Source organism: Sinohyriopsis cumingii, chromosome 12, assembly GCF_028554795.1.
Source record: "Sinohyriopsis cumingii isolate HCF-2022 chromosome 12, ASM2855479v2, whole genome shotgun sequence".
NCBI classification, from domain to species: domain Eukaryota; kingdom Metazoa; phylum Mollusca; class Bivalvia; order Unionida; family Unionidae; genus Sinohyriopsis; species Sinohyriopsis cumingii.
In genome coordinates, this window is record NC_142972.1 from 75,045,094 (window position 1) to 75,189,272 (window position 144,179).

Below are 144,179 nucleotides of genomic sequence, written 5' to 3' on the forward strand. Positions count from 1 at the left end.
ATTTGCTTATTCAGTTGTAGATTATATATAAAGATTATTATCATTTGGAGCTAAATATATTTATCAGGTTTGGGTTCTAAATACAGCCTTGGTTTTCACATAAGAATTTTCTAGAAACGACTTTTGTTTAATTTGATGGAAAATTCCATTGTAAATGACCTAGGTCAAAGGCATTTTGCTGTGTCATAAATCAGGTGACTGACTATACATATGTTTAAAATAAACATAATTATTTATTTCATATCTAACATCAGTCTTAGTGGAATCAATTTATGCTGTGTTTCAGTTGATATTTGAGAGGATTTATTTATTAAAATTATTCGCTAAAATTACAAAGTGCTCATTGATTTAGGGCTTAACCACTATTTTTGGAATTCTTGTGCATTCATTAATATACATTTTGGATTATATTATTGTGATACATCAGGACTTTGTCACATTAGCACATTAGTACTGGCACATCAACACACTCTATATTTGATTTCATTTGGCAAACCACTGGAATTCATTCGGTATAACTCTATACTTTTCGACCTGTGATAGATCTTTAAGACCTTTTGGGATTTAATTTACAACGCGGTTAATTATTTTTAAATTTTAACTTTGTATCCGAGGAAAATAACTTTTTTGTAAAATTTTACAAAGCTATTTGTTTGTCGCTCTTTTCTGTATCTTAGTTTAAGATCATAGAATACGATCGTAACAATGTATACTTAATTACGTTCGCATACACCTGTCAGTTTAATCCCAATCTGTAACGTATATTTAAAGTCCTAATATTAAAATGTTCTAATCATTTCATGTTCAAGTGCTAACGAAGAATTCAAGATGGAAGACGATGACATATGCTGTAACCTGACCGTGACGAAAACCAATGATTGTACTCTAAGAAAAACAAATATTGTTTACATCTTAAACCACGTAGTCCCATCATGACCTCGACAACAACCAATCATTTTAAAATAAAAATAGAACTTATTTACGTGGCTGCTACTAATTTTGAATCAAGGTCAGGATCTAGGTCAACATTTTGTTTTTATTAAAATGAATAGTCAAGGTCAAGCTATTTACTGGAAAAAGTATGAGTTCCTAGCAAACACTATTTTGTTTACATATAATGCAATTTAAAAAATATAAAATGAGTTTAAAAATTACAAACAATTAAATCAGATGTAATTAAATCAAATATACATAACAATGTATGATTCTTTGAAAGTATTGTACCAAGAAAGAGTTGAAGATTAAATGAAAGTGGTATGCAACTACCATCATAAACCCAATATAATACCATACGAAATTCATAATCTTTAATTCCTTCTAGTATTCTGATATAATGTGAGACCTTCATGTAACGTAAAATGACGATTATACAACGGCAGTTACAATGATACTTGCGTTGTAATTAGCGATCTTGTTAGGAATTTCGGTAAGTATATGCGCTGAAAGCGAATAAAGACAGCAACTAATAAAAAGACAGCATCATCGAAAATTAGATACATATGGATTATTGCTATATAAGAACCCTTGTTTATAAGGCCAGAACTATGATTAATTTTATATTGTTCGATTTGTACAAATTCTAATGACTTCGTCAAAAAATGTTCAAAACAAGTATAAAATACAAATTACTTCGTTGTTGAAATGAGTCCATCAGAAATTTTGATATTTTCAGGTTTTCAAAATAACTTAAAAGAAGCAACAAAGTTATAAAGGGTAACATGCCTAATTGACGAAAACTATAATATAATTGATCTTTACTTAAAGAAAACTGCAGTGTCCTTCTTTGATTCAAAATAGTCCGCATATTTTGACCTCAAACTAGCCAACAATAGAAAAGACAAAAACGTTGAAAATAGCAATAAAATCCATCGTTCATATCAGCAGTAATGTGGTAATAGCATCGATAATGTAACTATGTCAGTTAGAAAATAGTAGTGGTCAGCGGTAATGCCAGTAGTAGTAGTAGTAGTAGTAGTTTTGACATTAAACAATTACTGCATATATCATTGTGGAACCAATAAACTTTGGGAGTGGCCATGGAAATCACAATGAGTATTCATTGTCAGGGCACATATGATATAATATGTTAGAAGAGCGCCCAGCCATACTTTCGGATCAGTTTGTATTGTGATGGAGTAGGTCCATTGATAAAATGTATATGTATTGATATGTTTTCGTCTTTTGTACCAGTATGTACAGCGTTGAATATGTATGTATTAAATATATTCATGCCAGTGATCTTGCTTTAAAGTATATTTGTATAAGGTTGGACAACCAGCGAATGAATTTACACGAAGATTTATGACAGAAAAATGAATGGCGGCCCAATTCTTCCAATGCGCTTTCACACACATCTATTCAACGTTTCTTGAATTATAGCATGGACACAAAATCTTGGCATTTGTTTTCATAATTTGATACCAATTTGTTTCTAACAAAGTTTGACTACTTTGTCATGGAAACCTTTTGTGACCAAATGTATTTAACAATATTTTTTGATAGAAGCAGCACTGCCACAGGGCCAGAAGTTTATGTGCCTCAGGAAAGGGAAAACTACATTCTTTGATAATCGCATATCGGTTATTTTAAGTGTGAACTTGGGATATTTTTGACGAATGCCACAATATCTCCAAATCTAAAACGTCGATTTGTTTTCAAGGCATGTAGTTTTTATGAAGATAAGCAATACTTTTTAGAGTGGATAGTGAAGATATTTACTGTTATCTCTGATTTGTGAAAATGTACCCTTCTGTCAATAGTAGTATTTGCGAATGTCATTTAATAAAATGTTGACTTGGGAATTTTGAAGATCATGTTAAACATCATGTTCACCCTCTCTCTCTCTCTCTCTCTCTCTCTCTCATCCAAGACATTTTTTAATAAGATTTTGATCAGGCTTAAGAATCAAATAAAGACAACCTCTCATCTGAACAGGGAACACGTACAGACAAATATTTTTCGTAAGACGTGAAAGTATTCGGTAAGAGATGGAATAACCTTTTTATTCACTCATCAGTCACTAATGAACAGACAGTTTTGTGGGAGTGCAAAAAGTAAGTTATAAATCTTTCTGACGCCTTTGTGCAACATGTATACGGTATAAACGTTGTGTACAATTATGAATGTGCCAATTTCGAACAGTTGCCTGACATTAATTTACAAATTGTGGAAGAAATAATATGGTAGCTTTTGCACCAAAATCTGCACTGATAAAAGAAGATATGATTAATTTTACAGCCTTACATTTTATTTGACGCCTCTCAATATGTATTTATTATACAGGAGATTCAAAGCAGGAAAGTGTTAATGAAAGTACCTGCTTTGGTGAATATGGTTTGGGATAATACCCATGAGCATTTGGGAAACACGCAGATAATGTAAATATCAGCGACAATGTTACTTTGAACTTGGGTAATAAATATATCGACTGTTATATCTGCCTTTTTTACTTAACAAATTTACTCTACAATCAAGAGTATCTATTTTCGTATGTACAGATCACTGTCTATTTTCTTGCAGTTGGCAGTTATGGGAGACATCAAGAATTATCATATTTTAATTATCGTTGGATGCAAAGTGAAGACATTGTTATTAAATCTTTTGTCCATGGTGTGGGATACCCTCAAGAAAAGTTTCAACGGGTTAAGGCGGACAAGATATACAGACTCATACTTTGGAGAAATCTTAACTATGTAGTATTATTATTGATATTTGACAATGCTTTAAAAAAGAAAACAACAACTTTTCAACCACATGCACAGACAAAATAGGGAAAGCTAACCTGAAGCATTCGTCCTCATGCCAAGGACTTCATCAGCAGTCTGGTTTAATCTATATTGACTGTTAACATCGCTCATTCGAATGGTGAGCGATGTAAACAAATTGTCCCAGATATGCTATGTTAACAGTCAGTAGAAATTAACATCAGTTTGCTGATGAAGTCCTTGGCGTGAAGTGTGCTTTCTTTATTTCGTTTGTGTCAGTTTTGAAAAGTTAAAAACATTGTCAAATATATACAGACTCAAATTAAACCATTTGATTAGATGTCAAGAAAATGCGTTTCGCACAAACTCCATACAATTAGCTATAAAGGACATAAATAATCTGATAACGGTTTCAATATATGTTCCAAAAGTGAATGCTTATTATGTGACATGCTGTTGTCAGCACCATCACTCCCACAATACCCACAATAAACCACATAGAAAACATAGGGGTAGAGAATGACGATGATAGATACATAAATATTCTCTAAATGTGTAAATATTCCTTGAGATTTTTTTTTTAACACTTCTTGTTTTCGGGGGTAAGGAATATCTACGAAATTAAATCCACCACACTAAAGTAAGGTGTGAACCGCTATAGCAACAAAATACCCATACTTCCAAACCACAAATTTTTACCCCACGAATATTCCTCATTTTTTCGTAGTTGATATAAACAGTGGTCGTATTATTACCGTGCACGCTATTTAGAACATATAGTATATACACGTTTTTTTGCACGTTATTTAGCATATACCGTATGTAGTCGCTTATCAGATGAGTTCACTGCAAACTAAAGAGATCTAGGACTAGATCTGCCGTCGCGTAATGCGCTGGTAAATATACGTCTATGTAGTTTGTTAGAAGTAATCAGTAGAACAAAACATTACAGGTCATCATCTACCGGCGCATAATGCGTCGGCAGATCAGGGTCTTTGTTGTTTGCAGTCGGACACAATTTATAAGAGAATGTCGTCTGTGTGTTTTGGCTCCATTGTTGCATGATCGGAATACAACGTGAATTTTAAGTCTTTCCAAGAGATTAGGAAAACTTTTTGTTTAAAGAAGAAACATAAATAATATTCGATTTTAAAGATTCAATATGCCACATTAACTCATTATTATTCTTATGTATATACAGCCTGCAATAATTGTAGGATTCTTCATTATGGTTTTTGTGATCCGTAGTGACTGACAGTCCTTCCATTAAAAACGGTAAGAGGATGTTTACTTCACTGTATCGCAAAAAAATAACTCAAGACACATTCTCAGTGTGATGATGACTGGCATAGAGGCATCCAATTACTCTAAAATTCCTCATTTCACCGGAATATCAGGGATTCCATTAGGACAGCAATCAGAAGAGATATCATATCGATAAATGCAGAAAAGTATGAACAAATGCTTGCGTTAATTGGCTATGGTATTGTTGATTCACGATTTAATGCTATTCTCGGATATGTTTTGACTTTCAAGTCACATCCCACGTTAAAAAAAAACAAGATACCATAGCGCATTTCATACCGTACATTACGAACTGATATTGAAAGAACAAGCATCACACTTATCCAATGCCACAAGTTATCTAGCAATCAAATCAGTGAAATTGATTCGAGTTATTGTATACCTGGTTCTGCTTGTAAATGAAACTATATAAGTATACACTGAGACTATTTAGCTTGTTTTAGATAGTAGGTCGAATAATACTGAACAATATTCGTTTCAGAATATCGATTATCTAAAAAATAAACTTGTGAGATTCAGTGGTTGCCATGCTTTCAATAGAACGTACATAAACATTGAATGCGCGCTGTAGATAGCCATATTCGTTTCTTAAAGTTGTCAGTCATCTATGATACTAGAGTCAATTGGATGACTTGAAAGCAATGAATTAATCGATGTTAAAGCCATGTTTAGAGATCTTAAATTTCCTTCCTTTGATAACAATCCATTATGTACCACCATTACAATTTAGTAGCGTATACATTTAAGAACGTTCACAAATGGTGCACTTTACGTTCATATATCGTAAACTACGAATTCTTAGAAAGTGTGTTTGTTCTTATTTCCAAGCAGAAACTAATGTCTGTGATTGAACATGAAATTAAATGAGTAGACTTTAATGGCTGTTAATATGTGGTTTAATTTTAGAATGAGCCAGAAGACAAAGATTTAAAAATTCCTAGCTACATGATCATTTCAAAGCAACAACACAGATTTTCATGACATGGCTTAATATGTCTGCCTTGTATGAAGTCTTTTAGAAATGGCATTTGACATACTGCAGTCTAATTCTTACTGCAGCATAAATCATTAATGAATTATTAATAGCAATGTAAAATTACTATTAATCCTGGATACTGATAGAATGTTGCATGGCTGGTTCGGTATTAAATAATTACATACCTGCAGGATCTAAACTTATTTCGTAGTTTGCCATTTGTGTTTTCAGACCAAGTTTCCACCATCAAAGTTGCTCAAAGGGCATTTCCTTAAAACAGGATAACTGACGTTACCATTATTAAAATCTATTGATAAAAATGAAAAATACTTAAATCTCTAAACTACAAGTTTTGTTTAAATTTTGCTATGTTGTATGATAGTGAAAGTACTCCGTTTCAAGAACCTAGAATAGACGATTCTAAATTCATCGTGAGAGAGCAACTGTTATACAGGTATTGAAAACAAACGCTTCATGCTCTTCGGTATGCAATGCAAAGGCATTTAATTTGGGACGAAACAGACGTTTAAATGGAACTGCAGAGAAGCCTTTAAGTAACAATCAGCATAGACTACCTTAGTCTAGGTTGTAGAAAAAGCATTATAAATTATTTGCACTGTTTACCTTAGCTAATGTCCATTGATGATATAATGTCATTCTCTGACGTGCCTTTATTATATAATTAATATTGCAGCATTACTATTCTCCTCATATCTAAAAGACTCAATGTTTCTATAAATAATCGTGTATTACAATCAAAGTTTTAACAGCTTTCAGATGATAAGTCCCAATCCTAATATCTTCTATGTGTACGATATTTAATCTGTTTTGAAATACAGATTTGGGGGAAAAGGACACATGTAAGGAAATAATGTGGCGGATTTGTGAACCATAGGGTCTATTGTAGCTACTAAGTTTAAAATACAACAATCCTTTGTTTGAAACAAAGAAATTTTCAATAAATGACCTCCAAGAGTTATATATAATCTGTTGTTGGTGTCACAATACATGTACTCTCTACAAAGATATTAAATACTTTTTTTGACAATTAAAAAATAGTGAATAAGGAGGTGGAGCAGACAGAACTCTCTTCATTTGTAACTTTCATGCTAAATGCAGAGAGCAATTGTAAAATTAAATTGGTTTACAGTTGCTTTTACCCTGTTTTTATACCATAAAGTAGTAGAACATTTAATCCAGTAAAGTTTAATGCCAGATACGTGTGTTACAAAACGTTCGTAAACTTGAAACGTGGTGGACACAAAGCTAGTTTTATTATAAAGAACTTCAATGCAGAATGACACACGATAAGAAATGTTGGCAAAGGATAAAAAAGGCTTTACAATAAAGCTGGAGAACACAAAGCTAATTTATTTACTGTTGAACACGACTGTAAAATGACACACGCGATGGAATGCTTGCGTAGGATCCAACAGGCTTTACAATGAAGCATAGATTATAAAAATCTAATTTTCTTATTGTGAACATCGTTGTAGAATTAAATACATGATGCAATGTTTACGTATTCAGTTGATCAGCCATTTATAAAATGTAATATGTGTTACAGCTTGCTAACTTACATAAAAATATATATCAATAATGCAAAGAGCGTTTTATTAAAAGAAATAAAAACAATATATATATAAATTTCACAGGTGACGGTTTTTACATGAACATAGAGTGAAATGAATGCTTGGTGTAACTAAAGGAAGCGGAGAAAAAATAATAAATTATAGCGTAAATTAATTTTTAAAATGTCGTTATGCTACTAATCTGTTGCGTTCGTGAAGTAGGATATCAGAGGTATCTGTCTTAAGGTCTTTATGACACGAAACAAAGATAAAAGACTAATCGTCTTTATATAATACGAAAAAGGCCATTATTGTCCCTTCGCTTGCTGTTAGATATGTATAGCCTATCGTGTGCTGAAAAATGGCTTTAAACCCAGCAACAACAACAACTGTTAGATATGGCCATCATACAGTCCAGAATTTCTACTTTCCAATATGAAGTGTGTGAATGTGTTTGTTGTGTGCTCATTTATAAAATTCAGACAACAACATAGTTAAATTTCATGGCAATTTCATTCTTAAACGAGATAATTTTGACATATTGCTTGGCAGTAGAGCATGAAAATGCTGTTTTAGATAAATAAACAGTCTCTTAAAATTATCTTGTGTCAGGTATTTTTGCCGTTATGTTTACGTTCCTCTTCAGATGATGAAACGTTTTCGCCAAAAGTTAAAACAATTTCCAAAGAGTTCCTCACGCACGTATTATAAACAATTAAGATGTGTCTAATCTTAGTGCATCTCTGTTAACGTTCATTGTTTTGTCTAGATGGTTGTAGTTGGACAATCATTCCAAAAGTATTGCATATGTAAATAACACCAATTAAAATTGATGCTAAGACTGATGAGTTTGAAATGTATTGTGACTATTTTTCAGTACCAGTGTATATGTTGATAACAAATTGGCAGACTAAACTGATATAGGTTTTAGTACAGAACCCGGAAATCAATTTTTTCTCTCAAATGAACAGCATGCAGAACCAGAAAATTAATTACTTATGATACAGACTTGTTCACTTGAAGTTTGGTCTTTGAGTGACTGTATGCTAAATCATGCCAATAAACTGCCATATTACTGAATAACACAATTTTATAGACAACATTCACTGTATAGAACACTTTACACGGGTTGGATAACATCAACGTGCTAATGTTGCAGTCCTGTTTATATTTAATGGATTAAGGTGACATAGTGAAACAATGTGATTGTGATTTTCTGCTATTAAAATATGATTATCATTTGACTGCCAACAAAAATCCTCTCTGTAATATATCACAAGAAAATAAAATTCAAAGATAAATTGTTTTAAAATTCTGACTGCATGGGTAAGCTTATATTGACTATGGAGATTAACATATATATATATATATATATATATATATATATATATATATATATATATATATATATATATATATAAATATATATATATATGTAAAGAGAGAGAGAAAGACAGAGACAGACAGACAGACAGACATAGATGTCACATAATGAATATTTTGTAGGTGTTGAACTAATTAAGCCAAAAGTAGCAAGCAAAAATGTATACAAATATATGTGGATCATGTATGTATATTAATGTAACGTTAACACCATTATTTGTTTTTGTAACACTCTTTAGTACAATAGTCACCATATATCTATGAAACGTATCTTTAAATCTTCTGTGAAAATATCATTTTGAGGATTTTTTCAGACTGCTAATTTATCCAACAAAACTTAACATTATGAAGTCTTAAATAAAGATGAGTTTGTCTCTTTTCTTACTATTTGCTTTGAAGTTGAGGGAATTTTTGAAGAGAAAAAATTGCACAAATATTTTAAAGCACTAAACTCAATGACCTATTTCATACCCGAATACTTTTCTTCTCTTTAAAGTGGACTAGTATATTGCAACTGAGAGAATTTAGAAGGTTTTCAAACATGTATTTCTGTCAAAAGAATGTTATTCAAACATTTAGCTAGAAAAATATGTATCCATCAAATAGTTTTGAAGCTCTTGAAATCTTAATAATATCAATACTATTGCCATGTTATTTTGCTATGTAAAAGGGTGCATTTAAATGGTTTTCATTAAACATATTACATACATTACAGAAACATTAAACCGACATTATCGTTTAGTACCAACTTCTTTCTATCCTAGATGGCTGGATATTTTTGAATAAAACAAGGAAGCGTTTTTTCATTTTAGCGATTGTTTTTTGACATGCAAGCATGGTCTGTGTTTATATGCCGCAAACCAGAAATGCAACATCTAATTTTGATTTAATTTTTCGTTTTCTTTCCGTAAGTAACCTATATCAGCAACATTAGATCCAGCTTTAAGAACAGTACTATTGAAAGGTTGCAAACAGTCTGGAGTCACTCCACTTACATCACCAAGAATGTTTCTGTTCGTCACATTTCCATCTGCCAAATGAATACCATTTATAAAAACTGTAAGTCTAGTCCTACTGCAAAATACTCAGGCCAAGATCTATCGTGATATAGTGCGCCGGCAGATCTGGGTCGGGTCGACATAGGTTTCTACGAGCAATCAGTAGAAAATACAAAATACAGCCTATCCTACAGGCGGGCATTACGTTGCTTGCAAGCGAGAATATATATATATATATATATATATATATATATATATATATATATATATATATATATATATATATATATATATATATATATATATATATATATATATATTCAAGGCAATCAGGAAATGCATATCATGTCTCTGGCTATAGGAAAAAAAGAATAAAAAGACATGTATTTGCAGAATTCAGATCTTGTTAACGGATCATGGCAGTCAGGTAATGCATGTCTTATCCCTGGATGCAGAAATACTTACACATAGATTAATTTTGGTGTAGTATAACATTTTGACTTTAAACCTACCGTATATAAACCCCTTAAATTGTGCAACCCGCACATATCCAAACCTGCCGTCTCATAATGTGAAACAGATCCGGGTCAGTGCAGTTTGGTAGGAGTAATCAGTAGAAGAAACAACACAGAAGACGATCTGAAGACGTATAGTGTTACTTGCTTGTAAACTCGACTTAAATCCGACTATATAAGGTAATCGCTCTGGTTGATGCATATATGACAGTAGGACGCATAGAACACAATATGAATCATGAATGAGAAATAGAATCTATTCTTGTATTTTTTAAAATAATATAGAACGTTTTGTCACATTTGCAATTGTTTTATGTCGATATTTATTGTTCAAACATATATTGGTCCTCTCGTCCTGTTTTCTAGTACAAGAAGGAGTTTTTACTTTTGTATCCTTCTGCGTCTGATGACTGACTATTCGAGGTAAACGAGTACAGTTATATAAAAAGGAAGAGAGGTATACTATTCATTTTCAATAGAACTGGCGACCTTTCCGGAAGGTAAGTCAACTGCCATTACTGTATTCAAAACAATCTCTATGTGTTCTTTCTGTCCTAGAGTTAATTGTTTGTTCGTGCCTTGACCTGTAAGGTGGATGTCCAAGATTGAGCTTCCATATATGAACGTACAGTAGAATTCTTTTATAACCAAATCTTCTCAAAAGAATTTTACAACTTGATAACTTTTGATGCATCTGATGTAGTCTTATGATACGATCACATCCTTAATGGAAGCTACATTGCTATAGGAAGACCCCCTCTCCCTTGGTTTGTGTTCTTCTATGTTTTAATCACCGACTTCATAGTGTCTGTTAAAGTATCCAACACATATTTATGCTTTCATAAATATTTAAAATTTTGTGCAAGAAGACCCCCCAAAAAATAATAATATAAAAAATGTAATAATAAAAAAATAATAAAAATATTAAAAAAATAATAAACAAACAATAAAATAAAAAGCAACAAAAATCCAAATGTGAATCTTTTTCATTACTAGTGTTCATATGTGAAACTTAAAAAACAACCGTATGCAATCAAATTCAATGGCAGTTAGAAAAGGAAACTTAATTATGGCCAATTAGTTTAAATAATCTATATATGAGAGCGAGAGAGGGACTAAAGGACGAATGTGTGTTGAAGAGAAAAATATTTAAACAATTTCTTTGGCTGGAAATGAAGCTGAGATTTAATGTGCAGGAAAATGACGACATTTTTAGTTGTTGATCGAAAATGATACTTTCCTTAATGATACGCTTTCTCTTCTTGTTCAAGAAGTCATGTACTTATACGGCTTGAATCAGCATTACGTTTAAATGTCTTAATAACATTAACGATTAGACAATATATTTGACTACATGTATGTATGTATGTATGTATGTATGTATCTATGTATGCATGTATGGATGTGTTCTTTAACCAGAAGAGTACTTCCTTAACTTGACTGCCATTCTCGTTCATATAAAAAACAACATATAAAAAATAGCAGAATCCTTACCCGTCACGCGCCATGTAAATTGGATAACGTAGCCTACAGGACACACGGTACTAATTGTATGGAAAAATGGGAACCATAATGGAAATGGGTGAACTTAAAATAGAGTATATATGGGTTTGGGTGACGAGGATTGATTGATAATGATAGTATAAATAAAGCAAAATTAATACCTTTCTCCAAAAAACCAGAGTGACTTTCAGTGTTTTATTAAACAATCTTCAGATATATCACGTGTTGCCTAGAAGGGGGACGGGCTGCAGTTTGTGTCGAGTGTGTAGATTCGACCAGAGTAAGTGGAGTGTTTTGCATATTGGTTTATATCTATGCAATTACTTATATAAAGTTTATACAATTTAACATTTATAGAGCAATTATGGTAATCAATATGATATTTGCAAGTTGTATTTTGAAACATATTGCTTCAGATATGATCACTTTGTTATCTTCCACCATTCTTAATGGAGATGACCTCTCATGACTTTGCATCCAACTAATTTCTTTCAGTGAAAGTTTTGAAACTTCTTATTTTGTATTTCAATGGACTTATGCCTACCAAACTTTAGTGTTAAATTATATGTATTCTAGGGAGAATTTGTAGTAATTTCTGTCATTTAAATCTCCTTTTCTACAATAATGCATGTACATATAGGCGGTCACCTTGAACGTTTACTCATTAATTACATGAGGTGATAAGGATAGTAAAATATTTCAGTATTAAATTGAAGTGAGATGTGAAATTAAAAACGTGACTCTATTTAGACAACTTTAATTTAATATTTTTTCCGATTTTCTTAAATATGTAAAGCTCAAAATACTTAAATGTTGCTTTATATACACCATTGCTATATAGGTAAACATGAACTTGCAATATAATTTAATATTCACTAATGTCATCTTTGACAAGCAGGACTATGCACATTGCTTACTTATGCATTGAGCTACTATTCTTAGGTCTTTCAAGAAAATCAAGAGTGGATATAGGATACACGGTACCAATTGCAGTTTGGGAGGCCAGTATTGGTTGATAGTGAAAGTTATTTTGTAGGAAAAGGATGTGTTTTTAAGGATATGTTTTTGATACACCAAAAAAGCTGTACGTATGACGCTTGTTGCAGCTGAGACATAAAAATTGATTAAAAGCTTTGAAGGCAAAATATTCAAATAGACATATATATGTATGTATGTATGTATGTATGTATGTATGTATGTGTGTGTATGTCTGTATGTATTTATGTATGTATGTATGTCTGTATGTATGTATGTATGTATGTGCATATTATTGTGAATACATTTTTGGATCTTTCAGCATGTAAATGTGAATCATAAATAGTATAAAAATATGATAAAATTGTGAAATTGGATGTCGAAACCAAGATGCCTTACTATCCAATTGTATTCTCAAAGTTGATAGACACATTTCATCTTCGACTCCTAATATTAGAAATGATTTGGTGCATATGTTAAGTACTCCCATTCCGATATTTGATCACTGTGTTACTTACGTAATATGGATATATTTAAAATACGACATAGGTAGAAGTTACCTATCCCTTCTGTATTTACATTTTCCTTTTACTTTTGCTTTGTTTGGTACTCTCATTTATGTGATTATAAAACTTTCTCGTATGTTCTACCAAACGTAAAACTGTTTTGTCCTAAACCAAACAGCGCAAACACATAACATCATATACAAAATAATGTGTTGAACACTACCCTTCAAAACAGAACAAGCATCAAACAATATATGCAATACAGAAACTAAATTCCTTCCTTTTCACACATTACATGCATATTAACCTCAGCTACGGCTTTATTACGGGCCATTTGTTCTTTGCTTCGTGCCATTTCTCTTTGCTTCTTGCCATATCTCTTTGCTTCATGTCATTACTCTTTGCTTCATGTCATTACTCTTTGCATCATGCCATTTCTCTTTGCTTCATGCCATTTCTCTTTGCTTCATGCCATTTCTCTTAGCTTCTTGCCATTTCTCTTTGCTTCATGTCATTACTCTTTGCTTCATGCCATTTCTCTTTGCTTCATGCCATTTTTCTTTGCTTCATGTCATTTATCTTTGCTTCATGCCATTTATCTTATCTTCATGCCATTTATCTTTGCTTCATGCCATTTATCTTATCTTCATGCCATTTATCTTTGATTCATGCCATTACTCTTGTGTCATCTCTTGGTACTTTCCAAACGTTCCAAGTGCCAATGGTACGGGGAAGAAACTGAACTTAGAGCTGTTTGTAGAGGTAAGTATGTGCTTATATTTACTGTTGTGGCGTGCTCTAGTTCTGCTTGAATCAAGTCTTATTCTGGTCGTTTCTTTCTATATGGGACAGGAAATTTCAAAATAAAGATCTACGCACTCAAATTTTACAATTACCAACCCTTCTTATTTTATAACACGTAATAAATGTTCTACAGTATCGAAAACAAAACAGAATCACTTTGTTGAAGGAAAACTGATGCAATCTTTGCCATTTCGCCGTAAATTCGTAGAAGCCATTAACAGCCAATAAAATAAACTTATCGAATCAATGACTACAGATGATTCTATTATTTACTAGAATCACAGGACAGTGAACTTCATAACATTTATATCATTAATGGATTCAAAAAGAAATGAAAAATATATTAACATGGAATCGATGATGATAGTGGGGACGATTACCAATTATATATATATATTGGCACATAATAATAATAATAATAATAATAATAATAATGATAAGGACTTTTGTGTGTGTGTGTGTGTGTGTGTGTGTGTGTGTGTGAGTGTGTGATATGGATTTTTAACGTAGCTTTAACCATGTTTCAGTCATATCGCTACGATGTCTGCAGTGTGACAGATTATAGCCTAATCCTTAGAAGCTCTAAGCGCTTTACAACATTATACAACACCTTTAACATAAAAAACATATATAATGATATTATTACAAAAAACAAACACCATGAAATTAAAAAACATAAAAAACATGCTGAAAATATTTAAGTAGGGAACATTATTAGGTCTTTAAATTTGTTGTTGCAGTCGAAAGAAGTGAGTTTTAAGAGCACTTATATATATATATATATATATATATATATATATATATATATATATATATATATATATATATATATATATATATATGTGTGTGTGTATATATATATGTGTGTGTGTGTGTGTGTGTGTGTGTGTGTTTGGAATATGTGTTTGTGTATCTACGGTTCGCTCTATATATATTAATAGCCTATATATTATGTAAATCTGAGAGAGTGACGTGCAAATTGAATCTATTTGCATTTGCAACATGCAAAATGGAGATAATGATAATATACATCTATGCAAACTTTAATGTACTGTTGCTGAAATGTCTGTAAATATTGTCCTTATGGAAATTGTACGTGATCCAATTTGCGCGAAAAATGAACCTGTACTAGTCCAAAGTACACTTACTTTAGCAGTTTTTAAATTAGGTAATCGAATTTCGCTGATTAGGCAATATCAGCATCTTAAAGTGTAATGAATCGGTTATAAAATATATAAAGAGTTCAAAACTACAAGCTATAGGCTCGTTTTTTTCTTCATTGTACCTTTGATGTCCTAGAAGTAAAAATGGTCAACTGGAGCTAACATTGTGTTTAGATGTAGACATATTAAGGCGAAGCTGTAGAAACTATGACACTTATTACATCCATGACCAAAGTCAAGGGAATTAAAAGTTAATTTTCAAATAAACAAGGTCTTTTTTAAATAGGGATGATAACCAGCGAGGAAACAGAAAAAGTCAACGTCTTTAAAAAGAATAGCTAAGTACAAAACTGTAGGGCGCACACCTTTAATGTTTATTTTCTCGTCAGTACGTTTTGCTTACATCCATCTTTTTGTTTTAAATTAAACGTTTGCGTTGTTCTTTTTATTTCAGTTAAAAAATGAAATGTATTAATATTTGCAGCGTGTTTTTGTTACCGATGTTGAAGTGGGGATGTATTCAAATTGTTTGAATAGAAGGATGATACCACTTTTAATATACAGGATTGGAAAGGAAGGTCAGTCCATACTTTTAACATCATTGTAGTGTGTCTCAGTGTCTATGTGGCTTTCTATATCTACGTGTACCGTACACATGTATTATCAAATAGTGTTATTTCTGATGTCCATGGTCATTAAATAAACCAAAACAATATAAATAAAGAAAGAAACAGAAGCATGAAACACACTGGAACAAAATCACTATAGTTGGATGCAGTTTTCACCTAGCTAACCGCGAAAGAAATATTCAATATTCAATATGTGTATTTTCCTTTGATCACATCTAACTAAAATGATGTACAAATTTCGGTTGACTGGGATCATTCTCATCTGTGGGTTCCGTTTTATGAATGATGGACAGCAGTCCATATTCTGAATAAATGGTACTCACTTTTCCAGAAGACAAATATAGAATACAGTTCAAAGATGGGTCTGAAGCTCGAAACCTTAGAAACACAATGAATATACAACACCGAGACTGAATATATGCAACACACAATTATCAGGAAAAGAATATTTAAGATATTTTAAACAATATAAAAATAATCGAGAGTGCATTATGTCAATGCAGGTATGTTCTTGACTTCGTTTCGTGAAATGTATATTTTATGCAATTGTGTTAAATTGTCATTAGATCTTCCACACAAAGTTATAAGTGAACAAAACAAAAGTTTAATGCAAACAGAACTACGAAAGCATACATTTTAATACATTATAGTTGTCAATCGTTGTTATAGAGTACTGGATGCAGGGCGTGGATCATATATCAGTTTTTTATAGTGCGAGGGTTGCAATTTTGCGACAAATGTCTTAATGTCGCCAAATGTAAAGCGTTAAGTTGTCGGAACACACAGTTTGTATAAATATAAGCAATTATTGTTAACGTTGTCCATGGAGATATGCCCTCTAATCTCCGGGGGTTGGGGGTTCTTAAAATTTTCCCCATTGTCGAAAATACGATTTGTGAATAGTTTTAAGAATGTGATGACTTTGGAAAGCCTCTGTCTGTCTGTCTGTCTCTCTCTCTGTCTCTGTCTCTCTCTCCCTCTCTCTCATATATATATATATATATATATATAATGCCTTTTACTATAAGACTTTGATCAGGCCTAAGAATTAAATAAAGATAACTTCCCATCTGCACAGGGAATACCTACAGCAAAATATTTTTCGTTAAGACCTGACATCATTCGGTTCATCAAGCATACCTGTAGTCGGTATTAAACAGGCAGTTCTGAAGGAGTGCAAAAAGTCAGTTATAAATCTTTCACTTGCCTCTCTGTTACGTGTATTCGGTATAGACTTTTAATATAATTGTGAACCATCCTAATTCGAGCGGATTCCTGGCAATAATCTGCAAATTATGAAACAAACTAAGGTTCCTTTTGCACCACGCCTGCTCACATAAAATAAAATTTGATTAGTTGCACAGCCTTGCAGCTTTCAGACTTTTATTTGATGTTTCTCAATATGCATTTATTATATGGGAATTTCAAAGCAGCAACGAGTGTTAATGAAAATACCTACTCAAGAGTTTTTAGAGTGGAAAAATACTCATGAGTCTTTGGAAGTACGCGGATAATGTAAATATCAGCGACAATGTTACTTTGAACTTGGGCAGTAAAGATATGTAATGTTCTATCTGCTCTTTTACTTTACCATTTCACTCCAAAATATGGAGTATCGGTGCTCGTATGTAAAGCTCACTGCCGTTTTCTTGGAATTGGCAGTTCTTGTAACCATCAAAAATCATTATATTTTAATTATCGATGGATGCAACTTCAAGACATTATTATAAAAGATTTTTGTCCATGGTGAGGAATACCTTCAGATAAAGTTTCAACGGATTAGAGAGAAGAACGTATTCAGACTCCAATGTATTGTTAATATATTAAAATAGTTGATCAGTTGTCAAGAAAAAGCGTTTCTCCCAACCTCCATCAAAATCGCTATAGAGAGGAGATCAGCAATAATCTAATAACAGTTTCAAGATGTTTCAAAACCTAATACTTATTGTGTGCCATGCTGTTGTCAGCGTCCCCCATAAAAAAAGAAAAACATAAAAAGAAACAAACACACTACCAGATTATAACGATGATAGATAACTAAATATTCTGTATATTCGTAAATATTTCTGGAAGATCGTTCAGCACTTCCTCTTTTCATGGATAATGAATATCCATGAAGCGAAGTCCACCACAATACACGGTATTATATATTGGGTGTTAAGTGTCAGTGGCAAACATTATCCACACAAAACACTCACATACTCCCAAAACACCAATTTTACCAAGAAAAAATATTTCTTACTTGGCAGTAGTTGATATAAAACGTCGACTGAATTATAACCTTGCACGCTATTCAGCACATAACGTATGTACTCGCTTATCAGTCGAGTTCAAAATTGCAAACCGCATAGATCCAGATCTGTAGTCGCGTAGTTCGCTGGCAAATATGTGGCTATATAGTTTGTTAATCAGTAGAACAAAACAACATAGGCCCTCATTTACCGGCACATAATGCGACGGCAGATCAGGGTCTATATTGTTTGCAGTTAGACTGGATTTATAAAAGAACATCGATGGTATGTTTGGGCTCCATTGTTGCATGATCTGAATACAGGACGCATTTTTGTATAATCTAAATCTTTCAAAGAGATTAGGAACGTTTTTATTTAGACAATGAACACATATTTGATCTTAATGGTTAAGTTTGCCAAATTAAGTCAATATTGTTCTACAATAGTTGGAGGGTTTTTCAACACGGTTTTTGTGATTTATGGTGACTGACAATCCTTTCATGAAAAAGGAAATAGGATGTTTATTTCATTGTACTGCATCACGTGATGTTGACTGGCATATAGGCATCCAAAAAATATTACATGCTCTATTGTGTGTACGAAACCATGTAAAATTCCTCTTTTCACCAGAATATCAGGGATTCCATTAGAATGCAAACAGAAGAGATATCATATCCAGAAATGCAGAAGTGTCTGATTAAATGCTTGTATTAGTTGGCTCAGGTATTGTTGATTTATGATTTATTGATATTCTCGGATTGGCCTTGACGTTCAAGTTTGTTGTCATTTCAGATAAATCAAATACCATGGCACACTTCATACCGTACATTATAATTTTATATTGAAAGAACAAACATCACACTGATCCAAAACCACAAATTATCAGGCAAACAATTCAGTTTAATTAATTCGAGTAGTTTTATTCCTGCTTCTGTTTGTAAATGAAAATATATAAGTATACACTCAGACTATTTAGCTTTCGTTTGATAGCAGGTCGAACAAAACTGAACAATACTCATTTCACGATATTTCTTATCTAATAAATTAAACTTGTGAGATTCACTGTTCGTATCATCATACACAATTGATATCGTACACAAAAGAATTCTTAGAACGTTTTTGTTGTCGCTTTTGTTTTGATCCGGAACCTATGTTTTATGGTTTAATAAGGAATTAGGTGTGTAGTATTGTATGGCTTTGGATCTACGTTTTAATTGTAGAATGAATTCCAGACGACATGGAGTTAAAATAATCCGTAGCCACATAATCATCGCAAAGCATCGACACACAACTTCATCACCGCGCATAACATGTCTGCCTTGTATTTTTATGAGGTTCTTTAGACATTGCGATTATCATATTCTAGATGTATTCACACTGCAGTGTATATTATTTATTAATGGATTATTAGTAGCAAAGTAAAATTGTTATTGATCATGAAGATTGCCAATCGCATCACTGCTAATTCAGTAGTAACTAATGGCAGCTAAATGTAATTAGTAGTTTGCTTTTAGTGTTTTCAGACCAATATTCCACGATCAAAGGTGTTCGATTGGGATTTAATAAAAAAGGAAAGGTATATTATGGCTAAACTATTTAAATAATAACGAAACATTTCAATCTGTAAAACACAACACATAGTTACATTTTAAAATAAAAACATTCTTTTAGGCTTGGTTTGTTGCATGGTAGTGAAAAATGCAAGAAAAGACGATGCTAAATATATCAGAATCATCGTGTGAGCGCAACTGTTATGCAGGTAAACAAATGCTTCAAAAACTTCGGCATGTATTGCAACGGCGCTTAATTTGGGACGAAACAGATGTTTAAGTGGAACTGTGCAGAAGATATTGATCGTCAATAAACGAGATTATCTTATTCTAGATTGCAGAAAAATCATTATAAAATATCTGTATTGTTTATCCATTAATGATTTTTATGGCATTCTCTGGCCTGCGTTTAGTCTATTGTTAATATTATAGACTGCCTTTGATCGTTATTTCTAAAAGAAACCATTTCTCTATCATTAATCATGTACTACAAAGTTTTAAACAGTTGTTGGAAGACACGTCTCATATAATATAATCTTCTACGTGTGCAATATTTAATCCATTTTGAAAACAATTGCCTGAAAAAGAGACATCTATGGAAACAGTGAGGTAGAAATGTGAACCATATGGTATATAGTAGCATCAGGCTTTTAATACGCAACACAGTGTTTGAAAAAAGCGACGATTTCAATAACAGACATCCAAGAAGAATAGATAAGCTATCTTTGGTATCACAATACATATACATATTTATGAAGAAATTACAAACCATTTCTGTCATTTATAAAACAGTGAGTTAAGAGTTAGATCAGATAAAACTCTTGCCTTGTAGTTGTTGTTGTTGTAGGGTTTAACGCCATTTTTCAGCACATGGCGGCCGGTATTAATGGTTGAGGAAGAACCCGGAAAAAACCCGGAAAGAACCACCGACTCACGAGAAGCTACTGGCAAGCTTTCTCACATAACCACATTAGCCGAATCCGAGACTCGAACCGACGCAGACAGAGGTGAGATGGCAGTGATCCGTAACGGTGAGCGCTTTAGACCACTCGGTCACTCGGGGCCCCCTTGCCTTGTAAAATTGCGTAATAAATGCAGTGAAACAATATAAAATATTCAGTCGGTTTACTGATGTTCTTTCTCAGATTATCATACATTAAAGTAGTAGAATATTTGATCTCGTACACAAGGTTGGTTAAAGTAAAACATCGGGGACACAACGTTACTTTAATACTGAGAAGATGATTGTAGCGTGATTGCATCAGTTCAGTTTCAATGGGCTTCACAGTTAAGCAAGGAGAACATAATACTAGTCTTACTGTTCAGCATCATTGTTGAATTAAACGCCTGGTGAAATGTTCACGTAGGACTGAACAAGCTTTACTGTAAAACCTGGATAACGCAAAGTTAGTTTCTCGTTATATATATCATCGTGACACACCTAATGAAATGTTGCGTAGGATTCAGTAAGACTTACAATAAAGCATAGGGAACAGAAATCAAGTTGTTCTTACTGTGAACACCGATGTGTTATTAAATACATGATGAAATCTTTACATATTCTAAAGATCTGACGTTGAGTAACATGAACGTATAGGGGAAATATTAGCGTAATTTCAAGGAATGTGGACAAAATATAATACAATATAGCGTAAACCAATTTTTAAAAATGTCGTTACCAATCTATTGCATTATATTATGCAGATTGTCTGTCTTGAGCTCATTATGATACGGAATTATGACATTAAAGTATCTTTCTTACTATCTAATGATTCAGAACTGACCGTCATTTGGTCCTTATCATAAGAAAAATTCAATTATTTTCGTTTCATCATATTTTCCGAAGTTTTGTTTCCCAATGCTCATCGTGTTTGTGGGTGGTTATGTGTTTGTGTGTTATAACTTTCAATCAGCAACACAACTTGTGTACAGTCATAGAAAATTTAGTCTTAAACATTGTTACTTTTACAACCTGCTTGGCAATAGAGCTTGAAATGCTGTGATCTTATATCAGCAACTTTTGCCGTGATTTTTATGCTACTGTTCATAAAGATGAAAATATTTCGCCAATGTCAAAATAATCCCGTGTGAAATTAAATCGATATTACTAGTATATATAATCATGTATAGGGTAGGTCCGAATGCCAACAAGATAGAGCAGCATCTGCCGTCACAAAACAACAAGACAAGCTAGGATCGTTGCTACTTGCTGCATTGATTAGACATGACAAATGTAACTGACTCAAAACTTCCCGCTCATTATGCGACGGATGATCTGAATAATTTAGTCAACATTTAGAACCGACATATACGCAAGTGTACAAGGTAAAATCATGTAAGCAGACTAAACCAATAGTGTTTTTATTACAGAACACAGAAAGTCAATTATTTCAATTAACAACATAGAAAACCAGAACTTTACGGATGATAGACTAGAGTACTTCTAATTAAGTCCTCCGGTGACTTGTTCCTCAATCATGCCAAGAAACCAACTTAGTACTCAGTACTACAATTGTATCCACAGATAGTCGTGCATAGATCACATAATGGAGGTTAGATCACATTAATATGTTCGTGAATATGATATTTTTGAAATTTCGATTAATTTGCAAGCCAATGTATCGGGATTGTGCACTTTTAGATACATTTTTTGGGTAAAAATAATATAAAAAGAATACAAGAATTTTCAGGGTTTTTTTTTAGTGGTTAAATAAGCTAAAATCCCATTCTGAGTGTAGAATTTATATAATCTTTATGTTCGTTCCTCTCTTGAGAACCTACGTTTTACCGAAGCGTATATACAATTAATACTTGTCATTTCCTCAGCACGTTTAGCACGACATTCAAAACAACCCGAAAATCTTATCTAGTGACAGGCTATAGACCGATGTGATGAAATACCTGTAATACAGAATTAAGATAGTGTTGACTGATGATGGCAATCAGGAATTGCATGTATTTTCCCTGGATGCATAAATGATTGATAAAATACCTATATTGCAGAATTGAGATACTGTTGACTGACGAACTGAGACATTAATATAATTTAATGGCATTTTATGTACTTTGATTTTCTGAATGATATTTCAATCTGTGGGGCTGAAATAGTTACTTACCTGCCCCAGAGTCACCTGAAAAAGTATCAGTTATTCCATTTTCTGCACTAATTACCTTTTATGTAGGCACAAACTGATTATTCCGGCACTGACATATGCGAATATTATCCACAGAGAGTTCTCAAGTACGAAAATCCAGTTCATATTTCTTTGCAATCTGGACCTCCCAAAAGATGTAAAACCTAACATATTTGATGGATTTAACTCATCTACGGAACAAAATGCTCAACCATCATAGGGAAATCGTAAAAGAAATAAATCGTCCGTTCTCGCTCTTAAGTTGAATCCAACTTCAAACTGTACAGACCCAGACCTGCCGTCGGATCATGCGCCGGGAGACTTGGGTCTATTCAGTGTGCAAGCAATAATTAGTTGAACAAACAACATAGACCGTTGTCTGATAGTGCATTATGCCATGCAGATCAAGGTCTATGTTGCTTGCTGTTGGACTCAACTTATAAATGAATATAAATGTTAAGCTTTATCTACTTAAGATGAAATGTACTTAACATTAGATGACCTTTAACGGTCTTTAATCCAGGGGTCATATTATTTGTATATCCTTGATGCAATTAATATCCAGTGGCAATTCCTTTCTAAAAATGTTATTTGAACACAACGTTTTCTATTACATGATAATTAAAAATTTGAATATCACATCTGAGCAATTAAAGGACGACAAAATATTATGTAGACTGACAGATGATTAAATTGAAGTAATTTTGAATGAAATACATAATACCATAGCATTCATTTAGTCGTTTCTAGGTATTCTGGCGTATGGTCTAGCGATCATGGTATACCATATCACGAACATCCATGTAAGATGAAAATAGTGCCGTTCATGAAAACTATATATGTTCAACGGTGACATATATCTCCCGGAAGTGGCCCTAGTAAAAATATACGTACAATTTGGATCCCAGTCTAGAGTCGTGATAGGGTGATTTATATCTCCCGGAAGTGGCCCTAGTAAAAATATACGTACAATTTGGATCCCAGTCTAGAGTCGTGATAGGGTGATTTATATCTCCCGGAAGTGGTCCTAGTAAAAATATACGTACAATTTGGATCCCAGTCTAGAGTCGTGATAGGGTGATTTATATCTCCCGGAAGTGGCCCTAGTAAAAATATACGTACAATTTGGATCCCAGTCTAGATTCGTGATAGGGTGATTTATATCTCCCGGAAGTGGCCCAAGTAAATATACGTACAATCTGGATCCCAATCTAGAGTCGTGATAAATTCGTGCGTTTTATTTTCTCACATTCCTACTTCTAACTGTTGTGTTTCCCAGTCGAGAACAAAGATATTGTGTTTCATCAGTGGCTGGTGTCTTTAATCACAGGGCCGTTTCCTGCGATGATAGTGTAGACAAACGGGCAAAACAGAGTTCCATCATCATTTAAGCTTTCGTTCTAGAATAACTAAGAAAAGAAGCATATTTACATCATAAAGCGTGCAGAAGTGGAATTTATTTTCCTACAAACATGACATTATTCACTTAATATAGTGACCGATTCTGTACATCTACCATGTCAGCTACAAGCAAAAGAATCATTTATAATAATTGCTATTGTTTTTAGAAATTCATTTACGCATTATTCTTTATGAATGAAACTCAATTCCTGATGAAAATCGAATTTAAGATTATATGACAATGTGTTGGTGCTGTGAATAATCATCGGGATAAAACAGTACTTTGTTGTGTCACCTGTATACTCATTGCCATTGTACTCATTCAGACACTGTTCACCTCGTCTGTCACGACCACTGTTATTTCAAGGTTTAAAAGACTTATACTGTCATATAACGTTTATACTGATTTAGTATACGCCGTACGTTTTGCACTCTAGCTTAAAGTGCTTAAATATTTAGTGCTGTGTTGCTTTGATGTTGCATAAGTTCACAATATGACATAATAATCTAAACCCTCGTATTTCTTCAGCATTGTAAGAAAGATAGTTCTTGACTATTGGTGCTAACAAGAAAACTCCATCTTCGAGATCTTACACGAAGCCTCGTGACTGGCGCAAAATTTCCACGGCGGTGGAGGGGATGTTGAACCTTACATCGATGGATAGGGGCCCCGAGTGTCCGAGTGGTCTAAAGCGCTCTCCGTTATGCATCACTGTCATCTCACCTATGTCTGCGTGGGTTCGAGTCTAGGATTCAGCCAATGTGGGTATGTGAGAAAGCTTGCCAGTAGCTTCTCGTGGGTCGGTGGTTCTTTCCGGGGTTTTCCCGGGTTCTTCCTCCACTATTAATACTGGCCGCCATGTATAGCCTATCGTGTGCTGAAAAATGGCGTTAAACCCTACAACAACAACAACAAAATCGATTGATATCAAGGATTCTATTAATTTTGTATCGTGTAACTGCTGCTTTTCATGACAAGCATATACAGCGGCAAAACCTCCCTGATTGTCAACATCACTCTTCACAAGAATCAAGATAAAGTTTGATTACTGCACATTTACATTCTAAAAGGTACAGCAGTTGATGTCAGGGTTACACTTTTTGATCTAGTGCCGTGAACAGGTTATATTTTCCTGTTTTGAGTCGAAACTCCAGATATTGTAATTGTATTTTGCTTAAATTCCTCTTCACATTAATATTTATGGATGGAAAATAAAGTCTAGCTCAATGCTGATTCGATATTTATATCATTCTTGTCGCGTATCAACTTTCATAATGGTGATAAAAGCGGACATGAAGTTTTTATCTGTTCATAGTTATCTTACTTTGTCCTCAGTACAGAAACCCTGTTTTTGCCTAATAGCTTGAACAATAAAGTAAGATGATACTATATTAAACGCATATGTACTAGACACCGGTGCAATATATGAATTTCCTCTGGTAAAACTTAAACAGAACGATGTACGGGGTCTTATACTGTCTATTTTCTATTATTGATATTACATTCCATCTAGGGTGTTCAAAGTGATCATAGCTTTCATACATTCAACTTTTTATGATTCTTGTGAAATGTCTTTAAAAGAGCGGAATAAATTTGCTTTTTGCTTTAAAAAAAAAGACGGAAATGAGAGTGAGGGGTGGATGGCACGAATCATACACGGGTTTAGTGATCTTGGTTACCTGATGTGGCACGAGTTCCTACTGTTCCACTCAAATGTTGTAGCATAATCATTCTTTTATAATCTAGGGCTTGTTCTAAGGTTACACAATATCATAAATAAAGTAGGTTAACTAATTTCTTAAAAATAAACAAAATCAAAATTAATACATTCAGGCATTCTGCTGATTTAATTATTTCAACGCATGTTTTAGAGTATAGCTCAATCGTTGCCGCTTACCTGGAATTTCAAAAGGGTAGGATAGCTAGCTGAAGAAGCTAACGGATGCCACCTTCGGATGTGTCAGTGTTTAAGATTTAGCTCAGTCTGTTTGCTTTTCATATTTCAAGCGATAATATTGTCTGCCAAACAGATTGCAAACTTTTTGTCCATGAATGGTAGAAGTCTTCCTTTATCAATATTGTTATTATATGATTGAAACATTTACTGCCGTAAATTACACTGTGTGAACTATTAAGGTCTTAAATCTAGGGGTCATATTTTTTTTTACATCCTTGATGCATTCAGTATTGAGTGGCAGTTAGTTTATATATACATCCTAACATACGACTTCGTATCACTTGTTCTTCTTGAAAGATTTTATTTATTTATTTATTTATTTATTTATTTATTTATTTTTCAGAAGGGTTTGACTCACTATTTATTAATTGCGACTTTGGTATCTTTTCGTTCAGAAAGATATAAGGAAAATCAAACTAACCTAGATGAAATTTCATATGCAAATAATTTAGTGTCATGTTTGACAGCTGCCAATGTCTTTAGCTGTATAGAAATTTCATTACCATGAAAAACGTATATTTTAGTTGAAGAGGAGCATTGTTTAATTTATATAGATATCGTCTTGCCCTATATTAAATCAGTACATCTTTTTTAACATCAGTCTTCCAGGCGGTATATATGAGACCAGGATAAGTTTTGGCTCGAATGCGAGAGTTTTTGGCTTCTCGGCAGATCATATTTCACGTGCGTAATTATTTTTTTTTAATTATCCACGAAGTGACTTATTTATGTACGCCAAAATCCCGCCAAAATCCCGGTAATTTCAAAGTCACGACATATAATTAAAACATTTATTAGTGTGATGATGTTGGCTTTTTAATGCATAATGGTGTACACATGTGTACACATCATCTCTTGCATTAATTTGCATTAATTTGAAGAATGAACGTTAATGTCTATCTGTAGTGGCCGTTCTCTATCAATAAATTTAAGAATCACGGAAAAATTAAATAATAATAAATCACTGTACTTTAACCATTGTAGAAAGAAAGAGATTGGAGAGGGAAGAGTGGAAGAGAGAGCGAGAAAGAGAGAGAGATTAAATATATTTTTATGTGTTGGACTAATTCGGTCTAACGGAACAAGCAAAAGTGTTTTAAAATGAATCCGAATGATGTATGAATGATACTGTCAACGACCTTTCTTGTTTTTGTGCCCAGCCTTAGCACAACCATCACCATAATTATATCATTGAAACGTACTGTTGCATCAGTGGTTGATACACACTGTGAGACTTGACGGAAGTTGTACAAAATCTGTTGAGACAATAACATTTGAGGATTTTTGTTACTGTTACGAGTGTATGCTCTTAAAAAAGTAACATAAAAGAGAGAAAAGCAACAAACATTGTAAAATTCAACAAATAATTTATTTCCTTTACGGTATCGCGAATTAAATCATCAAACAATCCAAGAATTACACAAGTCCTACTAATTTAAAGTCATGAATAAAATTCAATAGAAGTCCAGAATAAATCCAAAAACTGAAGGCGATGATGTGTCTATGGTAGCTTATAGAGTGTTGATGTGCTAACAGTCTTTTGTTGATTCCAGTAACATAATTCCAGGTTTGAATTCAGTATGAAATCCAATGAATGTTTCTATCAAAGAATGTTATTACAGCACTTTTGTATTTCCAGAGAAAATAATCACCTGAATTCAAAAATTTGAAAAAAGAAAATTCAGCACAACTGGACACAACATGTATTACAACTTCATAAATGCTAGATCTTAAAGTACGACTGAAATAATCCTCGAAGTTAGAAGATTGTACAGTTCTCTACTTGACGTCACAATTAGCATTGTCTAAAAGAAACCTATTAATTAAAGAAAAATAACCTTCTAGAATGATCCTGATTTTTTACAAAAGAACGACAACCTGAATTATGTAAAATACCCTGAGGAAATTCCAGAACCTAGACCTAGACCCAAATAAATATATTTGCTTCTATTAATAATAATTCTGATTATAAACCCATACACACAGAGAATAATTTAGCTATATGTTTGTTGTTTACTCAGAATAAAATAAGAAAAAAAACCAACTAATTAAGGTCAAGCAGAACTGTACACAATTTTTTGAAAATGGTCAAGTCCAACAAACATTGTTAGTAGACAATAGCATGTAATGAAATAAGAAAATAATAAAATAAACTAATTAACAAACCATATAAAATAAATATAAATAACAGTTATTATCTAATTTTTAGGAGACAACGAACAAATATGCTGACTAAAATAAAGTTGATGACGTTCGACTTTTCTGACTATTTGGTTTACAATTAACGGAAGTTTTAATTTGGAGCAAATATTTGGAAGAATTCAACTAAAAATATAATTCTTACCAGGATAAATTCCTTTTCTGAAGATATGGTATATTATTTAACGAGAGAGAGAGAGAGAGAGAGAGAGAGAGAGAGAGAGAGCAATAAAGATTTTCCAACAATTGAATCAAACATTACCACCTTGAGTCAGTAGTAGAGTATAATGAGGTTTCTCTACCCCCTCCCAGGCCTCCGTGTTAGTATAAACAAAAACGAAAACAACTTTGTTGAGGCAACAGTATCTATTACAGTATTGATTACCTAGCTCATGGACCTACCACTGAATCATCATCTTTTTCATACAAAATAGGGTTGGAATAGAAACGCTCATCGTATGCTACTACTGTGGTTTTTACTTGAAATTGCTGGCGATTTGTGTGTATATTTTCACACAAAATTACTATACCTAATTTCACACAAAATTCCAATCCGCTATTAATAACTCGCTGGGATTTGCTAATCTGTTAGAACTTTTAGAGATTAACCTTACCACTAATGAGGCAGCCAGGTTCTAGCATTTTGATAAAAATTTCCATGTGAGACTATGGATTTATCGACATAACACTTTTTTCAATTCATCGTCCACTGTTATCTTCGTGTATTTTTCTTGTGATATTGGATTAAAAAGATTATCCACAGCATCAGAAAGTGAGTCTGTGACCCAAGTAAGCTTACTAAAATAATCCGAAATTTCTCTGCGAACCAGAGACAGCTTTATCTTATTTCTGTTCTTGAAATACATACTGAGCTTTTCATTGTGAAGCATATTTGTAATTTGCTTACCTAGGAAAAGAATTATTTTCACCTTTAACGTGGTATCTTCCACTGTAATATCTTCCATTATTTTTTCATATTTCACACACAATTTTACTATCCTTATTTTTTAAAAATGAAATCACTAGAAATTTCATACAAAATTTACTGAGTATCGTTTTTCGTGTTTCACATCTCTGTTCGGTATCATATCTACGAGCAATTCGTATTGCTATTTTACGAGACGCATTTTTGTGCTCACATTTTGGCCCGATATTTTATGAACCGCCGATAAACAATACCTATCCCAGGTACGATTAAAATTAATGGATTTAATGTCCCCCCAACTGAAATAATTCTAGTCTTTGTTAGTATCATAGGTATATAATCCAGCATGTTTATTATTTTGCTATAAAATTTATTAGCTTCTCTGACAGTAATGTTTTTTGGTATTTAAATAGCTCGTCTCTATCTTTGTCTTGTAGACCTGATAAAATATGATTGAAGTGTATTATTTCTTTTTTCGTCATTATGAAACTGTTTCTGTAACTCTTTCAATCGCCGTAGTAAAAATGCCCTCGAAGGAAACCTTATCGATCAGCGCACTACATTTTTTTATTAATAGGATCAGCAAGAAAATCTCTATACTTATCATACACTTCAAATGAGGTATCATCATATCGGATGTCTGTTAAAGCTGAGGACGAAAATGGAGGGTTAAAATGTGTTGGCATTTTAGTAATATCATTGACTCTATCACGATAAATATCTTCTGTTTCGTCGACATAACTAACAACATAAGATAACTAACCGCATTAAAAAATTATGTACTAGATGCTGCCTGAGAATTGTATAAACTGTTGCAAAAATTAAAAGACCGTGAATATCTGCTGCCCTCTATCTATGGCGGGTAGAGTTATGTATCTAGCAAACAGCTCTTTGATATTTTTATATTTTACTTCTGTCAAACAATTTATAGCTTCTTTTGTATAGTTTTTCAATGAAATCTTTTGGACCTGATATGCATTTCATACTCTTCATCATTCCAGGTTTCAATTGTGTAGCTTCTTCAAGCGCTTGATAAATATATCTCGTTCGGCATCAGTCTTTTTTGGACTCAATTTGTGATACTACGTGAAGTGCAGCATTAATGTGATATACGTTATACTTTTCTATGTTAATTGTGAGGGAGTATATCAATACTAGATATGCTGTTGTTCGTAGGTTAGTGTCTTAAACGTTTATTTTCCTGATAATAATTTGATGCACTTGCAACAAAATCCGAAAGAGAACTTATAGCATCTGCGAGGTGTGGAATGTGACCAACACTACTTTTAGCTGGTTTTGCAATACCACTAATCGCTTGCGATTCGGTAACAATATCCACATACTGTTTATTGGTAAGATCGGATGCAGAAACAGGCACATGCGTGGAAGTTATCTTATTAACAACCATATAGATCACACATATTGCCGTACCACCGGAATATTTAAGATAATTAGAATCCGCAGAAGTAATTGTACTTACCGATGGTGCACTTATTTCAGCGTCAACCAAAAATGTAGGTGTTATATCAAATCCGGCGACTGGATTATAAGTTGTTGTCATTTTATTCGAGCCCATGCTTAACATACCTGTCATCGTACCACCGGACTTTGCTACTCGTGATGCAATATTTGTAGCTATGTCATCACCACCATAATTTGTATTTGTCAAATCTGATACCGCTGATGGAACTGCCATAATTATTACCTTATTTGATCCAATATCCATATTTACCACCATATTATCATCGGATTTTATTACAAAGATATCCTGGACAAACTTTAGATTTGTTACAGAATCATTACTGGTCAAGTTGGGTATTAAATATTATTTTCCGACCCATATCTGTATTTCCAGCCATCGTCACACCAGATAATGACAACTTGGCTAAGTTGTGCATAACGTACCGCTTGTGAATTATTTATGTTGGGGGGGGGGGGTATTTGATTTCAAGATTAACAATATATTTTTCTCTTATTGATGTTTCCAGTCATCTTTCCACCCGATAAAGATAACTTACCATTACCACTAAGCTGGACAAAACTTACTGCTTGCGAGTTAGCTGGATTGATTGGTGGATACGTAATTTCATGGTCTAGCACTCTCGCTAACCTGACATTTTTAAGTTTCCTATTATTGTATTCCCAGATTTATTGATACTATTTATTAAACTTACACCAGACATAGTGGTCGTATTTGAAGCTGTTTTCTCGGTTAAGCTGTCAATTAACGTACCAAAATTTCTGTAATAGCTCATTCTTATTTCTAGCTGCGAGATAAAATTTAACTTTGAGCGCCTGATAAAATTTAACCTTGACCGCAAGATACAATTTTGTGAATACCCTGGCAAAGAATGAGCAAAATCAACTTTGACACGGAGCGCTTAATCAAACATTAGCATAACCCCGACCTACCGGACTTTCATTATCTGATAGTAGGACGAACTGGACCAGACAAAATTATTTTTCTGACTAATATGTTACTTAGGGACCTACTCAACAACGATCGAGCTTATAGCTACACAATAAATCCAGATCAAGTTAAGTACGAACTTGCTTAACCAATATAACGAAAATCTGAGAAATGAACACGGCATAGGCGACAATATATGTACCATAAAACAACCCATAAATTTAATTCCCATTGCCATGCTTGGTTCTGACGAACATAAAATAAATGTGTTTGATGACATTCAGCTCAGCAATAGAGAAATCAACAAGATAAAATCGTATTTTTCCTTGTCCCGCAACATAAAATAAAATGCAATCTACCTAGCTCAAGACTTCTCCACCATTGATCAGTTCATCAGGCGAAATAGTGGTTGCTTCATAATATTTGCCGGACTAGACAATATCGACCTACCAAACATACAGCAGTGTGGGGGTTTATTAAAGTATAAATTTGCCGAACGTTATCATAACGCTACTGGTGATGGCGGACACAGTATTGTTTTTTCTTTTGTTTTGATAAGCTAGCAAGAAATCAAAATCGTATGTTCAGATGTGGAATAGACAGGGTTTTAGACTGCAAACATAATGTTACGGTAACCGATCTTACGGTAAACATCTAAACGTAGTCTAACAAAATAAATAAAACACAAAAATGGAGGAAAAAAGAATAGAAGTTCTAACGAAATTTGTTGTAACTAAAGCAGCTTTTAAAAAGACGGCTGAGCAGGAACGTAGAGGTCTGCAGCAGACAGCAGAAGAAACCGCAAGAGTTTTAAGACCAGTAATCGAAGCAGTACTTGGCAATCAGCCAGTTATTTCTGCGGTATCACTGGAAGATCTTGAAATATTATCAGAGAAATGATTACGAGGTATCCTTGAAGATGAGGAATAAAAGTTGCAGAGCAAATAGGAGATCCAGCTGTGCGACAAGCTGCAGTATTAAAAAAATTGAAAAGCAGGCTAGAGATAGTGCGGAATATGTGGCTGTTTGTCTCTGGAAACGATCAATAAATTACTGAGAGAAGCTGTATATCCAGTAGATGTTACCAAGTTTAGAGATTTTGAGCAGCCATGTTTTGGCTCGAATAAATTAAGGGTCGATGATATAAAAGAAATGAATAAAGTTGAGGAAGATAATTACATCGAAAAACTAGGAATTGTAATGCAAATATGGAATGGCTTTTAATAAGATCAGACAATCTCCTAATTATAACGAATCAAACAATATTTAACATGGAAATACGAACACAGAAATTGACGATAAAATTGTTGAAATTTTAGATAATCTCATAACAACCCTTAATTTAACATTCGGTGAATATTATATTTTACATAGTGATTTATTTCGTTGTCCGCAAAGCACGAACTGCTAGCAGTTTAGTTTTATCTGTCAAATGAAATAAGAATGTCATCAACAACGTTATTGCTTGATTCATCAGAGACTACGGCGTATTTATTTATAATCAACCACTCGAACTTGACAGCGATAAACAATATAAAATAGGTTTAGTTTCAGCTACTACTGCTTGGCATGCTATGGCAAATATCAGAACTAATTTGAATAATGATTTTACATTTCAATCGATACAGCAAGTTGGCCGGATTTGGACTTCTGTTAAGATACAACAAGGCGCTTATCACGTTACAGATCTGTGTGTGTGTGTGTGTGTGTGTGTGTGTGTGTGTGTGTGTGTGATTAGGATTTTTGACGTATATATAACAATTTTTCAGTCATATCACTACGATGTCTGCAGTGTGGCAGTTTATAATGATTTCTAGCACTGGGGCATCATGCTGCAGACATGTAGCATGATGTCCCACCACGTCACATCCTGAGACAAGGCCGACCAGTCCTAACACTAGCCTCTTAATGCTGAGCGCCAAGCAAGGAAGCTGTTAGTACCATTTTTTTAAGTCTTTGGTATGACTCGGCCGGGGATCGAATCACCACCTTCCGCATCCGAGGCGGACGCTCTAACCACTAGGCCACCTGGGTGGTCATTACAGATCTTAATAAGGCAATAAAGTTATTAATTACAACTAAGGTTGAACCTACATCAGATAATTGTGAGTTCATTCCAAACTATAACCCACTGCGTGTCAGAATCACTTTGAAAAATGGTTTTAATATTGATTTCAGTACCATAAATAGCATCGGGCCGTTTTTAGGAATTTCTCGAAAACAATACGGTTCTAAGTGCTTCCATGTCATACGATGGCGAGTTACCAGTTGATAGAACGGAAATAAATTCGATTTTAATAAACTGCTCCATTGCCAACGGGTCGTATACATCACGTGCAAGTAAAGGTCAAACTGTCTACAGTTTTTCTCCTGACGGACCACCTGGAACGCTAATGCAAGGAAATCTAAGACAATTAATCTACTATCCTGTTAGTATTGAAAATCAAATATCTTATATCACGGTGACATTGACTGACCAATCCTGTCTGCAATTAAAACACAATGACGAAATTATAACATATTATCTGCATTTGAGGTCAGTGAGCTCACCACAGCTATTTTGATCACAGTCAATTTTATCAGGTATTTTTGTACAAAAAAATGAAACAATGAAATGAAATATTTATCACAGAAATATCATAGAAAGTTTCTTTGGAAATATATTCTCTAACGTAATAAAAACAATGTACCTGGAATTGCAAAACAAATAGCGCCTAAAGCTTCTTCTGCAGCAGGTTCATCATTTGGATAGGAGATTGTTGATACAATTAAGGGTGAACAAACGAGTACACCTATCGTAAGCGATAGGGATATAAAACAAGCAATTTCTGAAATATCACCAACATCAGAAACAACTAAGGCGTTAAAAAAAGACAAAAAGAAATCCTGCTATCACCAGCCGGGAAAGAAATTGTTAAGAAGCCGATGACACGAGCTAAACCTAAAATCAACATCTCAATTATTTAGTAATTCTATATAATCGAGAACAATAAGATGTCGATTAAAAATTACTTTGATCGAGACGAGGAGTACACAATAGACGAATCGTCAACAGAGTTAGAGTATATTGAATATCTCGACGAAACATCAAACGAACCTAACAAATCTGGATTACGAACTTTTAACACAAGAGACAAGAACGTGTTTCTATTACCGCATAAGGCTGTACTCGAAGTTCTAGGTGTAATTCAAGTAGATGCAAATTCTAAACTTACACTTATTAATAACGGATGGAGTTTGTTTAGAAGAACTTTATATCTACCTGCTAATCAAACTATAGAAGATATTTCCATGCACTTGCCAGTTGCAAGTACAATTCTTAACGTGGTGTCGTTCAGAGACGATTACTCACGATCAGCAGCAACAAATATGTTCTGGTATAAAGACACTGGAACTGGAGATACTAATATAATAGATTTGAACGTCAATGCACCTGTTGCTGGTGATAACGATGATGGAACTTGTGCTTTTGGTAATGCGTTTTAAGCACTTCTCCTTGTAAGATATGGAACAACAGCATCCATTGATAATGAAGTTGATAACACTAGAACCGCATTAATAAATTTGTGTGATACAATTAAAACTAACCAACCAGCGACTGCTGCTGACACAGCTGAAATGCTATCAAGAGCTCGATACATTGTTATTTTAATTAACGGTCGAACCATCTACAATGATAGTAATCTAAAGAGAATTGCTTTGACAGACAGATCACATCAGATCACAATGATGGTGCCACTTGACACAATATTCGGATTTGCAGAGACTCTAATTCTTATACTTATCCGAGCTTTTTAGAATGATTGTCTATGTCACGTTGCCTGCCCGCAATTATGTAAGTCAAGAACAAATGAATTGGTTAGAAGCCTTGTATATATGTTAGACGTCGCGGCTATAGTTGTCCTGATAGTAATTGTTACGAGAGCCTCGCGTGTTGGGTGTAAAAAATCACACGTGGACGTTGAAAGCTTTGTTCAAGAACAAAGGACCCTTATTGGCGTCGTAAATCTCACCACGTTGACAGACGGCCGGAGCATTGTCTGCTAAATTGAATAGAACAGGGTATAATCGATATCCGATCGGAATCGAGAGAGGGTGTGAGCAACTGAGTACGTTAGACTAGAAACCCCAGTCATTGTGAAACATCGTGCTGAGAAGTTATTGTCATAACTCCGGGAAACCACTCGTGAATTGGCGGGAAAACTTAGGAAATTGTAAGGAAAGATAAAGCTTCGTAAAGGTCAGTGAGTTATTGGCTCGATTGTTGCAGAATATTAGGGCATTGTAATTGTAATTATGTGCAGAATGTATACTTCATTACTAGAATCGTTAGTATGTAGATACACCTTTGTAGTTTTTAATTTACATGAGTATTTAAGAAATGAGCTATGATTATGTAAAGAATTATGTAGATTTCTAGCTCGCAGTTAGAATTAATATTGTAATTCGCTATTTGGTTAATTCGTAGTAAACTATTGCATTTATTCATGTGATATTCTAGATTTTGCAACTGTTGAATTGAGTTGTAACTTTGGAAAATGGTTGCAGTGTTTAAAATTAGTTAATATGGATATTTGAATATCTGTGTACACTTGTTGGAGTGTAATGTACAGAAATGCGTCTGTTTGCTGTGCTATTGTTCAGGATAATGAGATTAAGAATATATATATGGATGTGTCGCAATCTATTGATGTCTGTATGATAAGTGGTTGATACCGTGATATATTACGACGTTGTTTACCATACAAGAGTGTATGGGTATTTCGATGTGCACGAATGCGTGACCGAAAAATGTAATAGCCTTTATCTGACGAATGATGGTTGTTTAAGGAAATAAGCTAACGTCCTTGTGTTTTCAGAGGAAGCTTTTAGGGGACAGACTTCCGGTGTGGTTTACTCCCGAGTCTCTAGGAGAGAGCAGGAATAGAGACTACTCGAGAAGTCGATTGTGAATAGAAAGCTAGTGGGACAGCAGAGTCAAGGAGGAGGAGGGAAAAGAGTCGAGGAGGAAAAGTTGGAGAAGGAGCTGTCAAGGAGAAAGAGTTGGGAGGGAAGTCGGAAGGAGCGAAGTAATTGGCGGGATAGGAGAGATACAGATGAGTAGAGAACAAGGACAGGTGGAAAAGCGATCTCACACTATAAATCACAGGATGCAATAGGCTACCACTTGGTCAAGAGGAAGAAGAGTGATTGGGAAATTATTATCATTTGAATATTGAATTGTATTAAATTGTTATTCCTTTCAATTTCAGGGGCCCCGAGTGGCCGAGTGGTCTAAAGCGCTCTCTGTTACGGATCACTGCCATCTAACCTCTGTCTGCGTTGTTTCGAGTCTCGGATTCGGCTAATGCGGGTATGTGAGAAAGCTTACCAGTAGCTTCTCGTGGGTCGCGTGTTCTTTCCCTGGTTTTCCCGGGTTCTACCTCCGCCATTATTACTGGCCGCCATGTATCGTGTGCTGAAAAATGGCGTTAAACCCTAAAACAACAACAATACAACCTTTGAATTTCAGCTTTGTGTTCTCAATAATTTAACTGTCGGCATTGCTGGTAGGTTGCTCGGACCTTTACCTCTCTCCATCACTTATTTCACTTCCTACAAAATCGAGCCTGGGTGGGACTTCCATAGTAATTTAAATAATATATTGGGAGCACTCACCTCAACCCTACCAAACGTCACAGTCTACTGAAATATGATGCTATTGCTGATGTTGCGTTCGTAATTTCACGAATGGCATTGTGGATGCCACGTGTAGTTCCGTTAATTGATAAATCGATAGAACTTGAGAAAAGTTTGACGACTTAAAGCAGAAAAGTTTACTGTGAACAGAACAAGATTTATCAAATTGCAGTATCTAACACAATAGACAACCCATGACGCATAATAACAGCGCTATGTGAACAGTTGCCAAAGCGTGTATTTATTGTGTTCCAGCGACAGAATAGCCATGGAGATGAACTTCAAAACAATTCAATTTTCGATAGCGTTGATGTCAGACGAATATTTGACGGAATAAATTCTAAGCAGTATCCCGAACGAAAGATCGAATGTAATCACGCAGCTGGAGCTGATAGAAACGTTTCTAGAGCTTATATGTATTGTATGGAAACTATGCAAAAATATCAGGATGCAAACAGTGGTTCTCAAATTTCAATCGAAGAGTTAGGAACTCTTTATCAGATATTTTACTTTGATCTCAGTAAACATAGCGAACGAGCCATCGGATCCACGTCAGACACTGAAGTCGCATGGACACTTGGACAGGCTCCATGGGCACCTATTGCAAAACGTTGCTACCCAAATTACTGCCGTATCCGGGGATACGAAAAAAGCTGTGTCTGTCGACGGTATCAAATAGTTAGTGTAGCATTTCTTTTTTGTCTAACGATTACAACAAAAATGCCCAAATCGCTAGACATTTCAAGTAAAACACGAATCGTTCAGAAAAGTAAAACAACAAAGAAACGTAAAACAACTAAAAAAGGACGAATCGGAAAGCAGTCCGAAGTGGATTCCTATAGCCTTTGCTAGCAGGAATAGCGGGAAGTCTACTTCCCAATATGTTGAGGGTAGGGGTTGGGAGAGGATTGATGCTACCCGGTACCAGGAGGTAGATCTCTCTGCGGTCCATCCACTAAACAACTTTGAGATCTTAAATAAACTTAAAGGAGCATTTTCTAAAGATGAATTTTCAATTCAACCTGGAGGGATTATTTTGATTCGTTTCGGCTACTACCAAGTGACATTATCAAACAGTACGTCCCACAAGTACAAACAAATAAATTATTCGTCTAATCTACTACAGCCAGTTGAAACTGTAGCATGTGATATTACTGTTTTATGTTAATCAAACACATGTCGTGGATAAATGGTGATTTTTCTGAAATTTAAATTACAATTCACACCTAAACAGAGCATGGAAAACGACGGAATTGAAATTTTCTCTAACAAACAAGTATAAAAATTGTCACGTATTGCCTGAAGTGCAGACGTAAAACGGAACGGAAAATATAAATGAAACAATGGAAACTACCAAAAATAACCGAATCATGATGAAACGTAATTGTGCTAACTATGGCCGGAAAACGAGTATGTTTCTCAATCGTGGCCCACTATTACCTGGGAATGCCAAGAATTTCTAATACTACTTTAGTCGACGATTAAATTTTAAAAAAAGTGCAGGGCCAATTTGCAAGAAAAGAGTGTAAATATGAAGCTGACCACGATCTGTGTCTCAAACAAGATAAACTAGTAACATATTGTCAGTGTTGTAATCAATGGGCTGTAATCAGATCGGGTTTAGATATCCTCAAGTCATTTGGGAAAAGACCGAAACCTAAGTATGCAGGTCTCTGTAATCCTCTCGATAAACAGGTTGATCGAAATGGCAATCCTATAAACGGGGGAGGAGCCGTACAATCAAGTATATGAAATTGCAATTAGACATGATATATCTGTTACCGTGACAACGAAAACGGTAAATCTGGTTGTGACTGTATTTTCCTTAATGAGCTAAGCAATATGAGACCGAAGAGGATATGGGAACGAATTGATCGCAAGCTGGTACAAGGTTTTATTGGAGCGAAATATAAACTGGAAGTCGGTGGAACGCAAAGCGTTCTGGCGCATGTGCCTCAGTCTCGGCTTGGAAATCCATGACTCGGTAAAATTGCATCTTAGGATGATGGAGTGCACAAAGCTCTCGCACGTGAACTTCACAGACCGAAAAAACTTTTACTCGACGAAACGTTGTCGCAAACACACCTTATGCTATATGGGCAATATATCTAGCTGATATGTCGCATATTGCAAAGTATAATGACAACTGAAGGTATCCTGATGAGTATAGTTGATATTTTTTAGTATTCCTGTTACAGATAAGACAGGTAAGTTTATAACTGATTCTTTGAGAGATATCTTTGCCGGCACAGAAAGAAAACCAAATAAGGTATGGGCTGATCACGAAACAGAGCATTTTTTAATAAGCAATTAGAACAGTTTCTGGAACAAATTAACAACTGGAAAACGACAATATGTACGAAGACGTAAGTTTAGCGCGGGTTATCGTCAGAATTCCACAAGTATAAAAATCTTTTGGAAAAAGGTTTCACTCCTAACTGGTCAGAGGAAGATTTCGTTGTGGATAGACGTTTAACAATAATGCAGGTGATTTATATGCTGATAGATTCAGCGGGAGAAGAAATTATTGGAAGTTTTTACGAACAATAAACTGCAGCGGACAAAGCAGGATATATTCGTTAGCAAGCGAGTGATAACAAAAAGAAAGAACATTTTGGTCAATGAAGAGGCTATGGAGACAGTTTTAATAGCTTGATACCACGTAATGAAATCAAAAATCTTTGACTAAATCGTCCGCAATCCATTCGCTATAAATCTTTTCATATTTCAAAAGGACAGACTTACATTTTACTGGCTTGAATAATGACATTAAATATTCTATTTCGTGTTGTTGTTAGAGCACACTCTCTCATCAATTTAAAAATCTTAACAAACAGAAAATCAAATTTTATATTCTTCGACGGCCAAACACTTCTAACTTTCCACGGTTTTAAACGGATTTAATATCTTCCAGAATATCCGGTTTTCAGAGGCAGTAAAATTAAGCATTGTTATTTTCTTAGCGAGGTGACAGGTTACATTAAACCGTTATTTTGCTGCGATATAAACTTGCTCGTCTTGATGTGCTAAACCTGGTCCATCTGCACATTTATCCTCGTGGGCAGGAAATAAATATGTTTCTAGACCAAATTAGGGATGTTTTACAAACTGTCTATTAATAGTATTGGAATTTGTCGAATCCTGGTCTCAGACTGATCCGCTGTATCACAATCAGAATTAATGTATAGATATAATAATCCTTTCACGAGCAAGAAATTTGTTTGAGATATCTAATACAATAAGAATTTTATTATCTAATTTACTGTAATAGAAGGTCGGACGAAATAACAAAAATAGTCACTGCTAAAATCTAAAAAATGAACTTCTTATTCGACGCTATCAAGTTGTTTAAGAGTAATAAAAGAACAGAAAAAAGTATGTGAATTTCCTCGTCGAATACGATCTTTACTCTGCGTTTGATGTGCTATTGACATATTCAGAGGTTTCAGAACTTGAGAAATATAAAGAAAATTTCTCAGATACGATATAGATACTGTTTTAAAATGGGCCCATTGTTGTTTGACAAGGAAAAATCTAAAAGATATTCTAAAATTTGATCTGTAAATAAAATGCAATTTTATGTTAATTAATAAAGATGGATAGATTTGTTACTTGCGCTGCTATTATAAATTCCTTTTATCATGAAGGGGCTGTAAGAAATATGGTTCGTGGTGACAATAACGTTATAGCCCGCTTTGAAGAAGAAAGAGAAATAAAAATAAATTTGTTAAGCAGTATCAAACTTGATCGTATACTTCGACCTGGAAAGAGTCTAGTTGAATCCAATAAGGAAACCTTAAATAAATATATTTTTTCTGCCTGACGAATAGTGAGGTAGCAATTATTTTAAATAGCAGGTGATTCATATCGATAAAGCTGATTTACAGGTATTATCTGCAACAAATTTTACTGCCCTCGAGTCAATGTCAAAATATTTTGATGCAGATGAAATTGATGAACATGAAATTTCCTTACTGTAATAGTCGCTATAACAAGACGGATTGATTGTTTTAAATTAACATCACCTCCCCTACCGCGATGAAAATTTTCTTTCTGTGTTAAAAGTTCCAAATTTTCAAGTCTATTATCAACTTTAATTCTGTTTCTGTGGTCGATGATGAAACCACTTCGGATAAGCCTAAGAAAAAGTTCAAACACGAACCTGTGAGACTTATAATTAATCCGATTAATATTAGTTCCTTCAATTTTTGCAGCAAGAATCCCCATAATATTTATATTATCAACAACGTTTTTGTTTTAATATGTTTGACAATACATCTATCAGGGGCTTCGTATAAATTATAGACTGGATTTGGATGAAACTCTTCCTGTAATGCCAAGTTGGCGATATTATTATCAACAGCACTGCCGCTGATATGGCAGACTCTTATTCCCTCTGGAATCTCCTCACCGCTAAATAAAGTCCAGATAAAATTGTTTAAAAACATCCCAGTATATTCATTATCACTAGCACATTTCACTTTCATCCTATAACCAGCCGGCGTTAGAATTATATTGCACTTTTTTTGTTTTTATATTTATCATGACGCCAAGCTCGTTACCAGCAAAAAGATCATATAACTGGTAACGCCAGAAAAGAGCGTTGATGATTATCGGCATCTAGTATAAATTTTCCACAACATTCTGATAGCTTTGCCAAATCGCTAATTGACAATTTTCACAGAACACTCAATTAAAGAAATATAAAATGGTAGATATGGGAATGTTGAAACTGGCCGATATAGCGAAAAGAAGTGTTTTTAAAAGAAAGATGTCGACCTATAAAAATTGCATCCGCATTTGCTAGTATCGACAACTGTTATTGATTTAATAATACGCGTTTACTTACAAATTTCTCCGGCACAAACTTATATCGACCTCAGCCAACAATTAAATCTCAGCTTGCCACGCACAAGGGTCTAAGGATCATAGTGCAGTTTTGTGTAAAGCTTTCGAAGCTAAATATACATCTGGAATCCCCACAAAAAGCTACGGGTGGCTTTGCTGATCAAATTCTAGTTGAATTTTAACCGAGACAGATTTAATATCGTTGCCATATAATACATTTCAGGAGATATGGGAAAAAATAGATGAGGATACAACATCTCGGTCAGACTGGAAATTTGTTAAGATAACGGTAATACTTTTCCACATTATGAAACATAATCTATTGCGTGGTAGCTCATATGTTGAACTCTCGACTAAAATCAAAAACTCAAAATGTTGCATTAATGTAAATAATTACGATAAAAAAGGTTTCCAGTGGTCCGTACTGTCGGCGTTGTTTCCTGCACAAGATCATCCTTATCGAGTATCCAATTATATTGGTTATGTTAATAGTCTAAACATTAGCGGTGTTGACTTTCCTGTTTCTTAATATCAAATTTTAAAATTAAAAAAAAACAACAGAACAATCTCCTGTTATCTGGAGCTATTAATGTATTTGGTACCGATAACAAACAAAATAGATATCCTAGATATGGATACAGAATTGTCAGGTGTTTTTTTAATGGCTTTTTTCCCAACATATACTTTATGGACACCTTGAATATTGTTCTGATGTTAAGAAAATATCTATGCCTGGCGAAGATGAATTGTTTTCACAATTTACAAGCTACAGGCATAATATGAAAGTGCCTTTTATAGTATATGCAGATTTCGAGTCCAATTTACTTCCAGTGCAAGGAGTAGAAATAACCCTGATAAATCTTCGACAAGAATAATACATGACCATATTCCCTGCGGCACGGCATATAAGATCATGTGTGCAGTTGATAAATCTTTATCAAAATCAGTAAGGATTTACCGTGGAAATTAACCAGTTGTCTGGTTGATAAGGAACCACATCAACGATAGCGATCTCATACTGGGGTTATTCGCTAAGACAAAAAATGAAACCACTAGCACTAAAACAAGAAACTGAATATTCCAAAGATAAGGTAAATGATCACTGTCAAATTACTGGAAAATATAGTGCCCCATCACATGAAAAATGTAACTTAATATATACTTCACCGGATTTCGTCCCTAATATATTTAATAATTTCAGAGGATATTACGCTCACATTATATTTTAAACGTTTTTTAATAAAGATATAATAAACCGCCTGAAATTTAGTAACAAGAATAGAGTAAAGTGCGTCCCAAATAACACTGAAAAAATATGTCAGTGACCCTAGGCAAGTTGAAATTTATGGAGAGTCTGCATTTTATGGCAGCGTCGCTAGACGAGCTTGTCAAAGGCTGTAGTCAATTTAATATTTTCATTGATCATTTCGGTGAAACTGCTGGCAGTTTATTGATACCTGAAGGAATTTTTCCCCACGTGTATCTTGACAATTGGGATAAATTTGATGAAACGTGTCTACCTGACAAAGAGAAGTTTTATTCTAGGTTAAATGTCGAAAGTGTTAGTGATGATAATTATGCCTATGCTTGATCGATTTGGAACTCTTTCGGCTGCAAAAACTTGGGATATTATCATGACCTGTACCTTAGCACAGATGAACTGTTGTTCACAGATATATTTGAAAATGTTAGAGACGTCGGCTCTGATAACTACGACCTCGATCCAACGTGGTACTATTCGGCACCCGGACTAAGTTGGAACGCATTACTGAAACACATTTTTGTTGTTGAGTTTAATTATAGTGGCGTGCACATAATTGTGCATGTGCCACTTTTTTCTGACTGCACCACAGCCTGCTAGTTGTTCCTGGGGAAGGGAATGGAGCCACATCCCCCAGGCTTTTATGGATTCAAGGAACCCTGATAGTTTGGCCTCAATCTGTGGGTCCATAAAGGTCCCTTACAGTTGAATGGTTGGCTGTCATTATTGGGAAGGAGAGCTCGGGAACGGCCCTGCTTGCTTTACATCGCTGGTTTCTTGTTGCATTTGCCTGTTTTTTGTTGTTTTTGTTTGTTTTTTCGATTTTTCTTTGCGATTTATTTTCTTCTTCAAAATGTTCTAAAAAGGGGGGGATGTTCTATGCTGTTTATAGAGAATATTAGTAGAAATCATATATGAAGAGAGATTTTCAAGGTTATTATGGTATTACTAGTCGAGGTGTCAACGGTGTGCTTCCTACGTTATGTTATTTATAAGTTTTTAGATATTGCCTCTTTAAGTTATTTATTTATTAATGTTTTTAGAGATTGGATGTTATTTATACTTTAATTAGCAAGAGACCGGAGTCCTAGCCGATTACACGGTTCGTTAAGGACATCTATGACATCCGATTTTGCGGTTTCCTTAGTTTTTGATAGGTGCTTCGTAAGTGAATTATTTATTAATATTTTTATAAAATTGAATGATATGTTATGGGTTTTTATGTGGTGGCTTCTAAATTTATTTAGCTAGCTACTGGGTCTTTTGGTCTTGTGGGGATAGTAATTATATTTTGTTCCGAGTCCTGCTGAGTCTATGAATTTATTTATATTTTTATATGCTGATTGTTTATTTTTATTACAGTCCATAAGTAACTCTGGGTATGTATGTGGTGATCCAATCTCTTTCTGGTTTTTGATAAATATTTTCCGAGCGGGTTGATATTTTGGGCATATATTGAATACGTAGTGTAGATCTTCGGTGGTGTGGCAGTTAAAGCAGTTAATGGTTGCTGGTTTGGGCCCTATAAACCTTCCAAAACTGCTTGCTAGTTTAGTTTTTCCAATTATTATCCTGTTTATGGTTTTCTGTTCTAAATAGGTACCCTTAGGTAGGTGTATGTTCCTTTCTACGGTGTTTTGGGTTTCATGGTGCTTTTTGCCTTTTGTGGAGGAGTTCCAAAAATCTTGCCATGTTTGGTCTATATATATTTGTGCGAAGCTTAGTGCTGCTGTAGAGCTATATTTAAGCTTGATAGAGTTTTGATCTCCTAGTTTGGTTTGTGCAACTTTGTCTGCTGTTTCGTTGCCAGAGATTCCAATGTGCAACGGTATCCATATGAGCTCAACTAACTGATGTGCTGTGGTGATATCTTCGATTAATTGGCATGCTCTGTCGAGGAGTTGTTCCCTAGAGTGAGTATTGCGATTTTAGATCAATTTGATAACGCTTAGGGAATCGCTGATAATGACTGCTTTAGGTATTTGGTTGTCTTTGATCCATTGTAGTGATTCAAGTATAGCCCAGAATTCAGTGGTGTAAATGGAGCAATAGTCAAGTAATCTGGATCCCGTTTGTATATTGAATTCAGGGATGACTATTGCTGCTGCTGTTCTTGGTGGGTTGTTTGCTTTTTGATCCATCGGTATATATTTTAACATAGTCCGGGTATTTTTGGTTGATTTCGTTTACCAGTACAGGTTTTAGTAAGTTTTCTTGTCCTTCTTTATTGCCTAATTTGGTAGCTTCAATGCTAATCCTTGGTGGTTTTTGTAACCATGTTGATTTGTTCTGGTCTGTATTGTTTGTTACCTGGTTTTTTAGTAGAGGTATCTTTTCTCATAGTTCAAGGATTAATTTGCCACTTGGTGTGGTGGGTATGATTTTGGGTTTGAAGACAACTTTACACTTATTTATAGCTATTTTGTTGGGATGGTTGTCTGGGTGGGTATCTAATCGAATGGAGTATCGGAGGAGCAGTTCTTGCCTATGTAATTTTAAGGGTAGTTCTCCTGTTAGTGTTTGTAGTTCTTCTAATGATGATGAGTGGAGTGTTCCTGTGCATAATAGTAAGGCTTTTCTCTGGATAGTGTCAAGTTTTTGTAGTACAGGTTGCTTAGCCGAGTTATATGCTTGGCAGCCGTTATCCAGTTTTGATCTAATTAGGGTTTTATATATCGTGAGGAGGGTTTCCTGGTTGGATCCCCAGTCAGTCCCTGTGATGTTCCTGAGTAAATTGAGATTTTTGTTACAATTCTGGGTGAGTTGTTCAATGTGCTGTTTCCATGTGAGGTGGTTGTCAAAGAACATTCCTAGGAATTTTACTACTGTTACGTATTTGATTAACTGATTTTGTATATAGAAGTTTGGATAGACTAGGTTGTTATTTCGTTTGGGGGTGAATATGATTGCCACAGTTTTTTCATGAGATATTTTAAACTCCATTTGTCCGCCCATCTCCCTATGTTGTCTAGGCTCTGCTGGATTTCTTTATCTAATGTGTTAATGGCAGGATTTCCATCCCTCCATATGCCACTATCATCTGCAAATTGTGACAAGTTTATTTTTGTGGAGGATGCATTGAGGTCAAGGTCGTTTACCATTAGGTTAAATCTGAAACACGTTAAAATAAAACTGGAGCTGCAAACAGGCCCTGATATGTTCAACTTTATAGAATGTGGAATCCGAGGCGGTATAAGTGTCATAACAAAAAATATGCCAGGTCTAATAATAACATCTACCCGAATATGATAGTACAGAACCATCTAGTTTTATATCCTATCGAAATGCCAATAATTTTTATGACTACGGTCTCTCGGAATCTATGCCGGTCGTTCGATTAGGTGGATTATCGAAAAACAGTTTTTTTAATGAAACTTATGAAACTATACCGGATGATGTTAATTATTTCATAGAAGTTGATATTGACTATCCTGTTGAACTACACGATGCGCATAATGACTATCCGCTCTGTCCAAAGTTAAGGCTGATCGATTACAGTTTATTATCTGTTAAGCAGAAACATTATTTGCCTAATGCTATCACTAGTGGTAAATCTGTTGTTAAAAAAATTAGTTCCTAATCTGCTTGACAAACGGAGATACGTTTTACACTATAAAAATCTGAAACAAGCAATTGATCATGGTCTGGTATTAAGAAAAGTTCATCGTGTGCTAAAATTTAATGAATCGCTGTGGATGAAAAGCCACATCGACTCAAATACAACACGACGAGCAGTTTCCAAAACTGAATTTGAAAAAAATCAACTTTTTCAAGCTTATGAATAACAGCGTTTTTGGCACGACCATATAAAATATCAGAAAGCGAGTCAATATTGAGATCTTCAATAACGTGAAACGTCGTAATAAACTTGTAGAATCTGACGATTTTGTTAGTATGAAAATATTTAATGAAAATTTAGTAGGTATTCAACGAAGAAAGACAAATCTGAAGTTAAATATGCCTGTTTATGTCGGTATGGCAGTACCTGAGATATCAAAATGGCTAATGTACCAATTTCATTATGACATTTTTAAGGTTAAGTGGCCTGATGCAGAGCTGTTATTTACTGACACTGACTTGCTTATGTACAAGATAAAATATGATGATCTTTATCAAGAGATTTATGATAATCGAGAAATGTTTGATCTTTCAGATTATCCAAAACAATCAACAACAAAAAACGAACAAAAAACAGCAGATTCCACTGTGACAATAACAAAAATGTAATAGGAAAATTTAAGGGTGAGACAAAATTTTGTTCCTATCGTAGAATGTATTTGATTGCGTAGTAAAATGTACTGTCCAAAACTAGTTGATAATAAAGTAAAGAAACGAGCTAAAAGAATCAAAAGAAATGCAGGAAATAAGGTGATAGGATTCGATAATTATAAAGCTGCGTTAGACGGACTTTCTAGTTATGTTGAGATGATTGCAATTAGATCGAATTGTCATAAAATTGAGACCGGTATCATCATAAAATCTGGTCTTTGCAATTTTGATGATAAAGATACTGCTCCGATGGGATAACTTCATTTGCGTTAGGATATAAAAGTTTGATATTATTGATTTTAGCAAGGTGGATTTTCTAGATTGAATATTACAGTAAATGCCTAGCGATTTCATGTAAATTGTATGTGAGTGTTAGGTATCGTAATTTTGTGTGAAATATGGAATCTATGTTGAGATTTGGACCGAGACAATGAAATACCAGTCAAGGGTTTATATTATTTGTCTCCCTGACGAGGCTTGCCAGAGTGGGGAGACATATAATATAAACCAGCGACTGGGATTTCCTTGTCTCCGTCCAAACCCCATAGTAGATTATTTTTCTCACCCAATATTTACCTTTAAAGTAAAAAGAATTCTTCACTACTGTTCACGTCCAATGTTTACATGCGGCTCATGAATATAAATATATTGAGGGCTGTGGTGTGACCGTTCCGTCCTAAGTACACAGTTTATACGCGTGAACAAAAAAACAATAACAACAAAAAACGTCGCATAATAATGAGGTATTATCACATTTAATATATGGATGTTATATGAAATTGACAATAAATAATTAATATTTATAACAAGTAACTGTTTTATTTTCATCAGTTCCAACTTTGAAAAGTTATATTGTAAATAATAAAACGATATTGGCTACTCAGCTCTACTGTTGTTACACTTAGTACAATCTGTAACGAAGAGTAACATCTTTCTTTAGATTATTCATGAGTAATTTGAGATATTTGTCGCTATCGTATATAACTATTCTTTTCTTTGGAGGAGGTGAAACTGTGTGACATACTTCTGTTGTCTTTAATATTGATTGTAAAATTACAATTGTATAATAGACCCTCCAAAACGGACACTAGCGGATAACCATGTGCTAAACTTTCAAGTTCACGGATTCTTTGAACATTCATTTTTCTGTCCTGGCAAGTGCTACAGTGAAATTTGCTTACGGATTAATGTTTGGCGGATAAATGATTCCTTCTGGCTGGTAAGTGTATTATTTGTCATTAAATAGTGTAGGTATATTTTTAATTCAACCGGGGCACAATGGTGATGCTTAACAAAATTAGAATAAATCGTGTTTTATATAACACTGTTATGGTTGTTATTAAGTTTTCCATAGTTGTTAAGAGAGTTCGGAGTCTATGAATTGTATAGATCTATAGTCTATGTGCATGGGTCAGTGTTTATGTTATAGTTCATTTCACAAAGCATTGAGAATTTTATCCTATATGTAGCACGGTCATTTTTCCGGTCAGCGTCATTAAATGTAGCTAACAGTATATAATTTGTTTCACACAAAGTATATAAAACTAGTCAGGTAGCTTTAGTTACATATAATGACGCTGACGTGAGAAATGTACTGAGCTAGGCCTGCATATAGATAAAATTGACCATGCGGTGGGAAACGAAATAGCATAATACCAAAAAGCTTGACATCGTATGCGTTTGTGTCTTTGTCTCTCTGGAAATGTATTTTATGGTGTGTTCTCAAAGATGGATTTACCTTAAGTTAATATGTTTTTGTTATGGATTTGTTGTTGTTGTTTTATTTTATTACAACTACGTCAGCCAGAGCAGAAGACAACAAGGGTTTCTTTTTTTTAAAAGTAGTTCTGAGCGCGTGGACACCTTGACCGAGACGACTGGTCTGAAATGACTAGACTGAGATAAGAAAAGTAACGTTAGCAAAACAGCTAGATTTCTCTGTCGCATGGGTGAAAAATATAAATCATAGTACGAGCCGCCATACTGTAAAAAAAATAATAGCAAAAGGGAGTACCTGATCTTCTACTAGTCGATCTACCGAGCTCTTTCAGATACACAGATCAAATTTTGATATATATAACTATACGAAGCTGACACTAATCAGAGCGAGTTTGTAAATCGATTATTTGTTTTAAAGAAAAACGTCCCAGCGAGTTATTAATAGCGCGTTCATTTTAACAGACCTACAAATCGCAGCGAGTTAATAATAGCGGATCGGAATTTTTATGTGAATGTTAGGATTAGTAATTTTGTGTGAAGTTGGGTATATAATTTTTTTTGTGAAAATCTAGATATAAATCGCTAGCAATTCAAGCAAGAACCGCAGTAGTATATTATAATGAGCGTTTCTAGCCAAATCCTATTTTATATAACGACGATGAGGATTCGGTGGTAGGTCCTAGAACTATGTAATCAATAATAACCACAGCAAACTTGTTTTCGTTTTTGTTTATACTAACGGGGGGGGGGCGCTGAGAGGGGTAATCGTGCTTTCGTCCTAATACAAAATGGGGGTTTGGCAAAGAAACCTCATTATACTCTTCTACTGAGTCTTTGTCAGGGAAATATTATTTCCACCACTTATCAAGGCTTTTCCTCTGTGGACATGGGGGCATTTAAACAGTGTTAAACACATTCCATAAATGTAAAATCGATTGTCACGTTTAGTACCAACTTCTACCCTAGATGACTGTAAATTATTCAATAAAACAAGGAGTCATTGTTTTGTTTAAATGATTGATTTTCGTATGCAAATAGAGTCTGTTCTTAGATACTGAAAAATCGGAAATGCAGGATTAATTTTTTGTATGTAACATATAGCCAAAAATAAAAGTACAGTGGTGACGGTGTAAAAAGTGTGAAACAACAAAAACAAAACATGTCAGTTACACGAATATTTATAATTGTACAATAATCTTCAGATAAATGAGCACCGTCCATACTTTCTTTTAAGTCGAGTCCAAGTGCAAGCTACACAGACCAAGAACTTATGTAGCATAATGCCACGGCAGATCAGGGTCTATGTTATTTGCTGTTGGAATCGTCTTATAAGGGAGTATATACGTAAGCAAAGAAATTTATTTATGATCCACTATATTCACAAACTCTTCAGAGTTTGATCGTTAATTCTTATGATAAATATGAGATATTGAAAATTCGTATTCTTAAGAAGGCCAGTGTATTTGGATAGTGCACTTATATATACACAGTTTAGCTAAAATCAATTATATACAAAGAATACGAGGATTTTCCGTTATTTTAGTGTTTATGTATAACAAAAGACCCCGTTCTGAGTGCAGTGTGTATTTATTCTCTGTATGTTCATTGGTCTCTGGGGAACCTGCGTTTTACCAAACCGGAAGCGTATATACTATTGATATTTGGTATTTCCTCAGCACGTCTTGCATGAAATTAAAAGCAATCAGAAAATCTTATTTAGTCCCTGACTATAGACCAACAGGATAAAATACATGTAACACAGAATTCAGATAGTGTTGACTGATGATGGCAATCAGGTAATGCATGCATTTTCCCTGGTTGCATAAATGCTTGATAAAATACCTGTGTTGCAGAATTAAGATATTGTTACTGATGAATTGATCCATTAATGTAATTTAACGATATTTTCTAACGTGCTTTGATTTTAGAAATGATATTTCAATCTGTCTGGCGGAAATACAGCTATTTACATGCCCCAGAGTCACTGAGAAAGAAACATATGTTCCATTTTCTGCACTAATCAACTTTTATGTATATACAGACTGATTATTCCTGCTTTAATGTCCAACATAGATCACTAAAGTACGAAAAATCACATACCAGTCTTTGTTATCAGGACTCCCCAAAAGATGTAAAACATAATATATCAGGTGGATTGAATTTGCTTATGGAATAAAATGTTCATCCATCATGGGGAATTTGTAAGATGCGTGAGAACTATTCCTTATTTAATCGTTTACAAGATGAATCTTGCTGCGAACTGCACAGACCCAGATTTGCCGTCGCATCATGCGCGAACAGACCCGGGTCTAAGAAGTATGATATAAATAATCAGTTGAACAAACATCATATACCTTAGTATGCTGGCGCGTTATGCCATGGTAGATCAGGGTTCATGTTGTTTACAGTCGGCCCCGACTTGTAAGCGAGTAGAAATGGTAAGATTTATCTGCCTAAGATAAACTGTACATAACATTAAATGACCTTTAACGGTCTTTGTTCTATGGGTCATACCTATAACCATCTTTATTTCAAGGGGTCATTCCTGATACGGTCTTTATTCTAGGGATCATGCCTATAACGGTCTTTATTCTAGTGACCATACCTATAACGGTCTTTATTCTAGGGGTAATTCCTATTACGATATTTATTCTAGGGGTAATTCCTATTACGATATTTATTCTAGGGGTAATACCTATAACTGTCTTTATTCTAGGGGTAATTCTTATTACGGTCTTTATTCTAGGGGCCACACCTATAACCGTCTGTATTCGAGGGGTCATTTTTATTACGGTCTTTATTCTAGGGGTCATACATATAACGGTCTTTATTCGAGGGGTCATTCCTATTACGGTCTTTATTCTAGGGGTCATTCTTATTACGGTCCTTATTCTAGGGGTCATTCTTAAACGGTCTTTATTCTACGGGTCATACCTAGGAAGGTCATTGATCTAAGGGTCATACCTATAACGGTCTTTATTCGAGGAGTCATTCTTAAAACGGTCTTTATTCGAGGGATCATTCTTATAACGGTCTTTATTCTAGGGTCTTTAGTATAGGAGTCATTCGTATAATGGTCTTTATTCAAGGCGTCATTCTTATAACAGTCTTTATTCTAAGGGTCATTTTTATAAAGGTTTTTATTCTAGGGGTCATTCTTATAACGGTGTTTATTCTAGGGATCATACCTAGAAAGGTCATTCATATAGGGGTCATACCTATAACGGTCTCTATTCGAGGGATCATTCTTAGAACGGTCTTCATTCGATGGGTCATTCTTATAACGCTCTTTATTTTAGGGGTCATTCTTATAACGGTTTTTATTCGAGGGGTCATTCTTATAACGGTCTTTATTCTTGAGATCATACCTATAAAGGTCGTTATTCTAGGGTCATACATATAACGGCCATATTCGCCTTACATCCTTGATGCAGTTAATATTTAGTGTCAAATAGTTTCTATAAAAAGTAGAGAAAGCTGGTGTTGATTTTATTCTTTAAAATAAAAATTTATTCAATAATCTTAAAGAAGAAAATCAGTTCCGGAGGAGAGTTCAGTTTAGAACTATATGAAAGTTTTTGTCTGTCGTATATACTCATAGGAATAAAAACTTTGTTGTGTGACCTGTTCACATTTTTGTCATTGCGCAAATTCAAACGCTGCGCACTGTCATTACCTTCACGGTCACGATGCATGTTATTTCAAATTTGATGCAAGTGTCAATGTCATTTAATGTTTACACTAATTAATTTAGTGTACGCTTTTCATTTTGCGCTCTAGACTTATGTGGTGAAATTTTTCAATGAGTTTTTGCTATTTTAATGTTGCATCATTATTCACAATACATCATTTTGAACCCGAACCTCATATTTCATTCAGGATTGTGAGAAACATAATCCTTCACTATGTGTTTGTACTTAAAAGAAATTCCATCTTGGAGATCAGATGTTTGATTCATACACGAAGCCTTATGACAGGAGCAAACTTTCCACGCGGAGGTGGAGAATGGGGGCGGGATATTTCCTATCCGGCATCGATGCATATCAAGGGTTCTATTAATTTTGCATCAGGTAACTGTTATCTTTCATCAAAAGCAGATAAAGTGTCATAAAAACGCTCCCTGATTTCCAACATAACTTTTCACAAGAAGCAAGATAAATATCTATTACCACACATTTACACCCTTAAAGGAATAGCAGTTGAAGTCATCGTTACATTGTAAATGGTACAGAATTTAAAGTCAGTGTTACATCCTACAAGATACAGCAGTTGAAGTGTGCGTTACTTATGAATCTAACTACAGTCACATAATCTGTTATCTGGGTTTCAAGTCGAAAATAAAAACCTGTTGTAATTTTATCTTGTTTAAATCCTCCCCATGATAATATTTATGAATGTAAAAATAAATTCTACATCAAAAGCTGATTCGAGGATTATTTCAGCATATCACGTTTATTATTGGGGATAAATGCGGACTTAATGTTTTTAACTGTTCACTTTTATATTACACTGTCCTTAGCACACAAACCCTGTGCATATCCATAAGTAATGCAAGCGGAATTTCTTTTTACCTAACAGCTTTAAGGATCAAGTCACGAAGATACTATTGTAAACGCATAAGAACTAGTCGCCGGTGATGCAGATGCATTTCCTCTGGTAAAGCTATTAAATAGGACGATACACGGGTTCTTATACCTTCTAGTTTCTATTAATGGTATTACATTCGACCTCGACTATTCAATGTGATCCCAACATACATACAATGAATTCCTTATGATGCCTATGAAATCTTTTTAAGACAGCGGAAGAAATTTGCTTTTTGGGGCGGGGTTTATTGTCATTTCTTTGTTAAAAAAAGACAGAAGGTGGTAGTGAGGAGTGGCTGGAACGAATCGAACACAGGGTTAATGGTCTTGCATTGCTGATATGGCACGAGTTTCTATCTTTCCAATGAAATGTAGCAGTGTACGTGTTGTGTACTCATTCTTTTACCATCTAGGACTCGTTCTAAAGTTTACCCTTCTCGAGTCACTAAACAAAGAAAGGAAGGAAAATCGTATTCATCATTCACAATACATATACATGTTTTAGGGCTGTGCGTGTCATCAACTTTAGCACTATTTTGATGTAATTTTTTAACGTCATCACTGGCACGCGAATGGTATTATTTAAAATTTCAATATCAAAGACGAATATATTCCTCCTTGGAATTTATTACTTGTTAAATAATGAAAAGGAAACACTCACTGAAGTAAATAAGTTTCATTTATGTTAATTCCAGCGAAAACAACCGTATGCAAATAAACCAGACACAAAATTCATCCGCGAATATACATTCGCATAGCACAGTGATCTTGGTAGCGTGTTGTGCAGGTATTATGTTCATTTTAAGGCAGTGTAGTATGAGAAAATACTGCACAGTTCAGACAATTTTGAATAATTAGCGAGAAAAAGGAATGAGTAAATAATAATAATAATAATAATAATGAGGACTTTGTATAGCGTCTAATCTTTAGAAGCTCTAAGCGCTTTACAACATTAGACAACACCCACAAGATAAAAAACATATATAATGATATGATCACAAAAACAAACACCATGAAATTAGAAAACATAAAAAAACATGCTGAGAATTTTTCAGGCAGGAAACATTATTAGGTCTTAAAGTTTGTTCTTGCAGTCGAAATAAGTGAGTTTTGAGAGCACTCTTGAATGATATCACTGTGTCTTTGTGTCTAAGTTCAGTGGGCAATTCATTTCACGTTGCTGGGCCCTGGTATGCAAAAGAACGCTGTCCATATGACTTTGTTTTCATAGTGGGAATAATGAGTATACGATTGTCAGAAGAGGAGCGTAAGTATCTTGCTGGTGTGTACACATGGTTGAGGTCGGATAGGTATGTTGGACTAGAGTCCGTCAATGAACGTAGCACTGAGAACAAATTTTGTGTTTGATTCTGGATCGAATGGATAGCCAGTGTAGGGCACAGAGCAGCGGGGAGGTGTGATCGTGGTAATCTGAGTATGATCCGAGCAGTTGTGTTTTGAACGTTTTGAAGTTTCTTGAGTAGATATTGAGATGAGCCAGACAGAACTGAGTTACGATAGTCCAGTCTTGAAAGTACTAATGAACACACAAGTGTTTTAGTGGCATCAACTGAAAGATATTTCCGAATGGAGCTGATGCGTCTCAGCTCAAGATATGCAGCCTTGCATATATTCATTACATGTTGGTGCAATGTGAGAGTACTGTCCAGAGTAACATCTAGGTTTCCTACTGACTGTGTGAATTTAATGTTGGTGTTACTGATATTTATTGCTTGAGGTAAAGGATGTGAATGAAAAAGTTGTGATCAGAATGGCCTCAGTTTTATCATCATTCATCTGCAGCTTGTTACATGTCATCCATGATTTCACATCAGAAATGCACCTCTCTACACTTTGAATGGTAGCATCAACTTCAGTTGGGTGGCTAGATTTGTATATTTGGGTGTCATCAGCGTACAATTGGTGAGACACTGGATGATGATCTATGACACTTGAGAGCGACTGAGTGTATAGAAGGAAGAGAACATGTCCAAGAATTTACCCCTGTGGAACAGCACAACATAGATTAACTGGGCGGGAGTGTATTCCATTTGCAGACACAATTTGTGTCCTTTTGACCAAGTAGGACTTGAACCACAGTAAGGCTCTATCATGAATGCCAAAAACATGCTGGCGACGATGAAGTAATATATTATGGTCTATTGTGTCAAATGCTGCAGACAAATCAAGGAGGGTGACGACTGTAATCTTTCCGCTATCCAAAGCAGAGAGAATGTCATTAACTACTTTTAGAAGAGTAGTTTTAGTAATGTGGCAAGGGCGATATGCAGATTGTACATTGCTAAAAAGGCTGTTTGAATTCAAATGAGATACAAGCTGGGATAGAACAACCTTTTCTAAGATTTTTGATATGAATGGGAGATTATAAACTGGGCGGTAGTTCTTTAAATCGTTATGGTCTAGTGTTGGTTTCTTCAGCAGAGGCTTTACAATGGCAGTTTTGAAAACTGATGGGAATTCCCCTGATGAGAGAGAGGTATTAATAACATCAGTTAGTGAAGGCAGTACTGGATCTAAGCACTCAAGCAGCAGTGATGTTGGAATTGGATCAAGTTCACATGACTTTGGTGCACTCTTCATCAGGACTGTACGTACGAAATCCATAGTGACAGGCTCAAATGCTGCTAATGGTTGCCGCTCAAATTCTGTATCCCAACTGTATGATGACGACGAGACAATTGAAATTGTGGTGTCAAGCTTATCTCTAATGGTTTGTACTTTGTCACGGAAGAAATTTGCAAACATGTCCGGAAGGTCGACTGGAGAGAAGGTAGTTGGAAGTGGTGTAGATTTGTTCCTTCACATTAGCTTGTTTGTAATCTCGAAGACCTCTTTGCAGCTGAACTTTCCATGATCTTAGTAGTGTAGTGGGTTGATTTCGCTGCATGGACTATATTTGTGACATTCTTCTTAGCGGCTTCATAGATTTGCTTATGAATAGTGAGTCTGGTGGAAAGCCAAGCATCTCAGCTTTACGGCGGTCTCTTTTAGCAGTGCGAAGCTGGTCCCTAACACTGCTATACCATGGAGAACACTTTTGAATTGATATTCTGCACTTGGTAGCTGGGGCACGTTTGTCGAGCAATGAACGCAGGCAGTTATCGAGTTGTAATGCTGTAGGAGGTAAGCAAGTTGTTAGGTTTGCTTGGATGTCATGCATTAGTTTGGTTCTATTTATCATACGGAGGTTTCTCTTAGTAGCAGATAAAGGTGGAGGGTTAGGGACTGATACGTCAAGATGGCATATTAAGAACAAATATTTTTCTGCGGTCTGTAAGCATAATGTACAACTATAAATTACAGAGATGGTATGACATTTGCCATTATAGAATATAAATAATGCAACTTAGATAAAATCTAAAACATGTTGGCACATAATCAAATGTTTGGGTAACCTTTCTATATATACATAGGCACTACATGTTAGGTACAATTCTACGGTACTGTCTTAATTGTAGTGATAATTAGAGTAATTTGTTGACTTGTCAATTACGATTTTCAAAGCTAATGAGGTGTTGTTAAATGATCTGAAATAAGCCAATATCGCTGCCTGTGAATACGGGCAAATGATGTTAAACTATGTGTACATGTGATAAATATAATTACACGTGAAACGGTTCTCACGTCCTTTGGGTCCAAACATCATGTTAATGGTTATCGGATATTCTACACAGCAAAATCTCATGAAGATCTGTCACATTGAAGATGCTCTTGCCTGGCCGTCTAAATTCTACAGAAGCAAATTTATCGATTTCTTGTCACCAATACCCACTTTATAAACAAATTTGAAAGGTAACAAGTCACACAATGCCATAAAGTTTCTTCTTTAAGTAACTCAACTATTTTCCGAAATTTCACTTAAGTAATATTAATACATTCAGGCATTCCGCTGATTTCATTCTTTCAACATATGAAGGCATGTTTAAGAGTCTAGCTTAGTCGTCTCTACTCACCTTGAGTTGTAAAAGGAGAGGAACGCTAGCTAAAGTAGCGAACGGATACCACTTTCGTATGTGTCAGTAATTTAAATTTAGCTCTACACAAAATGGATAACACCTTCGTGTGTGTCAGTCATTTAGATTTAGCTCTACACAAACGGATACCACCTTCGTATGTGTCAGTCATTCAGATCTAGCTCCACACAAACAGATACCACCTTCGTATGTGTCAGTCATTTAGATTTAACTTAGTATTTGTGCTTTTCATATTTCGAACGACAAGATTGTTTGCTAAATAAGTGGCTAAGTTTTTCCATGAATAATAGAAGACTTCTTTTTTAAATATTGTTCTCATGCGTTTGAAACATTTACCACTGTACTTAACATTAAATGATCTATAACGGTCTTTAATTAAGGAATTATATTCTTATTACATCCTTGATGCAGTCAATATTTAGTGGAAATTAGTTTATGTACATCAGGAATTTGTTCTAATATTAAGCAATGTACAAGAGACTAAAAGTCTGGCTTAGACGCCTATCTAAAAAGAAGTGTTCATTTGTTACTTCAAGTATTTCCAACAATCGGAAAATAATAGTAAAAATATCATAGATGATGGTAAGTGTCAAAATCCTTGAATAAAATGTATGTATAAGTGTGCGCACAAACTAGCTTCAGAACAGTATGTATACTAGTTTGCAAGGGGTATTAATAGTCGACCGTCTTAGTATTGTTGAATTTTCCCTATTTATGTTTTCAGGAGAATATTTACCCAAAATATATATGCATAACTTTGACTTCGTGTGACTTGTTACCTTTGAAATATGTATTTATTTGTGTATTTGTCTGAAGAGGCAGACGCTCTATTTATTACATTCGCCTCTGGGATATTTCAGTCAGAAAGATATGGGGAAATGCGAAGTAACCAAGATGAAATTTCACAGGCAGACAATGCTGGCGCGTTGTTTGACAGCTGGCGATGTATATAGCTGTATATGCTACTTTATAGCCATGATAGACATGTACTTGTGATTGAACATGAGTATTATTTAATTTCTTTAGACATCGTCTACCCTATCTTAGATCAGTACACCTTTTTTTTAACAGTAGTCTTCCAGGCAATATATATATATATTAGATCATGATAAGTTTGCGCTCTAGTGCGAGAGTTGGTTTCTCTGGAAATCATATTTCACGTGCGTAATTGTTTTATCCACCAGACTGACTTATTCATGTGCGTCGAAAATCTGGTAGTTACAAAAACCCGACATAATATTGAAACATTTAATCATGTGTTGATTTTGCTTTTTAATGCATAATGGTGTTCACGGTATGTCATGCTTTAATTTGAAGAATGGACATTGATGCTGATCTGTAGTTAGCATTCTCTCTCTCTCTATCTCTCATATATATATATATATATATATATATATATATATATATATATATATATATATATATATATATATATATATATATTAAGAATCATGAAAATCCTTAAGTAATATATATCAATGTACTTTAGATCGAGAGAGAGAGAGAGAGAGAGAGAGAGAGATTCAGACTTGGTGGAAGTTTTACACTTTCTGCTGTGAAAATAAAATTTTGAAGATTTTTCTTCATGTTGCCATGTTTTCGTACACAACTTATAAATATTCTGTCTCAAATATAGTTGATGACGATCGCCACCTCTCACTATTTTGGTTTAACGATGATGGAACTTTTTAATTCTGCACAAATATTTCGAAGCATTGAACTCTAACAAGTATTTCTTGCCCGAATAGTTTTCTTTTCGGTAAAAACGGTATACTGTTTTACAGAGAGAGAGAGAGAGAGAGAGAGAGAGAGAGAGTGAGCTATGAAGAATTTTAATGAAGCGTATCAGCCAGTACTTGCTTCAGTATTTGTCAAGGAAATGTTATTCCAGCCATAAGCAAGAAGATATTTATATCCTTCCAATAATTCTGAAGCAGTTAAAGTATCAATAATATCAATCCGATTGACTTGTTCTTTTTCTCTGTGAAAATGGGGCATTTAAATGGTCCATGTTAAACATATAAAATTGTAAAGTCAATTATTTTCATTTAGTACCAACTTCTACTCTAGATGACTCGAGATTGTTGAATTAAACCAGGAAACATTGTTTCGTTTTAGCAATTACTTTAGATATGAAAGTATTGTTGGTTCTTAAATGCTGAAAAATCACAAATGCTTGATATTTTGGGGGGTATGTTACATATGACCACAAATAACATCCGGCATTAAAAATGGTATAGCGGTTAGGGTATAAAAAGTCTGCCATTTTCATCTCCACGAATATTTATGATTCTACAATAATCTTCGGATAAATGAGCATCGTCCATACTTGCTTATAAGTCGAGTTCACTCCTAACTGCACATACCAAGAGCTATTATAGCATAATTCAACGGCAGATCAGGGTCTATGTTTCTAGTTGGACTCAACTTAAAAGCAAGTATATATATACGTAAGCATTGAAATTATTTATGAATCACTGTATTCAAAACCGTTTGATTGTTTATTCTTATAATAAATATGACTTTTTTTTAAAAAAAAAATCGTTTTCTTTACGAGGCCAGTGTATTTGGATTGTGCACTTTTTGATACATAATTTATCTAAAAAGTGTTCTGCAAAATAAAACAAGGATTTTCCGTCATTTTAGTGTTTAGATATAACTAAAGACCCATTCTGAATCCAGAGTGCTTAAATCTCTATATGTTCTTTGGACTCTGAAGAACCTGCGCTAACCAAACCGGAACCGCATATGCAATAGATAGTTGTTATTTCCTCAGCACGTCTTACATGACATTAAAAAAAAACACACCAGGAAATGCATATCTAGTCCCTGACTATCGACCAACACGATAACATACCTGTGTTGCAGAATTCAGATAATGTTGACTGATGATGGTAATCAGGTAATGCATGTCTTGTCCCTGGATGCAGAAATGCTTGATAAAATATCTGTATTGCAGAATGCATGTATTGGTGACTGATGAATAGAGCCATTAATGTCATTTAATTGCATTTTCTTACGTGCTTTGATTTTCTAAATGATATTTCAATCTGTCTGGTGGAAACAGAATTCTACATGCCCCAGAGTCACCTGACAAAGGAACATATATTCCATTTTCTGCAATAATCCATTTTTGATGTACACAAACTGATTAGTCCTGCCCTGACATATGCGATTATTTTCCAAAAGAGAGCTCTTAGGTAAGAACATCGCATACCTTTCTTTATCATCAGGACTTCCCAAAAGACATAAATCTGAATATATTTCTTGGATTTAATTCACCTATGGAATAAAATGTTCACCTAACATGGGGAAATTGCACTCGCTTACACGTTGAGCCCAACGGTGAACTGCACAGACCCAGATCTACCGTCGCATCATGCGCCGGCCGACCCTATACTAAACTGTTTGCTAGGAATAATTAGTGGAACAAACATCATATAAACGGGTCTGCTGTCGCATTATCTCGTGACAGACCAGGGCTTATATTGTTTGCAATTGGGCTCGACTTAAACTTTTAACGGTCTTTCATTTAGGTGTCATAACTATAAGGGTCTTTATTCTAGGTGTCATACACAAAACGGTCTTTTTTAGGTGGTCGTATTCTTCGTATCTCCTTGATGCGCTCAATATTTAGTTTCAATGAGTTTTCATAAATATTACTTGAACAGAAAGGCTTATATAATTGAATGTCAAATCTGAACAATTAAGGGAAATAAATCTGTATTATGTGGACAGGCAGAGGCATCAGTGTATTATTTATGAACGAAACATACTGTGGTTCATTTAGCCGCTTGGAGCAATTCTGGCATAAGGAAACACGGTAATAATTGTATGGAAAAATGGGAACCAGCCTGGGAATGGGTGAACACACACACAATATATATATATATATATATATATATATATATATATATATATATATATATATATATATATATATATATATATATATATATATGGGTTTGTCTGGCCAGGATTGGTTAATAATATAAGTTACTTTTTACAGTGTAACTGAAAAACTGAAAACAAAATTAGAGACATTGTTTTCTTGATGGAATTTCAGTCATTTAACAGTCTTGAGTTTGGAACACTCATTACTGAAATTAACACCTGATTCATTGGTGCCGAACTGAAACCATGTAGGTCCAGAAAATGCCGCAGATCATATCTTTTTCTCTACACATAAGCTGACATCCAGATTTCATCTATTCAGATAGGGTAGAGGGGACAAAACGCCTCCATGGGGTAAAACGCCCCAAGCCATCATGACGCCCCTGCGCTAGAAAATGGACTGTTCTTTATACAGCTAGCTTACCCAGGTTATACATGCCTTGTGAATGGCGGCCATTGTTGGATACAGCCACACGTATGGTTTTAATGCAAGAAAGTTACTTTTTTTTACATCTTCCCGCAAAAGTGTTCAATCCATTTGTTTGCAGCATTTTTGACTGGAACTACCTAAAGAAAACAGGGTACGTCTGTTTTTAAACAACATAGTATAGAGAATCATTATCTATATTATTTCATGATTCGCAACAGTTGTTAATTCTGCCTATTGTTAAATTGTCAATCCTGTACGATAGGGGAAAAAGCCCGCTACCGGGGACGTGTTGCCCCATAACTGTTGAAATGTTGTACACTTTTTAACTAACCGTTCATATGACTAAAATTATTCTATACATTCTTACAGATGGTGCGAACTTGCAGAAGGAAACTAATCGAGGAAATTATGGGACACCAGCTCTAAAAGCGGCTCTTGACGCAACACTTGCTGATGGTCTCAGAATATGGAACATGGATGAAACAGGCATTAGTACTGTCAACAAGCCAGTAACCATCATTGCATCAAAAGGCGTTAGATCAGTTAGTAAAGTTATAAGCGGGGCCCCGAGTGGCCGAGTGGTCTAAAGCGCTCTCCGTTACGGATCACTGCCATCTCACCTCTGTCTGCGTGGGTTCGAGTCTCGGATTCAGCCAATGTGGGTATGTGAGAAAGCTTGCCAGTAGTTTCTCGTGGGTCGGTGGTTCTTTCCGGGGTTTTCCCGGGTTCGTCCTCCACCATTAATACTGGCCGCCATGTATAGCCTAGCCTATCTTGTGCTGAAAAATGGCGCTAAACCCTACAACAACAACAAAGTTACAAGCTGTGAACGTTGTCAAACCATTACCGTATATATTTGCCATGAATGCGGCCGGTATCTTTGCACCGCCAGCATTTAGCTACCCACGTAAATGAATGGTTCCATCACTGATGAATGGCGCACCAGCCGGAGCGCTGGACGTCTGTGGCCCAAGTGGGTGGACAGACAGTCAAATTTCTTGCAATGGCTGGAACATTTCATTTGTTGTGTGAAATGTACGAAGGACTCCACACATTCTTTTTCTTGATGGGCACCATAGCCATAAAACATTGGAAGCTGTTCTCTGTGCAAGCGAGAAAGGGATTGTGTTGATAACCTTTTCTCCCCATTGCACACATCGGCTCCAGCCTCTTGATGTCACATTTTGCAAGGCACGAAAAAGTGCTTTCAATTTGGAGTCTGGAAACTGGACGACAAGCGATCTTTGAAGACGAATAAGTGCATTTGGAGTTGCTAAAAAAAAAATCTGCAGCATATAACCGATCTGCCAGTTTTCAGAAAGCTGTCACTGGTTTTGAAGCATGCAGACCTTAGCCTTTTAATCCAAAATAAGTTCCCAGGTGACGATTTCGCTCCTTCTATGGTAACTGATGAACCTCAGCCAGTATCAGAAGGCCTAACGCGTGTCAACAAGCACTACCTATGTCATCACAACTGACTGAATCAAATAAGAGAGCTGATCACCTGTCGGTTACTGGCTGCATAGACATGTCGGAGGGGTCGGGTGATGCAGAAACATCTTTTCAAGAGGACCAGACAGCTGACAAACAATCAGTTGGTATTCCTATAGTTATTGCAGGTGGAGCAGGCGATACAGAACCATCGAATGAGGGAAATAGGTCAGTTGGTGATCAGTAGCTTAGTAACGTATGATCACTTCAGACAATATAGAAACATTGACTGAACCAAGCAAAACCGTTGAATTTCTGCTAACTGGTCGTTCTACAGCCACTGTGGATAGGTCGGGTAATCCAGAGACAGACAAAATAATTTATATTCAGTCACCAGATAATCAACAAACACATCACTCTTCCGCCATCGTCGAGATGAGACAGAAATTCGGAAAATGTTTGACGAAGCTTTTCTTGCTAGAAGAACGGAAAGTGCTACCTTGGGGGTATCTCATAACGAATGAAAAAAAAGGCAGACGATTCAGCATTTATGAACGTATTGCTTAAACGTTCGCCAAAGCCTAGAATAATCAATCAGCGCACAAGAAATCAAAAGGCAGAATCAGCCATGAACTTAATGTCATCACAGTATAAACAGATGCTTATTGAAAAAGCAAGAAAGACGATAACAAATACAAAAGGCAAATGTGATAAGACTGTACGGCAAGTGGGAGCAAACATAACGAAATCCAAGTTTCAAAACAGACAGGAATGCTTAAGAAAAAGAAGCAGACATATTGAGAGGACGCAAAGATATGTAGAAAACAATCTAAGATTAGGAAAACAACTTGTATAGAGGATCACGAAAAGGGAAAAAAGACTTCGGGTCCAAAGTCAGTTGCTAAACATGATCTTGCCTTGCCAGCAGACACAACACATAATAAAGACAACATTTGTGGAAACTGCGAAATTGAATATAGAGGAAGTGATGATCCCTTAATAGAAGATTCCTGGCCGCAGTGCAATGAATGTTCCAGCTCGTGCCATGAATCCTGTGGCACCACCCTCAATATCCAATTTCGCTGTGCTAAGTGTGAATAATAACGAATTTACCAGGAACATTCACGACTTTTGGGCTTTGTCTTGTTCTTCATTACCAATGGAAATTAGGAACTATTTAGACTTCAGCATTGTTGTAGCTGCTTGCTTATCCACACTGTTGTGCTAATTTGAATGATGCAACAGTATGTTGCTGTTGCTGTTGTAGGGTTTAACGTCATTTTTCAGCACACGATAGGCTATACATGGCGGCCAGTATCAATGGTGGAGGAAGAACCCGGGAAAACCCCGGAAAGAACGACCGACCCATGAGAAGCTACTGGCAAGCTTTCTCACATACCCACATTAGCCGAATCCGAGACTCGAACCCACGCAGACAGAGGTGAGATGGCAGTGATCCGTAACGGAGAGCGCTTTAGACCACTCGGCCACTCTACCCCCTCTACCTTACATATAGGTTTGATCATGGGCAACAGTATGTAGTTTTGGCATCTTTGCCATATATAAAATATCCATATAGGAATAATACTTGATTTTACGGTTCGTTAGTATCCCTGTAGTTTTACAGACTTTTACAGATGTCGAATGCTTTGTGGGGCAAAATGCCCCGGAGGGGGCGTGTTGCCCCACCATAGGGGCAAAATGCCCCTTTATAAAGTTTTACCATTTTTCATTTTTCTCGTAAATAGTTTCTTCATTGTAACCAAACATCATTCAATTATGTTAGACGTAACGATACTTTAAATAAATTATCCAATTGCGAACAAAATCATGCAACTCATGCCATATATTACCAAAAGTTGTTAAATGGGACGTTTTGCCCCCCTCTACCTTACATATAGGTTTGATCATGGGCACTCAGAAATTTAAAGTTATTGAATTTTTCATATCATGGTGTTTGCATAAGTTCAGTATGGGAACTGAATTAGTATCATGAGTCCCATAGACACCTACAACAATACAGTGACTCCACATATTCAAGTGCAATTAACTTTACTATAAATGCAATCATATGGTTCTATTTGTGGATAACAAGCAAAATGAATACCTTTTGTAAACCACAGAGTGACTTTCAGTTTGATGTAAAGCACATATTTGGATTTATCAACAATTGCCAAGAAGGGGAATGTGTACCATGTGTAGATTGTGTAGATTTGACTCTGCTAGGTGGAGTGTTTTGCGCATTGGTTTATATCTATGCAATCACATGTATAAAGATTATACATTTTACCATTTACAGAGTAATTATGGTAACCAATATGATATTTGCAAGTTGTGTTTTGAAACATAATGCATCCGATATGATCACTTAGGTCTCTTCCACCATGCTAAATGGTGATGACCTCTCATGACTTTGCATCCCATTAATTTCTTTCAGTGAATGTTTTGAAACTTCATATCTTGTATTTTAATGGATTTATGCCTACCTTACATTACTTTTAAATCATATATTCTCTGGGGGGAATTTTAGGTAATTTCTGTCATTTAAATCTCCTTTTCAGTAATAATGCATGTACATATAGATGGTCACCTTGACCTTTTACTCATTAATTACATAATATGACAAGGCTAGTAATATATTTCAATATTAAATCGAAGAGAGATAAATGGTGATATTAAACAAGGTGACTCTTATTGGACAGATTTATTTTAATATTTTTTTTCTGATTTTTTAAAATAAAGCTCAAATACTTAAATGTTGCCTGAAATGCGCCATTTTTATATAGTGACAATGAACTTGAAATATAATTTAATATTCACTAATGTAATCTTTGACAAGCAGAAATATGCACATCGCTTACTTATGCATTAAACTACTATTCTTCGGTCTGTCAAGGAAATCAAAGATGGATATAGGACACATGGTACTACTTGTATGGGATAATGGGAACTAGAATGGAAATGGGAAAACATAAAATAGAGTATATATGGGTTTGGCTGGACAGGATTGGTTAATAATGTACGTTACTCTTTAGGAAAAAGAATCGTTTTAGAGCTTATCCAGGTTGGAGCTGAAAAAATAGAGACATTGTTTTATTGATGGAATTTCAGTCGTTTAACAGTCTTGAGTTTGGAACAGTCATTACTGAAATCGGAACCTGACTCTTTTGTTCGGAATCGAAAGCACGTGTTTCAAATACATGTAGGTCCAGAAAATGCCGTGGCTCATATCCTTTTCACTAAACAGAAGCTTTTAATATTTCATCAGTATTCACAATACGTCATTTTGACCTCGACCCTCATATTTAGTTCAGGATTTTGATAAACAAAATCCTTCACTATGTATTGGTGCTTATAGGAAATTCCATCTTCAAGATCGGACGTGTGTATCCTCCATGCGGAGGTGAAGGGTGGGGAGGGATATTTCCTCTCTCGCGTCGATGGATATCAAGTATTCTATTAATTTTGTATCATGTAACTGTTGTATTTCATCATAAGCAGATAAAGTGACAAAAACTCACTGATTTCCAACATAAGATAAATACCGATTACTGCACATTTACGTCTTAAAAGGTACGGCAGTTTAAATGTGCGTTACACTTATAAATCTAGCTACATTTTCAGATTCTGTTGTTCGTTCTTGAGTAAAAGAAATAACCTATTTGTAATTGTATCTTGTTTAAATCCCTCCCCACCGTAATATTTATGAATGTAAAAAAAAATTCTATATCAAAAGCTGATTCGAGGATTATTTCAGCAGATCACGTTTAATATTGGGGATAAATCGGATTTAATGGTTTTACCTGTTGGCATTTATATTACACTGTCCTTAGTACATAAACCCTATGCAGAGCCATACTTAATGCAAGCGGAATTTCTTTTTACCTAACAGCTTTAAGGATCAAGTCAAGAAGATACTTTTGCAAACGAATAAGTACTGGTAGCCGGTGATGTAGAGGCATTTCCTCTGGTAAAACTATTAAACAGAACGATAAACGGGTTCTTGAACATTCTATTTTCTATTAATAGTATTACATTTCACCGAGGTTATTCATTATGATCACATCTTTCGTACAATGAACTCCTCTTGATGCTTGTGAAATGTCTATAAGAAATTTGCTTTTTGGTTGTTTGTTTTTTGGTTTTTTTTTTGTTTTAGAAAAGACGGAAGGTGGGAGTGAAGAGTGGATGGGCGAATCAGACACAGGTTTAATGGTCTTGTTTACCTGATATGGCATGAGTTTCTAGCTTTTCATTAAAATGTAGTAGTGCATTAGTTGTGTACTCATTCTTTTATGATCTAGGAGTCGTTCGAACGTTAACCCGTCTCGAGTCACTATACAAAGAATGCAAGGAAAAATTGCTTCATCTTTCAAAATAAATACACGTTTTTGAGGTCCCCGCGTGTCATCAAAATTAATACTCTTTTTGTCGTAATTTTCCAGTGTCATCACTTGCACGCTAATGGAATTATGTAAAATTGCAATATCAAAAACGAATATATTGTCAGTTGTAATAGTTACCTCATTGCAACTTATTATTATTTAAATAATGAAAAAGAAACACTACTTTAAGTAAACATACTTCACTTCCGATACTTGTGTCGAAGACAAGCGTATGCAAATAAATATAAAATCATCTGAGAAATATACAGCGAAATGAAAGCGTATTATTCATCATGACAGTTCCAACAATATAACATATGAGACGTTCAGGTGTAAATCAGGCAATCATGATATACCTATTTTAAATGAAACAGGGCATTTTGGGATTCCTGTGTGTTCCAGTATGAAAATGTTTGACAAACGTACTCAGCGTCTTGTACTAAATGCAGAAATCAACTGTATTCCCTTGTAAGGATTGGCAGAAATGAAGCTAGAGCCGATTATATTGCTTACGTCAGGTTGTGTATAACAAATATGATGCCATCAGCCCTTTATGGTTGTGAAGTTTGCTCGAATATCAGACACACAAACTTAAGAAAGCTCAATGTATTTCAGCATAATTGCACCAAATTTCCTCAACCCACACTGTCAGGAATGAGTGATAGTTTACTGGTGATAAGGAGAAGTGTATTGGAAATTGATAAAAGGATACTAAACTTTCTTTGGCAAACTATGCTATTTTCCAGAAAATGCAAACATCGAAAATAATATTTTTATTCAAATTATACCTATTCAAATTATACCTCTCTCTTTCTAGAAAATGATTTTACAGAACAGAAAGGTGTTATTTCCGATATATGCAGTATCTTGCACAAATAAAATATTTACTAATTTATTGAAAGTTTTGTTCGAGACAATAATTTCCGTCAAAAATACAATGAAAACCAATTATGAAACACGCTGGTCATGAGTATAAAAACGAAAGCTTTACAAACTTTTGCCATAATTCCATGTAAAACAAAAGATTCAGAAATGTTCATACTTCCATAAAACCCTCATTTTTATGGCAAAGTAAAACAACAACAAAACTGCAGTTAATTACATCCCTTGCGAACGTTCTGATCATTGTTCCAATTAATACCATGCAAGTTTGTAAATACAAAATCATATTCTTACCTAGATGTAATAACCCATGGATTTATTTGCTATCAAAGCACTGTGCGACATAGAGAAATATTTTGGATACATATTTTAATTAAGTTTGATATTCGATCCTTCATAATATACCAGATGAGGAATATATTCAACATCTCCTGCATAGGGAATTTCCGTAGTATCGGCTTAGATGAGCTCGAAATACAAAGGAATTTTATAATGTCTGCCTCGGTGTTCTCTGCATACACGGATTCTTTTCTTAGTAATCAGATCGATTTTCAGATTATCATGATTTTGGAAGACATGTGATCATATAAATCGTGATAGTCGTGTCATCTTGAATGCTCTTTATGACATAACGTATAAAATATTATTTATTGCACAAAATTGATGATGAGTGTTAATAATTATGTACAAGTGGGTTACCCAGGAGCGCGCCTTACTTTATGGAGCAATCGTAAATATATATATATATATATATATATATATATATATATATATATATATATATATATATATATATATATATATATATATATATAACAAGAAAATACGTTTGAATTGGTTCGAGGACATATTTATTAGGCATCCATGCGTTCATATATATGTTTATACTCGCTTGTCAGCCGACACCAACTGCAAATTGCACAGACTCCGATCGGATGCCGTACTAAGCAGCGGTAGATCTGCATGTGTGGTTTGTTAGGAGTAATCAAGGAAACAAACAACACATGCGCTGATCAACATAGAAGGTGACCTAGCAGAGCATTATGAGACGGCAGATCAGGGTCTATTCTGTTTGCAGCTGGACTCGACTTTAAAGCGAGTACGCTGTAAGGAAGGGAAGTTCTTTATAAGCTAATGGAATTGAACGTTCTGGTTTTGTGCAGTTTGCCTTTTGACTAGTCTTGCATGCAAGTACAAACGGTATTTTGAATTAGGACAGGAAATTTAAAATTACGCACCATATATTTTTATACGCACCATAGATTTTTATAATTTTGCGTGACCAAAATGAGTTTATAATCCTGCAAATTGAATTGCTTGCTGTAAATAACGCAAGAGGCATATACATGAATTACAACTGAGCTGGTCCGCTTCTGCACGAGGTTTTTGCTTTTACAGAAAATTCTCGTCGAGACTTTAACTCGGCAGGGCAGCTACTTTATGTTCAGGAAATAAAATCAGTTTGTCGGCCAAACTTTCCATAAAAGTAATATTGTCTTTATGCTTACGGATGCAAAGTAAACTGGGAATGTTATATCCTTCTTTATTTCGAAATAGGGGCCTTGACTCCAGAAAGAAATAAATGCTTTCTATCTTTCTATATTTAAGAATTATTTAAAGTTTAATGCCGCCTTTTTCACCACAATTATATTCAATACTTGCGTTTCGTTGCATATGTGTGACCTACTGAGAGAGAGAGAGAGACACAGACAGACAGACAGACAAAGACAGACAGACAAACAAACAGAGATAATTGTATTCCGTTTTTTCATCTTGTAAGTAATATCGATATCAGTAAATACGTCATGTACATGTGAAAAATGCTAGGTATATTCGAATGACGATAACTGATGATAAGATACCGTGCCGGTAAAGTTAGCAACAAATCCTGCGTGACATTTGGCGTCGGCGGTGGGAGGTATACTTACTGTTAAGCGCGGAATCCTGTCGACGATGACGTGTGTCCACATCTGTTTAAATACATTACCTTACATAATCTGGTATAATTCCTACTCTCTACTACGGCAAAACTCGAGCATTGTTTTCAAGCATGCCTCAGATAAATGTAAATTGTATGGTGAGCCATATGTTCATGTAGCACGTGCTACATGATCTACAGTATATATAAAATAAAAAAAATTGTCTACACTTATTAAGTGATTATGTGAGAAAAGCCTAGTGAAGTTATCTTTGAATCATCACATATTTGCACGGATTAATCATTTTCCCCATGCACCTCTTTCATAACTTTCAGGATGCTCCTTACCTGATTAGATAGAACTTTTCTGATGCCAACAACGGCGCTGTATAAGACATGAACATGAATTTTGATTTCGAAACTTGTCGATCTTCTTCCATACACCGTATAAAGCCCTTTGTCCTAAGATTTCCAGATTCCTAAAATATCGACGACATTTGCAAAATTGCTTCCCAACATTGGTGTTGACACCAAGGGTGTCCTATACAGTAATTGCTTTAATACGGAATATATTCAAAACAATTTAGCTTGTTTTCAACGTATTAATTTTTTTTTTTTTTTTTTTTTTTTTACTAACCCTTCCGGTGAAAATAAAATTAGAGGATTATGATACAGATTAGTGTATTTTTACCATAGAGGAACTTTTCCACACGACTGTGCATACTCCAATATCAATTATGTTTATAAGAAATTTCAAGAAATGTTTCAGATAATGTTTGCGACAATAATTATCAAATATTCACGAAAGGTTAGAAAAATCCATTTTCAATTATTGTAACACTGTACATAACCGATAAGCTCTAGTAGTCTAAATTTTATTATGTTTGCCGCAAAATAATAATTCTTTGTAAACCTATGACTTCTCGGACTGGTAGTATCAGCCTGAGCCATGTCGCTTAGCGACCTGTCACCGTACCAAGACATTTATGTTTCAACATAACATGTTTCAACATAGCATAATTAAATGGTTTTGATTACTGAATTCAGTATTTGCTAAAATGATCACTACAGTTGCATGTTTTGAATTTTGCTTGAGTTATGTTTCTCGTGTCAGAAAAAATAAAATATGAATCAGCCGAATTGCAATGTAAAAGGAAAACAACAAAACAAATACATAACAACAGTTTCACGGGGGAAACATTCAAAATAATGAAAAAGTCACAAGCCGCCAACATACACTCATTTCAACAAATGAAATAAGAGGCGCATCTTTTTAAACGTTAGCTATAGTACGTCCATGAGGAATACTGAGATGTTTTGTATAAAACAACGACTGAGAACAAACAAACATCAATTAGGGTATAGATGTATGCGTATGTCTGCACATCAGTATGTATGTATGTATGTATGTATGTATGTCTTCCTCTCTCCGTTCCCCCTTATGCATACATACATACATACATACATACATATGCATTATCCCGCTTCGGGCATACATTTATCAGTTGACCTATCAGTCGGCACAAGTTCGTTCTACACCATCTATTCATTTGGAAGAATTCACAACTTGCTTACCTACGAAATAATGGACTCCACTCCTTGTCCTAACTACGCAACTTTGCTGATTAGCGATTCGTTGAATTTCATTTAAAACTCAATCCTAAGCGTAAATAATAAAAATCTTTTAAGACAGATAATTCACATATTCACAGAGTTTACTGAGAAGAAATACATGAAATCTTGTAATACATGATTCCTATTACATACCAAACCTCTAAACTTTAACTCATTCTTATAACGAAATATGATATGACATTCTTACAAACATAAATCATGAACATGCACTTATTATTTCGGAACCCAAGAAAATATTGAGGTCTGAATGTAAAAATGACTAAATTCAACAATATATACAAAATTAGATCAGCAAACTATCCTATGAATCAAGACTAACCATAGACTGATCATAGTCACGGCGTACACTTGTGATATTAACCTAGCTTGATCGTATTTATATCGTACATTCATCATGCGTACATAGCTTGGTCATAAAGACAGTGTACACCCATCATGCATCCGTAGTCTGGTCATATTAATATTGTACGCTCATCGTGTATCCTCGGTTATACTGACAGCATATACTAATGATAGACCAATAACCTGGTCCTACTGACGGCGTACACTTGTGATACATCCCTAGTATAGTACAATTTACAGCGTACACTCCTCATACGTCCTGTTGCCTAAGCATATTGATAGCGTACTCTATCCACACATCTCTAGCGGTCATATTAATAGTGTACACTTATGATACAACCCTAGTCTGGCCGGTTTTATTTACAGCGTACACTCGTCATATATCCCTAGCCTTGTCTTTTTTACGGCATACACTCGTTATTCAACCCTAGTCTTGTCAAGCTCGCGACAAATCTGGGATGCTATATTTATAATCTGATATAATGGTGTGCCTTGTACGTTCTAAATCGAGAATATACCTGGATGGGGAAGAGTTGACCATTTACGCTCGTTTAGTTTCCTGACTAGTCTTGCAGTAAAATAAGAAGCATAATTAACGCATTAACGAAAAGAGATAATAACTTGATCTCCCATTATGCCTGGTACAATATCTGAACCCCACCCTTCATTTACTCTAATCTTCGAAACTGGATTTGCGCACGGGACCCCCTGTAAGCACGGCATTTGAAAATAAACTTTTAAACAAGTTTTATATGATGCTGAGCTTAAAATTTTCTTTCATCGCTTTACAATTTCGCTCTCTCTGTAGATATATTTTTTTAATGTTTTTATTTAATTAACGCGCGGGACACCTCTACGCGAGGAACCGATTGGGCCAAATCGGTCCATTCGGTCTAAGGCCGGCCCTGCTTAGAAAGAAATCATGAGGGAAGCTTACGTCAACCAAAAGTAATTTATAATGACAGGCAGTCAAATAGTGTGACTGAATGAAAAATCGTTCCTTAGGATTGACACATACATATTGGTATCAAACCAAAATTGACTAAACATGGTAAGCATTAGTGTGTGTAATTCCATACCGAAACCGGACGAAAACAATTAAAGCAGAAAGTGATTCAACATCTGATAGCTAATAAGGGGTGGATCCAGAATTATCGTGTATTATCGTTTCATTACGCCATCGTGTGAGCATAGCGTCATAGTCTAGCACTATTTGTATTTTAAAAAAATATAAAAATTTGTTGATTAGCGTTTAGTAGCAAGACAACACACGAAAGATGAATCCTCTATGTGGTGGGTGGGTGTTATCAGTCTCTTATAAGAGTATATTGTTCAATATCATCATTGCAATTTACTAAACGAATCGTATTTCAACTAGGATTTAACTTTGTACAGGTATCTATCAACAACATGAAACAAGATCAAAATGAGGAACAAAAATGAAATGAGGATTAACTCCCCCTCCAGAAAAAAATAATTTGTATGCTTATATGGCACATTGCGAAACCATTTATTGTAGTACAATTTTTTTGTGCTGGTAAGTCAAATATTCAGAATTTCAATTAAAGAGAAAATTTGTGAATCAGCAAGTTGGGATAAAAGTGGCAGACAGAAATTTGTAGATTAGTTGCGATCGGTCGGGTGGGTGCCTGACCGTATAGAACTTAGTGAAAAACTTAACTGCCAATTTATTGATCACATGGTGCATGGATTTCTGTCCTAATTTATACTGATTTGTGATTGATTGGGTGTTTAGTTTCATCAGTTAGCTAACGATGTCAAACAACCAGTCAAATCTGGATAATAAGAATAATTTAAAAAGATCACTTAACTTTGGCGCAAACGTTCAGACTGAACCTTCGTATGGTCTGCTCGCCTTTATATTGGCGTCTTGACCTCTACAAGAACCCATTTGTCACTTAGTTACATGATTTTTTTCATATTTGCAGTACTTTAACCAACTTTATCAGATACTAAGAGCACATGAAAAACAAGCTGAATAAGCTCACGATAATTAGATTTTTGTGCTGCAGATTTATTATATCTAATTTTGCGTCGTTAGAGTTAAAAATGAAAGTTATATATATATATATATATATATATATATATATATATATATATATATATATATATATATATATGTATGCATGTATATATATATATATATTCTTGATGTAAATACAACTGCATACATTCAAGATGACGAATTACGCCTAGAGTAGATTACACTTTTAAAATTTAAATTATACGTTCAGCTTTTGGACTTTTATGATTTTATGACTTAGTAGATTTTGTTTTCCATGTTATTTGCTTTCAATTAAGTTTTAATAAAAAACAGTTATTTTCAATTAGGTAATATTAACTACTTGTTTATGAACCCTGCATTGATTTACTGCTGATTCCCTGGAGTTCTCATTTACTTACAACCTGAGAATTGTCATTATGATCACGCTCCAACCTCACCTCCTGGAGTACACCTATAGCGTCCCGTCTGCACATATTATCACAAAATAAAGCGTCCAATGTTTAGATTTTAAAATAAATTACTTTTCTTAGAGATGTTAGTATCTGTCTATCTTGTTTTAATAAATATTTATACTCCGATGTTGTCAGTCGTTATCTCTTTTATGTGGATCCTGTTACTTGTTGCTAGTTTACATGGTTAAACTAAATATCATCCTCGAGATGGGATCTCCAAATATGATGCTATATTTATCCCAAGATGTAATGCCTTCCTTGACTGAGTTTTCAATGATAACCTTCAACGCCCATTTCCGCATCATTTATATTATGTTAAGCGCGGGCGGAGAATGCAAGTATGACCCCCCCCCCCCGTTACATGACTATTATACTTGACTGATTTACGTTTGTATTATTTTAGTGGGGCGATGACTAAATCTTCCAAGAAGAATTGGACAAATCTAGCTAATGCAGAATATCAGATTAATGACCATAGGAATTCATGCAGCATATACAATGTCAATATTTTATGTTCAACATAAAAAACAAAGGATATTCCAGCGTAAGATTTCAAAAGGAACATCAACATGAAATGTACTTAGATTGTTTCCCCCATGTAAGTACAATAGAAAATGTGCACGCAATACATATCGCACGTACATTATATTTAAGAATATATTTAAACAGAAGAAGGTTAGATTTAAGGAAATCCAAATAGGCATTTTCAGTAAGGTCTGGTACTGCTAAGGTTTGGAAAACATGGGAAGAACATTTCAAATACCATTCCTGACCCAAAGCGCCATAGCTACGTTAGTACGCTAGTAAATTTAAGAGGTAAGTAGTTCTTGCAAGCATAATGCACAATACCTAAGCTTTCGTTCCTCGTACTTCTGCTAGAGTGACAGTTATAAAGTGAAGATGTGTGCATCTGCAACGAGCACAACAGACCAAGTTTGGGGATATCTCAATGCTATTTTCATTTACTGTCACTAAAATTACTTTATATTGGTATGTGATATTTGAGAAACAGCATGTTGTTTAAGAGTGACAGTTTGATCGCAATGGCTGTTACCATATGCTCGAGATCTAAAAGCCCCAATGCTGCCGTTTATCATAAATTTCGTCAGTCTTCCAATATAGCCAAAATTTTTAAGGAAGGAAAGTATTTGTTAAAAGATCTATCTGGCTTAAACCATACTTTGAAATAAAAGTAGTTATTGTATACATTCGACACATTTCGTCATCAAATCTTGTGTTCCAGCTTTCGACTGAAATCGTGTGACCCAAGGATGTCGCCGATCCACATCGGATTATGTCGTACATAAGTGAAAAATGGCGTGGCGATTTATCAGTTCGATGGAGAAATTACATGGCTAATTCTGTGATGAAACGTCGATATTATCGAGTTCTTTTATGACCAATATCTTTCAAGATTTAGTATTGTTCAGATGATTTGGTATATATGACTTTTTGCACGTAACGGCGGTAATGGGGCTTTAACTTGAACTAGACCAAAGTACACTAACTTAAGTAGCTATTAAGCTAGGGGAAATTAATTTTGGCAGAGTAAATTATCCTAACTTCTGAAAGTACGAACAAATGATTTAGAAAATATTTTTGCAAAATTAAACAAATTATCAGATATTTTTTTTCAGTTTGCCTCCGATGTCGAGAAAATGACAAAAATGACCTAGCGGTTCTATTTTTCCTTGAGATTTCAGTGTGTGATGGAGATCTCTGCCATTTGTGTGTTTTTCCTTTTTTTAGCGCTGTATCACTCCACTCCATAGCACTCCACTCCGAAGTTGTTCCGAGATGGATTTGGGCAGAATAGCCACGAGTTGTTCTGACTCATTGTACAATAATATAAGCCTCTGCAGTACTGGTCCTGTTACTCATCATCAGTCCTCAGTGTACAGAGCAGTAAGCAACAAAACGAAAGAAAGCTAGAGATGGAAATCTTGATTCCTACCCAAGTCCTGCATGCCCTCTAGAGACTAGGCCTGAGTATCGTATCATGGTGGGGCCAGAAGACACAGGAGAAGAGAACAACTCTTCTCCTAATATGGAAGGAGTCAAAATAAACACATTAAAAGACCCCAGAGAAGACACGATGGACAGGCGCTGGCGCTAAGTGAGCACAAACTACACAACCATCATAAGTTGAGTACTCCAGAATATAAACATCTTCACGGCAGGGAGTCGTGAAAGACAGGAGAGAAAGAACGGACAAAAGAAAAGGAGACTTGAGCAGGAAATAAAACAGACAAGAGGCGGAAGCCTGAAAAAACAGACCAACCCCTTTCCACCTCGACGCCACAGCCTGCGGTGCTCGGGGTCGCAAATAAAGCAGCGCTATAGCTTAAAGTACCTTTGCGACGAAACAAATGAAGTGGGAATTGACGACATATGTGCCAATCGAGAAGCCGCCATGCAGTATACAGAAGACCAGCGGGAGGTTATTGCCGCAGCGAGAAAGGGCTACAACCCAACAGTAGCCTCCAATGCCCGTCAGAGAAAAAGCAACAAACACTAGGGGAATATGGACAGATATACTGAATATCCTATCTCAGTGACTGCGCACACATGCAACAATCTCACCGATCACCACAATACGGAGCTGCCAGATATCGCCTGCCCTATTTTGATAAGAACACTCATTATTGTAGACCTCATCTAACCGGAACGTATGCAAAACAAAAAAATCGCAACGGACACCGGATTGAACCTCCCGTCCGCCTGAAAGAAATTAAAAACAGCCCGGTTACGGTCTAAAGGAAAGCAAAACTGCCTTAGGGTTTTCATTGTGTCCAACTATGAAGAGAAATAATTAATTTGCAAATGCTTCAGATTTTAAACGATTATATTTTTTTGTGGATTTATTGAAATTTTAACGTTAGCAAGAACTGAAGTGATTGATGTGTTTAATTTACATTGCATTTTGTTTTTTGTTTAAAATTAATTAAATTTTTAAAAATAATTTTATAAACTTTTAACTAGCCAAGCAGTCGTTGTAAAAGCCTAGTAATTAAACACTATTTTACAAAAAAATATTGTTGTTTTGTCTGTATAGTTAACTGATTTACATTACATTCATTTTTCAGTATTACAAAAAATTGTGGGGGGAAAAAAGGGGGGTAAGAGATTTGTAACGTCATATAGAATGCTGGTCCAATCAGAAGGTTGCCGTATGAGGCGCCGTAGCGGACAAAAACTGGTCCAATCAGAACGTTGCCGTTGAAATTTTAATGTCATATGTCCAGAATTCAAATTTCACGTGTTGTATCAAAAATGCTTGTCCTTAAAGTTCCATTTTCTTGGTCGAGATTTTAGATTGTATCTGTTGAATTAAACAGTGGTGGCTGAAAGTTATATTTTCTATGTCGATGTTTTAGATTGTGTCGTTTGAATTACGCGGCGGTGGTTGAAATTTTAATGTAATATGTCGAGAGTTTCACTTTAACATGTTGAATCATATTTATTGTGCTGAAAGTTCCATTTCATATGTTGAGTTTTTAGATTGTATCTGTTGAATTACACGGTGGTGATTGGACATTTTATTGTGCTTGTCAGAATTATTATTTTTATATGATGAAATGATGTGTTAGTGTTAAAAGTAACATTACTCAGTGTCTACTTTAACAATTCAAAATAATATCGAATATCAAGACACATCACTCGTTTATTCAATTATGAGGCGCCATTACATTTCATGCATTTACAGTTTGAAAGTTACAGTTCACAGGTCGCGAATTACTGACTCTTTTCCCTAGAGGTCGCTCTCGGGAACTAAGCGCGTTATTTTTAAAGAAGGAGGCTGCTTCTCGTTGCTGTGTAATTCAACGTATGAAATGTAAATACTCGCCACATGAAACTGAACTTTCATCACAAACAGTTACATTCAACGTGTGAATTAGGGATTCTCGACATAATATATTGAAAGTTCAACCACCGCTGTGTAGTTCAAAATACACTGTAAAACGTCGACGTCGGAAATAGGACTTTAAAACACCACTATTTAATTCAACATATAAAATCAACATATAAAATCTAAAATCTCAGTCTGGTAAATTGAACTTTAAGGATATGCAATTTGATCTTACACGTGATATTGGATTTCACGATATACGACAGCGATATTTCATATGCAATTATCTCGTTGGACCAGCTTTTGTCCGCTACGTCGCCTCCTAGTACTTCACCAGTTTTGTTGCAAATCTAAGTCATTTTTTTTTCTTCTTCTAGTAACACCATTGCACACACTTTCCGGTGAGAAAAAAAATATATTGCGGAGTAACATCAAACAGTGGCGATGTAGTTTCGTATTTTGCCTAGGGTTATATTTTGGTTTAAAGAAAGGAGAATTCCCTCGGTTTTCCTCTCTGGTTCTATTGTCTACGTAAAATACTTTGTATATCTTAGGTATTGTTAAAAGATCTTTCATTTCCCTTTTGATTGGTGTATGGTTGTTGGATGTAATATCAGTTATAGGTTATACAGCTTCGCCTTATTTCAAATGTACACCTATACACAACTGCTTGCTCCGCTTGGTCATTTTAACTTCCCTTACTTCAGAGGTAAATTGTTAAAGTAAGAGACGATAACTTTTTTTCTTCACATTTTATATTTCTGGTATTTCATTCATGACACTTTCAGAAGCTGGTATTGTCTAGTCTGTTCAATTCGTTTTCCGTATTTTAATAACTGCTGACGATTTTGTACCTTAGACTAAATCAGGTTGATCAGTTGGTTGGAGTCATTTTGGTCAGCTGTGCACAGTACATGAACGTAAGATAGGTGGATGCCAACAAACTCCATAGCGTGCATGTTGCAAATGCAAACAACTTCACCTTATACGTTTCCGAAGTTCATAATATCTGTAGAGCGCACTCAATAGCACATACAACATTTATGTTTATAGGATAAATATTACACTAAAAATGAATTTAGTATTTCTAAAGTTCTTCTTAAACTATTCATAATCTTTATCTTGAACAAATTTGTCGACAAAGCTAAAATAATTAGTTTGGGAGAAAGTAAAGATAGCATTATGACAAAAAATATTTACTTATGATTAAAGAAGTAAGATTTAGTGTATCACTGTTTTCCAGTACTTAACTGGTATTGTAAGTACATATAACCTCATTATTTGAATTAGCTGTTTTGGGAACATTAAAACTGGTTTGTATCCTTCATAAATTATGTCTCTAAAGGTGCAAATAATCAATGACTGAATACACAGTGTTACAGGAGAAAGTTTTGTTTTCGTTTGTTATAAATATTGCCATTATCAAACCAGTTTATAAATAATATAATGGTCAAAATATGTTAAAGGTCTTGATTCTCTCAAAGGCTGGTTGAAAATTCACTAATATAAAGGAAAACTGCTTATTTATCAGATAGAAAATCCAAATACAGTTTTTTTTTTATTAAAAAGGAAATAATACACAAGACGCTGATTTAGTATGAAATATATCATACAATTATATTTCGTGTAAATTTCCACAAATTGTAATAACAAAATAAGCATCCCATAAGATATGTAACAACAGATCCATCCAAAACCTTTATAATCTGTATATGGTTCTATACTGTGTTAGCGACCTCAATTCACAAATTAGCACTGTGGCTAACAACACGTAGTGTAATAGGGGCTTTTTATATACTCTGTATTTCTCGCCTAGAACTAGACAGCAGAGTCCGGTTATTATCAAGATCTCCTTTTTCGACGCACATAAGCACTTTCATCTTTTCAGAAATATACTTATTTCATGGCAGAGATCAAGCGAGGGAGAGAAGGAAGGATCCGAAAAAGTTGACCGATCACCAGCAGTGATTTGGAATGGATCGAAAGCACCAGATGATGATGTCAAGCCGGCAATCTGAATTCGATCTGTCACTCAGTCACACGATGAAATTTGTTCTGTCAGTAACAGAACGGTTAAATGAATTTCGCATAACTTTTTTTCTGGAAGAAAGCGAATCATTCTCATGTAATTGTATGCAAATGATTATATTGTTAAATTTTACACAATAGTAATTGGGACATAACTGAGGCGAGATCATGTCTTTAAGATAGGACGAAATAAACTTAAAACATTTTTTTTAAAGGTAAATATCAGTCTGAACATAGATTTCTGAGTTATAAACCCTCTACCTAAAAATATATCTTTGAACTATATCACCATTTGCCTGAAGAGAAACTTAAATGAAACATACATAGTTACATTCGTCATATCACAGTGCAGTTTCTCTTATGAAAACCTACCATACGAAACTAGAAATACAGCTACAACGGGAGAAGCAGTCATTAACTGACAGAAAAACAAATGCACAAGTTATGCTCTCCCAATATCCACCCTTCACTACTTTTGAAAGGTAGGGGAATGGGGAAAAATGTATTGCTTTGAAGGAAAGTGTTGTACCTTTGGATGATATCAACAACAGCTTTGAAACTTTAATTAAGTTGATATAACACAACCAATTTAAAGAAATCTCTTTATAAGACAGATATTGTAATCATTGTTCGAAATAAATAACGGATTAAAATTGCAAAAAATACATCACGCTGTAGAAAACTATTTCTGTAAACAAAAAGTGTAATGCACTGACGTTGTTCAATGTGTCCAAAATATCTTGGTACAAATATGTGAAATATAAAATTTGTAAAATTTCGTCAATAAAGTATAAAATGTCAATTGCCTGTGGCTATTTACAGCATTCAGTTTGAATCAATGGCTTCATTGTCAGTTGAAAATAATATATAAATGCAGTTCTAGGGTAACGTCTTGGATTTCTTTATTACCATAACGCCTCCATATCAGATTCTGCAAAATATGTCGTTGTTGCTTTTTTTGGGGAGCATGCCATGAAACAACCTTTCATGAATGAAAAGATAATGCACAAGTCCCAAAGTTGACGAATAGTGTGTGTGTGTGTGTGTGTGTGTGTGTGTGATTTGGATTTTTAATGTAGCCTTATAAAACGTTCCGTCATATTGCTGCGATGTCTGCAGTGTGGCAGTTGATAGTGAAGCACAGGGGCATTATGCCACTGTCATGAAACATCATGTCTCACTCAGTCACATTTTCCTGACACAAGTTCGACCAGTCCTAACACTAATCTCTTAATACTGTGCGCCAAACGAGTCAGTTTCAAGTACATTTTTACAAGTCTTTGGTATGATTTGAACCCGCGACCTCCCACATCTGAGGCGTACGCTCTGAACACTTACGCCACCGGTCTGGTCGACAACTACTTAAAAGTCGCCTCGATCAAGGGGAAATAATCTTTACAAATTGTTTCAAGGTTGGTGATTTAATTGTCTCCCTGGCACAACAAGATGCTTTAATTGTCTCCCTGGCACCACAAGACGATTACTAATTATTGGTCATTTGAAGTCTTTTTCTTCTTTCTTCACCATCTAATCAAAAATATGCCTCTACTGTCTTTATCAGCCTTATCGCACAATCAATATTAAATAAATCAATAGAGTGGTTCAGCCGTGAATGTACCCAACATACAGTAAGTATTATGTCTTATGCACAGTAATATTGCGTTTGTAAGAAATTTAAAGTTTTATACTAGAATTAATCGAAATACACATAAAAACACTGATATAATATATCCCACCGTTTAAATATTAAACGGAGTTTTATTTACTTTACATGGACAATGTGCAAAATATAAATAAGTATTAGCGCAAATATGTTGTTACGAAAACTTTCTCACCTACAACACTGTACGGCGTAAATAGAGGTCTTCCGTGTATTTTCTGAAAGCCAAATAATTATATCAATGTTGAATCTGATCAAACGATTTTATCTCTCGTGCCTTTTTACAGTGAGCATGATATTGTAAGATTGGGTGAGACTCTCTCTCTCTCTCTTTCTCTCTCTCTCAAAATTAAACGGCTTTGTATCAGTGAAGCAACTAGCCATCCAAATATCAAAAGAATAAAATAATCGATACTCTGTCTCTTGTGAGAGTCTAGTTTTCAAAAGATAAGTATGAACACCAATATTTAAATATTATTATCTACGTTATATCCCAAAGACGTAACCATCGTATAATTTTCTTGTGTAAGAGCAAAAATAATGATATAATTGACAAGTTAGAAACATTACAATATAATTCTCAGACTTACAACTTTTAGTGTAAATTAAAAAGAGATCTGTAATAATAAGCTTTCATTATTATTATTAGTATTATCATTATTATCATCATCATTATTATCAATATTATTATTATTATTATTATTATTATTATCATTATTATTATCATTATTATCATTATTATTATTATTATTGTTATTATAAATAAATCAGTTGGATTTGAGGGAAAAAGGAGTTCATGTAATTCATGTTATTGTAATTATTAAAGGCCAAACTTTCAGAGTAAAGTGCCTTTATGATCCATTTTTTGTGAAGGTATGGTGATCCTAATAACGATCGTTTCGCTCGATATATGCTGGTCGAATCATTCTTTGATGCCAATTTTACGCTGAAAGCAAATTCTTTACTTTCAACACATTTCATGTAAAAGAGGAATACTCTGCTTGAATGTGATGGGGTAAAACAAAGAAACCGGGACTCAAAATATGTTATATTCAAGTCAGAGAAAATAAATAAATAAATAAATAAATATATAAATAATAAGGAAGTAAATACAATTTAGGCTGAAATCTCTCTCTCTCTCTCTCTCTCTCTCTCTCTCTCATAAATGTACACTGCTTAATATTAGTAAATAAACTAACTAACCAACGAAACAGGCAAACTATATAAATAACAGCAAAGAAATAATGTATACCAATCATATTCTTTACGGTAAATAACTTCAAGGACAAGTAATATACAGAAGATATAATTATAATAAATGAAAATATCCCATTAGAGACCTCCGAAATATATTTTAGATGCTTTAATCTTGTAAGAAAACCGTAATCCTTTAAATTATAAGATATAAACCTTGGAATAAAAAATCAAATTCAAATCCTCAGTGTTGCATATATTTCTAACAGAGTACATTAATAACATGCATTGGTTTATTATTATTATTATTATTATTATTTCCATCGTCATCAATAATACAAAAGCTAAAATAATCAGTTTGGGGAACGTCAAGCTGCATAATGACAAAAACTATTTACTTATGATTTAAAAAATATAGATTTAGTGTACCACAGTTTTCCAATACTTAATTGGCATTGTAAATATACATAATCTCATTCTTTGAATAAGCTGTTTTTCGAACTTTAAAACTGGTTTGCATCCTTCATAAATTATGTCTCTAAAGGTGCAAATAATCAGAGATGGAATATATAATGTTACAGGAGAAAGTTTTGTTTTCCTTTGTTATAAATCTTGCCATTATCAAACCAGTTTATAAATAATAAATTGGTCACACTAAGTTAAATATATAGATTATCTCAAAGGCTGGTCGAAAATTTAATGTTATAAAGTAAAATTGTTTATTTATCAGATAGAAAATCCCCCCCCCAAAAAAAATTTTCTTAAAAATAATAATACACACGATGCCGATTTAGTTATGAAATATATTTTAAAATGATATTTCGTTTAAAAATTTCACAAATTACAATAATAAAATGAGCACCTCATAAGATCAGTAACGACTAAAAAGTTTATAACCTTGTACATCGTTCTGAACAGTGCTCTTGACCAAATTATCAGCTCTGAGTCACGTGGCTAACACAAGTTGAGTACCATATTATGGCCGGAAGTTCATCTGCCCCGTCTGAATCGATGATAAGGATTTTTATGAGGACTTACTGATTGGTAAAAAGGAGAATTCGTGAAATCCCATTTTTCCATGGTATGTATTTCGTGCAACTTCACATCGTTAATACTAGGATTTTCAACAAATGTTTCTGTCAATCGTGACTGTTGTGGTTGTGTCGTCAGTGAGAAATGCGTTCTCTGGAGACTGGGAAACTGAAACAACTGGCGAGGAATCACCTTTCTATCCATCTCGCGTAAGAATAGGTTGGGTCAAAAAAGGATGTTGGAAAATAGGTGAAAATTGTTACGACCAGTTTACGAACATGTACAGTTTTAGGAAATTATACCATGAAATTACAGACTTGCTGACGAAAAAGCAAGTTTAAAGACGGTATTTAAAATCACCGCTTCTATACGGTTCAGATATAGTAAAGAGTCACTTGGTATAGTCCTTTTCTTCGGTTTTGTTTTGCTCACAACCGTAAGGGGTGGTAAATCATGCTACAATACTTAAAGAGGCCTAATTTCAACATTTAAATAGAATTAGCCAACACCTTCACAATCACAATGGGACCACTTTAGTGATGAAAAGATAACATATCAATTGTCGTAGTTCTTTCGTTAATTTTTCTTTGTTTTCAGTCGTGAGGGAAAGGAAATCATAGTAACGTACTTAAAGCGACTTGCAAAAGGGACATAACAAAACATCGTTACTGTGTGATCGATTGGTAGTCAAATATTTCGGCACTACATTCCCACAGGTATGCCGGTAACTGCTATATATACCTTTGTGTTGGTATAACTGTTGTACTTGCTTCGGCAGTACATATATTAAAATTGGAACGATACAGAGAAGATTAGCATGGCCCCTGCGCAAGGATGACACGCAAATTCGTGAAGCGTTCCATATTTTTGCTCGATTTGTTTAGTTTCCTGTAAATTAGAAGGTCGGCATATTATATTATTTATACAATCCATGTCCCAACAGTCATCTTTTGCACGATGACGTGGAGGTCAGCCTACATGTAGATCGCCAGTTCGAACTGATGTATGCATTGCTATGACAGACGAGTCGATACTTATTTCTTTATATTTTTATTTATTTTCCAACTTGTGGTCTAATTTCATCGTTCCGACTCCTTAAACTGTTTTTAGGACAAGAATCAAGAAAGTAATCTTTAAAAAAAGTTCTTCACTTATTTGACGGAAAAGTCAACCTTTCGGTCCCGTATGTATGTATGTATGTATGTAGCTAGATGGGTTGACCTAGTTACCATTTTGGTTTAACCATATCAAATTTATCGTAAATACATGCAAATGTGCAAATTAGGTAGCATTAAAGTTAGTCTAACTTACGGTATCGATTATTCTGTTTATCAATCTGAATATTTATAATTTATTTTCCTTGTTCTTTCTGTACATTATAGATCAACTCAAGTGCTCTGATTTCCTTCAAATATTTTGGCAGCCGAATGCTGTGAAGTAAATATGAAGAAAATGTCTGGAAATGAACAGATGAACCCAAGACGGTTGTTTTTTAAAACGTATGTGAACAAGGATTACATACATGCACGTGTTTACGTCCATGTGCATTATGGATATTTCCAAAGATTACAAAATCCAACCATTTATTTATCCAATAAATGGGTCCCGGATCTCCAAGTGTCAATTGTTGTTTTGTTCCTCCTCCTCAGCACGTGGCAAATATATATCAGCGGTCTCGCTAGGGTTTTAAAGTCCAGGACTCCCATTTTGGTAAAAATAGGTGTCCCACCAGCAAAAGTTGCAGTCCCCTCCAGGGGTCAAGCTAGACTTGAATTTTATGGGGAAGTGACTACTCCTTTTGGACAGAACAGGGAGAAGTTTACGCGAACCTAGAACATTATATATATATATATATATATATATATATATATATATATATATATATATATATATATATATATATATATATATATACATATTCTCTTATTTGAATTAATCCCTCTATTTCCAAGCATTCATATTTGCGTTTAACTTTATTTTCAACAAGACGATTTTCTGGGTTATTTTGGCCATATGACTCTAGAAAAAGAATATCAGAAACTACAGTGCAACAAATTTTAACTGAGTAACCAGATTATATTACTGTAATTTCAAGTTAGTAAAAATGATTAATCGACTACCCTTAATGAGTTTGTTTTTTTTAAAATTCCTTTATTTATTTATACTTTTTAAAAGTTCACATTAATGGCACTTTCATAGATTTCTAAACGCGTTTGAAACAACCCCTGTACTATATACATGAGGGCAAATGCACACGTGTCTTCAGATTACATTGTTCGTCCTCATTTCTTCGTTGCAGATAAAACATTACCGTAACTATTCATACATAACAAACGAAAATGCATAAATTTACAGACATGTCTTCTTTATAGTCGGTATATGAGCTTAACCCTTCTGTCCTACAGAATCAACACAGACGTAAGTGCATCAACTTTTAGAAGGTTAGCCAATGTACCTCTTAAAAAATCACAGGACGATGTCGTTTTTGGATTCCTAACAGAAGAAGGCGAAGTTTACATTTTTTAGGCGACTTAGTGTCCCACTTCGCCTGGTAGCGTGATGACCTCTGGCCCTCTAAAAGAACCCATGAAATTAGAAGAACTATTGGTTGCCATTGAGCGTAATTTCTACATTCTTTGTAACACAGACATAGCTCTTGTTTGTCCGTCAGAGTGAGACTGAATTTTGTCAATCCAAGTAAGGACTTATTCCAAACACTACGCCATGCGTCATGCACTTTCTTACACTTAGCTACTGTCACATCCGAACTATCAATTCTAGCAGCTTTAGCACTCTTCTGAATCTCGTTCCAATCCTCGTAAGTGTGATGTTTAACCCGAAAATACTTATCCATATTTGCGAATGGTAATTTGTCTAACTCTCCACGTCTTGATTCTGAGGTCACGTGTACTGCTTATTCCGCTACATTCGGAAATAAACACAATAAGGAAAGCTAAAGTTGTTTATTGATTTACTCTTATAAATGACCACATGTTCATCTCTGGGTCTTTCTGCCTCTGAATTCAATCACTGTATATATCAGTACATAATCACCCGACCACGATTCAAAGCCTTTGAACTTGCCGCCCATCTATTGCATGATGTTCTTTTAATGTACTCTTATACTGGTAATATGTACACTAGGGGGTCTTTCAGTCATTGAATTCTGTCATTGTAAATATCAGCACAGCTAATTGATCAACACATTTTCCTACAAAGCAGGTGGCTGAAGCAGGACTAGCAAGACTTTGAATTTTGCCGCACACCTATTACAAGCGTACGGAGGACTCCCGCCTCCGTGATTTTCTGCGTGCCAGATAAAAACAAATTGGCGTCCAAATACGCGTGATTAAGCGTTTCCGAGACATACATACGTATATATATATATATATATATATATATATATATATATATATATATATATATATATATATATATATATATATATATATATTCTGTGATGACATTTGATGATCTGTGTTACAAAGTTAAGCCAAATTACAGCAAAAGTAATTGTATTCTCCATAGCAGGACATTGAATCGGAATGACCTAATGTGGAATTGGTAAGGATGAGATGCATCCAGGGGAATATCTGGAGTAAGCCTGCGTCAAATCGGTGAAGATGAGTTCCGTTATGGTGTAACAAAATAATCGGGTGGGATTTCGAATTAACATCTTTGATTGTGGTACAGATACAATGTTTAATGATAAATGGCTTGAATGAGAAAATAATTATGATTAACACGTGCGTATAATAGCCAAATATTGGATCAGTTAACATAAACCGCACGAACTAAATAATAAAAATACAAATATATGACTTTACACAGTACAAGCACAAGGGGTGGATGATTCACAGTGATTTCACAACGAAATAATGATGCGTTTTACTCATATAGTAAAATCTGGTATTTTATTCATTTAATACAAATGTATGCACTAAAATAGTGAAAACGATGTTTACAAAGGGACAGATTTACAAAATATATTTGCAGTCCCAAAAACCCAATGGGTATTACAAATGCCCACAGATTAGCTTACGGCTAAAAGATTACATATATGGAGTTATACACTCCGTCACCAGCACATTTGGCTACCAGTCACGCTGGTCACAATCAAGCAGTCAGTATTCCAGGTTGGTCAATCATTCATTCAGCGCCCACCGATCACCTGCTACTCGACCAGCAACACATTACCCATTTCTACGGCGCCTATGGTTTAGCTTCACAGCTGTTACGTTCAATTCCAATTGTTAGCTCTACAGCTTGTACCAAGACGAATCCGATCACTCCGATAACTTTGATCACCCTGGTCCCTCTGGTCAGTCCGTCCTGGTCCCTCTGGTCTGTCCGACTATTCCGACTGATCAGCTGAAAATGCATCTAACACTGAGTACTATGCATTACACGGGCATATACGATAACATGTAATGACGTTATATACATTAAAATACACATATTACATTATCGGCACAATAATTGTAAAACAATGCACACTTTCAAAAGTGAACCCAACCGTGCCTGACAAGAATCCTACCGTACTAAACGTTTCCTAAAAAAGCAACGTTATATAATCAATCAATCCTCTCTGCGCCGTCTTATGTTTGAGGCGACAGCAAGGAGCACCATTTTGGTCTGTCGGCTGCTGTTATGGGGGCGGTCTGCAGGGTGAGGCCTCTGGTCTTGAGTTCTCGCTCCACGGTTCGGCGCCAGGTCTCTTTGGGTCTGCCACGGTTCCTTTTCCCCCGTGGAGTCCATCTCGGTGCCACCCTTGGTAGTGAGTCAGGGGGCATTCTGCAGACGTGGCCGAGCCATCTCCATCGACGAGTTGCAATGGTCATCTCAACCACATGAGTCGTCATGGGTTCAAGTCATGTGTTTTGGAGCTCCCAGTTTTTCATCAAATTGGATGGTAAAATGTGATTGTATTCAGTGATACATGTTGTGGATATATTCATGAAGTGATCAGCTGTGGTGTGGTGTAATTACTATTTTTGGAAGTTTTCTTTCAAGTATTAATTTTGTGTTTTTAATATATCTTAGTCATATATTCATTTAACTCATTTGTACCAGGAGTACCAGGAGTACGGACACTTATAGCTCACTTATAGCTCACTTATAGTTCAATTCTATATTTAGTTTGTTTAAGCCTTAATGGGTTTAGTGAGTGCAAGTCAGAGCTAATCTGGGCTAAGCACATGACTTTGGTATAGGCTCTCTTGATAACTTCTAACTCGTGTTCATTTAAAGAGTGTGAGCTCTTTAAGAATCTATATTGCATGAGAAAGTTAGATAAAAGTTGACAATATGGCTGAAATGAAAATATACTACCTACAATAAATAAAAACAAAATAAATAAATAAATAAATACTTGAATGTTTTGGGAGATTTTCATTAGAAAACAATAAAAATGCTATCTCAACAGGATATTATAGATGATGTGGACATTGAGAGAAAGTCTGAAAACAGTTTTGATGTTGCTCAAGACATGTTAGATAATGAAAATGAGGACAACACCAATTCAAGGCTGGATTTAAAGATATTAAAGATGGATAATATGGGAAAACTGAAGGGAAATGTGAGAAACATTGAAAGTGTCACTGATGAAAATGAGGACAACATCAACTCAAGGCCGGATTTAAACTTATCAGAGATGGATGATATGGGGAAACCGAAGGGAAATGTGAGTAACATTGAAAGTGTCACTGATGCTGATACCAAAGATGATACCAATGATGATGCTCTATTTGTTTCACAGACATCGCAAGCAGAACAAGATTCAGATGTAGACGAAATTAATGAAGGCATATACATGCAAATCAAAACCAAATTTGGTAATCTTACTAGAAGTGCCTTCAAAAAAAGATTGAAATCAACACTTGATGTCAAAGGTCTCAGGGATTCTAGGCAAGCTCTCTTTGATCTAGCAAAAAGGAAGAGATATGATTGTCCTGATGGTCGATTAGTAGAACGTTTACCTCTAACAAATAGTGCTCCTGTGGAGGATAAGTTATCGGAAGATATTTATATTATATTCCATTTCATTGAAGGAGAAAATAATTACAGTGACATGAAAGCATGTATATCTAAATGGGCATTGAAACATAATTATGAAACAAGATCATCCCAGCGTATAAACTCCATTCGCAGTGATTGTATATCACAAAGCCCGATAGCTCCGGTCAGTGATAACGCCTTACAAAGAACTCCTGAAGATGCTGATAGAATGAGCACAATATTTGCGCAGATAGCGATAATGAATGATAAGTTTGAAGAAAAATTCTCCAGATTGGAAAACCAGTTAGGTGATATTATCACACAGACAGAAAATGAGATCCTAAAATTAAAGTCAGACTTAGTGGAAACACGAAGAAACTCGAACAGCCGAACTCTCGTATAGAACAACTGAAATTAAAGGAAGAAAAACTAATCAATGATAATAGAGGAATGTATTTCCAGATGTCATCAATGGCAACCCGGGAAAATGAGATTAAAGAATTATCTTCTCATGTACATCAACATCTGGATGTGATCATGAAAAAAATTAACTGTATCGAGGGAAAGTTAGACACAATTTGTACAAGACACAAACTTTTATACAATCAGTCTAACAAAGGAAGTGGTAGAAACGTAGACTTGCAAATGAAAGAAAATCGTGGAAATCATGAACTATCAGCATACAAGGAGAGTAGACATGTTATATCTCCATCTATTGACCAAGAAAATGTAATACATGGACAAAAAGAAATACACAAAGAGCATGCTACAGCTCTTCCAGCAAATTTGCCTGGAAATGGTCCCGCTATGTTTACAATGAAAGATTTCCCGCCACTTTCACGGAATGATCGGACTAACATAACGGAAAATGTGAGTCATAATCAGCGCACAGAAGTAACATCTAACAATGCAAGTACATCAACCCACAATCAGCAAAAGAAATTAAGATATGAAGATAGAGCTAACATAAATATAAATGAAAACATAAATAAAGATCAAATAGGGCACAACAAATCACCAAATGATCAAAGAATGCTTCCGAATGACGAGGAGAGACAAAAAAAGAAAGATACATCGTACAGACATATTGAGACAATTATTACCAGACCCAATCAAAGGAATATAGAATCAGATGTGTTTGAACCAGTTGTAAGAAACAAAATAAGACGCATTCTACTATCAAATGTCAAATCGAGAAAAAATATAGATGTAGTAAGGACAGCTATCGCAACTCAGTGCAAGGAGGAAGGTGTGACAGTAACATTCGTCCGCCTCATAAAGGAACGACCCCATTGGGATGGATCAAATATATATACATTTCGACTAAATGTACTGGATAAAGATTTTGAACTGATGATGAATAATGAATCATTTTGGAGTTCTGGAATAAAATGTAGGGAATGGATAACAAACAGAAAATGGAGAGAAGGATACTCAATTGATGAAACGCATGAGAATTACAAAATATATTCCTAATAAGCATAGCCATATGACTAGTAATTGCTTCTTAATTATAATTATTCTCATTATTTCAACATGGAATGTACGTGGTATAATGTCTAGCACGCAGAAACTAATTGAATTGTTACCAGACACAGATATATTTATTATCACTGAACACTGGCTTTGTACAAAGAATCTAACGTATTTAGATAAATTACATGATGATTTCAAAGTAGTTGCGCTACCTACTGAAGAGATACAACAATGCTATAGAGGTAGTAGCGGGGTTGCCGTATTTTATAGATCATCACTATGCAAAGTAAGCACCTTACAAAATGAGTTCCCAAATATTATGGCGGTGAAAATCTTAGTGAGAGACTTGGAACCTATAATTTTGATTGCAACCTACTTTCCCTCGACAACTAGAACTTATGATGCATATGACAAATTTTGTGAAAATGTTTTTGATGTGTATGATAGGTATTCTGCTGAAAATATAAGCATAATTATAGGTGACATGAATGCAGATCTTGTGTGTAAAAATCCTTCAAGAAGAGATCTTGCTCTCAAAAAAAGAATAGAACAGAGAAACATAGTTGCTACGCTGGTGATAAAACCACATGAACATTACATCACGTATAGATCAAAAGACATGTCACGAACGTCCACACTTGATTATATATTAATACCTGAAATAATTAGAGGTGCTGTAAAAAGACACATAGTAAATGACAAAATTGATTTCTCAATATCGGATCACCTACCTATTACAGCGGCACTTGCAAAAGATATATTGAAGGAAAATAAAAAAACATGTGTATCTCCAAGAATGAAATGGAACTTGGCAAATCCATTAGAAATGAGTATGTATAAATCTGATGTTAGTGCATTCTTGAATTTCACCTATGAGTGTAAAAAGGTAGAAGATATAGAAAAGTATAATGAATTGATAACTAAGAGTGTAATAACTGCATCAGACCGATATATTCCAAAGTCCGAATTCAAATCGCACTTGAAACCATACTGGAAGAAAAGTGGGTTTGAAAAATTACATCAGAATATGAGAAAAGCGCGCGGAGAATGGATCAAAGCAGGAAAAAATAGAAGCACAGAGTGTAACATTAAAAAAAGATACAAGGACGTGAAAAGAACATTTAGAAAGAAACATAGGCTAGAGAAAAAGGTATATAAAGAGTGCATATTTGAAGAGATAGAAAAGAGTGCAGAAATGGGAATAGACGAATTATATGCAGTCATATGGGAAAAAAGAAAAGATAAATCGGACACTGGTAATATTGCATTTCGAGGAGTCGAATCTAATACTTTGGATGAATGTGTCAATCTATGGAAACTATATTTTTCTGAATTAAGTGGTACAACAGACGAGGAACATAATGATTGTGTCAAAATGAAGAATATGTACGAAGAAAGCAAACTAGAGACTGATAACATAAAATGTAATAATATTACAGAGGAAGAAGTGTTGCAGCGTATCAAGTCTCTATAAACAAAAAAATCACCAGGCATTGATTGCGTATCGAATGAGCACTTAAAGTATGGTGGAAAATATTTAATCAGACATTTAACTGCCCTTTTTAATTACATGATCCAGTATGAGTATTTACCTAATGTATATAGATGTGGGATGATTATACCGATATACAAACAAAATGGTAAGGATAAAAAGGATCCGGTGAATTATCGTGGTATAACATTGACATCTTGTTTGGGAAAATTGTTTGAAAAAATATTGATGACCAGAATTCAAAAATATTTAGACAAAATAAGCTTTCCACATCTTTATCAATTTGGATTTCGTAAGGAGGCTGGAGCTATCTCCGCTGCATTTACTCTTCAAGAATGTTTGATGTACTTTAATAATCATAACTCTAATGTATATGCTGTTTTTCTGGATAACGAAAAGGCATTCGATAGACTGTGGCATTGTGGACTACTAAAAAAACTAAAAATACTAGGAATTAATGCAAAAATATGGAGAATAATCGCCCATTCCTACACACAGTCAAGTGCTTGTGTAGCGTGTAGAGGATGTATATCGAACACATTTCCATTACGGAGAGGCGTTGGTCAAGGGCGTGTAATGTCGGCTTTTTTATTTCTCGTGTACATAAATGACCTATTGAATGAACTAGTAATGACTAATTGCGGGATAACAGTGAATCAGATGAACATACCTGGCATGCTTTTGGCAGACGACACTACTCTACTAAGCTCTACGCTGAATGGATTGCAAATACTCGTGAATACAGCTTATCAGTATGCACAGAAGTGGAAATTGAAATATAACTCTAACAAGAGTAATTGGATGATATTTAGTAAAAAAAATGAAGTGTACTCATCAAATGGAATTACTCGGGATCACAGAATATTCCTAGAGCAAAAAATGTGAAATATGCAGGAGTTACCTTTTCACAATCAATGAAAAATAATGATCGTATAGTCTATGCCTACGATAAAGCTAAACGTGTAACAAACTCACTATACTCAATTGGATTAAATGCAAATGGGATGAATCCTATAGTTTCTGTGAAAGTCTGGGAAAGAGTTATATTGCCGTCTGCTTTGTATGGCTCAGAACTCTGGTTTAATATGTCATATCAGGGCATTGAATCTATGGAGAAAATACAACGATATTTCGCCCGGAGAGTACAAGGTTTCCCTCAAAGATCGCCTATTGGATCTACGACATCATGCTTGGGGATGATGTCAGTGGAAGCTCGCATAGATAAGCAAAAACTCGTATTCTTTGGTCGCATATGTAGAACATCAGCAAATTTAACTGCTAAAAAGGTTTTCCTCTGGGCTGTTGGAAATTTGATTTTTGACCCCCAGCATAGCTACAACTCTTTTATATATGATATAAATACTGTACTCAAAAAGTATGATTTAGAAGACTATCTCAGCGACTTTATTTTCACTGGAAAATTTCCAAACAAAATAACATGGAAAAACTTAATTGGGACAAGAATACAGATATTTCAGGAGAGAAAACATGGAGTGAGTATCAGAAATCCATCAGAGGAATTCGGTAGATTTCTAAAAATTAATCCAGGACTAAAAATGCATCATCTATGGAAAATAGCTTACACTGACTCAAGCAGAAAAATGGAATATGGGACATTAATTCGTATTGGAGGAATGCAAACAAGACCTGGACTGTGTCCCCTATGTGGCAAAATGAGTCATGACCGTATTTTGCATATTTCGATGAATTGTGCCTTAACCTCAGACGACAGAAACCACTTGATGGAAAGTCTATTTTCGTATGTGCCTCCAGTGATTTACCGTGATTTCTGTGATCAGACCGATGATGTTATACTGATTATACTACTTGGTGGTTTAAATGATATATCAGAACGTTTAGAATTTGAGACATGGATAAATATGATCAGACTATCTACCAAGTATTTCATTAAGATAAAGGATATTATATATTCGATTCAATAGAGAACTCACTCAGAATATAAAGAAAGAAATACTTGTACTGGATTGCAAAGCGATTAGGAAACTAACTATTTTTGTTGTCAGGATACATTTTCAAATGTTCTTTCGTTTATATATATATATATATATATATATATATATATATATATATATATATATATATATATATATATCTAGTTTAGTTATGATTTTTATTTATTTATTCGTTTGCTATTGGAAATAATTTCCATAAGTTAATCCACTATTTTTGTGATTCTATGTATTTAAGTGCATTTCTTTTTTGTCTTAAAATCTTCAGAAAATGGAGGAATCAAAGAATATCATCATCTCTCTCTCTCAAAATTGCACGGCTTTGTATCAGTGAACCAACTAGCCATCCAAATATCAAAAGAATGAAATAATCGATACTCTGTCTCTTGTGAGAGTCTAGTTTTTCAAAAGATAAGTATGAACACCAATATTTAAATATTATTATCTACGTTATATCCCAAAGACGTAACCATCGTATAATTTTCTTGTGTAAGAGCAAAAATAATGATATAATTGACAAGTTAGAAACATTATAATATAATTCTCAAACTTACAACTTTAAGTCTAAATTACAAAGAGATCAGTAATAATAAGCTTTCATTATTATTATTATTATTATTGTTATTAATATTATCATTATTATTATTATTATTACCATTATTATCATTATTATTATTATTATTATTATTATAAATAAATCAGTTGGATTTGAGGGAAAAAGGAGTTCATGTAATTCATGTTATTGTAATTATTAAAGGCCAAACTTTCAGAGTAAAGTGCCTTTATGATCCATTTTTTGTGAAGGTATGGTGATCCTAATAACGATCGTTTCGCTCGATATATGCTGGTCGAATCATTCTTTGATGCCAATTTTACGCTGAAAGCAAATTCTTTACTTTCAACACATTTCATGTAAAAGAGGAATACTCTGCTTGAATGTGATGGGGTAAAACAAAGAAACCGGGACTCAAAATATGTTATATTCAAGTCAGAGAAAATAAATAAATAAATAAATAATAAATAAATAAATAATAAGGAAGTAAATACAATTTAGGCTGAAATCTCTCTCTCTCTCTCTCTCTCTCTCTCTCTCATAAATGTACACTGCTTAATATTAGTAAATAAACTAACTAACCAACGAAACAGGCAAACTATATAAATAACAGCAAAGAAATAATGTATACCAATCATATTCTTTACGGTAAATAACTTCAAGGACAAGTAATATACAGAAGATATAATTATAATAAATGAAAATATCCCATTAGAGACCTCCGAAATATATTTTAGATGCTTTAATCTTGTAAGAAAACCGTAATCCTTTAAATTATAAGATATAAACCTTGGAATAAAAAATCAAATTCAAATCCTCAGTGTTGCATATATTTCTAACAGAGTACATTAATAACATGCATTGGTTTATTATTATTATTATTATTATTATTATTTCCATCGTCATCAATAATACAAAAGCTAAAATAATCAGTTTGGGGAACGTCAAGCTGCATAATGACAAAAACTATTTACTTATGATTTAAAAAATATAGATTTAGTGTACCACAGTTTTCCAATACTTAATTGGCATTGTAAATATACATAATCTCATTCTTTGAATAAGCTGTTTTTCGAACTTTAAAACTGGTTTGCATCCTTCATAAATTATGTCTCTAAAGGTGCAAATAATCAGAGATGGAATATATAATGTTACAGGAGAAAGTTTTGTTTTCCTTTGTTATAAATCTTGCCATTATCAAACCAGTTTATAAATAATAAATTGGTCACACTAAGTTAAATATATAGATTATCTCAAAGGCTGGTCGAAAATTTAATGTTATAAAGTAAAATTGTTTATTTATCAGATAGAAAATCCCCCCCCCAAAAAAAAATTTTCTTAAAAATAATAATACACACGATGCCGATTTAGTTATGAAATATATTTTAAAATGATATTTCGTTTAAAAATTTCACAAATTACAATAATAAAATGAGCACCTCATAAGATCAGTAACGACTAAAAAGTTTATAACCTTGTACATCGTTCTGAACAGTGCTCTTGACCAAATTATCAGCTCTGAGTCACGTGGCTAACACAAGTTGAGTACCATATTATGGCCGGAAGTTCATCTGCCCCGTCTGAATCGATGATAAGGATTTTTATGAGGACTTACTGATTGGTAAAAAGGAGAATTCGTGAAATGCCATTTTTCCATGGTATGTATTTCGTGCAACTTCACATCGTTAATACTAGGATTTTCAACAAATGTTTCTGTCAATCGTGACTGTTGTGGTTGTGTCGTCAATGAGAAATGCGTTCTCTGGAGACTGGGAAACTGAAACAACTGGCGAGGAATCACCTTTCTATCCATCTCGCGTAAGAATAGGTTGGGTCAAAAAAGGATGTTGGAAAATAGGTGAAAATTGTTACGACCAGTTTACGAACATGTACAGTTTTAGGAAATTATACCATGAAATTACAGACTTGCTGACGAAAAAGCAAGTTTAAAGACGGTATTTAAAATCACCGCTTCTATACGGTTCAGATATAGTAAAGAGTCACTTGGTGTAGTCCTTTTCTTCGGTTTTGTTTTGCTCACAACCGTAAGGGGTGGTAAATCATGCTACAATACTTAAAGAGGCCTAATTTCAACATTTAAATAGAATTAGCCAACACCTTCACAATCACAATGGGGCCACTTTAGTGATGAAAAGATAACATATCAATTGTCGTAGTTCTTTCGTTAATTTTTCTTTGTTTTCAGTCGTGAGGGAAAGGAAATCATAGTAACGTACTTAAAGCGACTTGCAAAAGGGACATAACAAAACATCGTTACTGTGTGATCGATTGGTAGTCAAATATTACGACACCACATTCCCACAGGTATGCCGGTAACTGCTATATATACCTTTGTGTTGGTATAACTGTTGTACTTGCTTCGGCAGTACATATATTAAAATTGGAACGATACAGAGAAGATTAGCATGGCCCCTGCGCAAGGATGACACGCAAATTCGTGAAGCGTTTCATATTTTTGCTCGATTTGTTTAGTTTCCTGTAAATTAGAAGGTCGGCATATTATATTATTTATACAATCCATGTCCCAACAGTCATCTTTTGCACGATGACGTGGAGGTCAGCCTACATGTAGATCGCCAGTTCGAACTGATGTATGCATTGCTATGACAGACGAGTCGATACTTTTTTCTTTATATTTTTATTTATTTTCCAACTTGTGGTCTAATTTCATCGTTCCGACTCCTTAAACTGTTTTTAGGACAAGAATCAAGAAAGTAATCTTTAAGAAAAATTCTTCACTTATTTGACGGAAAAGTCAACCTTTCGATCCCGTATGTATGTATGTATGTATGTATGTAGCTAGATGGGTTGACCTAGTTACCATTTTGGTTTAACCATATCAAATTTATCGTAAATACATGCAAATGTGCAAATTAGGTAGCATTAAAGTTAGTCTAACTTACGGTATCGATTATTCTGTTTATCAATCTGAATATTTATAATTTATTTTCCTTGTTCTTTCTGTACATTAGAGATCAACTCAAGTGCTATGATTTCCTTCAAATATTTTGGCAGCCGAATGCTGTGAAGTAAATATGAAGAAAATGTCTGGAAATGAACAGATGAACCCAAGACGGTTGTTTTTTAAAACGTATGTGAACAAGGATTACATACATGCACGTGTTTACGTCCATGTGCATTATGGATATTTCCAAAGATTACAAAATCCAACCATTTATTTATCCAATAAATGGGTCCCGGATCTCCAAGTGTCAATTGTTGTTTTGTTCCTCCTCCTCAGCACGTGGCAAATATATATCAGCGGTCTCGCTAGGGTTTTAAAGTCCAGGACTCCCATTTTGGTAAAAATAGGTGTCCCACCAGCAAAAGTTGCAGTCCCCTCCAGGGGTCAAGCTAGACTTGAATTTTATGGGGAAGTGACTACTCCTTTTGGACAGAACAGGGAGAAGTTTACGCGAACCTAGAACATTATATATATATATATATATATATATATATATATATATATATATATATATATATATATATATATATATATATATATATATATATATTCTCTTATTTGAATTAATCCCTCTATTTCCCAGCATTCATATTTGCGTTTAACTTTATTTTCAACAAGACGATTTTCTGGGTTATTTTGGCCATATGACTCTAGAAAAAGAATATCAGAAACTACAGTGCAACAAATTTTAACTGAGTAACCAGATTATATTACTGTAATTTCAAGTTAGTAAAAATGATTAATCGACTACCCTTAATGAGTTTGTTTTTTTAAAAATTCCTTTATTTATTTATACTTTTTAAAAGTTCACATTAATGGCACTTTCATAGATTTCTAAACGCGTTTGAAACAACCCCTGTACTATATACATGAGGGCAAATGCACACGTGTCTTCAGATTACATTGTTCGTCCTCATTTCTTCGTTGCAGATAAAACATTACCGTAACTATTCATACATAACAAACGAAAATGCATAAATTTACAGACATGTCTTCTTTATAGTCGGTATATGAGCTTAACCCTTCTGTCCTACAGAATCAACACAGACGTAAGTGCATCAACTTTTAGAAGGTTAGCCAATGTACCTCTTAAAAAATTACAGGACGATGTCGTTTTTGGATTCCTAACAGAAGAAGGCGAAGTTTACATTTTTTAGGCGACTTAGTGTCCCACTTCGCCTGGTAGCGTGATGACCTCTGGCCCTCTAAAAGAACCCATGAAATTAGAAGAACTATTGGTTGCCATTGAGCGTAATTTCTACATTCTTTGTAACACAGACATAGCTCTTGTTTGTCCGTCAGAGTGAGACTGAATTTTGTCAATCCAAGTAAGGACTTATTCCAAACACTACGCCATGCATCATGCACTTTCTTACACTTAGCTACTGTCACATCCGAACTATCAATTCTAGCAGCTTTAGCACTCTTCTGAATCTCGTTCCAATCCTCGTAAGTGTGATGTTTAACCCGAAAATACTTATCCATATTTGCGAATGGTAATTTGTCTAACTCTCCACGTCTTGATTCTGAGGTCACGTGTACTGCTTATTCCGCTACATTCGGAAATAAACACAATAAGGAAAGCTAAAGTTGTTTATTGATTTACTCTTATAAATGACCACATGTTCATCTCTGGGTCTTTCTGCCTCTGAATTCAATCACTGTATATATCAGTACATAATCACCCGACCACGATTCAAAGCCTTTGAACTTGCCGCCCATCTATTGCATGATGTTCTTTTAATGTACTCTTATACTGGTAATATGTACACTAGGGGGTCTTTCAGTCACTGAATTCTGTCATTGTAAATATCAGCACAGCTAATTGATCAACACATTTTCCTACAAAGCAGGTGGCTGAAGCAGGACTAGCAAGACTTTGAATTTTGCCGCACACCTATTACAAGCGTACGGAGGACTCCCGCCTCCGTGATTTTCTGCGTGCCAGATAAAAACAAATTGGCGTCCGAATAGGCGTGATTAAGCGTTTCCGAGACATACATACGTATATATATATATATATATATATATATATATATATATATATATATATATATATATATATATATATATTCTGTGATGACGTTTGATGATCTGTGTTAGAAAGTTAAGCCAAATTACAACAAAAGTAATTGTATTCTCCATAGCAGGACATTGAATCGGAATGACCTAATGTGGAATTGGTAAGGATGAGATGCATCCAGGGGAATATCTGGAGTAAGCCTGCGTCAAATCGGTGAAGATGAGTTCCGTTATGGTGTAACAAAATAATCGGGTGGGATTTCGAATTAACATCTTTGATTGTGGTACAGATACAATGTTTAATGAAAATGGCTTGAATGAGAAAATAATTATGATTAACACGTGCGTATAATAGCCAAATATTGGATCAGTTAACATAAACCGCACGAACTAAATAATAAAAATACAAATATATGACTTTACACAGTACAAGCACAAGGGGTGGATGATTCACAGTGATTTCACAACGAAATAATGATGCGTTTTACTCAAATAGTAAAATCTGGTATTTTATTCATATAATACAAATGTATGCACTAAAATAGTGAAAACGATGATTACAAAGGGACAGATTTACAAAATATATTTGCAGTCCCAAAAACCCAATGGGTATTACAAATGCCCAAAGATTAGCTTACGGCTAAAAGATTACATATATGGAGTTATACACTCCGTCACCAGCACATTTGGCTACCAGTCACGCTGGTCACAATCAAGCAGTCAGTATTCCAGGTTGGTCAATCATGCATTTAGCGCCCACCGATCACCTGCTACTCGACCAGCAACACATTACCCATTTCTACGGCGGCTATGGTTTAGCTTCACAGCTGTTACGTTCAATTCCAATTGTTAGCTCTACAGCTTGTACCAAGACGAATCCGATCACTCCAATAACTTTGATCACCCTGGTCCCTCTGGTCTGTCCGACTATTCCGACTGATCAGCTGAAAATGCATCTAACACTGAGTACTATGCATTACACGGGCATATACGATAACATGTAATGACGTTATATACATTAAAATACACATATTACATTATCGGCACAATAATTGTAAAACAATGCACACTTTCAGAAGTGAACCCAACCGTGCCTGACAAGAATCCTACAGTACTAAACGTTTCTTAAAAAAAGCAACGTTATATAATCAATCAATCCTCTCTGCGCCGTCTGATGTTTGAGGCGACAGCAAGGAGCACCATTTTGGTCTGTCGGCTGCTGTTATGGGGGCGGTCTGCAGGGTGAGGCCTCTGGTCTTGAGTTCTCGCTCCACGGTTCGGCGCCAGGTCTCTTTGGGTCTGCCACGGTTCCTTTTCCCCCGTGGAGTCCATCTCAGTGCCACCCTTGGTAGTGAGTCAGGGGACATTCTGCAGACGTGGCCGAGCCATCTCCATCGACGAGTTGCAATGGTCATCTCAACCACATGAGTCGTCATGGGTTCAAGTCATGTGTTTTGGAGCTCCCAGTTTTTCATCAAATTGGATGGTAAAATGTGATTGTATTCAGTGATACATGTTGTGGATATATTCATGAAGTGATCAGCTGTGGTGTGGTGTAATTACTATTTTTGGAAGTTTTCTTTCAAGTATTAATTTTGTGTTTTTAATATATCTTAGTCATATATTCATTTAGCTCATTTGTACCAGGAGTACGGACACTTATAGCTCACTTATAGCTCACTTATAGTTCAGTTCTATATTTAGTTTGTTTAAGCCTTAATGGGTTTAGTGAGTGCAAGTCGGAGCTAATCTGGGCTAAGCACATGACTTGGTATAGGCTCTCTTGATAACTTCTAACTCATGTTCATCTAAAGAGTGTGAGCTCTTTAAGAATCTATATTGCATGAGAAAGTTAGATAAAAGTTGACAATATGGCTGAAATGAAAATATACTACCTACAATAAATAAAAACAAAATAAATAAATAAATACTTGAATGTTTTGGGAGATTTTCATTAGAAAACAATAAAAATGCTATCTCAGCAGGATATTATAGATGATGTGGACATTGAGAGAAAGTCTGAAAACAGTTTTAATGTTGCTCAAGACATGTTAGATAATGAAAATGAGGACAACACCAATTCAAGGCTGGATTTAAACATATTAAAGATGGATGATATGGGAAAACTGAAGGAAAATGTGAGAAACATTGAAAGTGTCACTGATGAAAATGAGGACAACATCAACTCAAGGCCGGATTTAAACTTATCAGAGATGGATGATATGGGGAAACCGAAGGGAAATGTGAGTAACATTGAAAGTGTCACTGATGAAAATGAGGACAACATCAACTCAAGGCCGGATTTAAACTTATCAGAGATGGATGATATGGGGAAACCGAAGGGAAATGTGAGTAACATTGAAAGTGTCACTGATGCTGATACCAAAGATGATACCAATGATGATGCTCTATTTGTTTCACAGACTTCGCAAGCAGAACAAGATTCAGATGTAGACGAAATTAATGAAGGCATATACATGCAAATCAAAACCAAATTTGGTAATCTTACTAGAAGTGCCTTCAAAAAAAGATTGAAATCAACACTTGATGTCAAAGGTCTCAGGGATTCTAGGCAAGCTCTCTTTGATCTAGCAAAAAGGAAGAGATATGATTGTCCTGATGGTCGATTAGTAGAACGTTTACCTCTAACAAATAGTGCTCCTGTGGAGGATAAGTTATCGGAAGATATTTATATTATATTCCATTTCATTGAAGGAGAAAATAATTACAGTGACATGAAAGCATGTATATCTAAATGGGCATTGAAACATAATTATGAAACAAGATCATCCCAGCGTATAAACTCCATTCGCAGTGATTGTATATCACAAGGTCCGAAAGCTCCGGTCAGTGATAACGCCTTACAAAGAACTCATGAAGATGCTGATAGAATGAGCACAATATTTGCGCAGATAGCGATAATGAATGATAAGTTTGAAGAAAAATTCTCCAGACTGGAAAACCAGTTAGGTGATATTATCACACAGACAGAAAATGAGATCCTAAAATTAAAGTCAGACTTAGTGGAAACACGAAGAAACTCGAACAGGCGAACTCTCATATAGAACAACTGAAATTAAAGGAAGAAAAACTAATCAATGATAATAGAGGAATGTATTTCCAGATGTCATCAATGGCAACCCGGGAAAATGAGATTAAAGAATTATCTTCTCATGTACATCAACATCTGGATGTGATCATGAAAAAAATTAACTGTATCGAGGGAAAGTTAGACACAATTTGTACAAGACACAAACTTTTATACACTCAGTCTAACAAAGGAAGTGGTAGAAACGTAGACTTGCAAATGAAAGAAAATCGTGGAAATCATGAACTATCAGCATACAAGGAGAGTAGACATGTTATATCTCCATCTATTGACCAAGAAAATGTAATACATGGACAAAAAGAAATACACAAAGAGCATGCTACAGCTCTTCCAGCAAATTTGCCTGGAAATGGTCCCGCTATGTTTACAATGAAAGATTTCCCGCCACTTTCACGGAATGATCGGACTAACATAACGGAAAATGTGAGTCATAATCAGCGCACAGAAGTAACATCTAACAATGCAAGTACATCAACCCACAATCAGCAAAAGAAATTAAGATATGAAGATAGAGCTAACATAAATATAAATGAAAACATAAATAAAGATCAAATAGGGCACAACAAATCACCAAATGATCAAAGAATGCTTCCGAATGACGAGGAGAGACAAAAAAAGAAAGATACATCGTACAGACATATTGAGACAATTATTACCAGACCCAATCAAAGGAATATAGAATCAGATGTGTTTGAACCAGTTGTAAGAAACAAAATAAGACGCATTCTGCTATCAAATGTCAAATCGAGAAAAAATATAGATGTAGTAAGGACAGCTATCGCAACTCAGTGCAAGGAGGAAGGTGTGACAGTAACATTCGTCCGCCTCATAAAGGAACGACCCCATTGGGATGGATCAAATATATATACATTTCGACTAAATGTACTGGATAAAGATTTTGAACTGATGATGAATAATGAATCATTTTGGAGTTCTGGAATAAAATGTAGGGAATGGATAACAAACAGAAAATGGAGAGAAGGATACTCAATTGATGAAACGCATGAGAATTACAAAATATATTCCTAATAAGCATAGCCATATGACTAGTAATTGCTTCTTAATTATAATTATGCTCATTATTTCAACATGGAATGTACGTGGTATAATGTCTAGCACGCAGAAACTAATTGAATTGTTACCAGACACAGATATATTTGTTATCACTGAACACTGGCTTTGTACAAAGAATCTAACGTATTTAGATAAATTACATGATGATTTCAAAGTAGTTGCGCTACCTACTGAAGAGATACAACAATGCTATAGAGGTAGTAGCGGGGTTGCCGTATTTTATAGATCATCACTATGCAAAGTAAGCACCTTACAAAATGAGTTCCCAAATATTATGGCGGTGAAAATCTTAGTGAGAGACTTGGAACCTATAATTTTGATTGCAACCTACTTTCCCTCGACAACTAGAACTTATGATGCATATGACAAATTTTGTGAAAATGTTTTTGATGTGTATGATAGGTATTCTGCTGAAAATATAAGCATAATTATAGGTGACATGAATGCAGATCTTGTGTGTAAAAATCCTTCAAGAAGAGATCTTGCTCTCAAAAAAAGAATAGAACAGAGAAACATAGTTGCTACGCTGGTGATAAAACCACATGAACATTACATCACGTATAGATCAAAAGACATGTCACGAACGTCCACACTTGATTATATATTAATACCTGAAATAATTAGAGGTGCTGTAAAAAGACACATAGTAAATGACAAAATTGATTTCTCAATATCGGATCACCTACCTATTACAGCGGCACTTGCAAAAGATATATTGAAGGAAAATAAAAAAACATGTGTATCTCCAAGAATGAAATGGAACTTGGCAAATCCATTAGAAATGAGTATGTATAAATCTGATGTTAGTGCATTCTTGAATTTCACCTATGAGTGTAAAAAGGTAGAAGATATAGAAAAGTATAATGAATTGATAACTAAGAGTGTAATAACTGCATCAGACCGATATATTCCAAAGTCCGAATTCAAATCGCACTTGAAACCATACTGGAAGAAAAGTGGGTTTGAAAAATTACATCAGAATATGAGAAAAGCGCGCGGAGAATGGATCAAAGCAGGAAAAAATAGAAGCACAGAGTGTAACATTAAAAAAAGATACAAGGACGTGAAAAGAACATTTAGAAAGAAACATAGGCTAGAGAAAAAGGTATATAAAGAGTGCATATTTGAAGAGATAGAAAAGAGTGCAGAAATGGGAATAGACGAATTATATGCAGTCATATGGGAAAAAAGAAAAGATAAATCGGACACTGGTAATATTGCATTTCGAGGAGTCGAATCTAATACTTTGGATGAATGTGTCAATCTATGGAAACTATATTTTTCTGAATTAAGTGGTACAACAGACGAGGAACATAATGATTGTGTCAAAATGAAGAATATGTACGAAGAAAGCAAACTAGAGACTGATAACATAAAATGTAATAATATTACAGAGGAAGAAGTGTTGCAGCGTATCAAGTCTCTATAAACAAAAAAATCACCAGGCATTGATTGCGTATCGAATGAGCACTTAAAGTATGGTGGAAAATATTTAATCAGACATTTAACTGCCCTTTTTAATTACATGATCCAGTATGAGTATTTACCTAATGTATATAGATGTGGGATGATTATACCGATATACAAACAAAATGGTAAGGATAAAAAGGATCCGGTGAATTATCGTGGTATAACATTGACATCTTGTTTGGGAAAATTGTTTGAAAAAATATTGATGACCAGAATTCAAAAATATTTAGACAAAATAAGCTTTCCACATCTTTATCAATTTGGATTTCGTAAGGAGGCTGGAGCTATCTCCGCTGCATTTACTCTTCAAGAATGTTTGATGTACTTTAATAATCATAACTCTAATGTATATGCTGTTTTTCTGGATAACGAAAAGGCATTCGATAGACTGTGGCATTGTGGACTACTAAAAAAACTAAAAATACTAGGAATTAATGCAAAAATATGGAGAATAATCGCCCATTCCTACACACAGTCAAGTGCTTGTGTAGCGTGTAGAGGATGTATATCGAACACATTTCCATTACGGAGAGGCGTTGGTCAAGGGCGTGTAATGTCGGCTTTTTTATTTCTCGTGTACATAAATGACCTATTGAATGAACTAGTAATGACTAATTGCGGGATAACAGTGAATCAGATGAACATACCTGGCATGCTTTTGGCAGACGACACTACTCTACTAAGCTCTACGCTGAATGGATTGCAAATACTCGTGAATACAGCTTATCAGTATGCACAGAAGTGGAAATTGAAATATAACTCTAACAAGAGTAATTGGATGATATTTAGTAAAAAAAATGAAGTGTACTCATCAAATGGAATTACTCGGGATCACAGAATATTCCTAGAGCAAAAAATGTGAAATATGCAGGAGTTACCTTTTCACAATCAATGAAAAATAATGATCGTATAGTCTATGCCTACGATAAAGCTAAACGTGTAACAAACTCACTATACTCAATTGGATTAAATGCAAATGGGATGAATCCTATAGTTTCTGTGAAAGTCTGGGAAAGAGTTATATTGCCGTCTGCTTTGTATGGCTCAGAACTCTGGTTTAATATGTCATATCAGGGCATTGAATCTATGGAGAAAATACAACGATATTTCGCCCGGAGAGTACAAGGTTTCCCTCAAAGATCGCCTATTGGATCTACGACATCATGCTTGGGGATGATGTCAGTGGAAGCTCGCATAGATAAGCAAAAACTCGTATTCTTTGGTCGCATATGTAGAACATCAGCAAATTTAACTGCTAAAAAGGTTTTCCTCTGGGCTGTTGGAAATTTGATTTTTGACCCCCAGCATAGCTACAACTCTTTTATATATGATATAAATACTGTACTCAAAAAGTATGATTTAGAAGACTATCTCAGCGACTTTATTTTCACTGGAAAATTTCCAAACAAAATAACATGGAAAAACTTAATTGGGACAAGAATACAGATATTTCAGGAGAGAAAACATGAAGTGAGTATCAGAAATCCATCAGAGGAATTCGGTAGATTTCTAAAAATTAATCCAGGACTAAAAATGCATCATCTATGGAAAATAGCTTACACTGACTCAAGCAGAAAAATGGAATATGGGACATTAATTCGTATTGGAGGAATGCAAACAAGACCTGGACTGTGTCCCCTATGTGGCAAAATGAGTCATGACCGTATTTTGCATATTTCGATGAATTGTGCCTTAACCTCAGACGACAGAAACCACTTGATGGAAAGTCTATTTTCGTATGTGCCTCCAGTGATTTACCGTGATTTCTGTGATCAGACCGATGATGTTATACTGATTATACTACTTGGTGGTTTAAATGATATATCAGAACGTTTAGAATTTGAGACATGGATAAATATGATCAGACTATCTACCAAGTATTTCATTAAGATAAAGGATATTATATATTCGATTCAATAGAGAACTCACTCAGAATATAAAGAAAGAAATACTTGTACTGGATTGCAAAGCGATTAGGAAACTAACTATTTTTGTTGTCAGGATACATTTTCAAATGTTCTTTCGTATATATATATATATATATATATATATATATATATATATATATATATATATATATATATATATATAGTTTTTATATATATATATATCTAGTTTAGTTATGATTTTAATTTATTTATTCGTTTGCTATTGGAAATAATTTCCATAAGTTAATCCACAATTTTTGTGATTCTATGTATTTAAATGCATTTCTTTTTTGTCTTAAAATCTTCAGAAAATGGAGGAATCAAAGAATATCATCAACTCTCTCTCTCAAAATTGCACGGCTTTGTATCAGTGAACCAACTAGCCATCCAAATATCAAAATAATGAAATAATCGATACTCTATCTCTTGTGAGAGTCTAGTTTTTCAAAAGATAAGTATGAACACCAATATTTAAATATTATTATCTACGTTATATCCCAAAGACGTAACCATCGTATAATTTTCTTGTGTAAGAGCAAAAATAATGATATAATTGACAAGTTAGAAACATTATAATATAATTCTCAAACTTACAACTTTTAGTCTAAATTAAAAAGAGATCTGTAATAATAAGCTTTCATTATTATTATTATTATTATTATTATTATCATTATTATCATTATTATTATTATTATTATTATTATAAATAAATCAGTTGGATTTGAGGGAAAAAGGAGTTCATGTAATTCATGTTATTGTAATTATTAAAGGCCAAACTTTCAGAGTAAAGTGCCTTTATGATCCATTTTTTGTGAAGGTATGGTGATCCTAATAACGATCGTTTCGCTCGATATATGCTGGTCGAATCATTCTTTGATGCCAATTTTACGCTGAAAGCAAATTCTCTACTTTCAACACATTTCATGTAAAAGTGGAATACTCTGCTTGGATGTGATGGGGTAAAATAAAGAAACCGGGACTCAAAATATGTTATATTCAAGTCAGAGAAAATAAATAAATAAATAAATAAATAAATAAATAAATAAATAATAAGGAAGTAAATACAATTTAGGCTGAAATCTCTCTCTCTCTCTCTCTCTCTCTCTCTCTCTCATAAATGTACACTGCTTAATATTAGTAAATAAACTAACTAACCAACGAAACAGGCAAACTATATAAATAACAGCAAAGAAATAATGTATACCAATCATATTCTTTACGGTAAATAACTTCAAGGACAAGTAATATACAGAAGATATAATTATAATAAATGAAAATATCCCATTAGAGACCTCCGAAATATATTTTAGATGCTTTAATCTTGTAAGAAAACCGTAATCCTTTAAATTATAAGATATAAACCTTGGAATAAAAAATCAAATTCAAATCCTCAGTGTTGCATATATTTCTAACAGAGTACATTAATAACATGCATTGGTTTATTATTATTATTATTATTATTATCATTTCCATCGTCATCAATAATACAAAAGCTAAAATAATCAGTTTGGGGAACGTCAAGCTGCATAATGACAAAAACTATTTACTTATGATTTAAAAAATATAGATTTAGTGTACCACAGTTTTCCAATACTTAATTGGCATTGTAAATATACATAATCTCATTCTTTGAATAAGCTGTTTTTCGAACTTTAAAACTGGTTTGCATCCTTCATAAATTATGTCTCTAAAGGTGCAAATAATCAGAGATGGAATATATAATGTTACAGGAGAAAGTTTTGTTTTCCTTTGTTATAAATCTTGCCATTATCAAACCAGTTTATAAATAATAAATTGGTCACACTAAGTTAAATATATAGATTATCTCAAAGGCTGGTCGAAAATTTAATGTTATAAAGTAAAATTGTTTACTTATCAGATAGAAAATCCCCCCAAAAAAATTTTCTTAAAAATAATAATACACACGATGCCGATTTAGTTATGAAATATATTTTAAAATGATATTTCGTTTAAAAATTTCACAAATTACAATAATAAAATGAGCACCTCATAAGATCAGTAACGACTAAAAACTTTATAACCTTGTACATCGTTCTGAACAGTGCTCTTGACCAAATTATCAGCTCTGAGTCACGTGGCTAACACAAGTTGAGTACCATATTATGGCCGGAAGTTCATTTGCCCCGTCTGAATCGATGATAAGGATTTTTATGAGGACTTACTGATTGGTAAAAAGGAGAATTCGTGAAATGCCATTTTTCCATGGTATGTATTTCGTGCAACTTCACATCGTTAATACTAGGATTTTCAACAAATGTTTCTGTCAATCGTGACTGTTGTGGTTGTGTCGTCAATGAGAAATGCGTTCTCTGGAGACTGGGAAACTGAAACAACTGGCGAGGAATCACCTTTCTATCCATCTCGCGTAAGAATAGGTTGGGTCAAAAAAGGATGTTGGAAAATAGGTGAAAATTGTTACGACCAGTTTACGAACATGTACAGTTTTAGGAAATTATACCATGAAATTACAGACTTGCTGACGAAAAAGCAAGTTTAAAGACGGTATTTAAAATCACCGCTTCTATACGGTTCAGATATAGTAAAGAGTCACTTGGTGTAGTCCTTTTCTTCGGTTTTGTTTTGCTCACAACCGTAAGGGGTGGTAAATCATGCTACAATACTTAAAGAGGCCTAATTTCAACATTTAAATAGAATTAGCCAACACCTTCACAATCACAATGGGGCCACTTTAGTGATGAAAAGATAACATATCAATTGTCGTAGTTCTTTCGTTAATTTTTCTTTGTTTTCAGTCGTGAGGGAAAGGAAATCATAGTAACGTACTTAAAGCGACCTGCAAAAGGGACATAACAAAACATCGTTACTGTGTGATCGATTGGTAGTCAAATATTACGACACCACATTCCCACAGGTATGCCGGTAACTGCTATATATACCTTTGTGTTGGTATAACTGTTGTACTTGCTTCGGCAGTACATATATTAAAATTGGAACGATACAGAGAAGATTAGCATGGCCCCTGCGCAAGGATGACACGCAAATTCGTGAAGCGTTCCATATTTTTGCTCGATTTGTTTAGTTTCCTGTAAATTAGAAGGTCGGCATATTATATTATTTATACAATCCATGTCCCAACAGTCATCTTTTGCACGATGACGTGGAGGTCAGCCTACATGTAGATCGCACCATTAATACTGGCCGCCATGTATAGCCTATCGTGCTGAAAAATGGCGTTAAACCCCACAACAACAACAACAACATGTAGATCGCCAGTTCGAACTGATGTATGCATTGCTATGACAGACGAGTCGATACTTTTTTCTTTATATTTTTATTTATTTTCCAACTTGTGGTCTAATTTCATCGTTCCGACTCCTTAAACTGTTTTTAGGACAAGAATCAAGAAAGTAATCTTTAAAAAAAGTTCTTCACTTATTTGACGGAAAAGTCAACCTTTCGATCCCGTATGTATGTATGTATGTATGTATGTATGTAGCTAGATGGGTTGACCTAGTTACCATTTTGGTTTAACCATATCAAATTTATCGTAAATACATGCAAATGTGCAAATTAGGTAGCATTAAAGTTAGTCTAACTTACGGTATCGATTATTCTGTTTATCAATCTGAATATTTATAATTTATTTTCCTTGTTCTTTCTGTACATTATAGATCAACTCAAGTGCTCTGATTTCCTTCAAATATTTTGGCAGCCGAATGCTATGAAGTAAATATGAAGAAAATGTCTGGAAATGAACAGATGAACCCAAGACGGTTGTTTTTTAAAACGTATGCGAACAAGGATTACATACATGCACGTGTTTACGTCCATGTGCATTATGGATATTTCCAAAGATTACAAAATCCAACCATTTATTTATCCAATAAATGGGTCCCGGATCTCCAAGTGTCAATTGTTGTTTTGTTCCTCCTCCTCAGCACGTGGCAAATATATATCAGCGGTCTCGCTAGGGTTTTAAAGTCCAGGACTCCCATTTTGGTAAAAATAGGTGTCCCACCAGCAAAAGTTGCAGTCCCCTCCAGGGGTCAAGCTAGACTTGAATTTTATGGGGAAGTGACTACTCCTTTTGGACAGAACAGGGAGAAGTTTACGCGAACCTAGAACATTATATATATATATATATATATATATATATATATATATATATATATATATATATATATATTCTCTTATTTGAATTAATCCCTCTATTTCCCAGCATTCATATTTGCGTTTAACTTTATTTTCAACAAGACGATTTTCTGGGTTATTTTGGCCATATGACTCTAGAAAAAGAATATCAGAAACTACAGTGCAACAAATTTTAACTGAGTAACCAGATTATATTACTGTAATTTCAAGTTAGTAAAAATGATTAATCGACTACCCTTAATGAGTTTGTTTTTTTAAAAATTCCTTTATTTATTTATACTTTTTAAAAGTTCACATTAATGGCACTTTCATAGATTTCTAAACGCGTTTGAAACAACCCCTGTACTATATACATGAGGGCAAATGCACACGTGTCTTCAGATTACATTGTTCGTCCTCATTTCTTCGTTGCAGATAAAACATTACCGTAACTATTCATACATAACAAACGAAAATGCATAAATTTACAGACATGTCTTCTTTATAGTCGGTATATGAGCTTAACCCTTCTGTCCTATAGAATCAACACAGACGTAAGTGCATCAACTTTTAGAAGGTTAGCCAATGTACCTCTTAAAAAATCACAGGACGATGTCGTTTTTGCATTCTTAACAGAAGAAGGCGAAGTTTACATTTTTTAGGCGACTTAGTGTCCCACTTCGCCTGGTAGCGTGATGACCTCTGGCCCTCTAAAAGAACCCATGAAATTAGAAGAACTATTGGTTGCCATTGAGCGTAATTTCTACATTCTTTGTAACACAGACATAGCTCTTGTTTGTCCGTCAGAGTGAGACTGAATTTTGTCAATCCAAGTAAGGACTTATTCCAAACACTACGCCATGCATCATGCACTTTCTTACACTTAGCTACTGTCACATCCGAACTATCAATTCTAGCAGCTTTAGCACTCTTCTGAATCTCGTTCCAATCCTCGTAAGTGTGATGTTTAACCCGAAAATACTTATCCATATTTGCGAGTGGTAATTTGTCTAACTCTCCACGTCTTGATTCTGAGGTCACGTGTACTGCTTATTCCGCTACATTCGGAAATAAACACAATAAGGAAAGCTAAAGTTGTTTACTGATTTACTCTTATAAATGACCACATGTTCATCTCTGGGTCTTTCTGCCTCTGAATTCAATCACTGTATATATCAGTACATAATCACCCGACCACGATTCAAAGTCTTTGAACTTGCCGCCCATCTATTGCATGATGTTCTTTTAATGTACTCTTATACTGGTAATATGTACACTAGGGGGTCTTTCAGTCACTGAATTCTGTCATTGTAAATATCAGCACAGCTAATTGATCAACACATTTTCCTACAAAGCAGGTGGCTGAAGCAGGACTAGCAAGACTTTGAATTTTGCCGCACACCTATTACAAGCGTACGGAGGACTCCCGCCTCCGTGATTTTCTGCGTGCCAGATAAAAACAAATTGGCGTCCAAATACGCGTGATTAAGCGTTTCCGAGACATACATACGTATATATATATATATATATATATATATATATATATATATATATATATATATATATATATATATATATATATATATTCTGTGATGACATTTGATGATCTGTGTTACAAAGTTAAGCCAAATTACAACAAAAGTAATTGTATTCTCCATAGCAGGACATTGAATCGGAATGACCTAATGTGGAATTGGTAAGGATGAGATGCATCCAGCGGAATATCTGGAGTAAGCCTGCGTCAAATCGGTGAAGATGAGTTCCGTTATGGTGTAACAAAATAATCGGGTGGGATTTCGAATTAACATCTTTGATTGTGGTACAGATACAATGTTTAATAATAAATGGCTTGAATGAGAAAATAATTATGATTAACACGTGCGTATAATAGCCAAATATTGGATCAGTTAACATAAACCGCACGAACTAAATAATAAAAATACAAATATATGACTTTACACAGTACAAGCACAAGGGGTGGATGATTCACAGTGATTTCACAACGAAATAATGATGCGTTTTACTCAAATAGTAAAATCTGGTATTTTATTCATATAATACAAATGTATGCACTAAAATAGTGAAAACGATGATTACAAAGGGACAGATTTACAAAATATATTTGCAGTCGGAAAACCCAATGGGTATTACAAATGCCCAAAGATTAGCTTACTGCTAAAAGATTACATATATGGAGTTATACACTCCGTCACCAGCACATTTGGCTACCAGTCACGCTGGTCACAATCAAGCAGTCAGTATTCCAGGTTGGTCAATCATGCATTCAGCGCCCACCGATCACCTGCTACTCGACCAGCAACACATTACCCATTTCTACGGCGGCTATGGTTTAGCTTCACAGCTGTTACGTTCAATTCCAATTGTTAGCTCTACAGCTTGTACCAAGACGAATCCGATCACTCCGATAACTTTGATCACCCTGGTCCCTCTGGTCAGTCCGTCCTGGTCCCTCTGGTCTGTCCGACTATTCCGACTGATCAGCTGAAAATGCATCTAACACTGAGTACTATGCATTACACGGGCATATACGATAACATGTAATGACGTTATATACATTAAAATACACATATTACATTATCGGCACAATAATTGTAAAACAATGCACACATTCAGAAGTGAACCCAACCGTGCCTGACAAGAATCCTACAGTACTAAACGTTTCTTAAAAAAGCAACGTTATATAATCAATCAATCCTCTCTGCGCCGTCTGATGTTTGAGGCGACAGCAGGGAGCACCATTTTGGTCTGTCGGCTGCTGTTATGGGGGCGGTCTGCAGGGTGAGGCCTCTGGTCTTGAGTTCTCGCTCTACGGTTCGGCGCCAGGTCTCTTTGGGTCTGCCACGGTTCCTTTTCCCCCGTGGAGTCCATCTCGGTGCCACCCTTGGTAGTGAGTCAGGGGGCATTCTGCAGACGTGGCCGAGGCATCTCCATCGACGAGTTGCAATGGTCTCTGCGATGGTGCTTGCGCCCACTCTGTGCCGGAGTTCCTCGTTCGTGATCATGTTTGGGCAGAAGATCCTCATGTTCCATTGCAGGCACTTGGTCTGGAAGACTTCGAGCTTGTGTTCTATGTTATTAGTTGTCTTCCAACACTCTGACCCGTACAAAAGGACGCTCAGCACGTTGCTCTTGAAGATACGGATCTTCGTGTGGGCGCTGAGGTTTGTTGTCCTCCAGATGGGCTTCAGCATTGCGAAGGCCTGGTTGGCCTTGCTGATTCTTGTGGTGACTTCCCTTGTGTAATCTCCATCCTTGGCGACCTTGCTGCCTAGGTGCGTGAGTTCGTCTACTTGTTGCAGAGGCTGGTCGTTGATGGTAATTGTGTCGCCCACTCTAGTGTTTTTCCTCAAGACTTGTGTCTTCCCTATGTTGACTCGAAGATATATGGTGCTTGCTGTCTATACCAACTGTTGTGTCTTCCGTTGGATATCCTGGTGTTCGCTTGCCAGCAACCCGATGTCGTCGGCATAATCCAGGTCATCCGGCATTGAGGTCAGCGTCCACTAAATTCCTTGCCTCCTGCCCTCTGTGGTGCGGCGCATGATCCAGTCAATGGCCAGTGAGAAGAGGATCGGCGAGTGAATGCATCCTTGCTTCACTCCGGTTTCCACCTTGAATGGTTCAGTGAATATGTTGTTGTGGATGACTCTGCACTCAAAGTTCTCGTACAGGGACCTGGTGACGTTGACAAGTTTCTGGGGGATGCCATAGTGTCGTAGGAGTTTCCACAGAGAGGCTCGGTGCAGGCTGTCGAAGGCCTTCTCAAAGTCCACAAAGACCACATAAAGGGATCCATTCCACTCATGGGGCTGCTCAAGGATCTTTCTCAGAACGAAGATGTGGTCGATGCAGAATTTGCCCTTCCTAAAGCCTGCCTCTTCCTGCTGTAGGATGCCGTCCACAGCTGATGTGATGCGTTGGAGAATGATGCGACTGAAAATATTACTGGAGATGGATAGAAAGGTGATTCCTCGCCAGTTGTTGCAGTTCCCCAGATCTCCTTTCTTGGGAAGTTTGACGATGATTCCTGTTTTCCAGTCATTTGATGCTTCTTCACTATCCCAGATCTTTTGGAGACTCTGGCAAAGAAGCTACGGTGTCATTGTGTCTTCTGCCTTCAGCATCTCGGGGCATACTTCATCATCGCCAGATGCCTTCCCATTCTTCAGCTTGTGGATGGCCTGCTTGACCTCCCCAAAAGTGATGTCGCAGTTGATGTCACGTTCCTCCTCTGCTTCAGGAATGTCAGCGAGTACTGGTGGGTCTGGGGGATTCAGTATGGACTCAAAGTGTTGCTTCCATCTCTTCAGCTTCTCCTCCTCCACTGTGACATGAGTTCCATCTTCATCTCTCACTAGAAGGTCGTGGTGCTGGCTATATCAGCCCTTCAGCTTCTTGGTGTTCTGGTATACCGTCTTCATGTCTTTCTGCTTTGCTGCTGCCTCCGCCTCCTTTGCCAGTCTCTCTGTATATTCTCTCCTGTCTCTCCTTGCTGATTTCTTCACCTCCTTGTCTTTACCTCTATACACCTTCGAAATTCTCTCTTTCAGTCTTGGTGACTTGGCGTCCAAAAGTCTCTTCTTTATCTGTCTTCTTTCGTCTATGCGAGTCCACGTCTCTCCTGATATCCACTCTGTCTTCTTACTATTCCTATAACCTAAATCTACTTCTCCTGCTTCCTTCATTGCTCTGTTGAAAGTGTCGATGGTTAGCTCTGTCTCGTCTTCTATAACACTAAACCTATTCCTTAGGGCCAGCCTAAACTCTTCATTCACTTTTAAATCTTTCAGCTTGGCCACATCGAAGCGCTGATTGCTGGAGACCCTTATCCTAACTTTCCTAAGCTTCAAAGTCACCTTGGCCACCAGAAGACTATGGTCGCTGCCGATGTCAGCGTGCCGCATCACTTGCACGTCCTGCAGGGAGTGTTTCCATCGGCCGTTGATGATGATGTGGTCCACGTCTCTCCTGATATCCACTCCGTCTTCTTACTATTCCTATAACCTAAAACTACTTCTCCTGCTTCCTTCATTGCTCTGTTGAAATTGTCGATGGTCAGCGCTGTCTCATCTTCTAGAACACTAAACCTATTCCTTACGGCCAGCCTAACTCTTCCTTCACTTTTGGATCTTTCAGCTTGGCCACATCGAAGCGCTGATTCCTGGAGACCCTTATCCTAACTTTCCTGAGCTTCAAGGTCACCTTGGCCACCAGAAGACTATGGTCGCTGCCGATGTCAGCGTGCCGCATCACTCGCACTTCCTGCAGGGAGTGTTTCCATCGGCCGTTGATGATGATGTGGTCGATCTGGTTCTGAGTTTTGCCGTCTGGTGACGTCCATATTAGCTTGTGGATGTCCTTGTGCAACTTTTTATATTGCTAATATAAATCTCTTGCGAAGTCACAAACAAGAATAGAAAGTATCTGCATGATAGTACGTAAGCCGAAGCTACATAGAAAATATACAAAAATAAACATGGTAGTACAATAGTCAGAACGTAGACACAATAAAGTTCTTAAAATAGACTGCTCACTGACAAGACGTTCCGTCATGTAAAGATTTTGACCTACGGTGAGGTATTTATACATATACGGTACCTCAATACATCGTCTGTGTGCTGGAAGTACTCGGTTCTTCCCATCGAAAGAACTTCGCACGTGCGGCATAGGATGAACCGTACTCACTATTTCGAAGTCTTTGTGCAATATACATAAATTACCTTCGGGTATCGTTGTACACAAAAACGAAACCCGAATACATGTAGTTAATAAATAAAAGGATTTATATAATTCCGTGACACAAGCCAGTGTCGGGCGTAAGTCACTTGAAATAGGGAAATATAATATTCGTCCAGAGGAGTGTTGGGATTAATCCCGAAGCGAAAAATCTGTAGTGTAGGGTAGTGTCAGGGGTAGGCCAGAGTCGAAAGGGTGAAGATATGTTTTCATATAGGGGAGTCCCAGGAGTAAGCAACGAGTAGTTTAGGCAGCTTGGACGCCTTACTACATTGATTAAGCTCCATGTGGAGGGCTGCAACAAATATTGATAAACCTTTGTGTGGAGGGCTAGACCAAACATTGATTAAGCTCCAAGTGGTGGGTTAGACCAAACACCGATAAAGCTACGTGTGGAGGCCTATACCAAACATTGGGTAAGCTCCGTGTGGAGGGCTAGACCAAACATTGATTAAGCTCCATGTGGTGGGTTAGACGAAACATTGATTAAGCTACGTGTGGAGGGCTAGACCAAACATTGATAAAGCTCCGTATACAGGGCTGGACCAAACATTGGTTAAGCTCCATGTGGTGGGTTAGACCAAACATTGATGAAGCTCCATGTGGTGGGTTAGACCAAACATTGATTAAGCTACGTGTGGAGGGCTAGACCAAACATTGATAAATCTCCACGTGGAGGGCTAGACCAAACATTGGTTAAGCTCCATGTGGTGGGCTACACCAAACATTGATAAAGCTACGTGTCGAGGGCTAGACCAAACATTAATTAAGCTACGTGTGGAGGGCTAGACCAAACATTGATAAAGCTCCATGTGGAGGGCTAGACCAAACATTGATTAAGCTCAGTGTGTGGGCTAGACCAAACATTGATAAAGCTCAATGTGTGGGCTAGACCAAACATTGATAAAGCTACATGTGGAGGGCTAGACCAAACATTGGGTAAGCTCCGTGTGGTGGGTTAGACCAAACATTGATAAAGCTACGTGTGGAGGGCTAGACCAAGCATTGATAAAGCTCCGTTTGGATTGCTAGACCAAGCATTGATTAAGCTATGTGTGGAGGGCTAGACCAAACATTGATATAGCGCCGTTTGGAGGGCTAGACTAAGCATTGATTAAGCTACGTGTGGAGGGCTAGACCAAACATTGATAAAGCTCTGTGTGGAGGGCTAGACCAAACATTGATAAAGCTCCTTGTGGAGGGCTAGACCAAACATTGATAAAGCTCCGTGTGGAGGGCTAGACCAAACATTGATAAAGCTCCGTGTGGTGGATTAGACCAAACATTGATTAAGCTACGTGTGGAGGGCTAGACCAAACATTGATAAAGCTCCGTTTGGAGGGCTAGACCAAACATTGATAAAGTTACGTGTGGAGGACCAGACCAAACATTGATCAAGCTCCGTGTGGAGGGCTAGACCAAACATCGATTAAGTTCCGTGTGGAGGGCTAGACCAAACATCGATTAACTTCCGTGTGGAGGGCTAGACCAACTATTGGTTAAGCTCCGTGTGGAGGGCTAAACCCAACGGATCTTTTTGTACCACTGAGAATCACTCACAACATGCCTTTTACATGTGACAACATGTCGAAGTAGGCTGGTACAGATACAGAGTAACAGTTTTTGGTACCCACTACTATGCTTTGAACTGCAGTGGAATAAAGGAAATGATTTCTGTACGAAGAAGCCGAAATGGAGAAAACCATTATAACAAATTATTCTTTCCCGCGAAGCCAGTTCTTCACGTTCGGGAATATTTTTTGTTAACTATTGCCTTTCACTGATATTTCTCGAAACGTGTATCTTTGATGAAATCTTCCCATGTTACCTCTGATTGAAAAGTTCCCCAAATCAAGCTTAGTGACTACTACTACTACTACTACTGCTACTACTACTACTACTACTACTACTAATAATAATAATAATAATAATAACAATAACAATATTCTTATAATTATCATATGCTGAAGGAATCACATAACTGTAGTTCTAAATACCAATTTTATGAGGTATTTTCCTTTTCATTCACATTATTACTATTAACTTACTACCAAATATATATATATAAAAAAATACTATACAAAATAGAAAACTTTCTTTCAGATCCGCTGTACTATTTCTAGAAAAGCTTCGGCACAGACTTTTAATGTGTAGAGAGCCTTCTAAAAACACGTGGCCTAAAGAATTATGAAAAAAGATTATTTGGTTTGCCCTATTTTCATATGTCCCGGAAAATGTAAAAAGTCTTTAAACTGCATTGTAGTTAAGTTGAAAATTCACTGCCAACCATCTCAAGAAAATCTTGAGAAATTATAGACAAATTCAAACACGCTCTGTTAGTAGAGCAGGGTCTTTTCGGACCTGAGCTACTTGAGCGCTCAACTTTAGTGTTTCCCACATTAAAATACACATAATTATACAGTTCATAAAATGCCATGATATCTGTAGTTATCTCAGGTAGGTCAATCAAATTTAATGGATGTGACACAATATGTAATGATCCCATGACTCAAAACGGTATGTGTGGACGGTGTACTGAACATACATACATACATACCATACATACATACATACATACATACATGCGTGCGTGCGTGCGTACGTACGTACGTACATGCATGCATGCATGCATGCATACATACATGCATACATACATACATACATACATACATACATACATGCATGCATACATACATACACATAAAACATGACAACTTATAATATATAGAATTAGCCTAAAAAGATATTCCAGGGGTGAAATTAGTTTCCATGATAATAAAAAAGGACTTTCCGTTATACAACTGAAGATGTGCTTACGCTGTCATCTTCTCACAAATGGTGAATCGAAGTAAATTTATATTCTTTATATCAATCAATTTGCAAGGAGCCCCATAAGTTACATGGATGCAAATATTTGTTTATTTCATTATATTTCAAATAAATGAAATCATATTTTTAAATAATGAATTATTATATCGTTTAATCAAAATATATTACAATAAAACGAAATAAAGCATATTTGATTTATATAATCATTTTAATGTCTGAAAAAGTTAATGCACGAAAACTTTAAAATCATGAACAATTGTTCACCCGAGAAAAATTACAATAATCTTAAAGAATTCCTCCACCATGTCAATTTAGTTAGAAATATGTGATTTACATTTCTGGATGACTTTCCTTCTAAATAATTATTATTTAAACTGACACTGATAGTTTCTTATATTATTTGAGTGAAAAAGCAATCTTTATATTGTATGTATGTATGTATGTATGTATGAATGAATTTATGTATTTGTTAAGGTATTTATATTGGTAGACAGGTTAAAAATATATTATGCCACTAATGCAAACATATGAGGTCAGCATGTAAGTTATCCCAACTTAGGTTAGGGTATCTACATATCTATTTTAATATTTGCATGCATTTCCATTTTATAATTCATAAGAATACAAGCAGAGAATGATGTGAAGCTATTTGAAATCCTGTTATACTATTTAAACTGTAAACAAACCTAGGTAATGTTATAAACAATGTAGCACATAGGAGATGTGTGTAACCATTTTTTCTTTTAAAAAAAGAAACCCACCCAGATTATGTGCAATTCCTTGAGGAGAGCAAGAAGTTTATACATCTGATCTCTATTTGCTCAATATATACATGTATAACCAAAACAATATGTTTTGGAAAAAATATGTCATCTGGAAGATTATAGTGTATGATATCATTAGGGAAAGATGTTCGAGTATAATTGTGGAGTATGTTATAAATGTCACATAAGTATGATAGATAACAGAATTAGGAAGGAGATTTAATAAAACCCTATTCATTTTTGCCGTCAGGTGTAAAGACAAATCTGAAGCTTGGAACATTTATAATTAGTTATCATATTAATGAAAGTGAATTTTAAAACAAACATCAATAAATCTTTCTCCATGTGATCAGTGCGATGACATCTAAGAGCTGTTCCAGCAAAATTTACCTGAGACCCAGGGAAAGCCATTTTAATGTTGGGTACTCAACCATGGATGCAGGTTAGAATTGTCTTATCATTTTAATATGATCTCTGAGAAACAAAAGTACCCTGGCATTTTTTAAAAAAAAACTGCCTTCCTTGGGTACCATGGATGTTTAAATGGAACAGCCCTAAAATATCATGTCTAATGCAATATGAATACTATTTCTTTATTAATTGATGAAGGAATCAACTAGATTTCAAATATAAATGTCTTTTATATACTATATATGGCATTATGATTGGATCACAAGCGATCTGAAAGTGGACTATTTCTGTCATCTCTTTGTTATCAATAACATATGCAAATTGGATTATTTATACTGGTAAATGAAATATGGAATGGCTGGGGATAAAACCAAAACCAATATTAATGGAGGAGGTTATATGAATACTAATCATTATGTTTAAATCTAATTAATTCAAATGCTTTCTGCCAGACTTGTCTCTTTACTAAAGTATTAATATTTAACTAACTTTCTTCCTTGATAATATGAGACTTTAATGCAAAGGACAATCTGGATAGTACAAAAAGGCCAGTTCATCTGTAACAATTTTGTGACAAGGATATAAATATTTAGGAAAGTGAATACTCCTAATTTGTTGTCTTCACCTATATACTTCATACAATTTAGGAAAAACTGATGACTATTTCTGCAGAATTAAATTAAGATATTGCCTTCATGGTTCATTACAGTGTCTTTGTTTGCCATGAGATGAAATTGAAAAACCGTTCATCAGATTATTAATTCTTCTATGCACAATTCCATAACTTTTCATGCGACTCAACTTGTTCCTAAACTGCTTGGGTAAATTTTTTAAACTTGATAAAAATTAAAATTACAATGGCTATTTGAGGAAGTTTGGACCAAACTTTATATGCGCAGTCGTTGCAGAAAATATATGGAAAAAAGCACTAAATTGGAGACATAGGGATGTATTGATGGAGTTGGAAAGACAAGGGTGTAGACAGGGACAGAAAGTGAGCCCTCAAAGTTGTTCTAATTAGGATACTTTTTCCTCAAATGAAAATAAAACACTGAATTTTGTTGATGTTTTTCTTATCATTATTAATCTTGCCTCACAAGTACTTTTGTCACTGAGACAGCCAAAAAGGTTAATAAAAAAGACAAACAGTCCCATCTATATATGTTACTGCTTATCATGATAAGGAATAGTTGTTGTCGAACAGCACACGGAATATAAAGTAACGAGGCCGTGAAAGCACAGTGCCTTGTTCCACACCACGACAACTGATGTGCGATGGTTAAGACAGGATTGTGAGTCCAGTGCTAATACAGAAACAAAACAGGCATGGTGATGGGCAACATATTCGAAATATCAGAATCTTTATTTTCTCGTCTGTTTTTTACCTATCTGCTTAAAGCCCCCAATATTGTCCAGGGCAACTGCATCCCACAACATAAAACAACCTTTGTATACTGGTAAAATAAGACTGCAGGAAATAACCAAATTTCAATACTCATTTTAATTACATGAAGTGCTAATAAGAGATACATTTAATTTTTATATGAACCATTATTATGTTAGGGTCTAGCCTGTTTGCTGGCGATGCCGTCATGGAAGTGATCCTTCCAGGGAAAGTGGAGATATCTACAAATGGTGGTGGTACAATCTGGCTGGCCTCAATGGGTGGCAGTGTTAGATCTTACAATTCAGTTTCATCAAATCCATCATCATCATCCTGATCCCTAGCTGCATCCAAGTCACCATCAAACTAAAACTGGGCAGAGACATTTGTTTTAGGGATCCTGAGTGAAATCATGTAATACCTGTCCAGTTTGACTGTAGAGATCCTTTCCCTTAAAAGATGCAAGTGTACAATAACTTAAAATGATCAATATTTACCTGTGTATTTCCTATGTGGCTGGCAATCATGGGCAATATTCTTTGCAATGATTTTCTGACTTTGGTCAGCGTAGCATAACAGTCCACTTTGTGTTGCACACATAAGGATTGGGATACTGCCTGGCATCTGTCCTCATTCAATCTCACAAGGTCATCCAGAATATAGAGCTGAAAGTACATATCTACGGCAGTAATGTATGAAAATAAATAATGCTAAATCAATATTAGAAGAAATATTCCTATAATAGACATTAGCTTCCTAAAATATTGTTACAGCAAAATGACTATTTGTTAAAATTAAAATAGAAATAGATGATTACAACATAGTTACATGGGATGAACCTAGCCAGATTAAGATGGAAGAACTCGAGGGATGTTGAACCACGAGCGAACCTGTAGATAGGAAGCCTGATATCTCGTTTCTTCAAGAAGCCCGCCTGTGTGAATAAAGATAAGCCTTCCTGGTCCTGGATTCAAGAAACATGATTATTCTGCTACTCCTAGATGCTCATGACCTTTTCCTGCCCAAATAGATGTATACCCACATGGTGTCCAATCCCTGCTATCATGTGAATGCTTCTGTCAAGTCTCCTATCTGGTGTGTGTTTTGTTTTAATTTGCTTCCACATGTCTGAAGAACCCTGCTACTCAATTCGAAGAAACACTTCGGTAATCTTCCCATAAAGACACTATACAACTGGTGGGCATCAGTGTTGCCGGCAGGCAATAAGCAACACATAAATTGCCACATATCAAGACATATCTGCAGGCCAGTCCATGGATACAAAATCTGCTATAAGATGTCACCACAACAATCAACATCCAGAACGTCTGGTGGAGACATGCCAGTCATAAAGTAATGGACTATTATTCCTCGCACTATTCGTCCCAAGCCATACCCTTACTAACATGTCAAGATAGACATCAACAACAGACCATCATCATTGCCAACGTTGGTCGCCCATGTTGCAGTACTGACACTATGCGCAGCCAACTTCTTTCTCACTTAAAATCAAATGAAATTAAACAGCAATGAGCACATGATGAGATTCTAATCATTCATGACATGTAGAACATCATGCATGTGAAAAGGACTTAAATAACATTTAATTATTTCTTAAAGTTTAAAATAAATAATCAGTTTGTGATCTTGTAGTAGTAATTATAATTTGTTCATGAACATGAGAGTGGAATAATTATTTTTAGGACTTGCCCAAAAGCAGAAGTTATTGCTGGCTTGACCTCTTCTTTCCTGTTCTTGACACCATAGCAGTAATCTGTCTGCAGTCATCTGTGCTTGAGCACTGGAGTTTGTACTGGAGACTCCTCAATGACTGGTTGGATAACCGGTTTGGAGTCGGTGAAGCCCTAGTCAGACAAATAGTGGAAGGTCTTGGTTAACCACTGCTGCTTGTGCTCCTCCACCAGTTTCCTAGACAGCTGAGATGCACTATTCCCAGGCCCATGGGAGCACCAAAGTGTAATGACTTTGGCATCACGGGCATAGCTGAAATTTAACAAAAACATACAACAATGGCAAAGGCTGCTGATGATACTGATGTTTATATAAATATACATTTCTTGCTTAAAATTAGAAACAAAATTTAATCTTTGCAAAATATAAAAAGGAAAGAAGGGAAGGATGTATTGATAACCGATATGTCAGATGCACTGGGAACTGGTAACAGTGTCCAACATCTAGTTTGTTTACAATATTCCAACTCCAAACAAGCAGCGTCCTCTTGCACTGCCCATATTCCAGGTACTCCGTTGCCAGATTGTAGTGACCTGTAATATCTACAACCTCTCTCTTATGGGAATATATTCCAGCAGAGATCAGCTCCTTGTCATCACAATGTTGACAGTGGAGATCAACATGCTAGAGTCACCTGAACATCCACAGCAATAAAAGATGAATAAAGTACCTGTCAATGCTTGGAATAAAATTAGGCATTAGACTAGCTGTGGTGGCTAATACCACAGTTGTGCCAGCAGAGTTGGTTGCAGCTCCAGGTTACCAGATTTGCCATACCCACTTATGGTCTTCTTGCTGTGACACGAGTTTCCATATATCTCATTCTTTTTCATGACAATCATTAATAATCTACATTATAAAAGCAATAGTGTCTATGAAAACGATTATGAGCAAGCAAAGAATAAATGAAATAATTATATTCCCTTTTCCACCTAAGGAATTTTGGATCACTAATGGATTTCAATAACGTGCACGGGAGGAAACATTATTGGTTAAAATATATCTTAAAATTCTACAAGGTAAACGTTGGAATGCCACAATGGGATAGGTGACCAGTCAAAACAGGCTAAGCGCAATGTTCTGACAAGATGGGACATTTGAAACAGTGGTCAAAACCTTGCCTTTTTCTGTGGAGTTATGTCAGTTGAAACTGTAAACTTCTCTCCATGGCCTCAACCTGAGACAAAAATTTATCATCTCCAGTTTCTATATCTTTGCTAGTCTGTGATGTCATTGCCACTAAAATACACATAAATACACGTGAAGAGCATTGTGTTATGCATGGTTCATTTGCATTTGTTAACTGTTCCATGATTATGTGTTATGTTAATTTTGTACCTGACCAGTAATTTGTCTTTTTAAACATAGTTAATATTTCTCTTTGAGTGCGGGTTAAATATTAGGTACATTATCAGTGGCGGTAAATATGTTGATTTTGGGTCCGGGTCAGGGATATTGGTATTCGCCATGGATAAACCTGTTATCCCCGATGTTTTTCGTGTCTTTATTTTCAGTTTAGTAAGAGATTTTTATCTCGTTGTCAACTTAAATGTTCTAGAATGGAAACTGTTATTAAGTGACAGTATTTTCAGAAAATAACCATTGTGATCCAGGTCAAGTAGAGGGGTTTATAAGCTTATTTACTTAAGAAATTACACATTGTTCTAATTAACATCTGAGGCAGAATTAGTCTTATTATTGTGTTCAATATTTCATTTGGATGGGATTATTTATTCTAATTATTATTTAGTGGAAATGCAAAGTGCTAATCTATAGTATTCTTTGACTGGAACATTATGTTGGAATTATGGTGATTTCAGAGTTACGTTTGGGATTAAAAGTATTGTGCTATATCAAAGACTGTTGGCACATTCAGACCATTGGCATATTAGCACATTCAGACCATTGGTACATTACCACATTTAAACCATTGGTACATTACCACATTCAGACCATTGGTACATTACCACATTCAGACCGTTGGTACATTACCACATTAGGAACATTGGTACATTACCACATTCAGACCATTGGCACATTACCACATTCAGACCATTGGCATATTAGCACATTTAGACCATTGGTACATTAGCACATTCAGACCATTAGTACATTACCACATTTAGACCATTGGCACATTGCCACATTGAGACCATTGGCATATTAGCACATTCAGACCATTGGTACATTACCACATTTAGACCATTGGCACATTGCCACAATCAGACCATTGGCATATTAGCACATTCAGACCATTGGTACATTACCACATTTAGACCATTGTCATATTACCACTTTCAGACCATTGGTACATTACAAAATTTAGACCATTGGCACATTGCCACATTTAGACCATTGGCACATTGCCACATTTAGACCATTGGCACATTGCCAAATTCAGACCATTGTCATATTACCACATTCAGACCATTGGCACATCGCCACATTCAGACCATTGGCACATTACCACGTTCAGACTATTGGAACATTACCACATTCAGACCATTGGTACATTACCACATTTAGACCATTTGCACATTACCACATTCAGACCATTGGTACATTACCACATTCAGACCATTGGCACATTGCCAAATTCAAGTCTACAGATACAACAACACTTGTGATAAATCTGTAATGACTGTTTTTGATTTAATATGCATTACTGTACGTTCTTTTTAAATTTTTACTTTGTAATCACAGGAAATATAGTGTTTGCGTTTTTAAGTTTAAGACTTTATAGTCGTAATAATTGCAATCCACTTAAAAACAAAGGATTATGTAAATTTGTCAACATTTAGGTAGTAAACAAAATTATTGTACTTATTAGGATGATTACCTGATGATAATGGAATTGTATTCTCCATCTTCACCACGGCAGAGAGCCTTGACACCCATTTTGTATCATCCTGGGCTGATAGACCAGTACTCATTACTATAGTTGCTGATGGAGTGGTCTGAATTGTGCTCTTCATCTCTATCTTGTTCTGCATAATGGCCACCCATCCTGCAAGGAAACCTGAATTTTGTAAGATTGTTTAAATGAAACTGGACAAAAATAAGATGACTTTGATAGCATTACGTTTCTGTAAAATTCAATCTGATAAATATAGGCAGAATTTGTCAACTTTATCTGGATCAAAACAAATTGCAGTGAAAATTGTGTGGGTTCTTATTTTAACTAGTTGTCTGTCGCAGTCAAGGTTTAACTTTACAACATTATATTCCACTTGATATATATTATCTTGTTGCTATTTATAGTTATCTTGTTGCTATTTATAGTTAACATGACAAGAATGAATCAAATGGACTACCTTCCACTGCCACTTGTCATCTACAAATGTGTTTGAGGTGTACTACTTACTCCCTTCCTTCCATGTGTGACGCACCTGATAGCTGGCATAGCCAATGACATTCTCCATGAGAAAGAAGAATGTCTATTCCATGCACTTTTCAAACTGGATCTGGTAACTGCATGTTTATCTATTCAAAACTTGTCAGAGTTTGAGAAATGAGAAATCAATGATGAAATTATGCAAAGTTACATAACCTACTAGAGATAAATAACATTATTTAACCTCTTCAGTGATCCAATCTGTTGCACAGGGGCTTGTATCGTTGCTTACAATTTATCTGTCATATATGTAGTTATTGATGATGACGATGATGATAATGATGATGTTCATCTATTGGTGTCGATGATGACCATTCAATATCATCAATTCACTGGGGGTGGGTGGGTCCGGAGAATGCTGATGAGTCCGATCCGGACCCGAAAGAGTCTGCCGCAGTGGGGACATGGATGTATACGTTGCTGACTGGGAGCTGTGAAAATGCTGTTCCTGGATTTGCGCAGATCACGTTTCTCAGCTGCGTCCAACAGTTTGTTCTGCTCAAAGGCTGCAATGCCTAAGTTCTTCAGCGAGGCCTTGAGAGTATCCTTGTACCTTTTGTTTGGACCACTGTGAGATTTCTTGCCTTGCTGTAGCTCTCCATAGAAGACCTTCTTAGGTAGGCGTTCAATCGGCATGCGGACAACATGGCCAGCCCATCGGAGTTGAGTCTGATCCGGGCCCGAAAGAGTCTGCCGTAGTGGGGACATGGATGTATACGTTGCTGACTGGGAGCTGTGGATCTTCTGTTCCTGGATTTGCGCAGATCACGTTTCTCAGCTGCGTCCAACAGTTTGTTCTGCTCAAAGGCTGCAGCTCCGGCATTGACTTGACTGCACCAAGCAGATTATCATCAGCGACACTCTCCAGCTGTCAGGGTCAATGCCTAAGTTCTTCAGCGAGGCCTTGAGAGTATCCTTGTACCTTTTTTTGGACCACTGTGATATTTCTTGCCTTGCTGTAGCTCTCCATAGAAGACCTTCTTAGGTAGGCATTCAATCGGCATGCGGACAACATGGCCAGCCTTGCACGGCATAGTGTGGATGCTTTTCCTGCCAGCCTGAGTGAGCACCCCTGTGTCCGATACCTTGTCCTGCCATCTGATCTTCAGTAGTTTTGCCAGGGAACTCATATGAAAGTGGTTCAGTTATGTTACCATGGCGGCTATGCACTGTTCAGGTCTCGCAGTCATAGAGGAGGGTGGGGAGAACAACTGCTGCATATACTTTGAGTTTGGTGGCAAGTTTGATGCCTCTCCAATCCCAGACATTCGAGCGGAGTCTGCCAAATGCTACACTGGCTTTGGCAATCCTTGTGTTGACGTCATCGTCTATGTGGACTGCTTGTGAGAGGGTGCTGCCTAGGTATGTGAACCTGTCTACATGTTTTAGGTTTGGCCTTTGACAGTGATGGAGGATTCCATAAAATCTTCAGGAGCTGGCTGATGCAGAACATCAGTCTTGCTGGTAGACATGGTGAGTCCGAAGTTGGTGCACGCTGTATAAAAATGTTCCATGTTCTGTTGCATGCCTGCCTCCGTGCTGCAGTTGAGAGCACAGTCGTCTACAAACATGAGGTCTCGAATGTTCTCAACATGGACTTTGGTTTTGGTTTGAAGCCTCCTCAAGCTGAACAACTTCCTATCCAGACGGTATCAGAGACCTACTCCCACATCACTGTCCTTAAAAGCATTCATCAACATTGCGGAGAACATGCGGCTATAGAGAGTGGGGGCTAAGTCGTATCCTTGTTTCACAACATTCATAACTGCAAAGGTTTCAGAATAGTTACCCTGGTTCTGGACTCAGGCAAGCATGCCATCATGAAAATGCCTCACCATTTCAATATATACTTGTGGACATCAAAATTTGTTTATGATCTTACAAAGGCTTTCTCTGCTGACAATGTCGAATGCCTTAGTCAGGTCAACAAAGGTGTTGAATTGCTAGACATTTTGTTCAAGACACTTGTATTGCATCTGCCTGGCAGCAAAGATCATTTCGATGGCTCCTCTTTCCTTTCTGAAACCACACTGGCTTTCTGGCAGTAGGCCATGACCAAGTTGCTTTGCGTGTCTATTCTGCAATAGCTTGGCGAGGACCTTGCCTTCAGTTTCGAGGAGAGAGATTCCTCTATGGTTGTTGCAGGATTGACGATTTGCCTTTGCGTTTGTAAATGTGGATGATTAATGCATTTTGGAATTCCTGGGGTATGCGTTTCTGCTTCCATATCCCACTGAGCATCTCTCTTAGTCTTAGGCTCACCAGACGTGTAGATCTCAGCTTGGATGGAGTTTGCTCCTGGATTTTTCCGACTGAACAGGAGCTCAATGGCCTTTTGAGTTTACAGCACTGTTGAAGCCAATCTCTCGTTGATCTCAACCTGGGGTAGACGGTTGGTCGCTTCAATGCAGATGGAAGAGGGTCTGTTGAGGACACCGTCAAAGTGTTCCGCTCAGCGATCCAGTATCTTCTCCTTCTCGGTTATGTGAGTGCTGCCATCGGAGCTCAAGAGTGGGGCTGTGCCTGATGTTACTAGGCCATAAATAGCACGAAGAGCACTACAGAAAAGCTTCATGTCGTGTCTGTCGGCAAAGATCTGAATATAATCAGCCTTAAAGCTCAGCCATGTGTCCTGCATCTTGCGCAGTTTCTTCTGCACCGCTTGGCGGACTCTGCTGAAGGCGTCTTTCTTTGCAGCAGACATGGGTTCGATGTTGTACGCACGATGGAGATGATGCCTAGTTTCTATTAGCGACTGTATTTCTTCACAATTCTCGTCAAACCAGTATTGTTGCTTTCTCGCAGTGACGCCGAGGGATTCAGGTGCAGTAGAGTACACCATATAGTTGAAGGCCGCCCAGCGTTTCTCTACGTAGTTGGTGTCAGAGGTTATGGATTTCAGCTGACTATTCAGAGCTTCAAACAGTGCTTTCTCGGTGTAGCATTATATCAGCCTGGAGACGTTGAGTCGTTTAAGGACTTTAATTCCATGTGAACGTCTGAGAGGCTGAATTCTAAGATTCATGTTGGAAATCAGTAGCATGTGGTCTGTCCATCCGTCAGTCGATGCCTTGACCTGTGGTGTGGCCCCCGAGCATGCTACATCTTCTAGGAGCCACAGGTGAGAGATGAGTGCCAAGTGGGGACCCCAAGGGAGTACGAGTGCTATCACTACAGCAGCAGAGAGGGTGAACAGACCATAGAATTCCGACAAAACAAATAAAACAAACAAAATAAATCATCTCGTAGAAAGGTCAAGATTTTACAAATGAACTTTTCCTTGAGATGTTTTATTTCTGTAATGGACGATTGTACTAATAAAACCTCAGTTCGAAATAGTAGCTGAAAAATAAAGTACTCTACGTGTTTATTTATTTCTTGTTTATTTTTTTGACGACCAACGTTGGTAGGTACCCTCTCTGCTGCTCCTCTTCTGCTGATATTAATTAAATTATTATGTTATAATAAAATGATACATCCAGAATCTCATACTGCAAGAACAGCTCGAGAACGATTAGAAGCAATTAAAAAATTTCTTCCTGTCAAAGACTCATTTAGAAAAAATCTACAAGCGCAGCAAGAAGCAAAAGTTGAGTATGAAGAAGACACTAAAAAACTGTTTAAACCCGTCACTGCAGCTACTGAGAAAGTTGCAACTGTCATCAAAGAAGATCTTCTTCCGGTATCAGAAAAAATAGCAAGAAGAACTAAACAGGCAAAGAAGATTTTACGAGACCTTCCAACTGACATAGCTGCAGCTCAACCTCCACCTGTTGGTGAGGAAATACTTGAAGGTATTGGAGAACTTCGTACTGAAGTCGCCGATGTGAGAGAAAAACTTGCATCTAAATCCAAATCAGGAGGAGAGAGCTTAAAATTAATTGCAAGATTTAACGAAGGAGTTGTTGAGGAAATTAGAAAAACTGAAAGAGAGAAATTACCTGAGATGATATCAAAAAATATATCTAATAAATCTAATTTTTTAAAACCCTTTTATGGAAAAACAAATGATGATGATTTCATTAAATGGATATATCGCGTATATTACAATAAAAAACAAGCTAGAGGTCAAGAATTTAAAAGATTTAATGAAGAAGTAAATAGACTTAGAGGGAGACGGGAACAACTAGGACAAGGAGAGTCCTCCCAGTATCAGCTTCCTCCACCTCTGCAACAAATAGAACAACAGCAATCTTCTTCGCCGCAGGAAAGGTTGAAGTCGGAAATTAAAAAGGCTAAAGAGTCACTTAAACCATACTCCTCGAAGAAAATTCCTTCACCTTTACGTAAAATTTCTGCACCGAAAATGACATTTACACCGACAGATTCACCACCTGGATCACCCCCGGCCACCACTGAAGTACTTACTCCGGTAATGCAACCACCAGTATTTAAAACACCTCAAGATGAACCTAAAACAGGATCTGGTTTATGTCCTGATAATATCATCAATGACGTGTCACGGTTAGAAGTTCTCATAGGAGGAAAACGTGCCGGAAATAATTCACCAGAAATAACCAATGAAGCAGCTGATATTTGTCGGCGACTATTTCAAGGTGGTATCATGGATATCGGCGTTTACCGAGAACTTATTGATGAGCTCGTTGATGACTAGTTGTTAGATAAATCGTAAATAAAATAAGATGATTGTGCATAATAATCATCGTAAACCCACACAGGTTAGAGCGGTAAACTCACGATTACCAATCTATAGTGTTATTTACGGAAATGGACTTGGTGATGTTATTCAGGGATTATTTACAAGGATAGCTCCAAAAGTAGCACCTGTAGCAAAACAATTATCGATGAAGGCTATTGATATTGTTCGTGATAAAGCTCCTGGTGCAATTGTCAATGTTGCTGGTAAGGCGTTCTCGGCGATCAAAGAAAGACTAGCACGATTATTGCGACGAAAACAACAACCACCGGTGAAACTGGCAAGTACTGAGGTGATGCCCGCAGACGTAAGTAAAATAATAAATCAGGCTGCAAATCAAAAACTAGCGGCGATATCTGAAGAAGCAGAAAAAAATATAACAGCAAATTTAATAGCAGGAAGTGGTCTTCGTCGACGATGATCATCATTTGAAAAATGGTAACTATAATAAAAATGTTCAGGCGCGAATCAGACCCAGCATTTGATATGGAGGCACCTGTCCTTAAGTACGAGTCGGTACGTGATTATCAATTTTTATTCTTATGACGCAAGACTACCAAATCAGCGAGGGAGAATCGAATTACGGGTTCATGATACAAGTAGATATTTCTTGCCCGCTGAAGCGTTTATTGAAGTAGAAGGTAGACTTGTAACGAATGTTGTAGCTAATACGGCATATGCTGCTAATTTGCGTGTTGGTTTTGTCAACAACGGGATCATGGCATTATTTAGTGGCGCCACAAACATGATTGATGGAAAAAATATTGAATCAATTCAGAATGATGTCGACGTTGCTACAACAATAATTGGTCTGGCGAGATATTCTGACGACTTTACAAGATCAGCTGGTCCAACAATGATGTTTGCCAAAGATATTACCAACAACGCTGATCATGTTCCGTATACCAAAATACAAACAGACCGAGATACTGCAGTTGATCCACAGCCAGTTGACTTTGAATACGCAGCCAGACCAGCTGCTGCTTTTGATATTATAGGAACCGTTAATGCGACTTACAACCTAGGATTTGCAACACGCCGATCAGCGCTGTTAGGAAATGATAGAAATTTTTCGTGTGCAATTCCATTATCTCACATCTTTGGATTTTGCAGAAATGTTAGAAAAGTCATCTTTGGAGCTAAACACACAATTGTGCTCGTAAGAAAAGGTGATGATAATGATGCAATCTGGCGAGGTGATGGTGTTGCTGATGGTAAAGTAAATATATCAAAACTTTCACTATGGATGCCAGTAATGACTCCATCTATTACTGAGGAACAAAAATTACTATCTTTTATGGATCAAGGCGGTAAATCATTGCTATCATGGTTAACAGTAACCACAGATGCTGCTCAAAGCAATATTAATGGTTTATTTACATGGCATATAGCATCACAACAGGGTGTTTCTGCACCACGACATATTTTTATTGCATTGCAAAATATGAACCGGATAAATAATCAAGAACATTCGCATATGATATTTGATAACCTTGGAGTTAATGAAGTTTCCTTACGGATAAATGGACATCAAGAACCAGCCGAGGATATATTGTTAAATTTTGATCAAAATCATGTAGCGCGCGCATATCATCGTTTAATGTCATTCATGGGACGTGATCAAAATATAGATACCGGTTTGCAAATATCACAATTAGATTTTACAGGTCTATATCCGATTTATTATTTTTCACTAGAACATCTTGATTTATCCAAACAATCTGTTGTTGATATACACTTTCGAGCTCATGTTACTAACCCACCACCTGGTGGTGCCTTTTACAGAGCGATCGCGGTCATACTTAGCGACAAAGCCATGTTACTTGAAGGTGGCAGTGGTCGAATGAGGGTCGTTGATGCACCGGTGGAAAATATTTAATCGTGTTATTTAGAAAAATATTATTTATATAAAAATGTCGTATAGTCATGTTAATGTTACTCTGACTCCTGGTCAGGTAAAAAAGCTTCAATCAAAAACCGCCAACAAATGCGGAACTAAAATATCACTAAAACGAGATCATATTAGTGGTGGTCCAAACAAATTATCGCTGACAAATAATCAGATTAAACATTTCAATAAAGCCCTAGAATCAAAAACTGGAGTTCAATTCCATCTCTCCCCGAGCGCCATCAAAGACATGGTTAAAACGGGTGGTATATTTCCACTACTCGCGGCTATTCCGGCATTAATAGCTGCAGCTGCTCCAGCCGTAGCAAAAGCGGCCGCGTTAGGTGCTGTTGGAACAGCCGCTGGAATGGCACTAAAGAAAGCAACAGGGCAAGGATACAAAAAAAGGGGCGCGGCTTAAGATTGCCAGGATCTCGTTGGGGGAGAGGCCTAAGGCTTCCAGGATCATTTCGTTAGACGTTCCAGCATCAAATTTTGATTTACTTAATGCCGCTAAAAAATTAAAAATATCTGCCTTTAGAGGTCTTTTTATGCGAGATCAATTACCGAAACAACCAAACAAACTAGAAACAGGTATTATTAATCTCGATGAACGTTCTGGACCTGGTACTCATTGGGTATCATACGCGGTTGATCCGCGTGGAATTGTTTATTTTGATTCGTACGGGTTAGCTCCACCTGTTGAATTTATCAAGTATGTCGCACCACTTCACGCAACAACCAGAGGTTCCAAAGTTTGGTATTCAACGCTACCCACACAAACAATGACAGATCCGCCAATATGCGGCCGTGAAGTAATTAATGTACTCGACGCTATATCAAAATCATCCAGGCCGCCACATAAAGTCGTGCACGATTATACAAGAAACCGATTTGTTGCGCGTAAGGCGTTTTAAACAACGGGTCTTATTATAATGGTTGATATTTACGGAAGATCTTCTTCACGCGTTAAGAAAAAGTCCGGCGACGTTGATCTGTCGAAGTATGTGACTAAGGATGACCTCGCTGATATCATGAACCTGGCTGGAGTTGACCCAGATGAAGTTGTTATTTTTCAAGATCGATATGGTAAACTAAAAACCAGCAATATCAAATGGAATGATATAGTTCGACGAGTACTTGGTGCAGTTACAGATAATATTCCCGTGTTTACTGATGGTGGTAGAATCAGAGATTCAAGTATGTCACTTAAAACCATCAGAGATGAAATTGCAAAAAGTGTTGCTAATCGCGTGAGAAACACCGGTGACACAATGATGGGTGAACTTAGCATGAACGGGAACAAAATAGTAGTTTTAAGAGATCCAACATCTGACGAAGACGCAGCAACAAAAAAATACGTCGACGTCAACTATGGCACCGTAGACGGTAAATTATCCACGTTACGGGCTGAGTATGACGTTCACGCAGGAGCTTTTGGAAGATTTCGAAGAAATTTTCAAAAAATCGATGATGCCATGGATAAATTCTTCGGTACTCCACGCGCCATTGACATGAAACTTTCTGATATCAAAACTGACCTAGGCAGGATCAAACGAACACAGCTAGACATCGCAGCGGGAATTCCTGAGATTATCAATAAAACCAGTCTGATTAAAATTCCAGCTGAAATAACTCCCGGGCATATCACAAACATCGTATGCACGGTATCATCGGGATTTGCAACATGGTCGCAGCAAAATAATACTATCAAATATACCGCAACAGTCACTGGCGTGTACAGGCTGTCTGTGTTTAGTGCTGCAAAATTTGAAATATTTACAACGTTTCCATGGCGTCATTCCACCGACAGGTTTTCCGGGGTTGTATCTGTTGTATTAAATAGCGGAACCGAAGAAATATTTATTCTGGAAGCAGATGATAAGAAATTAACCGCAACATCCTTCTGGTGGTGTTTGGAATTTGTAGCTGAAACACCTCAATTGGTTACTGCATAAAAATATATATGGACGGTGCACAATACAGGTACAATCAAGCACGTGAATGGCAGGCGGCGCTAAAAGATCAAGTTGATCAATATACAGTAAAAGTAAAAAAATATCGACGACGATTGGTTATCGTTGATGTGATTGTTTATTCAGTATCCGCTGTTGTTGCTGGAACCGGTGTAATATTATCAGCGTTGACAACGATGGCACCAGTAGCTGTAACTATTTGTATTTCAGCAGCAACAACTATTGCAGGTGTGCTTAATATCATCACAAAAAAAATATGTACTTGTACGAACGAAAAATTATCCGATTACAAAATAAAATTACATACAGCGACGGTAGCATACTCGAAATTATTCTCGTTGTTATCAGCGAGTCTCAGTGATGGAATTATATCTGATTTCGAGTTTTCAATGATAACCAAAATATACGACGAAGGTATTAAAGATACAAGTATCAATAATGACAGAATTACTCCAGCAGATCGTGACCAACACAACTCCGCCAAAGATAACGATGATCTCGGTAAGTTCAATTAATCCTGAATTTAGTGTTAATTTTCCCACTGCAATTCCAGTAAAAGAAATAGCACTAGCACAATTACGAGTATATTACAGCTGGCCAAATATCAGATCAAAATCATTTAATGGTACACCAGCAAATAATTCGCTCGTATTTGCTAACAACAACAAACCCGATGGAACACCTGACTGGGTTGTTGTTGGAATACCAACCGGCAGTTACGAGATTGAAGAGATCAGTGAGGAATTTGCGCGTAGAATAAAATCAATAACGGGAAAAGAATCAAAAATATCAATTAATGTTCATGAACCCACCCTGTCCTCGACGATTGAAATAAACTCGCCTGATTATGCTGTTGATATTTATCAATCCACGATAAGATCCGTACTAGGTTGGCCTGAAATATCACCACCGATAACACCGATACCACCAGAACCGAAAAAGTCTGATTATGTCACGGATAGACAATCATATCATGAAATTAATCCATCATACGGGGAAGAACTACGTATTTTAAAAAATAAATCAATGCTCGGCAAGGTTTTAATTCACGATTTTGATGAGTTATGGGCTTTTAACAATTCCGGGGAAAAAGCAAATATTTTTGCTATTTATCGGAGTGAGATTATTAAATATTTTCAGGAAATCAATCAAGAATGTAAAAAACAACTAGATCAACTGAATCAATATTTTAACGAACATATTTTTGACATATCAGCGTCATCGCGTGAAAAAATCATCACGCGTGTGGAAATATTAAATCAGCTTATATCAGATATGGAATATATTAATAACCGAATAGTTCAAGCAATGCTTAGTTTAGGATTTTCTGAAGGAACTTTTGCAAAAATATGGTTAGATAAATATAAATTAACAGAAGCCGATGTACCAAATTTTAAATTTCCCGGGTATAGTGTAACCGAGTTAAGAAAATCTGTCAGTGATGTCATTGATGAGTTTTTTCCTAAAATACTCGATGCATGGAGAAAATTAATTCCACCAGCAGCTGTTCTTAGACATGATAATGATCCACACGGCGGCGGAAGACACGTATCTCCGGGAATCGTTAATATAACACCGACGGTCGCGGTCAATCTGGTTTGTGACGTAATCGATGGCAGCTATCAAATAGATCTCGGAAGATCAAATCAGGCTCAACAAGGATACATCCTGTACACGTTCACACCACAAGTTCCCCCTGGAAGTTTAATCGTGCAAGAACCAACTAATCCTGTGTATTTGCGGTGTCACAATAATATGTTAACACGAATCAATTTTAAGCTCACAGACCACCTTAATCGCTTAATTGACATACGTGAAGAAGAACTTGTAATAAATCTGTATGTAAAGTCGTAAGACTTTATCGTAGATCTTTGATTTTAAAGATCCAGTAATGTACCAGCACGTGAGGGTTTTTATACACTTGAAAACGCGCGTTTTCACAAAACAGAACAATTTAGTCATTGATGAACACGGAAACGAGGATTTCTTATTAACACAAGAACAGTTAGATGAACTCCGGCGCACTCCTGCATCAAAGTCGAATAAATATATCTGATGAGGTAATTCATCTTTTTTAAAATGTTTTATTTTTTTCTGAAAATTTTATCATTTTCACATAAATCAGAATCTTTGATTCTAAGTACCAACTCACCCATCAGAGTCATAAATTGCATAAATCAGAATCTTTGATTCTAAGTACCAACTCACCCATCAGAGTTATAAATAAATAATAATTCAGAAATAAATAATTTGTAAAATTAAGAAATTTGTACAATTTTATGTTTTTGATGGGGTAAATGGTAGTCAACATTAAGAAATTTGTGCAATTTTGTAAATTTGATGGGGTAAATGGTACTCAAATTAAGAAATTTGTACAATTTTATGTTTTTGATGGGGTAAATGGTAGTCAAAATTAAGAAATTTGTACAATTTTGTTAAATTTCAGTAAAAAAAACAAATTAATTCAGTAAATAAATAAGTTAATTCAGAAATAAATAAATTAATTCAGAAATAAATAATTTGTAAAATTAAGAAATTTGTACAATTTTATGTTTTTGATGGGGTAAATGGTAGTCAACATTAAGAAATTTGTACAATTTTATGTTTTTGATGGGGTAAATGGTACTCAAATTAAGAAATTTGTACAATTTTGTAAATTTGATGGGGTAAATGGTAGTCAAAATTAAGAAATTTGCACAATTTTGTTAAATTTCAGTAAAAAAACAAATTAATTCAGAAATAAATAAATCTGAGTACCAAGTAGCCCATCAAAATTATGAATAAATAAATCTGAGTACCAACTAGCCAATCAGAGTTATAAATTGCATAAATCAGAATCTTTGATTCTAAGTACCAACTAACCCATCAAATTCAGAAATAATATTTCTGATCAAAGATCTCAGTCATCTTCATCGGAATTACTACTCTGGATCGTTTCACCAGTAACGAAGTTACTCTCTGACATAATTTTTCTTAATAGTCTTATGCGAGTACTAATCGTTTTCTTTGCCTCGTACTCGTGGGATAATAACGATTTAATTCTTTCTACGGCGGCAGAGAGAGGAACGAACTCCTTCACATGATCATCTTCTACGGTAGCTAGCGACTGAAACATTGCCGCCTGAATCCGTTTCATGAGCCTGTATTCAGATGATAGTGTGTGTGTCCCCTGGGTTTTACGTTCTTGTAAAATCTCAAAGTCAGAAACTATTTTTTCAGGATTTAGTTCATCAGATATATTAATTCCATCTTTTTTCAATTTTTTAATAGCAACAATTACATCATTGATATTTTCATGGTTCATTATATAATATATAAATCTTCAAAATAAAAAAAAATATCCCTAGAACACCTATCGAGTGTTTAGCGAGTTCGTCGGGATGTTTCAGGGACAGCACAACATATACAATGAAATGGTTATATACAATGAAATGGATATATACAATGAAATGGTTATATACAATGAAATGGTTATATACAATGAAATGGATATATACAATGAAATGGATATATACAATGAAATGGTTATATACAATGAAATGGTTATATACAATGAATGAAGAGCCCCTATCGAGTGTATTAGCGAGCTCAGATTATGAATTGGACGGCACAAACATATAACTAACTAAGGAAATGGATATATACAATGAAATGGTTATATACAATGAAATGGTTATATACAATGAAATGGATATATACAATGAATGAAGAGCCCCTATCGAGTGTATTAGCGAGTTCAGATTATGAATTGGACGGCACAAACATATAACTAACTAAGGAAATGGATATATACAATGAAATGGATATATACAATGAATGAAGAGCCCCTATCGAGTGTATTAGCGAGCTCAGATTATGCATTGGACGGCACAAACATATAACTTAACTAAGGACAGTACAAACATACACGCTCAGCAAAAACCCACCCACAATAATTAATCCAGTGGGTGATACGAAAATATGTATCACCCACAAGTCAATATTGTGGGTGGGAATTTTGCTGAGCGGGGGTGGGGGTTTTGCGGTTCCCCCCACTATTATAAAAATCGCAATTATGCGCACACCACCGACAAATTGTCAGCCATGGGGGTTTGATCCTGGACCGCGAGCGTCACAGTCCAATACCATACTGACTGAGCTATCAAACCTTGTTACGAACATATGTTTTGGAAGTTAATATATAGTTAGCTATATAGCTAAGGAACCAATATTTACACTAAACAGCGGTTTCTGAATAATAACAGTTTCTGTATTTATAACAGTTTCTGAATAATAACAGTTTCTGAATAATAACAGTTTCTGTATTTATAACAGCGGTTTCTGAATAACAACAGTTTCTGTATTTATAACAGCATTTTTCCTAAGCAGACTGCGAATCAATAATAACGGTGTCATGAACACACCTGCAGATCGATTACCATGACAACGGTTTCTGTTCTACACACAGCTTCCTGCGGATCAATAACATTGTCATGATCTCTCGTAATGTTGTATGATGGGAAATATTTAAAAACCATAAATAATACTTCTACGAGTAATTAATTACGATGTAATTAGTTAAACTGACTAATTACGATCATAAAAAACCAAAAATCTACGAAGAAAACTATATATTACAAAGTAATCTCCCTTTTATATAATCAAAATTCAGTAGTGTATGGAGGACCTACTGTGACATAAATTAAAAAAATTAATTCAATGTTAATAATGTGGTGATGATAATTATTGATACTGAAAGATGATTTTCTGCTTATATTTTTTCGATAAAGCTGTTTTATATATATTTTCTGCCACTCTTTGTACTGATTGCGAGTGAATATCAAAATATTTTGCAGCTGAATGCATTGAACGAAATATTATTTCTTCACCAGTTTCTATGTTTGTGGAAATTACCGCCCTCTTTCCGATTGTCTTACATCTTCCTGTATTACCGCGCGTATTATTCTCGCTGTATGTGACAACACAAAGGTTGGATAAATTATTGTTTTGAGGATTTCCATCAATATGATCAATAACAAGACCGTCATTGATCATCCCATTATGACATTCATACGTAAATCTATGACACAGATAATGTTTCTTTCCAATTGTAAATCTAAGATAACCAAAATTATTAATATAACCAACTTGTCTCTTCAACTTGCAGTGTCTGATGATACCATTAATATTTGATTCATAGTTTGTTATGACAGGATGTGGGACAAATATATTTTGTTCCATTATAATAATATTATACGCTTAAATCATTGCTTGTCTGAAATCTTGATATATAATCCCTCACGGATTTTATAGCGTTTTCACCGCTATTATTTTTTTTTGTCATAATATCTTTTAAGTTCTCTGAACCGTTTTCCGCCGCACTTTCCACATAATTCTGTTTTTCTCGCACTCCAATACCACACCGTAGACATGGTATTGGTCCTAGACTTCTCGTCGTATGTTTTGTGAGTGCATCCAACAAAATTCCTTTCTACAGGATTTGTTGCATCGATTTACTGAGCCGATCATCAACCATCTGCATTGAAACATTGTATATATATATATATATAATTTTCTTTATTTAAATATTTGTTTTAATTATATGAACGAGTTTGAGAGATTATCCCAAACTAGGCCTGTTAAATATAAATTCAACCTTGACAGATTATCTTCTGACTTGCCAGTGCGAGATTTGGTTGATCCGAAAAATAAAAGTTTGATCTCGAAAATTCACGACGCCAAGAAAGAATTTTACACGGATGGTGCATCTCATACATGGTCAACGTTCAAGATCATACGCCTTGACAAAGTCAGTGTCGACAAAGTCACGGACGCCACAATG

General features: G+C 35.4%; 1 protein-coding gene, 3 long non-coding RNA genes and 3 other non-coding genes across 11 annotated transcripts; 6 read left to right on the forward strand and 1 right to left on the reverse strand.

Annotated features, from left to right (window-relative positions):
* Positions 1 to 15,797: 15,797 nt before the first annotated feature.
* Positions 15,798 to 76,483, forward strand: LOC149786764 (uncharacterized). 5 transcript variants are annotated; one of them, XR_016425030.1, is made up of 3 exons: positions 15,798 to 15,981; positions 62,891 to 63,063; positions 75,996 to 76,483. It is a non-coding gene; the product is annotated as an uncharacterized LOC149786764 (long non-coding RNA). The 5 variants fall into 5 exon arrangements; XR_016425027.1 differs by lacking the exon at positions 75,996 to 76,483 and adding an exon at positions 68,112 to 68,208; XR_016425028.1 differs by lacking the exon at positions 75,996 to 76,483 and adding an exon at positions 68,112 to 68,208 and having other exon boundaries at positions 62,891 to 63,030.
* A 9,635-nt stretch (positions 76,484 to 86,118) lies between these two features.
* LOC149786765 (U6 spliceosomal RNA) lies at positions 86,119 to 86,225 on the forward strand. Its single transcript, XR_016425288.1, has one exon. It is a non-coding gene; the product is annotated as a U6 spliceosomal RNA (small nuclear RNA).
* Positions 86,226 to 98,379: 12,154 nt separating this feature from the next.
* LOC149786766 (uncharacterized) lies at positions 98,380 to 100,069 on the forward strand. Its single transcript, XR_016425219.1, has 2 exons — positions 98,380 to 98,502; positions 99,840 to 100,069. It is a non-coding gene; the product is annotated as an uncharacterized LOC149786766 (long non-coding RNA).
* LOC149786767 (U6 spliceosomal RNA) lies at positions 99,216 to 99,322 on the forward strand. The gene has a single exon (XR_016425310.1). It is a non-coding gene; the product is annotated as a U6 spliceosomal RNA (small nuclear RNA).
* Positions 100,070 to 111,559: 11,490 nt separating the features above from the next.
* On the forward strand, positions 111,560 to 113,316 carry LOC149786768 (uncharacterized). The gene is made up of 2 exons (XR_016425220.1): positions 111,560 to 111,659; positions 113,087 to 113,316. It is a non-coding gene; the product is annotated as an uncharacterized LOC149786768 (long non-coding RNA).
* LOC149786769 (U6 spliceosomal RNA) lies at positions 112,373 to 112,479 on the forward strand. Its single transcript, XR_016425299.1, has one exon. It is a non-coding gene; the product is annotated as a U6 spliceosomal RNA (small nuclear RNA).
* A 4,630-nt stretch (positions 113,317 to 117,946) lies between the features above and the next one.
* Positions 117,947 to 118,471, reverse strand: LOC149786770 (uncharacterized). Its single transcript, XM_089975973.1, has one exon. The coding sequence runs from the start codon at positions 118,469 to 118,471 to the stop codon at positions 117,947 to 117,949; it is 525 nt and encodes a 174-aa protein (XP_089832099.1).
* Between the last annotated feature and the right edge of the window lie 25,708 nt (positions 118,472 to 144,179).

Coding starts and splice junctions, on each gene's coding strand:
- LOC149786770 (XM_089975973.1), bottom strand. CDS start 118,471: ATGCGGCACGCTGACATCGGCAGCGACCATAGTCTTCTGGTGGCCAAG.